The sequence below is a fragment of the Varanus komodoensis genome, unplaced genomic scaffold (assembly GCF_004798865.1).
Source record: "Varanus komodoensis strain SLA01 unplaced genomic scaffold, ASM479886v1 scaffold6_4, whole genome shotgun sequence".
NCBI classification, from domain to species: Eukaryota; Metazoa; Chordata; class Lepidosauria; order Squamata; family Varanidae; genus Varanus; species Varanus komodoensis.
The window spans coordinates 958,431-1,102,609 of NW_025336347.1; the positions used below are offsets into that span (position 1 = coordinate 958,431).

At 43.0% G+C, this 144,179-nt stretch overlaps 1 protein-coding gene across 1 annotated transcript; it reads right to left on the bottom strand.

Moving 5' to 3' along the window:
* Positions 1-20,220: 20,220 nt before the first annotated feature.
* On the bottom strand, positions 20,221-80,399 carry LMCD1 (LIM and cysteine rich domains 1). The gene is made up of 6 exons (XM_044451798.1): positions 80,190-80,399; positions 50,521-50,609; positions 42,312-42,567; positions 32,023-32,358; positions 27,241-27,456; positions 20,221-25,590 (listed from the first exon to the last, which is right to left on the bottom strand). The coding sequence occupies exons 1-6, from the start codon at positions 80,214-80,216 to the stop codon at positions 25,432-25,434; spliced, it is 1,083 nt and encodes a 360-aa protein (XP_044307733.1). The 5' UTR covers positions 80,217-80,399; the 3' UTR covers positions 20,221-25,431.
* Between the last annotated feature and the right edge of the window lie 63,780 nt (positions 80,400-144,179).

Here is a 144,179-nt window from a genome sequence, read left to right on the forward strand (position 1 = left end):
ACGGAAGTTTTGAGGAGGAAATCTCTAGCATGGAGCAGCAGATTGAGAGTATCAAAAGTCTGTTCCTATACAAGCCAGAGTGTAGAATGAGTTGAGGAGACACCTTCTACTTTCAACCTTAGGCCAGGTCTGAAATGTGTCACAAGATCTGGCAACCATTTTCATCCAATGCGGCCATTTAAGTTTTGGTGTGGACCACACACCAACTGTATTTGTGTAAGAGAGCTGTTCTTGTTCCAAATTATAAACATGGTGGCTTCCTAGAAGCAAAGCAATAATACAACCTCCCCAGAACACATAACATTTCCAACATACGTATATACAAACCTACACAACCCAGAGGCTGTTAGACTTCTGGGCAAAGCCAGAGTCTATTCTCTCTTGCATTTCCAGGGAAACTGGGACTTGGAGTGGAGTGTTTTTGTTGGAAGGGAGGAAACAAGCTCCTTCTCTAGGGATGGAGGTGGCCAAGGCTGCTCTCCTTTTGCTAGGAACTACTTCCTCAAAGCAGAAAGTTCAGTTTCCCATTGGTGGTCATGGGTCCCCAATGTTGCACTAAACCATGCCAGGACACCCCCTTTTTCTAACCCTAACCCTACCCTGGTGCACACCCCTAACCCTAATATAGGGGTATATTTCCATGGATAATAATGCAATTTTGAAAAAGCCTTCTCTGATTACTTTTTCTGTGCATCTCATCATGTCTGCCCATTCTGAACACATTCCAAGCATCCAAACCATGCCAGGACACCTCCTTTTTCTAACCCTAACCCTACCCTGGTGCACACCCATAACCCTAATATAGGGGTATAGTTCCATGGATAATAATGCGATTTTGAAAAAGCCTTCTCTGATTACTTTTTCTGTGCATCTCATCATGTCTGCCCATTCTAAACACATTCCAACCATCCAAACCATGCCAGGACACCCCCTTTTTCTAACCCTAACCCTACCCTGGTGCACACCCCTAACCCTAATATAGGGGTATATTTCCATGGATAATAATGCAATTTTGAAAAAGCCTTCTCTGATTACTTTTTCTGCGCATCTCATCATGTCTGCCCATTCTGAACACATTCCAAGCATCCAAACCGTGCCAGGACACCCCCTTTTTCTAACCCTAACCCTACCCTGGTGCACACCCATAACCCTAAAATAGGGGTATAGTTCCAGGAATAATAATGTGATTTTGAAAAAGTCTTCACTTAGCAGCTTTCTCTGCGCAGCTCATCATGTCTGCCCATTCTAAACACATTCCAAACATCCAAACCATGCCAGGACACCTCCTTGTTCTAACCCTAACCCTACCCTGGTGCACACCCCTAACCCTAATATAGGGGTATATTTCCAGGAATAATAATGTGATTTTGAAAAAGTCTTCACTTAGCAGCTTTTTCTGCTTAGCAGCTTTTTAGATGTAGTATCATGATACTCCCAGCATTGCCCACACAGTTCTTTGGAAAAAAAATGGTGCCAGGTTCATCTTCCTGCTCTTGAACCTGTCACTGATCAGATATTCAGTGGGAAGAAAGCAAAATCAAAGCAAAGGGGAGGCAAAGGGGTAGAAAGCAGAAAAAAGTGAGGCTGTGAGTGGAGATAAACAGCAAGATGAAGAGATCAAGGCTAGCAGCTGGGAAGGGAGACAAAGGTGGTGGCGAGGGACTGAGGAAGGAGAGAAATAATTAGTAAAGAGGCTAGAGGAAAGAGAGTGAGGCTACAGGCTGGGAGTGGAAAGAGTGAGAGAACAAAAGGGAAAGGTTGTATGGTTGCAAGAAAACAGGGCAGGTTGCTGCTTCTTTCCGGCCTCCGACATCATAAGATCTACACTTTGAGTTGCGCATGAGCAGCTGAGTGTGACTGATGCCCCCATGACTCCCTTCTGAGGCCCGCAGAGGTGAGGAAGGCAGCTACAGAGACAAGGCTTTTTCCACTGTGGTTCCTGGCTTGGAAATTCCCTTCCCATTTGGCTGAACTCCTAATTGCTTTTGCTGTTGTGCTGGAATGATGCGTCTGTCTCTCCCCTGTGTGTGCAGGGCTGAGGCTGGTGTGGGGATCCTCCTTTGTGCACAAGAAGATGCATCTCATGACGGGCTGAGACATTCCCAAAGAATCCACTTTTCTGTTGGCTTGAAGGAGAGGATAGTTTCTTCTGCACAGTCACAAAAACCACCCCAAGGTCTTTAAAGTAAGACAGAGTTGGCAGGGTCCATCTAAGAACAACAAGGGGGGAAAGGCAGCCTCCTCCTCCTCTCCTCTCCTCTCCAAAAAGAATACTGGGAGATTAAAGGAAGTACATCAGTTACATTCTGGACATTTGCAGATATCAGCCCTTCCAAAACCAAATATAATCCTGCTAGATCCGCGCGGATGCGCACGCCCGCCCTGCAGGACGAGTTACGTGTGAACAAAGCCCTGGCAGCGATGAGGAAGAAGCAGAGGGAAAGAATGGAAGGGAGGAGTGCCTGGCGCTACTCCCAGCCCCGCTTTCTGCTCAGAGGCTTCCCCTGCCACTGCGACTTCCCTCCTCTGGGACTTAGGAAGCTGACCAACATGTGCCTTGTGGTGGGGGGCGGGGGGGGGGGAGAAGAAGGAAAGATGGGGAAAATTCAGTGGAAATGGCAAGGCTTCCAAGGCTCTTCCTTGTAAAGCCTCAATGGAAACAGAGGCACTTTACCAGCTGGGCTTCCCTTCTATACGAAAAGAGCTGTTTTATCAAAGGAAATACAAATTGCACGTGTTTTATCCTGTCTAAGATTTGCTGTATGATTCTACACATGAGAAGGGACTGGACTTCCAATATTAATAGTATATTGCTTGATATGGGATGACCACCAAGCACATGCAGACTTATAGAAGTGTTTATTACAATAATAATAATAACAACTATTCATTACATTTATATACTGCCTGTAGCCAAAGTTGTCTAGGAGTTTTGCAACATTAAGATTTCAGCCAGGCCCAACCCTGCTTAGCTTCCAAAATGAGGCAGGATCAATCTATATGGAAGCTGCATTTTGAGAAAACAAATTCTTTATCAAGAGGATTTCCTCCCATGCATTTTGGGAGACTTCTTGCTGGCAGTCTTGTGTTGCAGCTCAACTTGATCATCCTAACTGTTGGGTTTATATTCTTGGCTTGCTTCCCTCTATTTGGCCTGTTAGAGTAAAAATGGACGTCTGGGCTACATATGTTTTCTCAACTTATGTTTAACATATGGGTGAGGATGGGTCTACTCTTCACACAAGGAGAGAAGACCAAAATATGCCTCCCCCACTGTGCTTTACCTCATGCCTTGCTAGTTTTAAGCAATTTACAACCCCACCTGCTTGGACCAAACTTTGCTATCAAAATATTAGCCTTACTCCTGTGCTTGGCTCAGGCAGATTTCTTAGCACTAGAAACTAACTTACATTTGCAAAGTACATTTTATATGTTTTCTGTAGCAGTTATGAAATGAATTATGCTTTAGTTGAATGCCTTTGCTTCATTACTTTTGTTTTTAATACCAGCCTTTTTAGTTTCTCAGTAAAGATGGCATATTCTTTGGCATATAGGAAGTTTGTATTCTTTTCTCGCTGTAAAGAGACACAATAACAGGGAGATGATGTTTTTTACGGTGCCCTGCTATTACAAAGGGAAGCTTTGCCCTTATTGGCACAATTTCAAGTTTTAACAGGCTGCCTCAGTATTGTTCTGATAATAATTCACTTCAGCTTGCATTAGAAGGAGTTCCAAATGCTGGCAATGTGCCACAGCCCTCTGCAGGAGTCCAAGTAGAATACTTTGACTGAGAAGAGGAAGATCAGAGAGAGGCAGAAAGGGGCACTATTTGGGTGTCAGATCCAGGGCAGAGTAGCACAAAAATGACTGCCTGATACGGTGGTGATCATTATTAATCACTTAAAGAATGTCTAAAGTTTATGCGACCCCCTTTTTGGAGAGTTAGTCTGTCTGCAGGATTGCAGCCTCATAGACACAACATGCAAAGGCAGTTCAGACAAAACCCGTTTGTGTATTCAGTGCGCAACTGGAGGGCTTACTGGGGCTGCACGACTGAGCCCTGCTATATCTGGAACCACACGCACTTGGCCTGATGAACAGCAGCCGGATGCTCGTGACTAAGAGCGCTCTGCACCTTCCTGTGGTTTGCACTGAGAGCTTGCGTTCAAGGAGGATGCTCAGGGCAGCCGTGTCTCCTCTCCAGTGCAGGAGCTCTCTGTACATCCACAACCAGCTGCATGCTTTCCCAGGAATGTCTACCTGAGCTGAGCAACTGCACACAGTTCACATGATGGGGCCCTCAGACCCCTGCACACTGAATCTGAACACATGAGGGGTTTCTCCGAACCTACACGGAAAAAGGAGGGAAGAAGAAAGCAAACCCCGTCCGTCCATCTGCTGCCAAGTACTCAGCCTTAACCAATTGTAGAATCATGCAATGATAGAATAGTAGAGTTGGAAGGGACAATGAAGGCCATTGAGTCTAACTCTCAAGTGCTAGAACAGGACTGGAGTGAAATGGGTCCTCTTAATCCTGACCCACACACAGAAAGAGAAAAGGCCACTATTCCAGAGGCTCTAATTTTGTCAAGCTCTGCTTTCTTTACAGCCTCTACCATACCCTGGCCAAGCCTCTGCTAGTCTCCTCGACATTATCTCTGGGAACCTGCCTTTCTTTCTCCATGTCACTTGCTTTAGTTGTTCGTTGTGTTCAGCCACTATAGCAGCAATGCTGTGGTTGGGTTAGCGTAACTTATGTCCCATTCATTTCAATATGTGTCCTTCAAGTATGACTGATATTGCATACGACCCCTAATTTTGCAGTTTTGCTTTTGTAGTTTTCACAGAACACTTTTTAGTTTTCTGATATGTAAAACTTTCTTTAATGCAGAAGGGAGTCCCTGGCATAATGGATTTCTCATTTCCCCAGCAGACATCCTCAAATCTGCTTAAGAGAACTGTGGAATACTGTACAGATTTAGTATGTATGATGCAGGCTGCCTGGAAGAAGAGTAGATAGAAAAGTCCTGCTGTGTTAGTGGAAATCCTGCTAAGAATTGGATCCAACCCATCTAATTTTTGCAATGGTCAGTCTTACTTAGTTGTGCTGCTAGATTTTTGGAGTCACATTTAAATGTCCTAGAGGGCTATCATAGTAAAAACAAAGCCCAGTATGCAAGAAATAAAGATGGCATCTGATACCTCTCCCACTAAAACCATAAATCAGGACTGCCATACACACTTACCTGGGAAAGCAACTGTAAGCAAACTAAACGCCAATTTGGACTGGCAAATATATCCAATGTAGCTCCAGATAGTGAGATGTAAGCAGTTGTGCCTTGGAATGGCCCCAGAACGCTCACATGGAACAGCTATTTACTTTGATGCCCTTGTGATATTCTCTGGACTGCCCGTATTAAATGCCAGACCAATATTTTAGAAAGCAACTTTGTAATGTTAATCATAGTATTCTATCCCTCCATCTCTGTGATGGCAGGAATAGCTTGCATGCTACACATGTGCCAATGTTCTCTAACTCATGATTGTATTTCTTCAGGTTTCTTCACAGTAAGTATCAGATTGTTTGGATGTGCTCCATTTTGAACGGCTGGGACCAACCACATCTCTGATGAAAACAAGAATCCACTTCTCAATTTCTATTAAATTCAGAGCCACACAGTAATGCTATCCAGATGCTTTGGGGGAAGCAAGCACACCAGGTCATTTAATGTTCTCCACCCAGTACTTGAATGAATTAAAGAAAATATCCCAATGGGAGTGAGCAAAAGTTAACGTAATACCTCTTGCTGTGCCTTGAAGGCTGAGTGTCACTTTAAGAGGTGGAGGGTCAAAAGTGCTTTATGATAATATGGGGTGCACACTAATCCAATCATGTGGGACCAATGCAAAGTAATTGGGTTAATTCCTGTAGATTATTAATTGCCTGCCTGTACACACAATCGGCACCTGTTAGACAGGGCTGTGGACTTCTTCATCAAGCTTTTATAGTCATGATTTATGAGAAGAAGATAAAACTATGGCTCTTTCGCTCGGTTCTTGGAGTGCTTCTGCAGATGATTTCGGGAAGCCTTACAAGACTTCTAGAGGGAAGGTCAGTGTTCTTCCGGGGTGATTGCAAAATGGGAAGTGAAGCGGCAGCTCCCTGATGCAAAGGCTATGCTGGGATTCCAGTGGGTGCTCCGAAACCTTGCATAGACACAACACAATGTGGACAAGGATACGGGAGACCATGGGGCCAAGTTCTTGGTTACTTTTCTGAATTCTCCTTCCTATCACAGCTGGAGAAGCAACCCTTGTCTTCTAGGGATGAGCATATGCTGAAGACCCTGCTGAGGACCACGGCTTGGGCATCAGGATGGTAACCAGGCGCAAAAAGGGCCTTGAGGGGTTGTGTAGGACAGGGATTTCCAGCAGGGGTGGGATGCGATGCTTGCCACAAGCCTTAAGGAATAGCAGCCCTGTCCTCTTTCTATATGGCCACCCTGGCACCAGAGCCCGTGTCAACGTGCAGATAGGCCACCACTGCTGCCTGGGGCTGGGAGAGGAGGAAAGGAGCAGGCAGAGCCCTTCTTGAGTGACTGGCAAGTCACATGCGCAGAGCCCAGGCCCTTTCTTGGCGGCACGGCAGGCTGGAGCTTCCCCCGGAAATGCCTCAACCACAGGAGCCAGCTTGAAGGCATCCGGCGTGAAAGAGGCATGCAGCCACCTGGCGAGAGAGACACTGCCCCTTCCTGGGCTGCTTCCCTCCCCCAGGTACTGGCAGTAGGATGGGCGCGTGTCCTATCTTACAGAAGGAAATCCTCTCTTTGAAGGGCTCTCCTGCCCTATTCCAGTTAAAGAGCTGTGAGAACTGTTGTCCATCCGCAATGATTTCTTAATAATTGCCCAAATGCTGCAGAAGGTGAGAAATCCTTCTAAACTCGGTGCTACTGGCCCTGTTTCAAGTAGCATCCACACGATCTGCCTAATCATTTTGGGAAAAGTCCTGAACATTACCTGTTATTACTTAGCTGCCATATCAACATCATTGCTTTGTCTAATGCATCTTTCAAATACACAGTGCAAGATATTTTTCTGGGTATCCACTGGATTTAGCTGAAACACCGAAGGGCTAAGTTAGATGGGATAAAAGGCCAACCTTAGGGTTAGATTTGGGTTTTTGGAGTAGATCTTCCCAATTTTCATCAGGACACCAACATCTAGGAATGGGAGCTTTAACCCTTTCAGTTACCATCACGATGAAAATTGCACTATCCATGTGTTAGCCCTGGGACCCACTTAGTGCCAGTGAAAACTACTTTTCTAAGCTGAATAACAGCATGGGATCCAGTGTGCTTGTAATCCAGTGCCGTGCTTTCTAATGATGTGTTTATTTTACCTTCATATCTTGTTTGGCCCAAAGATGTGAAAGAAATCTGAACAAGTCCAGAAAGGACTTTTCTAAACTTGATTATGGTTGTGCCAAACAAGCAGCCCCTCCTCCAAGTTTTCTTACACTCAAAAAACAAAGAAAGAAAAACTCTACCACATGTAACGTATTACACAGAAAAAGGAAAGCATGCAACATTTATTTACATTTTCAGATTTAGGTAGACATAGTTGGGCATTCAAGGAAACCGAGTGATTTCTAAACAAAGTTGATGACATTGTTTCCTTGCCATCTTTTTTAAAAATGCAAACCCCCAACATTTTATTTATAAATGCCTCGCCTTGGAAAGAAAATGGCTTCAAGGATTAGCCATGTATTTTGAGGAGTAGTTGTGGGTTTTGCTCATCAGCAAAGAATGAGAGGGAAACCAGATGACACATCTACTTTTTCCTTCTGTTTTACTAGCAATCAAGGCTGTAATCTGAATTGGTACAGCTGGATACAAGGAGGGTTCCCTCCATGGCAATGATCCCGAAGATCCCTGCCCCCGAAGCTGCTATTTTCCCTGGGATGGAGATGCCGATTGGCACCAGTAGGAGCTTCCAGAAGGAACTGTTTGTTGGGATCAGGACTCTTGCGGTTCCAAGAGAGAGGAAATGCTTCTCCCGAGAGAACACAAGAGGATGCTAATATGCATAAAGTGTGCCCTGGCTGCTGTATATGAAGAGGAAAAGCTTGCACTCATGTGTCCCAGCCTCTGGTTGACCCCTATTTTGCTGGGTTTTGAAGTCATTAAAGCACACAGACACACATGCACATACCTGGATACATTACATAAAATTTCAAGAATGATCGAGTTTGGCCCTCAGAAGGCATTTCTAAGAAGAATATGAGAACCTGTGAGGCTCACAGCTCACCTATGCATGGTGTGCGGTCCTGGTGTGACATCTTGGAAACCAAATTAAGGAATTGAATTCCCCCCCACCTGCCCCTATCCAGGTATTTCTTCATCTTACAGGTTTTTCCCATCATGCTTGTAAGTCCCAGAGCTTAGCTGATGATGGATGGCCTACGCCTACTCCTGTTCTGCGTTCTGCTAGATGGATGTTTTGGCTGCCTTGCAGGAGTGCTTTGCGGAGGATGGAGGGAAGGACTCTGCAGGGGACACAGCATGTTGCAGCCTCTTCTCCCGCCCACTCCCAGAATGCCACTGGCCTCCTCCATCTGAGGTCGAGTTCCTCGCTTCAGAGAGGCAGCCAGTGTGGTTCCTTCATGCTGACTGTGAGAAGGGGGAGTCTAAGAATTGCCATCGAAGAAACACTGACACGAAGGCCCAGTTCTGTGTTACTTATTACATGCTCATCCCATCTGTTTCTCACTGTGGGCTTCACAAGGAGGTTGCATGTGATTTCCCCACCAGGTTCAGACTTCACTGTGATGGTGGCCCCAGGTGCCTTTTGACCAGGTCCTGGGAGAAGATTCAGTTTACAGTAGTAACTCAGCATTCGGAGAGGTCCGGGCACCTTTAGAATGGGAAACCCTGCAGAAAATCTGGGAAGTCAGCCAATGGTTGTTGGTGGCGCTGGGGGGCTGTCCTATGGGAAACCCCAGGGAGATGTCATGAATGCCAGATCTGACCCCACACTAATTGCTCTCAAGCCAGCTGGAGCCCTTAGTTTTGAAATATGAAGCAGAAATCTTTATCTCCAAGGGTCATGGAAGCTTGGAAGGGGCCCTTTATGGCATGTAATCCTATTGGCTGCCTAATGTAGAGATCCGGAGTGTTCCTCTGGCTGTGTCTTGCTGCTTTTCCTTTTTATTGAAAGTTTGGATTCTGCCTCCAGGACAGCAAAATGAATCTGATGTTCCCTCCAAACCAAACCTGATACTAGCAGTAGGTCAGAGCAAAGAATGAGGCCAAGCAAGGAAGCATGCCGTAGTACCCTGGCTACCCGGCTCAGTGTGGATAGGCAGGCAGCGTCCACGAGATGACTACTCAGAAGTAAATCTGAGCTGTTCAGCAGGGCTTGCAGCAGCATAAGGGAACCTGGGAGCCAGGCGCTAAGGGCCGCTTCCCTTGTGCAGCCCGAGACTTTAAGTGTACAGTCCTGTGCATGCGGATTGACAAATTCTGAGTCTGGATGACCTTTTGCTGTGTCGGATTGTGTCCTCAGTGGTGGGAGGAGGCAGACGAGCTTTTCTACATAAGACTGTTCATTGCCTTCTCTGCCTTTGCTTTCATTACAGAACTGAAACAGGAAACCACGCAGATTTTTTTAGGCCTGCTTTGAACCACTTAAGCTCTAGGTGGTGCTGAGTTACAGTGAAATAAGACAAATACACAACAGGACAGTTTCCTTTCATTTTTAGAAATAATACTTCATTTCTCCACTCTTCTACCCAGCAAAACAAAACAGAAACAAACTAAATAGGAAAATTATCCTAAAGAGCGGAAGTGAAAATGGCAGGTTGCGAAGTCATCAAGAATCTGCAAATAAGCTTGTGTAATGATGGGTGCACACCAGGTGGCTTAGGTAGAAAAGATTGTGGGTGACAAGGCAGAACTTAGAAAGAGAGGTCCTTCATAAAGTCAGAAAAATACATAATGCTAAGAACAATTTACAACTGCAGTGACCAAGGAAATGTTCCATGCTTTAAAAAGTTGGATTGTCTTGGTAAGTGAAACATGGAGCAATCTCTTGGAAAGTCCATAAAGGGTTCAATCTAGGATCTGACTGCTCCAAGAGCAAATTACTTAAAAAAACCAAAAGGGACTCATAAAAAGCCACTCTGCCTATTTTTTGTCCCATCCTGCCTTACTCTGTTCAGCAAGGTCTCCCGGATTCTGCCACATTTTTAGCTGCTATGGGAAGGAGCGGGGAGGGAAATTCATGTCTACTAGTTCAGTTCATCCCATTTAAATCTGGATCTAATTTTAGGATTATTATTGGATGATGATCTTCTCTAACCTCCCCAACCCCATAAAATGGGAATGAATGAGGCATGGTGATTAGAATATATGCTTTATCTGGAAGCAGCTGTAGGCTGTAAGATTAAGGAACCCTGTTGGCATATGTTAACATTGCTCCTTAGAAAAGGGTTTGGAAATGGAACAAATTACTTCCATTGAAGTAAATGAATGTGCTTTCATGCTTTAGTGACCACAGACATTGAAATGACAATGTAGGTTACCAAGTGACCTACTAAATGGTTCTGTGGGGTTAAGAATGCTGGTAACCATTACTTCCTTCATACAATAGCCTTACTTGGGCTTTTCTGATGTGTACAGAGGAAACAGGTGAGAATGGGATAAGCTCAGCCCCTTCTCTCACATTCCCATTGCCCTCCATTTGAGGAAGGCAGCTTTTGGAAGAGGAGCATTTCCCATATCCATGGAGGCTCTGCACCCAATGCAGAATGCTGAACTTTGAATACAGGAGACATCTCTCTTCAGAGACCAACGTGATGGAAACCCATGAAGCGGCCGTGGGACTGGGTTGCTGGCACCCACACATAAGGAACGCCTGAATAGGGCTCAGATTAAATGTGGACCCAATGCAATGAAACTCTTTCCCTTTAAGTCCTATTGATTTTGTGAGAGAACTCAGCACATACTAAGCTTTTCTACCAACACCAACGAGGTCTTACACTGGTTAACTTTAACTGGCTTGTGATTTAAGCTTAGAATCCAGAACAAGTTCATGAGTCAGACTGTCAACAAATTAGGATGTATGTGGACAGAGTTTACGGTACAGCCAGTTTTCAGTGATATTTTAGCCTCCTCTTAATCAACTGGCAGACATAGGTATTTAATACCATGGGATGGGTGGGGGAAGAAAATGTTTAACCTTTGTGTATTTGCTTGATATGCAGCCACTTTCAAAGCCAAAGCTGCTGCTGATCAGGATGGGAAATCGGTCTGAAATCGATGCCCTTCTTCCAAAGCTGTCTTACCTCAACAGAGAGCACATGCCATCATGCCAAAGTTTCCAGGTTCAGATTCATGACATTTGCATTTAAACTCTGCGGACCCAGACTAGGTGACCCAGATTTGGTGCATGATCATCTGCCACATAGTCATTGACCTCAGACTTGTTCATGCAGCTGGAAGGCTCAATCCAGATTTGGATGATGGTACATTGAATGAGGTTACTCCATACTCTCCTCAGTTTCTTCCCATGCAAAATTGTTGACTCCCTCTGAAAAGTGTTTATTTGATTGATTGATTGATTGATTGATTTATATCCTGCCTTTTTCCTACAAAGGGCTCAAGGCAGCTTACATCTCCTCCTCCATCTTATCCCCACAACAACAACCCTGTGAGGTAGGTTGGGCTGAGAGTCTGTGACTGGCCCAAAGTCACCCAGTTGGCTCCATGGCTAAGCGGGGACTATAACCCAGATCGTCTGAGTCCCAGTCCCATGCTCTTAACCACTACACCACACTGGCTCTCACAAGCAAACCCAGACAATCATGCTGCAAGCTAGTAAGTGCTGTTTTGGACTTCAGTTCCCATCTGCACAAGCCAGTGTGGTCCATCCCGGGATCTGGTAATCCAAAGCATTTGGAAGATGCTGGGGAGGGGGAAAGTTTGTCTTAGAGGATAGTGGCCAAGATGGAGAAAGAATCTAGCTTGTTATAAGGTCACTTCCTCTGTTCTGTTCTTGAAGCATTTGCTAGAGAACAATGGTGAATGCTTTAATTTTTCTGGCTGGATGCATGAGGACCACCAAGGCTCCTTGCCAGAAAAGGCTCTTGCCACCATGCCCTGGTTAAAGGAAGCAGAAGTGGTGTGAAGAGTGGTTGGATGTTCACCAAGGGCCCGTATCTCATCGGGGACGGTCCTCCGGAGGTGCTGCTCCATGGCTGTTTGTTCAGGAGATGCCACTATCTTATTTGCTCTCTGGTGCTCTGCCTCTCAAGCAAGTAGCAACAGTGAGAAAGAGGCCAAGGAACAATAACAACCGATAGCATAATGGTGAGAAGGTAATAGACATTGATGGGGCCCTTCAGGGGATCGTGTCCAAGGGCCCTCCAAAACCTTGACAGCCCTGATGGAAGAATGCAAGTGGTCTGGGACTTTAGCTGTGCTACCAAAGCTAAATAAAACAGTGGGGGATATGCCTAGAACTTGGTGGCATGTATATCGGGAAGTTCTCCTGCATTTAATGGTTGTTACTCAAGAGTAAGTGCAGATAACATTGCAGCCTTAAAGACTTGCCACTGATGAACTAAATGGAAAACATATTTTCCCTCCCAAGTTAAGACTTCCATGTTCTAATTTTTTTTTTCCCTTGGAATCCATTTTAGAGATGTGGTTTTAAGTTAAAGGATATGGAAAAAAGAGCCGTGGAAAAATCTCACTTGATAGAATGGTGCTGCCTTAAAGGAGCAACTCATACAGCAGACCTATGAAAGGAAGTGGACAAAAATGCTAAATTAAAAGGCTGGCAAACAATTCCATTCCAATCAATGAGTTGTATTGTCTGACTTGAAGCAGAGCAGAGAAAGTTATACTCTGAAATTTAATGTGAATTTTTCCAACAGTACAATGCTTTGCAAGTATTCATTGTTGCAAAATAAACTTTTAAAAAAGACTTATGGAGAATACTTTGAAATTTCTGTAAACCATCTACTCTTAACGCTTTAGTTCACTAATCAGCATTATACTGAATTAACATAAAACTGCTTTTCTGACTTTCAGCAAACTATGTTGCCATTGCTCACTGATAAACAGGTTTAGTATACTTTAAAAACCTTCTGGAAATAATTTGCTTGAACTCAAAGAATCAAACAGTTGACATACTTGTATATTGGCAAATCTTAACATAATATCCCCTTCTACACAAAGTATACAGTACATCTAATAGAAGCTCGTAAGCACAGGAACTTGTCTCCAGAGGTGTGTATTGGATCTGTGTCATGATGTCAGGAATGACCATCAGTTTTATATCTCTACTCAGTGCTATGTGATATCATATCAAGGAAAAATATATAGCATAATTGTGATGGTGGACATACAGATTTGCCTTATTAAGAGAGCATTCAATTATACGTGGACATGAAGCCATGTGGGCATAGAGATTCTTCAGATGGCACTTTTGAGTGATGTGTTAATACCACTGATTGAGTGGAACTGCCATGCTTTTGATGAAACCACTGATCCATCTAGCGCAATGCTACAGGTGCTTTCATTTTAAGCCCTGCCTCAGTTACAGAATTTGACAGGTAGTCCAAAAGTCACCTTCAGCTTTTCACTCTCCATTTTTATTCCTCCTGTTTATCATTTTCCTTATTTTTCTTCTTTTGTTAAAGAGGGGGAAAAAAGCATGGGAGAGCTTCACAAAATGTGTGGATTGGTTATATTAGAAGCCCTCCATCTATAAAAACCTGAACTCTGCAGGAGAATTCTAGATGATCTCAAGAAGAGAATAGTCTTACTCTGCTTCTTGAAACTCTAACCAGTCATGTTAAGGAAGAGGATTCCATACCTTATGCAAAGAAAGCATCCACTAAGGGCGTCAATTATGTTCTGTGCATATGGAAGGGCTATTCTGCATGTGCAACAGATTCATCCACAGCACAGAAGTGGCTGGAATACGGCAGTTTCCTCTCTCCATCTGATGCAGCTATTACACCATGATGGACCCACTAAACTTTAGAGGAATCCTCTAAGGTGCCACTGCTCATATGGTTGGGCTTCATCTATAACTATTTATGCTCATTATATGGATTAATTTATAATTTGGAAAGCTTTTTAGAAAGCTTTCTTTAAGTGGCTTACAGAGCCAAATAGGGCCATAATTATAACATTTGAAAACAAAAAACAAAAACAAACAAAACCAAAGCTTGATTCTAAAGTTTCAGTGGAGTCTTATCTGCTGCTTTCCTTGAAACTGGTAGACTTCTTCTGGCAAATGTGTTTGCAGCTGCTCGTTTTTGGAAGCCTCTGTGGGAGACTTTTGTTTGAAGTAAGGATGGATGAGAAATTGGTTTGAATTTCAGTGCAAATTTACCACATTCACTTCATGAATCTAAATACGAATTAGAGCACAGTTTGCTGTCAAGAGTCAAATATTTCCAAACTTTGAAATGCAATTTGCAAAAACTCCCAAAAACCCGTGCACAGAATATATATACATTTTTAGAAGCGAATAAATCCACAAAATAAAACCACAATGAAAAATTACAATTAAAATTACCATTCATTCATTTATTATTTGCTTTCTAGCCTGCCCCATTAGCCACCTGCTCCCTGGGAGGGTTACAAACAATAAAAGCATATAAAAACAATATAAAACCTTAAAAACACTTAATCAGGTAACAATAAAAATAGAAACACAGCCTACCACATCTTAACAAAACCAATAATTACATAAAAGGCATACTAGATTAAAATGCACACCATTAAAAACAGATTAGCAATTAAAATCTGACAAAATAAAATGGTCTTTGCCTGGCACTGAAAAGAATATGAAGAAGGCACCAAGTGAATCTCTCTAGGGAGCTCATTCCAAAGTCAGGGCGCCCCTCCTGGAAAGGTCCTTCTTGTTGCGACCCTCTCTATTTCCTGAGGATAGTCCCTCAGAAGGGCCTCGGATGCTCATCTGAGGGGCTGGGTAGGTTCATATGGGAAGAGGTTCTCTTTTAGATATGCTGGCCCCATGCCTTTTAGGGCTTTAAACGCTAATGTTAATACCTTAAATTGGTCCCAGACCTCAACTGCTAACCAGTAAAGCTGATAGAGGACCAGCTTTATATGGTTTATCTACCAGTGCTCATCAGTAGCCTAGCTGCCCCATTCTGGGCTTAATGAAGTTTTGGGACCATCTTCAAGGGAAGCTGCACGTAAAGCACATTGCAATAATCCAGGTGAGAGGTTACCAGTTCATGGAAAACTGTTGCTAGATCCTGCCTGTCTAGATATGGCTGCAGCTGAAATATCAGCCTTAGCTGATAAAAAGCATTCCTGACCACAAATTCTCTCTGGAATTCCAGTGCTAATTCAGGGTCCAGGAGCACTCCAAGCTGCAACCCATATCCTTTAGGGGAAGTGTGACCCTGTCCAGGACAGGCAAGATGTCACCCATCTGAAGAGACAATTCCCCCACCAACAGCAGCTCCATCTAATCTGGACTAAGTTTCAGTCTATTAGCTCATAACCAACACATTATTGATGCCAGACACTGATTCAGAACTTCCATTACCACACATGTGTGAGATGAAAAAGAAAAGTTGAGTTGAGTGCCATCAGCATACTGATGACATCTCAGCCCACACCTTCTGGTGATCTCTTCCAATGGTTTAATGTAGATGGTAAAGAACACTGGGGATAAGAGAGAGCCCTTGGAACTCCATGGCATAAATGCCACAGTGCAGAGCAATAATATCCCAGCACCACCTTCTGGACACAGTCAGCCAAGTAGGAGCAGAGCCTCTACAAAGTGGTACCTCCTACTCCCAACTCGACTAACCTGTCTAGAAGAATACTATGGTTGATGGCATCAAAATCTTCTGAGAGGTCCAGGAGAACCAACAAACAATGCATAAATTTGAAAAAGTGTGTCCTCAGACTCATCAATTGTGCAAGAAATACCTATATAGTCTGATGTGAATCAAAATAGGGGGAACTGGGATGGAATGAATTTTGCATTGGGAAAATTAACAAAATGAGCTTGACAAATTTGCCCATCTGAACATGGAAGTCTTGTAAGATGTTCTCAGCCTTTCTGTGGCTTTTGCCGTGTTGCAGGTCTGCAGTGGTGACATAAACAACCAGCCCATCTGGCTGGACATTATGCCACTGAGCATCAGTGTCAAGTCACAGAAGATGTTTGCATCCAAGGAAGACTTTTCCTGGGCAGATGATTGTAAGTGGCTCTTGATCCTCAGAATAGTTGCTCTAGATCTAGATCAGAATAGTTGCTCTAGATTATGTTTCCATTGGGCCCTTTGTAGAGTAACATGCCCTTGTTTAGCGTATCATTTTCTTAAATTAATCAGAAGCCACGCTTTCCTAATGTACCTCCTTTTTTGTTCACTTTTCTAGCACTTTTGTTTTACATTCAAAACACAGTTAATTACAATGTCAAGCTCTGTCTCTCTGATATTTTCAGACAAGTAAACTTCACAGAAGATTCCCTTTGATTGAGAGCTTATGAAGTACCCTTTAAATACTGGGACTCCAAGATAGGTGGCTGAACACAGCTCGGTACAATAAATCATTCTTTGTAAAACCCATCATGTGCAAAACCTCAAGCTGTTCTGTTGCTTAATAAAATTGCTCTCTCTCTCCCTCTCTCTCTCTCTCTCTCTTTTCTGGGTTTTCTCTTAATACTACGTTGTTTTCCCACATTTTAATTACCCACAGCAAAACCCAAACCAGTCTTTTCTAAATCAGTCAATTCTTCTCACCGAGCCATGAATCTGTCTCACACAGCACCAGGGGAGGATGGGGGGAAAAAGTCTGGTTATAATTCCAGTCTGCAGTGGCCAATGTGAAACAGATGAGGGTATTACATTTCTCTCTTTTGATTAATTGAGCTGTGCCAGTCAGTTTAGGTTTTTTTGCTTGCTTTGCCAAAACACAATTTGCCCTGGAGGCTACCATACTATCGAACAAATCTGTTGTAGGATCAGAATGTTTATTTAGTGATGTCCTTTGACAGTGTGTAAAACTGAGCTTAATGTTTCAAAGACCACAATCAAAATTCAAATAAAACAGCTAAAGTGTACAATAGTGGTCTGCTTTGAACTGGAGTGAATTAAAATGGAGGCATAAGGCATGACCAAGAATTTAAGCACTGGCAAATCTCTGAAGGCCCTCTACACAAAAGTGTGGATGCTCGCTCAAGTTGAGAGCAGATGCTTAGGAACCTTGTGGTCTGTGGGACCATGCAAGGGAGAGCACTTTTCTGTAGGAGATATTCGTTGTGCACTTGTTGGGCCCCACTCAGGGTTGTTTAGGGTTCTTTGGATGAAGCCATGACCGTCCAGTTTCTTCTCTGCTTTAAACCACATCTTGGTGATTTTTTAGAGCAGGGAAAATGAGTATGCTTTGCATAAGTAAAATAAAGTGTTTTCCACTCATATAATTGTGCTATTCCACAAAACCACAGAGCCAGCTGAAGGTTATGGAGCAGAAAGGAAGGAAAGGACATGTTCTTCCTGTAGATTTCAATCCTGGGATGAAACAGAAAGTGGAGTCATTGAATTAAGAGCCTCATGTAGAAAAGCTCCTAGAGAAAGACAGAAACGCAGCTCCCTAGAACCGCTTTCTTTCCACTGGGATGAGCTTTCTTTGATAAATGATGTGGATTGCTTCCACTGATGTCCTTCTGCCAGTCAAATGGACATTGCTAGAAGACGGAGGTTCCCTCTCTCCCCACCTCCCTGACCCACAAATCTGCTCCCTAGAGAATATTTACAAAGCACATGGGGGGCTGCAGGAAGGCATGCAGAAGAGGAATGTCTGTTGTGTAAGTGGAAGCCACTTCATCTAGGGCAAGCTCACAGGGCTAACGATGGCTGCCTGTCAGGATGGTGGTGGGCAGCTTCTGGTATTGGAAGCCGGATGCTTCGGTGTACCAGCTGCTGCAAAACAGGACTGGGAGGACAAGAGTGTTGTTGCATTCCTGTCCTTCTTGCAGCTTTCCTGCAGACATCTGGTTGGCCACAGGGGGCGCATCATGCTGGACTGGGTGGGCCTTGGTCTGACTGGGCACGGCTGTTTTTGTGACTGCTTTCTTTTTCCCAGTAAAGTGCTTTTTGCAAAGAAATGGTCTGTTGCCCAAGATGTGTGAAGGGAGGAAAACTGTGCTCATGACACTCTGCATCCTGGAATTTGGGTGTCTGTGATCAGGTAGATGAGAAAAGCTGTGGATCCTTGGGCCTTTCATACATCATCTCATGGTCTTCAAGGGCAACCTGAAATCAGCCTGTGGATTCCACCATCTGCAGTGGGGCCATCACGGAAAGCCATCCCCTGCCCGCATGATCAGAGATCCTCTGTAAGCACAGCATAGAGGCAACTCTCTCACACTTCCTGCTCCATGGGAGGTTTCCATAGAAGTCAATGGAATCCTCACACTGGGATGACTGAGAACACCAAATTACGGTTGCCACTGTACAGCTGCGCTCATCCTACCGAGCTAAGTGATTGGCAGTTGTCACAGATTTCAGATTTCTCTGAATTACAAACTGAATTGATTTTCCAGCATCTTTGGTGAAGAAAAACAGAGTAATTTCACATCTGAAGGGGAAAACAGGTTTGGCAGACTGAAGCCACCACTGAATTTCCATTTGGTTGCAGTGTATACTTGCCTTTTCATATGATGTCTGTTGAACAGAAATTGTTCTGCCGGGCTCCTGAGACACAGGCGGCTTTGTAGCAATATTTCTGTTTTAAGGAGAGCTTTATTCAGTAAGAAGAAACTGAGGGCAGCACTGTTCCTATTTCGGTGCATGCGCTCTCTCTCTCTCTCTCTCTCTCTCTCTCTCTCTCTCTCTCACACACACACACACACACACACACACACGTACGTTTATTATATTTGTATATCACTTTTTTCTTTCCAAGGAACTCAGGGCCACTTACATTATTCTCCTTCTCCTCTAAATCTTATCCTCACAACAGCAACCCTGTGAATCCTTCTGTTTGGTTGTGGCACTCCCTAGTTGATGTTACCATTGATGATGATGATGTTACATTTAAATCCTTCCTTTCTTCCTCTTGCAGGGAACCCAAGGCAGCTTACAAGGTTTTCTCCTCTCTAATTATCCTCACAGCAAGAACTCTGTGAGATAGGTTAGGCCGAAAGTCTGTGACTGGCCCAAAGGGACCAGTGAGATCCAGTGCTGAGCGGAGACTAGAACCAGATCATCTGAGTCCCATACTCTTCACCAGCACACCACGTCTGCTCTCAAAGGCTTCTTTATTATAGCTCCTAGCGTTTATTTATTATTAAGGGAGTTCTCCTCCCTTATTGGAGTGGCCAATAAAATGAAGCTAATCCAGAACCACATTGGTGTAACGAGTGGTGATCTGGTCTAAAACAGGGTTTTGCTGAGAACTGAGTGGTGTCTTCTGTAGATGAGGTCACACAAAAGTCCTCCCTCGGACTTGAGCAGAGCATTTCCTCTCATCCCTTTGCTCCATGTTATCTCACTTTCACAGGAATGCACTCAGCCACCGATTGCTCTGCTGAGGTCACTGTCCAAACAGTAAGCCAAAGGCCAGTAAGCCAAGCTGTTGGTGGTTCCACCTCTCAGATTCAGCAGACAAAAAAAAAAAAAAAAAAGGGTGCCCCCCCACATAATGAAGAAATGCCGTTAGGAACTGCTCTGTATAGCATGCCTATATGGTACGGGGATCTCAAATATTGCTGTATAAGAGCATTCATTTATCTTAGGAAAGGGCAACTTGTGGCTCTCCAGAGGTTTGGCCACAGGCCAAAACCTCTGGTTGCCCACCTGATATGTAGCTTGTCATCTCCCTTAGCTTATGGGCTTCAGTCTTGCATACATAATGCAATACAACCAAGGAATGTATCTGTATACAGTATCTTTGTGCAAAATGGTAGTAAATATTAAGCATCCTTTATAACTAAGTGTCCACTGAATATACAAAATGAATAATAATTTTAAAAGCTTCAATTCCATGCAGACCAAATTTATTAGATTACCATCTCATTACAAATAAGACACCAGGTGTAATATCAATGGGGAACTATAAAGGACGGACTCTATCCACTTTCCTTTGGAGTCTGGCCTTTCTCTCTACCAGATCCTTTTCGGCACAAATGTCCAAATATTTGTAACACAGATGGACATGTTTTCAAAAAGCTTTTATTTTTTAACATTTATTGAAGATTTAAGCATTTACAAACATTTCAGTGTTTTCTCAAGTTAACTTTAAGGGGGTGTTAGATATTTTAAGCTTACAGATCTTAAGCAACATCTATTGATTTTCAATACCATCCGCTAGCTGAAGCCAATATCAGTATATTATTCTATCTTTCACACACACAGTATCTTGAGGTGATTGGCACAATTGCCCAGTTCCAGCCCCCTGCAGTCCCCATCAGAGGGCAGAGGAGTGGCTTGCAAAACCTGGCAGGAGCTGGTTGAATTGGAGCCCCTCAAAATGATTGTTAAAATTCCGTGGGCAATATTTCCCAAAGCACCACAGTGTCCAGCGAATCAGAACTTAGTGACTTCCACTTGCCAGAGATGTGCAAGAGGTTTCCTCTCCCAGCCCTCTGGTGACCTTGCCTGTTTGCAAGCTCAGACTTAGATCCAGCTTAGTTTAAGAGGGATTTCCCTTGCTGTTCTCTGTCTTCTCTCCTGCTTTCCCTGTGCTGCTTCTGCTGTAGGGGGAGCCCCTGCAACCCCCCTTAAAAAATAAGGGATGCACTGGGAGGGAAGTCTTTAGCCAGCAGTTTCCATTCTGCAGGCAGATAGACCAAATTGGTTTCAAGCCAGTATATCCTATGCTGCTCACACGTCAGCAGTTTAAATCCCCAGACTTCACATTTTGCATTAGAGATTGCACCAGTGGTATGATCCACCCTGAGCCACTTACAGGGATGTATGGCCTGTCTTAGATGAGATTCCTAACAGGTGACCAAAAGCTGACACAATGCTTAAGGCTGCAATCTGCAATCTCTTCTTACGCAGTAAAAAAATTAGCACAGAGTCTTCTATGTGGACTGCCTGGCACGCATACGCCGGGCTGGGAATGCTGGCGGGGCTGGGAGTGCTTGGCTGCCCTCATCCAGCCTCGGGGGCCTGAGTTGCTTTTGATCTGGGAAGAACCATAGCTGGACAAAGGCAGCGAAGAAGCAGGAGTTCCAATGCCAGTCAACAGCTGCCTGGAGAGGGAGGGGCTCCACAGAGTTCATGTTGCTCCCTGTCCAGAAAGAGATGCATCATGACTGCATTTCTAATTTGTGGTAGAATAAATGCACACTCCTCAAAATATGGACAGTTACAAAGTTTATCTCCCCAAATTTACTGCCAAGAATGCTTAACTTGTTTCAAAATTGATTGCAGCTCTCACATGTCACTGACATGCAGAAGCTATTAGGAAGAATCCATAGAATGGTTAACACCTCGATAAAATAAAATTAAACTCACACACTTAATTGTGCACTCCCTAGCAATCCGATTGACATCCAGATTGGGAAAATATACCCTGAAGAGTTTACAAAATGCTGCAAACATGGGAGGGTTAGTGCCCCGTGCTGTTTCCCTGTCCCAGTGTTGTTCAGTTCCACTCACATCAGGCCCAGTCAACATGGCTAATGGACAGGCATGATGGAAGCTGAAGTGCAGCAGCATCTGGGAGCATCATCACTCCCCTACCTTTATCCTGAAATAGCTAAAATTGGCTCTTGCAGAGTTATTGAAGACATAAATGAGAATAAGGAAACCATGAGGGGGACAGTTTACTGGTCAATGACCATTATTGATGTTCCTCTACAAGGAAATTCCCAAAGATATCTGAGCAAACACATCCCAGATAGCATCAGACACACCTGGACAGTGAAGGGAGGAACTGCATATTCTTCAAAGTACAGAATCGAGTGCAGAGGTAGGCAACCTTTGGGACACATCCGGCAATTTAAGAACGTGCCTTGCTCTATCACACAATGGCTGCCAAGGGAGGCATGGCAAAGGCAACTAACTTGCCCCAAAGATGGAGCACAAGGCAGAGGTGGGGCTGAGTGTTCTTCATGCTCCTGTGCTGACTTCCAAGGGTGGCACGGACACAAATGAAACACCAGTGTTACCTTGACATGATTTTAAGCCTTCAATGAGGGAGAAAGTCTCATTGAACCTGCAGAGATATTTCCAAGTTACCAGGTATAAAATCCAGCAACCTGAATTAAAATGAATTTTGTATTAAACTTCAAGGGCGCATCCTAAGGATAATATAGCGAACACTTAATAAGAAAAGGTAAATTTGATGGGCAGTGGAGGAGGCTCTGCTTCAAATTTTTATTTGCAAGTAAGCATCTTTGAGTTCAAACTGGCCTTACACCAAGTAAAAGGTTCTGCCTTTATTCTGCTGCTATGCAGGTGATTCAAAAGAGGTGTGCTTTTGCTGCTCTGCTGCCATTTATACTGAATGTAGGAGAACAGGTGCAGCTGCTGGTCTATTTTTCCTGGGCCTGGTCATGCCTCATTTGCTGTACTGCCATTACACTTGCTGTGGATGCCTGCAACGCAAACAAGGTGGGCAGACATGTTTCAGTCTACACATAGGCTTACCTGCCTTCCCCAGTGCTGGCTACGGCCAATTTGCCCTTATGTTTATATCTATTTTCAGAGCAAACTGCAGAGCAGCTGAGCTCCATGTAAGTCAAGACAGTGTGGCAGAATTTTGAACACTTCCTTTACTTCATTCAGACAGAACCATCCAGAAATACCATCTCCTACCGTCAGCCTTAAGTGGGACAGCAAAGATTTTGACTGCCTGCTTGTTCTGCAAAACATGTAGATTGGATCCAAGTTACCACTCTGAAAAATTCAAAATTCTACCCCCACAATACTTGGTTGGAGAAGAGTTTACAGGTTTATAGAGATGCCAATATCAGAACTATTTGGGTATATTTTAGTAACTGATTCTTAACATTTCAAAGATATCAAAGTGCTGTATTGATTTCACAATAATTATCTTTATATCATGAAGGGACTTTATTATACAAGAACATTTTATACAAAGTTTAACAGTGACCATCTGCTAAGAAGTGCTACTTATGTGCCAATTTCTTTTAAAATTACAGTTTTGTTATAATCTGCCATTGACAAGCTATACATTTTTGTTCTAGTCCTTTAACACCTATTTAAAAATAGGTCCAGTGAGCAAATGAAATGAAACAAAATATATTCTTAATCAAATGTGGGCTTCAGCCTCATGGCAGAATCCGCCAAGAAATTTGCACATGCAAATAAATATAATTGCAACGAACATAGCCTGATTACATTCACAGGTACACATTTCAATGGGCTTTGCACATACATTCCTGTTATATTAACTCTCATTCTTAGTACTTCATGCTAGGAAAGGTCTAAGAGAATCAGATTTTTTCCCTGTTCCCTATGAGATGCTCTTACTGCACAAACAGATTTCAGACTTTACTTTCCATACTGAGACTCACTGCATACACGCCAAAGGTCCATCAAACTCCTGTACATGAGAACATATCCCTATTCAAATAGGAGGTGGTTCTTCTGCACCTGCAAAACTTTTAAGTTACTGGAGATTCTTGTGTTACTCAATTGCATACATGGAGCTCCTATGTAACACAAGTTTCCATAATGGTTCTAGGGCAGTCACAGAATCATTACACCTGAAAATAAAATGCATGTGTCTAATAAGTGTTATATCTAAAATCAGAGGGACTCAGATTTTCCAGTTGTCCAACTCAAGTAATTTCTGTTCCTACTGAATCATCAAAAATGTCTGTAATGCAACTGGTCATTGTTACTTGATGACCAAACCAAATGATGTTTAGAGGACTAATAACAAAATGTTTATCTGTTAACTTATTAGGACTTAAACATTACAAATGGGCTTACTTTGTGTAAATTGAAAAAACACCTACATAAGCAATGCAACCCTTGCTCTCCAAGGGTTCAGCAAAAAAGAAGAGGGAGCAGTTAGACTTCAAATGTTCCAAAGCATAACAACTAAGACCTTCCTGTTGTGTCAGGGCAACATCTAGGAGGAAGTTAACCTCGTTCATTACTATATGCTATCTTCAAAGCCCTTACAGTTCAGGCTGACAAAAACCCCATTACAAATAACAGGCAAAATAAGAACTCTCCATATCTCTACTGGAATCCATTAAGATGAGAATAGAAAAATAATGGAGTAGACCAGGAGCAGGTAACCCACTGCCTGATATTGGATTGCAACTTCTGTCATACTGGCCATACCACATCGGGCTGGTGAGGTTCAGTCCAGCATCGGGAGGGCCACGGCTTACCCACTATGGAACTAGGCGAGATACTGACTCCTGTTGCGCCCACATGAACTGGTCTCACTGCCACCACTGCATGTGGGTCAAGAGGCAGGTGTTCCTGCTGGCACGATGTTCCAGCAAGGTGCTCCTGCTGATTTGGCACGATTTCTCTCAGGGAAAAAAACTAAGTGGCGCTTCAACAGGATCAGGACACTGGTGTGCACCGAACCTCTATCTATTACTCACTCCATGGTAGCTGCTTACAAGAGGCACTCCCCATGGATCACTTTTACATTTATGATAGAGGAACATTACAACCTATTGAAGGCTGGGAATTGTTTATCCATTACAAGAAAGTCTATTGAACACGTTCTGCTTTAATATAGCTAGATATTTTTTTAATGCCAGTTGGAATATTTATTTATTTATTTCAATTCTCCTGAACAAGTCTTTCTGTTTAGAGTGTCATTTGGTAGGGGCCTAAATGTATCCAAACTATAATCATGTTTTAATAGACATCTTATGTTAAATACATTACATCTGAGAAGTTGGCCATTACACTAAACAATGGGGAGGGAGAATCCTCTTGTCAATGCTTACATATGCTTTCCCACCTGTATTGCTCCTTTAAAGCTAGAAATGTGGCTGATGTTAGCATGGGATGGTTCAATTGACAAATGCAGCACTTTTATAACAAGAAAAGTAGCAAAAGCTAACAGCAAAATGAGGAACTTTCATGTTTCTAGATCAGTTGATTTTGCAACATGCTGCCAATGAATAACTGAAGATGTATCCTGGTTTCCAGTATATTTAGTTACATTTAATGTCTCCCTAAAAGAACTAGAACATTCCATTCTCTACATTTCATCCCAGAGTGTTTCTTACCATGTTAGCATTTCCAATCTCATTTCCTATAATTACTGGGCTGTGAATAGCCATGGTTGTCTGAATCCAGTATGAAGTGACTTCTTTGCTTACCTCCCACCCCACCCCACCCCACCCCGTCTTTTCCACTGATTCAAATCTGGGTTGAGTCAGTAAACAGGAACGCCGGGGATTGAAACATGCTGTTTAAGGATGCTTGTTTTTACTGCAGGTTGTACACAGCAGGCGGGCTGCATCCAGAACGAAGGGTTTGCCAGTCAGCAAGGTCTCGCACTCCAGGCAGGTGAAGTGTTGTTTGTGCCAGGTGAGGCCTTCAGCTTGCTGGTAGTCCGCAGAAAATATTATCTGCAGAAATAAACAGCCCCATTTATCATGTCATACTCTTCCTAGAGCTAGCCAAAGCCTATAACGGCTTCATTATGAAAGGCACACACCGTAATTGACAAGCCAAACCACATATCAGAAACAGAGTAATGAAGACATCTATTTAGCATCTCATGGCAAGGGTCTTCCTTAGTGAGTGTGTAAACAAATACTTGGGGAAGGTTTGGGCTTGGTTCATGCAAAGTTGCAAAAACAGTTTATGTTTAGATTCAGGTTTTACAGAAATTGCATTTGATACAAAATGCTACAACATGACAATGGTTGTGTGTACAAGTATTTACATATAGTTCAAATTCCCTGTCCTCTGTGGGGTTCTCTAGACATATATGCAGCTTCAGCAAGCTTTTGTCCTGAGTAGTTTGGGTCCCATGAAAGTCCCTCGTATCAGCCTGTCTCTGATCTCTCTCGCTCTGTTCTACTGAGTTTGCCCCACTCCTCATATTCACATGATGCTTCCCTGCAAATGAACACTCTGGCCTCATCTACTGGACAGAGAACCAAAGGCCAAGAACATCATGGTGGAGGGGAGCCCGGCCTAGCCACACACATCAGCCAGACAGAGCAGCTGCGGGGGGCTCACTGCACCCCTCCCTGCCTGAAGGGAAACGGAGCTGGGACGGCAGGTTCTGGTCTCATGCACTGGCCGGCCAGAGAGGGCTGCCCCGTCCCGTATCCCAAGAAGAGCATCAAGGCTAGTGGGAGACCACCCTGCCACTGCTCATTCTCCTTTTGCTGCAGTAAGAGCGAGTGGCTGGTAGCACGTAACAGACCTTGAGCTGAAACACGCGGGGTATTTTCTAAATCTTGTGGTATTGAAATGTAGAATCTGTTCCAGCATCCCCCTTATTATTATTTTCATTTCTATACCTCTCTGTATCCAAAGCTGGCAGCTTACAACAAGGTATAAAACAATAAAAAGCAATACAAGTAAGATAAAACAGCACTCTAAAGAGTTAAAATTAATTTTAAATAGCTTTAAAATATAATTAAAAAATTAAAAACCCAGCAAGCAGAATTACCAGGATAATTCTCTCAGGGCTCTGCATGACCGAGGGGATTTTTAAAGGCCTCTGCATAGAGGGCTGTCTTGACCTGGCACCGAAAAGATGGGAAATTGGGTCCCAGGTGGGCCAAGGCAGAGAGCTGGGGGGACCACAGAAAAGCCCCTCCTCCTGGTTCCCATCCTCTAAGCCGCTCCGGGGGCTGGCACTCAGAGGAAGGCCCCAGAGACTGAGCATAGAGTCCCATGGGGAGATTTAGACAAGGGGAAAAAGGGGCGGCTCAGCTGACAGAATGCACCTTTTGCCCTAATTCTGGGGAATATGCAGTAAAACAAAAACAGAAGTAGAATCTTGATATGAGAGTTGATGGTGGTAAAATCCCAGGGAAAAATCCCAGACCAAATGGTTATTCCTTGGTGCCACCCCCTACAAGAACACACAGCACATCTGAAACTGCATTCTAACACAGTCACACACAGACAGTGCTGAGGAGCCAGGAGAAAGCCAAGGGTTTTGGACAGGGGCCTGCTTCTCCTTGCAGCTTTGTCATTCCTACGGCCTGAGCCAAGCCCCACTCACAAGGAGGCCCCCATTTCCTCGGCGCTCCTACCTCGTCACAGGCCGCACAGCGTGGCCTGATGCTCTCACAGTAATGGCGTCCGCAGCAGAGGGCCCCATTCTTCCAGAAGTAGATCAGATCAACGAGTGGTTCAGAGCACTTGGAGCACACAAAGCATGCAGGATGCCACTGGTGGTCATAGCCGGCTCGGTCTGCGTACACCACGGGGCACTCCGCGGGGAGCGCGAGCTTGCAGAGGTCACAGAACTAGAGGAGTCCACAAGGAAGGCACTGTTAGGCACCACTTAGCTCAGCTCATAGTCAAGCATGACCAACATTTACTCAAAGTCTAATGTTAGACCAGCTTGTAGGCTCTAATATGCTGGATCCTCCAAATGGAAGTATGTAAAACAGCCTTCCAGTGTATACATGTACTTTGGACTTGGCTTAATGTGTAAATCGGCACCACAGCAGAGAGACACATGCCTCTTCTGCTAGCTGCTGGGAAGATTCCTATGAGAATCAGAGACTACTGTGATCTGCGGTTAACAGCAAAGCAGATACCACAGCTAGATTTCCAAAAGCCTTCAAGGCAGTGTGCAGGACAAAAACAATTATTCTTTCTTGTGTTTAGAGGCCAAGCTCAAGAATATGTTTGAACCAGAACATATTTAAACATTTATATCTTCTGCTCTCATTAATGAATCACAGAAATGCATTTCTGCAAAGCATGAACACAGTTCAGAAATAAGGTTTTACGAATATAAGTACTAGCTGCAAATTACGGCCAGCTTGTGAACAGCACTGGGGTCTGAACAAACAAACAGTAAGTCAGAAGCAGCCATAAGAATAAAATGGATTCCAGCAGAAATAATTAATCTTGCAAACAAATTAAAACTCCTTGGTTGTGCCTCTCCAAAGATGGCAGAAGTGTTTTAAGTTCTTTCTAGAATGCCCCTTGGCCTCTTTACATCTCCCTAAATACAGATATCCAAGAAGGCCTCTGCACAGCTGGTAAGAAGGACATATTTCTTCCAACTAGAAGAGGAATGTTTGTTTTAATCTACCCATACCCACATACACCAGAGGATGTAAGCAGGTATGCACTATACTAGGTACAGGTATGGCAAAAATGGATTAAAAATCCATTCTAATTTTAGGAGGATGTGCCATCCCATAAACTGGTTAAAAATAGGTAAGTGAATTAAAAAGAATTGACAGAATTAAAAAAATACTAATAACATTATTGGAATTTCTGTCCTGCACCCTAACGAATGCTTTCAAACTATTTACATAATTCAGAAGGAAATTAAGTTCTATGCATTTCCTGTTCATTTCAACGCTTGTGTCACTTTGTACCCTCTTCTATGACACTGACAGTTTGAGCAGAAAGACCCATAAAAATATCAGGTTGTGTACAAATTTATATTATATAGTTATAGATGCTAATAAGAGTAATTGACTGCTTGTTTCATTCATCCAGTCCAAATACAAAAATTTTGAAGAGCTTTTCAGTAAGATGCCCAGATGTTTAATTTCTTACTTGAACTATTTTTTGTGGAACAGTTACCAAAAATGGGAAACTGGATTCCTAAAGAGACATACAGGGGCACAGACATTAAGAATACAATATCTTAATTGTGAATACAAAAAGAAGTTGTATTCTTCAAGATAAAACTAACATAGACAAATGAAGGCGTCCATTGTCCCAACTGGAGGGAAAGGCACTGCATTGTGGAAATGTATTTTTAGCATGCAGTTTAATGCATGCCAATAAAGCCGTCCTTAGATAATATTTATAAGAAATGTTTTCATTGCACAGAAAATGAAAATAAGTAGATTCCCCAAGGACATCCCTCCTTTGTGCAGGCATACACAAACTACCCTTTCCCTGTGAAACTAGACTCGGACAACAGTAGAACGTTTTTGCAGAATACTTTTGTTTAAACTCCAAAGTCATGATTTTTCTAAGAGAATTTAAGGTATGACTCAGAAAGACATGGTTACTATATGAATTTTCTTCAGCAAAGCTTTAGACTAGCCTTTTTATTTAAACTATTTTACTATTCTGGTTGGGAAATTTTAACACACCATAGCTCTTCTAAAGACAGAGAAATGTTTGTAATTGACAGTTAAAAATATAGAATATATAAAAATATTAACTTACAATGTGTTCAAAATTCAAGCCTCTACTTTGATTTCAAATTTAAATATTCAGAACAAGATTCCTTGCTTGGTGTGTTTGACTAAATAGCTTTCCTCTAATAGCAAGCATACTTATAGCAAATGTAGCCATTCAGCAATACTAGTTCACCTTTATCTCAGACTGTCATAAAACTGTATTGTATTGAACAGCAGCTCCAAAATGTTATCCAGGGAGATTTAGGGTGCCACCTGATATACCCTTCCCTGGCAGCAAGTCCCAAAAAGGCTTTCTTTCGAGTAACCGTGCGTAAGACTGCCATTTTAGTCAGTTCTTCCCCAGTCCAAATGGTTTCAAGACTTGGCACAGGCATCAGCATTCTCTTTGTTATGCTTTGAAAACTGAAGTGCTTGTGGTTGAACAAGTGTTGGTATTTAGGGTTAGTTAGTATTTATAGGTCTGCCGTTGGCGGAAAGAAATACATTGGAACAGAAATTAATTCTGATTAGCTGCTTCACGCTGGATGGAAAGCCAGTAGGTTTTTATGGCTTTGCCTCCTTTTTGTGAAACTAATTTTCCTTTAAACAGAGCCAAGTTAAAATAGGCAGAGCAGAAGTTAATTCTCAGCTAGCACACAGAAAGCTCCCAGTTCAAAATAAAACTGCATTAAAATAACATTGATTCCATGTATGCAGTTTAGTGCCCTCTGTCTTAATCAGATAGCTCAATCAACAAAGAACTGGATGCATAGTATGAATTATTTAGAATACTAGGCTGAGCATAAAAGCCATCCTAAATATATTATTCACAAATGTAAAACTCTAGCCAGGCATGTTGCCTTTTATATCCAGGAAGCTCACAAGGATGGAGAAGTGTATCAAGGTCCACACTTTTGTGAGTGCAACCAACTTCAAGATACTACCAGTCAAAAAGCACTGTGCAGTAATAATTTTTTGGTGGTAGCATCACATTGTCCTCACCCCAAGAAGGGTAAGAACACAGACGGCTGTGGCAAATTGAAGACTATGTCCAGACCACTGTAAAATCTGGCATTTGAGGAAGAACTTTTGCAACATCACAGCCTTGTCTGGAGATACCTTTCTATTTAATGCCTTTATATTTGTATGATTTTGGTTGTGCTCACTAATATGAAAGAGCAGCTGTCCTCTGATTTTTGCTCATCCCATTCTTTCTAGCCCCTTACCCTGATGATGCGAACTGGAGCTCTCAGAATCCCACCTTCCCCATAATTTGGGGCACATTTGGTTATTTCTAAGAAAGGTACTACTGTCTGGAATTTGCTTCATGCACAGGAATGCCTGATTTAACCCTGTAGTGGCATCTCCCTATCACCCCAAGAAGTGAGAATTAGGAGGAATGAGCAATGGAAAAAGGGCTTTGAATGAGGAAAGCGACCCATGATATGAAAAGCGTAACAGTAGATTCATCACACATCTTTAAGGTGCCCTTTGTGAAACTACTATGAAAACAGTAACTGCAGTTGTAAAAAGTTCTCAGAAACCAGTGTAATTGGATGCTTCCTGCCAAGTTCATCACATATTCCAAAAAGTTAGAAAACGCAAGTGTAGTTTAAAACTAGATTTTTAAGAACCCCACAGGAATTCAGTTACACTTGGGGATAGTAATTTTCTTTGGTAATTGTCAATATTTATTATCCTGTGAGGTTTTACAAGGATATTATAAATGCACACTTGTGGAATTGCACCGAGGCTACTTCATTACAACAAACAAGCAAACCTCTAAACCGTTGTTATATTACTAGTCCACAAAAATGTAATGTTATTTTTCGGAAGGCAAAACCCTTCCATGGAATTTTACAGAGCAGCCTCTGAGTTTAGCTCTCTGCAACATTTGCACAAATGGAGCTTTTGTAATTATTTTTCAAAGAATTCAACTTTTCCATTTCTGCCCAAAGAAAAAATAAAGCTTTAAATCCTTCTGGAGAATAAACACCACAGATATGTATTTACTCAGAGGGATGAACTTGCAGTCAAAATAAACCTTCCATGCCAAGATAGTTTTCATAAATGCTTTGAGTGGAAGCCTTTGCCTTCAGTTACTAAGTTGCTTTTTGCCAAGAGGAGGAATTAAAATGATCTCTGCCCAGACTGAGCCACTGCTATATTCAGCAAACAATACAAAAAGTAGAAAAAGAGCAGGAATGTTCCCTCTCCTTTTATACCCTCTTCTCTCAACCACCTCTTACACTTCTTAGCTCCATAGACCCAGCTTTGGGAAAAGCTGCACCAGCAACTAATTTGAGCAGAGGGATACAGCTGTGATTTTGTGGTCAGTGAGATATCTGAAGCCCAAACTGTCCTCTCGACTACTGTGTTTTCAACAACGAGAGAGGATATTGTAAAGCTGAAAGAAGCTGGTCTTGGAGCTCATACCTTCTCGCGTCTTCCCCTCCACATTCATCTTATCTCAGTCTTTAACTTCTACTCATCCTTCTACTTCTCAACAAGTGCTCGTGTATCGCAGCAGCCATATTTAATGCAGTGACACCATGATGATCTTGTTAAAAATTTCCTTCTAAAAATCCAGGGGGATTTGGCCAAGGGATAATGCCTCAAAAAGAGCCAAAATCTGTACAATTGCTCATCTATGCAACTTCCCATCATGATGTGATGCACATTAAAGCTCCAGCAACACCACCAAGCACTTACCAATTCCAGCCCCTTTGACGCATCACCCAGAGTTCCATTGGTTGAAACAGCTTCCTTATTTTCAGGAGTGTTCTTATCAGGTTGCTTTCCTTCTTCCTTGGTGGCTCCTCCATGACCTGGCAGAGCAACTTCTCCAACGCCAAGAGCTTCATTTTTGTATTTCTTTACAAAGTCTTCCATCAACTTTATTTCATTCTCCAGAAGGCCCCGGCAGTGGGAGGGGTCCTGATCATAAATAGGAAGTTGTCTCATCAACCTCCTGCGACGATAATAAGCACCTTCTGTCCCAGCCACTGGCTGCATTTCCTTTGAAATCAGTTCCATGTACTGGGTAGCCTGATTTATGGAAAAGAAACAAGTCAACAAAAAGTCACGCACATGCAACACACTGATCCTTTTAAATGCTCATTTTACTTCAAGCGTGCATGCATCTCAGTGGCTCAGTTTAGTATTTTACTTGATCAACCCAACAGACTAGATGACTCAAGTTTTGGGGGTGCCATCCCCAGATTCCAACCCCAGGACATTACACTGACCAGCAATATGAACAGTGCCACCAGCTCTTCAGTGATGATGCATTCCAGAGATGGCCCTTCCTACTGGAGCTGTCCTCTGAGCTTCCCCTTGAGTTGGCACTCAGAAAAAGGGCCCTGGATTGTTGAGGGTAGTGTCCTGGTAGAGTGCAGTTGGTAGAAGGTCTCTGTTAAACCTTATAAGCCCTTATAGGTAGCATCTAACTCCTTGAACTTGGCTTGGAAGCCTATTGGAAGCCAATGCAAGAGGACCAGAACTGGTCCACTGATGTTTATGTTTCCACCTGAGCACAACCTGTATATCTTTATACAAACACAAGTGTCACAGAATGCCAAGAGATCTCTAGTGATTTCCTTCCAAACCTGGATAAACACGGGGAATTTTTCATCACTAAGCATGGTTGCACATAACAATATTTGTTTCCAGACTAAACAGAAATATGCAATAATAAACAAACAGAGTCTCTTTTCTACTTCTCATGATCTTGTGGCAAGATATCTTGCTCCCACCAGATAAAGAAGATGTAAACGCCCTACACTCTGCCTATTCCAATTTGGTTAACATTCAAGTCATGCAACTGAGTAAGAAAGTCCAAACATACATTAAGTACCACCAGAACCAACAGACTGAGCAACAACTTCAATCTCCCACACATTTTTGGCAACCCTTTTGTCTAGCAAATATTAAGTATGTGCCTGGATACACGCTTCCTATTTATGCAAGATTTAGAAGATTACATTCAAGGGGTTGCCAACATTCAGCTGGCTAAAGGCCACTGAAAAGCAAGCTTGCTATAGCAGAGAATCACCAGCTGCTGTGCCTTATGAAACCCCATGTAGTACATAAACAGCACTTGGGTGAGATGCTAATGGTTCTCATGTAATGCTCAAGAAGAAAGGGAAAGAAAAATTACTCAGGCTTGTATATGGTCTTTTTCATTCTATAGAGGCACTTAACCTAAAACTGCCAATATATAAACCAGTAAGTCCCGTACAGACTTTTATCTCTATTGCTCTGCTTAGAGCCAAATAGGAAGACTTATGTCAGGAGATGATTGCAAGTTGTATTTTATTACTCAAACATTACTCAATGATATTAGAGAGAAAAATCTGTACTTTTATTTGGATGCAGTTTCTCAAATCTTATAAGACATGCTTATTTATTGTATTTTTCTGTCACATTTCTAAGATCAACCGAGTTGGTTCGCAAGGGGTTCCAAACATAAAAACCACAGCCAAATAAAACACTGTGAACCATTAACAACACTAAGAGCAGACCCAGATGTAGAAAGAAAAGCTCAAAAGATGCATCAGCTGAATTGTGCCAAGTCTAACCCAAGGGCAGCACAGACTATAGGTGCATTCCAAAGCTATGAACCTGATCTCTCACGGAGTTGCATAACCCCATCCAAAGATGTCAACTGGCATTCAGTTTTCATTTGGCTTTTTTATTAGCAGTTGGTACTTACAAGCTGGCCTCATTCTAAAGTAGCATGTACATGTGGATGCTGTCAGCCCAGTTAAATTATATATGGAATAGAGATGAAGAGAGAGGGACCATTTCCGCATTGTAGCATGAGTTGTTCATAGATAGTCAGTTGGCTATTCTTTTTAAGAGACCTGCTTCCAGCTACATTAAAAGTGTTTTCACCATGGTCAGCAGTTACCTAATGAACACACACACACACACACACACACACACACACACTGTCATGTGTGTGGCAAGCATGCATGCACACACTTGCTTGCTTTAATATAAATGCCAGCCAGGGAAAATTAGCTGAATGAAATATGCTAAATTAAGCAGTTAGACCTTAAATAGAAGATCTGTTCACTGAGCTTTTAAACAAAATGCATGGTCCACTTGCACCAGCAAAATCAGTCACGGATCAATTCAACCTGAGGCCTCTTGATACAATTAGGTGCAGTGTCTATCCAATATAACTATTTAGTCATACAAAAAAAGAAGAGTGGCAGAATTCATTGAATAAAATTAGGCCAGTGCAAGTACAGGGCGTCTAGCAAGAATTTTTCAGCTCTACCTGGACGTGCTAAAGGCTGAAGCTGGAATTTTCCACATGCAAAGAATGTGCTTTACCACTGTGACAACCCTCTATAACTTCAAGACTGAAAACCACTGAGGTTAGACTTTGTTTTTCAACTGTGCTCTGGGAGCCCTAAAGGCACTCAGAAGGACATGACTTGTTCCTCAGATGAGTAATGGAGGACAAATCTCCTGGAAAGCCTATTTGTCCATCGCTAGTGATCCTTCCCTGCAAAGTGCCACTCCTGATGAAAGAACAATCACCCTATTTCATATTGACGGTTGGACTGGCATCTTGGGTTCTCCAAACTCTCAAACTAGCATGTGCTTTATGGGACTTGGACTCTTAGGCCTGCTGAAAGCACATTCAGCATGCAGAATTACTACCTGTGTTGAGTTTGGGAAGGGTATCTAATCTGCTTGATCTGTGTCATGCTGCCACTAGGTCAAATAAACCAATATTTATGCAGGATTACACACTGGATGTGTGCTTCCAAGCTGACTTTTGGTTAGACAGTTTTCTCTTCTGTATTACAATGATTACATCTTGGTTATCTTCAGTAAGTCATTTGGCTTGTTATCTGGCCATTTGTGTGATGCACAGAGACTATGAAGAACAGAAGCAAGTAGTCATTCACACCCCCCCCCCGCTCCTTCCCTCCCCACTTCATTGATGATCTGCTTGGGTTTGATGACTGCGCACAAGCTAATCAAAAGCCATTGTATCAGCATCTGCATCAACGCAAGTACTAAGTTGAGGCTGAGGCCAGAATTAGCCTTCTCAGGGAACTGAGGGAATAAGCAGAAGCCCACTAAGGATACATGTGCTGTAACGGTGGGAAAGGTTTCTGCCTAAATGCTCAGGTAGAGAAGTTTATCGACCAAGGCTCCACAAGGGGGAATGAACAGACAGCCACTTGAAGAACTATAGCTAGAAGTGAGCAACCTGTTTTCCCTCCGTTATTTTATGCACAGGTCTTCAGTTACTTCTAGAATACAAATAATTTCTATTGTAACATAGTCCTGTGTTGAAGGGAACATTTATTTAGAATATTTTTATTCCATCATATACACAGAAACAGAGCGAGTCAGAAGGGGTCTCTGGGCCATCTAGTCTGACCTCCGGCACCAGCCGGCTCCGCTCACGACATGCCCACCATGTGGACGTCCAGCCTATCCTTGAACACCTGCACCGATGGGGCCTCAACGACCTCCCGGGGAAGCCCATTCCACACCCTCGGGGTCCTGACTGTCGGGAAGTGCTTCCTGGCATCCAAATGGAACCTTGGCTCCCTGAGCTTTGCTCCATTGGAGCGCGTCCTGCCTTCCTCTGCAGGGGAGAACAGGTCTCTACCCATCTCCATGTGACATCCCCTCACATACCTGTATGTTACCAACAGATCCCCTCTGAGTCTCCTCTTCTCCAGGCTGAAGAGACCCAGTTCCCTCAGTCTCGCCTCATACCCCATCTACAAAGCAATTGTCTCAGGATGGCCTATAATACATTTATATTATATAACATACTTTTCTATTCTCATCTCTTCCACTTTTGACCAACAATATACAACAATTCCAAAGCCAATGTTTTCTCTATTTTAGGACTACTGACCTCCAAATCCTATACTGGCACACCGAGGTCCTAACATCGATGCTGAAGTTTTGTAGGATGTGCACTTGACTGAGTAACCACTTGTACTGGAAATGATGTTTGTGGTAGACTATCCCCAGATTATGAAAGGGCATACATATGCAAAATAATATGACCCTGTCAAAAAACCAGTTTGCTTTTAGCACTTGTTTTCTGTATCATTGCCGTGTGTCTGGATATTGAATTCACAGGTGAAATGCTGATTTTGTGCAGTATTTACCCTTGCTGTCCCCAGGTATGTTGGAAGGAGAGTGTTGAGAGTTGAGGATCAACACATTTTGTGTATACCAGGTTTGGAGTGGCTGATCTGGCATCTTCTTTTTCTTATAGTTCCATTCATACCTTTTGTCTCTACATCCTAATATTAGAAGCCCGTTGGTCCATTCAGAATGGGGTCATGGCACTGTAAAACTTATTTAGAACAATCTCTAGCCTTTTATCATTAAAACTGGATTTCTGACAAATTGACTTTAGCAGTATTTAATTCATCAGGTTATACTGTTATCTGTCCTTATAGTTCACTGTATCACCCACCATGCTACCTAGTTCTGGGTTTACAAACATTTCACTTATGTTCATGTTTGTGAAGGAATGGGAAGCACAACACTTCTAGCATTTGAAGCTTTGGACTAGAATAGCTAGAAATACCAACAAATTAGGCCATTTTTATCAGATGTAGTACATATATTATGAACATGGCTTAGTTAAATTCTTTACTTAAAGAATAAAGTCATGCAAACATAAACATATATTCTCTTCCCAAAGATATGAAAGATGATGGTTTTGAATTTAAAATCTGTCTCTGATTTGTTGAATAGTGAGCATTTTACTTCCAAATCCCTCTCTAGGCATGTGGAACACAGTTTTGAGACCTAGCTTAGAAATAATCATAATTCACTCACTTTGGAGATGAAAAAACTATTGTACTAAAAATACGTATGATAGTGTAGATATCACAGCACATAGCTAAATCTGTTCAAGTAGTTGAATTTTTTTCTCCTAAAAGGCCCTTTGTTGCTTAAATGTATTCCAGAGATCTTGATTGTATTCTCATGTGTTCTTATAACTGTGTTAGTGAAGTCCAAATACTGGGCATGGAAAGGAATGCTTGACCTGATTTTAGGGACGCATTAAACTCCAGTCCGATGGCACTGAAGATTGAAAAACAGACTAAGCCACTGCCTCAGTCACAAAGGATGCTTTATGCTCTGTTTTTCTTTCCCTAGCTGTGTCCCTAGCATGGGGTACTTGGCCAGAGCCTGCATTCTGCCTATGAAGGACACAACTTTGGATTTCATACATGAGCCAATGAGCCACAAATGCTGGGCATGGAAGGTTCCCTTGCCATGCACAAGGACTTGTTTGACTGACCAAATGAGCAAGTGCATTTAGGGTCAACAATTACTCCCTTAAATGAGATTTCTAGCATCAAACTCAAAATATTATGGGCTGTAAGATATAAAGACAAAAGGAGTGCACTGAGTACAGTCCAGATATAATTTGAAAGAAAGCATGTGAATTATGTGCGCTAGATATGTGTATAACTTTGAAGGGTACACAAGTTTTATCAAGGATAGGTCGTCCTTTCTGAAATAACCAGGTTATATATAGAAGATGCACTATAGCTGCCACTTATTAGGTCCCAAAAACTTTGTTGAATGCTTAACCAAAAGATGAACTGGGAAGCTCATTACTTCCATCCTACCTGACACCCCAGTGCAAGGGGGGAAGGGCTGTACCTGCTTGAAATGACTATGACTAAATGCCAAGCTCCCTAGTGTCCACCCGAAGCAGACCTAGAGAAGTATGCATGGAAGGAGAGGGGATGGAGCCATAGCTGAATGCCAGCAGAATGTTTTGGACCAGGCAGAATCAGGCGGCAACAGGAGCTGCAGTGAAGAAGAAATGGTTCACTGCCAATGTCATCGCATGGCTTTGCGAACTGACATATTCCAAACAGCCTGTATCACCTACTTTTTCTGATGGCACAAACAATTTCTTAATGAAATTGAGATCATTTCCTTACTTATTTGTATACTGCCCAATAGCTGCGGCTGTCTGGGCAGTTAAAAAAAGGAAGTGTAATAGCTGAATGACAGGAGTTTTATCAGTGAAAAGGGAGAATCAAAATAGCCATGCTGCCAAATAATCATTTTAGATATCTAAGCTACCAATATACCCTCTTTTGCAAATTTGCTGAAGAGAACTTTTTTCCTTGCTCCCTTCTCTCTAACAGAAAGGTGCATAGTTTACACAGAATGACTAAATGTGGGTTAAACTACCCACAGCTAGGTGGGCTTAGTGGTCTCAAACTCAGGCATTCCTCCTGCCCAGTCACCACCCCCACTTTGCATCAGCTGCCACGAACAACCCAGAACACCCTGTTCCTGGCTTTTTAATGCAGAGCTCTAACCCAGAGCTTATCACCATGTTTCCAGGTTGTTTATGTAATGCAGAAGTGGCAAACCTGAACAAGGTGGCACATCTACCTGCCCTGGTGCAACTCTACCCATTCAGGAGTCAAATCACTAATGAATTAGTCTCACACACGAAGCAGTTCATCAAGTGATCTTCTCTGGAGATACACACCAGGGTCTACCAGTTCATATTCCAATTTTTTGAAGGAACACAACAAATTTAATGTAAGAAATTCTGCTTATTAGCAGTCCAGTCCAACTGTGCTACAGTTCTTGTAGACTATGTGGACCTAAATGTGGATACCTACACATCAGAATACACTTAGATTCAAGCATTAACAACAATGAGAAGTCAAAACTGAAAGGTTTTACTTTGAGGTATACGGAACAATGATCTAGAACTTTTCACCTCAGAGATCAAGCCATTAATTGCCCTGTCCATGAATATATTTTTTCATGATATGCAGTATCAGCAAGCAGAGATCAATATTACAGCCAGGTAGGATATCTGTGATTAATTGTTTCAGATTCCTGGATCACCCACTCAATTACCCTATCTACCAAATAATTTTACATATTCCCGTGTCAGTCTAGGAGCACCGTATTTGCTTCAAAGAGTATTGGGACAATCCTAGAACAATCTGGCAATAAACCTCTGGATATATTTGGAATTAGACATGCTACAGTAGGTTGATGGGTGTTCCAAGAATCCCAATTAAATGTCTTTCAAGTGACAAACTTTTGCAAACGTGCAGGTTTCAGCTGAACTGTAACTTTAGAAGGTCATCCCAAGCAACTCTAGGATGGTACTTTCTTATATAAGCTTCCTCTTACTGACCTTTTCTGTTTCTGTCTTAGGCATCACCACTTGACATTAGCCAAGGAAAGACCAGAGCACTGACCCATCACTGGCACGTTGATTCTCTGAACTCAGGTTAGTTTATTTGGAAAGCATAGAGGGAAAGGAATCAGCAATTAGCAGAACATGATTTTTCCTTAAGCAACACAGACTTAGAGAAATCACTAGATCCATAGAAGATTCAGATATCTAATTCTAAATCTGTGATATCTATAGGTACATATCTCTGTTGCTTATAGAAAAATCCTGTCAACAATTAGAAGAGCAGTGTTAAATTCATGTGCAACTTCTTTCAATAGTTGAGCTTTCAGCTGGAGAAAAATGTTGCATTGATTAAAGCTAGAACAGTTTTTGTTATATGTAAAATCTAGATTTTCAAAGTAAACATGACAGGGGATTTAATAAACAGGCAGAACAATCCAGTGGGGAGGAAGACTCTTTAGTGGATGAATAGCATTCTTTTGGTTTTAATGTCTATTAGTTCCAATGGGAGGGAAAAATAGTATGTCAGTTCCAGGGTTCCAAATGTGCCTGCGGTCCAAGTCTTGCTCTGATCCCTCCTGATATCCATCATTCCAGAGCCTTCCCTTTCCTTTCACTTCCAGAGCAGCAACAGCAGAGCAACAACAGTGCCAGAGGGATATATCTGTGGACTTCCTTTTTTAGCCAAGACAAGGGGGATCCATTGTATTCTCCAGCTCATGGAACACCCTCAGCTTTCAGTCGGTTCTAAGGCACCAGATACTAATGACTAGCTTGCCAAATTCAAATATTTCACAGATGTACCCTATTTTCTAATAAAGCCAATATAGAACAGACACCTATTTTACTTTCAGATAGAAAAGCCCCATAGGTCTTTCCAAGCATCAGTAAGAACACAATTTTTATCCAAAACTCAGCTGTTTAGTTTCAAGAAGGGAAAGACCTCCAAATAGTAGAACAAGAAAATAATCATTCATCAGTTATAAAACACATGGAGTTTGAAACAGCAAATCTTTCAACATTGAACTCCAAACAGTTCACCAATGGGGATTATTGAGAGCGCTTCCTCAGCTCAAACATCAAGGAATGCACACCGTTCTCTGGAATTTTGTCAGAACTGACACTTTCACTAAAAATGTCCATTCACACATTATGTTCTAAAATCGTCAATGTAGCCAAATGCAAGGTGGCTTCCAGGCCTTGGCTTTCAGAGTCCATGTATCATCTAACTTCTCACAGAAGTGCTTCACACTATCCTTCCTACACGGGTTTAGGAAACACATGCATTATGGAGTCTGTTCATGCTCTTTGGGTGATTGTGGTCAGCAAAATCTCTGTATCTCTGGGCACTACATCTGAACTCTGGCCAGGGCGACTTATTTTATATTGTTATTTCTTGTATTTATTTTATATTGTTATTTCTTGTATTTTAACCTAATGTTGTGAGCCGCCCCGAGGCTTCGGCGAATGGGGCGGCATAGAAATGTTTTAATAAATAAATAAATAAATAAATAAAAACTCCTCTGCTCCAGTAGGTCTTGGTCATCAGTCAGGTTTAAATGAGAGCAAGTTGTTTGGGAAATACTACAAACCCATTGGAAGACAACATGAAGAGGCCTTATGGCTTTAGGTACCAAATTATAGTTTACCATTTGGGTACTATAACTAGGATGGGTAACAGAACAGTAGAGGGGGAAATGGAATACAAGCTTTGTCGTTGTCCATTTGCTGTCCTGCAGTTATATCCAGTTTGGACTACCAAAAGGCATTATTTGTGCTAGGCTCCCAACACTCATGCCAATGTATGTGGGTCTTTAGCCACTTTTGTTACTCAGTATAGAATGTTGTCAACTTAGTGGATTGACTTGCTTGGCCACTGCTATTTGCTGTGGGCACAATTGGCTTTGGCAGCAAAAGCCAAATACTGCCAATTCTAGAGTAATGTATTTTAGTCAAGAATATGGTCTTGTAATGTGGAAATAGCATCAGCTTCTAGCTCTCTGACCTTGTTCTTACAAGATGAGTAGATTTAGACTTCATTTGCTTCAACACAGAGATCATACCCAAAACCTATGGTGATTAAGTGCACAGACATATATTTGGAAAACAAACAACTCACAAGGTATTATCTCTTTCATGAACAAATTAGAAAAAGAGGTACAAATGCTCACAGGGAATAGGTAACTCTTTCAAATTGACCAACAATTTCTGTTGGCTATGGTTTTCCTTAGAAAATTATTTTTGTAGCAAATTTTATTTTATTTTTAGTAGTGGTGGGGACATTAGCTTTACATGCAATTCCTCTTTAGAAAAGACTGTATGATCTACACAAGCTTTTCCACAGAACACAGTTAAGTGTAGATATCCACCAACACTTTATATTATTGCTGGTATCAATAACATGGATGCCCATGTTCTAGGTATAAAATGTACTTCTTTAGAAAGGACATAACACATGGGGTGAAGCCTAGGCATATTTGTATCTTTCCCCAGTCAGCCCCAAATGTTAAGTGCTACTTTTGCTCCATCAGTACAAGTATTGGTACAACTATTTATGAGTGGAATGGAACTCTCTCCCAATTCTTCTAGTTAAGAACCTTGTAATATGCTCAGTAATGGCTGCTGATCACACAGGATATGAACCATAATTGGGTGTGTTATTCAAGAAATTAATGGCAACAGACAGACAGACAGATGGGAATGGCAGTTCTGTCTTGTGACATCTTGTTAGACCTAGGAGCTTTGGAATGCTTCAGCAACATGATGGTCAAGGAGGCTTTTGGCACATTTGCGGAAGTGATCTTACCAGTTTCTGAGTCAGTCCAGGTGGAGCCCATTCATATGTAATAGTGTTAAAAGTTGGATCTTTCCGTGTCACTATAGGATTAGTGATGATCATGCGGTTTCTTTTATAGATGCGTACTCCATCACTTCCTTTCACCCGGGCAGTTAAAGAAGAGTACTTGGAATTGGAGAGCAAGCGGCCAATTTTCCGATCGTCTTCTGCATCAGAGCTCAGGCAATGATCTTCCTGACTGCATTTGCATAACTTGCATATTTTCCTGTGGGAGACAAATGAAGTCATCCTTTCATACATGCTGGATCCCAATAGGTATGTGCTCTTTGGGAGGCTCAAGAGTGAACTTTAGAAAGCACACTGAAGGTTAAATATTGAAATGGGTTATGACATGGAACAAAAGACCTCCGATGGCAGAAACTTTATCCGGAGAAGAGAGGACTATAGGAATTTGCAATGGTGTGGAATATAACACTGTTAAAAAATGACAGTGTAGGGGCCCAGGAAGGGGTGGGGGACTGACAGGGCACAATGATCTAAGGTTCTGTGAACACCTTCCAAGTTCCTGTGAATGCAGCTACTCAGTTACATGAGCTTGTAAAGGGATGATTATTTGGAGTCTGTAGATTCCAACTCCACAGCACATCATCCCTAATACGAGACCTCCTAGCACCACCAGAGAAGTTACATCAGGTCCACCAGTGCTAGTGGATCCTGAGGATGCCCAGGTGGGGCACTGAGGACCATGCAACCCACCCCCTACAGAACCTGAGAAGGAGGCCGAGCATCTACCTGGCCATAAACACTGTGGTGCCAGAAAGCACACCTCTGTGGCCACCAAAATTGGGCTTCTCATGAATAGGCGTTCTACACAAGCCGGCAATGAACTTCAGCTGAACAATGAGTGGGGCTGTGGAAGCTCTAGCTATTTCAGCTCTCAGCTGGAACTTCAGAGCTGTTAGAAACAACCTTACCTCAGCTCCTAGCACTTGTGTTTCCTTGCTTTATGACTGAAACTTCATGCTATGGACTGCTGCTTGTGTCTGGCTTTGGATACATATTTTTATTTAACTGTTCTCCTGTGTTTTGACACTGGCTGAAATCAGATTCTGGAAATCACCTACCTGCCTGGTAAATAAGACCTTAGCTTATTTATTGACCTGTCTTTAGATTTGGTACTCAGTTGCCTCACTGCAGAGTATTATTCAGTCTTGGAAGGACAAATAGTATGAATGCAACACATATTCCAAACAAGATATTCAGTGCTAAAAAAAGAAAGATTATGCTATTGAATAAGAAGAACTACTGAAGCAAGTCTTTAGAAGTGCCCTTTCATAGCCATGTTAACTTTGCCGGACAGCAACAGGAAAGCAAACAGACTATATTTAAACAATTATTGTGCTAAACAGTTCCAAGTTTGATGGCAAATCAAAAGACCAGATTTTCTTAACCTGTGTCAAAATTATTATATCTGGGAGCCAGTGGCTCTTACCTGCAGAGAACGCTATTACAGCATAGAAACCCATAGGCGATATTGGGATGCTAGATTGTGAGTGGAGTATAATTACTTTGGCATCATTCCCTCTCTCCTCTGTTGCACAAATAAAGATCAATCATGTGGCTGTTTTGTCCAATTGGCTAATGCCACAGAAGAATGTTTGTTTTCAAGTGATCGTGCCAAAGTTCAATTCAGAAAGAGCGCTAGTATTACAGAGCAGGGCAAATGCCTTTCTCTTCAGGATTCCAGTCTCTTCCCCTTCCAAGGTACATCAAGTCAGTATGATTACATTTCATTTATGAAGTAAAAATAGCATGTAGAAGCTTCAGGAAAAAAAACATTGCAGGGAACCAAGAAACCATTTCAATGCCTGTCCACAAATTCCTTTCTACAGAAGCAATTCTTTGTCCTAAATAGGTTTGAAAAGCATAGAAAGGAGGTGTAAGAGAACTGGAGGCACAAGATGATTTAAACTATGCTGAAAGGATCGATGACTAGTAGTTGTCCGTGACAATATGGTGGCCACATGCTGGCTCCTGTGCTGGAGGCTGTCTATCCAGGGAGACCAGGTGTGTGGGAACAAGGGCGGCCTGCCGTCACACTCATGCCCTGCCTGTGAGGCAGCCGGCTGGCTGCTAGGCGAGCAGAATGGTGGCTGAGATGACCCTGGGCTTGGTCCAGCATGGTTCGCATGTCAGCTGTTGAACTGTAAAGGCTGCCAAATGCATCACCAAGGTCTCCGGAGGTTAAATTCATACTAAATGGAAACGAAGAGGCGCTCTCTCTGATGCACAGCCTTCTGGCTGTGTTAACGCACTATCTAAGACACAGTCTGCCAGTTCAAGTGCTGGAGAGGTTCTTTCTGAAGAACAAAATCATTCTGAAAACAAGTCAGTGCAGTAGCAGACTTAGGGGCGGGGGAGCAAGCCTTAATAGGATAACAGGGGTATGACTACAAGGGTACCCCCATCGTTTTCACACACAGCCGATGTAGCATTGAACCTCCTTTGTTGGGGTCTTTGAGTGACCACATATGAGTCACTGATGAAAGAAATCAGAAGGGGGCAGTGGTTTATATAACAGGTGAACACGCTAATTTATACGTCGTTGTTTAGTCGCAAAGCTGTGCCTGACCCATTACAACCACACGGACAACGTCCCTCCAGGCTCTCCTGTGCTCCACCATCCCTCGGAATCCACCCAATTTATAGGTATAGATACCAATTTACAAATTGCAATTTACATAGAAATCCAGTACATCTCACCATAGTGTGGAAAATGGCAATCAGTGAGTCCGCCTGATCAGCCCACTCTTCCAGCGCTAAGTGTCTACGGTCAACAATTCATATGGTTCTTTATCTTTAAACCCACCTTAGCCACCATGACAGTCCTTCAAATGAAAGACGATTCTCTGGCAGCTCTCTGAACAGAAGATACCTAAATAAGGACTTCATTAACACTTCAAGGAGAGAAGAAGTCCCATGTAATGGTCCAGTATATGCTTTGTGAATCTTTGTGCGCAAGCATTTAAAATCTTTAGATATACCATACTGAGATCTGGAGTGCCGTAGTGGTAAGAATGCTGGGCTAGGGCTCGGGAGATCTGGGTTCTAGTCCCCTCATGACCATAAGCTCTCTGTGGATCATTTTGGGCCAGTTGCAGACTCTCAGCCCAACCTACCCCATAATAACCAGGGTGGTTGTTATGAGGATAACATTAAATATAGCCTGATACCCCATAATGCCTCTCAGAGGGAGCATCTGACTACCCATGGCTCTAAAGAGAGCAGTAATTCATTCAGTTGCAAACATGCCGTGGATCCGGGTGATCTGAATGACCACCACCGGGTATGCTGTTTGCCTTGTTTTTTCCTCTGCAAGGGATTAGCACATGGGGTGGCTTTAAAGTCTAAGCAGTTCTGACTTTGATATGTTCTAGTCCAGGTTCCAACCTCGTTTGGAAACTGAACCTAGCTAGCTTACTCGTCCTCATGGATCACCCCTCCCCATCTCATATTTTATGGCTTTCCTGAGTTTTATTTATTATGTATTTTATAGCTGGCTTAGGTGATGTTTTTTCTGTTCTACATAAAACAAAATGAAATACAGTAGACTTCCAAGTGCTATCCCAGAAGTTTGGTCCTGAAAGCCTGCTTGTACATTAAGTGAAAGAACCCCGCAGTCTGAATTTTGATGACTTTCGCTCTGTCACGGGCACAAATGCAAACTGGATTAGGCAGTGACTATCCCCATACCAGGGAAAGCAGTTAGCTGCAGAACACCCTGCAAACCCAGCCATAGCACAGGTGAACTCTGGAAGTAGCTGGATTAAAATTAGCACCTAGAAAAATGCTCTCCAATTCCTAACTAAAGGCATAGAGAAAGTAATGGCTGTGGCAACAAAACTTGCTTTAGGGCAGGACAATTGTCACTCAGGGCCAACATGTCTTGTTTGCTTCCTAAATTTACCTTCTTGCAAAATTGATTGCCAGCCAGGGAATTATACCACTCCCAGCACTATTTTTTGCTGAAAATGACCCTGTATTGGGTAAGCCCACTGGTTCCTCTTGGCCAGTAGATTTGGAGGGGATGCATGGCTACCCATGGCCCCAAAGAAAGCAGAAATTCATTCACAGTTGCAAGCCCACCCTGGCAGCAGTTCTCACAGGCTTCAGGAAAATGTGTTCTTTGTTAGCCCACAGAGCCAATATCCTTTCAGCTAAGGATGCCAGGGCTGGCCCTGGGACCTTGTGAATCTGTTCTGCATTCAGCAATGGTCTCTCAGCTATGACTACCTCCAAGCAAAGCAGCTGGGAAGAAGAGACAGTTGTCCCAAACAGCAGCAAATTTACAAGATACTTGGGATGGGTTTGCAGAGCTTGGATCCAAGCAGTCTGTTTTATATTCCTTTCCTTTGCAGATCATAAGCCACAGAGTCTATTCATTCACATTTTATATATTGCAGTTCATTGCATTAACAGCAGGTAATGCCATCATGGTTATTAAAAAGCATTTCCTGGCTTTAGAGTAGCCATAATGTAGGTGAAGCCAAGCATGTGTTTTTATGTGCATAGGATGATGTATTGGCACCATTGCTTGTAGCAAATGGAATCAATATCCCAATTACTCTAATCCAGATAGTTCTTTTTAAAAGCTTTTCCGAAACCACATCTCGAAGTGGTACACATAGTAAAAACAATTTTAAGTGAAATGAAGCCCATCTTTTTTCAGTGATAGTATCACTTGTAGGTAATGTAGCTATTAGGGGCACTGGACTTTTTTTATAGTGTCTTGCTTGGTCACAGCCAAGTTTAGAGGAAGTTATAGCCAAAAAAGAAGAAGAAAGAAACCAAAAAACCCCCCAACCTCTCAGTAGATGAGAACAAGAAGAACCGTGGTTTACTCCTCATTAGCAGAGCACTGCACAAGTTCGAAATGGATGTTTCTGACATGTATCCTTTGTTGTCCCTGGCTTTTTTCTTCTGCCAGAATTAACCAGCCCATGCACAGAATAGCCCTGCAGAGCTATGAGTGCAGCGTGCAGAATCACAGAATGGGAAGGGCCTATAAGGCCATCAAGTCCAATCCCTGCGCAATGTGGGACTCCAAGTTAAAGCATCCCTGACACATGGCAGTCCAAATGCCCCTTGAATGCCCCCAGTGTGGGGGGACCCAGGACCTCTCACACACAGATCTTCACACAAAGGCATACATGAGGAGCAACTAGGGCTAGAATCCTGTTGCATGTATGGAATATGTTCCTCAGAGTAGTGAGAGAGTATTTATGATGCATGCCAATGATTAACTCATTCTCCAATATGTAGCCAAAACAGCACCATCCACTGACATAAGGGAGGGACTGGCAAGCCTGGAGAACTCTGACTTTGCAAACAACTCTAATGGGAAGACCCCCCCCCCCCCCCCCCCCCCCCCCCGGTCACTAGTCACAGAACTTTGAATGGGTGTAGTGGAAAGAAATGAAAAACCAGGGAAGGGGAATGGAATGAAATATCCTGGAAAATTACATAGTGCATTCCACTCCGAACTTGTGCAATTATTTAAATAAAGGCCCCCTCTCACTTTATTTCTACTTCCACCTTTATCTTAGTGAGGGCCAAGTTTAATTACAGGTTTATTTAAAGCATTTTAACCCCATTTCTTAAAGGCTTGAGGCTGTTTCCAATAAAAACAAACATACCACTTGGGTGAACACATCACCAGTAGTCCTGGGGTTTTTGAAAAACAGGCAGGTTTTGAATACCTAAAGCTGCAGGACCTTTTAGCTCTGGATCTCCTTGGGAGCATAACCCATAACCACAGTGAAATTCTAGCAAAGGCTCATCACAGAAGGAAACAATACTTATTCACACCTCCATTGCATGAACCCCCCCTCCCCCGGCAAGGTAATTCTCATTTTTGAAGGGCAAATCTTCAAGCAAACCTGGACTGTATCACTTGAAAGTGTGTGTTGGAATCTTCCTGTTATTTGGGCTCGTCACATAGTTGGCATAATGAAGTTTTATGCTGTACTTTATCTGTGGCTTGCTTTCATGAAACAAGGGCTGGTGTGCAAAGCTTCTTAGTGGAGCTTCAGCTGATCCTATGTGTCTTCGTATTACTGGCAGCTCTGTAGTGCAGAGTAGATCAACATCCACTCCTCAACTCCAGAAGAGGGTGTAATACTTCAAGAGCACACCTATTCCTGATGTTTGGGACAGGAGTTAGGAAATCCTTGAGAGCAACAGCAGGGGCAATCACTCTGATCTTTACCTGATTGATTAACTGGAATTGTGATTCTACCGTTCCTTTTAATTCAGGACCCAAGCATCTATCCCAACCACAAGCATTGACCAAGAATACAGGAAGCAGTAAGAGACTGAAGAGGGTGTGAGAGGCTGGCTTGGAATCTAGCAAGAACAACCTATAAACTAGCAAAATGCACAGGCAGAGAAAGGCGTCTTTAAGAAATTCCAGCTTTTAGAAATCCTTGCATTGCCAGCATGCAACAAAGATGTCATTCTTGTGGGAGAAACCTCATCTGTGTGCAAGATTAAATTGAGGCAGGAATGGTGCTACATTTTTATGTTCATCTTGGATCATTGGTCCAAAAATGTTTTCCCACTGAAATCAAAATAGAATGAATCCACTACATGCCTGAGTGTATATGAATGCTGGCTTGATAGAAATATCAAAAGATTGAAATAGTTCTATTTCAGTGGGTTACTCAAGTCCTTCCAAACTGTTCTCTTGGGAGCAGAGGCTTCAAGGAATGTGACATTTTTAAAGATGACATCACTACAGAAAAGACTGGTGTCCTTTGACTGGAATGTCTTAACTGCTACCCACCATCAGAAGGGCCAAAAAGCCAGAGATACACAATTACACTGGTTGACCTTTTGACAAAGAACAGTTTAACAATATAAAAGCAGAAAACGGAAGATTACCAGCTGAAATGCTAAATTCTGTACAACTGAAGAACTTACATTGACAACAAAGAAAAGAGATAATGCAATACCTTTAAGTAGCATAGTGATGTTCATATACAATCCAGCCAGCTGCCCAAAGGCCTACTAAGTTCATTTTCCCACAAGTGGCTAAATAAAAGGACTTTTCAGTGCAAATTTACAGCTTGAATGGGGCATCTCAGTCACTGTTACGTGACAGAATGCAAGGCTGGTACTTGGTTTATACAATATATAGGAGGATAGGGAGACCAACATTTTCTATGGGATGTACAGTGCCCACTGAAAGATGCTCACAGAAGCAGCTCTACCACATTATTTATTTTCAAATTTGCAGGCCTCTGAGCCGTGCAAGGGCTCTCTAAGCAGCTAACATTGAAAACAGGCCAATAGTAGAATTCTAAGTACAAAGGAAGGAGAGTGGCCTTAATTTATTTGACCTCAGCATAGTGGAAAGCACTCAGGATTGAGGGCTGGCTCTGTATGCAGGAATAATTGGTATGACCTGTTTTCAGTTTATAATTACCTTGATGTATTCATTATGGCAAAATGACTGTGTGGCCATGTCTAACGCAGCATGAACACATTCACGCTTAATTCAAGTCATCAGTTCAAAGTGCTACATTACTTATGGATTTACTGCCTGGTTGTACTTTCTCACGTCGTAACTCCATCAATATTTACAGTACTGTTTAAGAGTTATTGAGAAAATGCACACTGCACTTTGAGTGAGTCTGTATTTAAGCTGGATCAACTGTGCTAGGAGAAGTTATTGTCCCCAAGTCTTCCTTCCCATAGCAGTTTCCTAAAAATGTTACACAGTGAGTCAGGGGACACTGGTGCAGGGAGTGAATTGTGAGGCTCGGATCCTCAAAGATGAGGTGATGGAAATCTCTCAAAATGGCAGGGGAGACCTTCCACAGCTGGAGCCCTTCCTCCCCTAGAAGGCAGATCCTTGATTCAACTCGCTGACTACTTAGGAAAATACAATACAGTTGCGTTTACTAGTTGCAAGAGCACTAAGAAAGCACGGTTAGCCTCTTCACATCCAGCGACCTCCATGGTATGGTAGCATACCTGCAAAATGGACACTGCAAATCAGGAACAAGACCAGATCTACTGCTCTGAATGGAGTCAGACAGAGCTGTTTTTCCTGTGCCGCACAATGGACATTTGACCATACATAGTTGCGAGCCAGAAGATAAACTAAAAGGGAAATCAAGCAAAACCAGAAACCAAGTAGCAGTAAATGCATTACCTCCAAGAATGTGGGTCGAAGCCTGAGCACATGCCTTTGCATTTTAAACAAGGCACTCCTCTTCCTGAAGGTTGCTGACTGATGGATACCTGAAATCAGAGGAAATATTTTAAAGTTTTCTAGACTGCTCTTCATCATTAATTACAAGAAGGTATATAAATATAACTAAACAAGCAGCATTAAAAACATTAGAAAAGAACAGCATGGTATCAGTCAATCCCCATCTTCTAGATGTAACGGACCCATGAAGGACAAACATGCAGTACCCATTTTCCTCCATAACTCCTAACTGCGTACTTGAGGCTGCAGCAATAGTCAGACTAATCGTTGGTCGGGTTAAGCATTCATTCCCTGCAACCAACCAACTGCCAAAACGAATCCACAAGCAGGACGTGAGTGTCTCAGCACCCTCCAGCCCAAGTTCCCCAGCAAAGGTGTACATAGGCATACAGCATCTGACACTGGAGGTAGCACAGAGCACATCAGGCCTAATTAATTAATTAATTAATTAAAACATTTCTATGCCGCCCCATTCGCAGAAGCCTCGGGGCGGCTCACAACATAAAATTAAAATACAAGAAATAACAATATAAAATAAGTCGCCCTGGCCAGATAAAATAAGCAAATAATATTAACAATTAAAATGACACTTAAATAAAAAGGTCTTCGCCTGGCGCCGAAAAACAAATAACGATGGCGCCAGGCGGACCTCTCTGGGGAGCGCATTCCATACATGCACCTTCTTCTCTTGATAGCCTTCTCTTCCCTGAATGCATTCAGTCTCCCTTTATGTCCCTCAGATTGGCAGCCATGCCACTTCTTGAGGATGTGAGCAATTTTACCACATGAACAATTTTACCTCAGAAGTGTCAAGTGAACATGGCCATCACATATATTTAACATCAGTGTTATGGGCCAAGTTAGAGCAGGCCTCAAGTCACTTTGGCAAGTGCTAGTGGATGATACTCCAAGGAAGCAATGGTAGAACAGGAAGATGGTGCTGAGGGATTTTTGAAAGGAAAAAGAAGATATCTTTAGAGGATTTAAGACCCTCTTATTGTACATCATTCCTCAAAAATCTTGACTTCTTTACAACTACCATGTCTCATGCAGGGAACTTGAAGGCTTAATCTTTTGAAAGCTATATATCCATGATTCAAGCCAGTCATAAATATTTCTGCTCCAGGACTGATATAGCCAAGAGAGAAGTGCAGGGCTCCTATTCCAAAGATAAATTCTACTGAATGCTTGCTGAAGTGAGAAGTTTTCAGTTCTTCTGGGATGAAACTTTTGTTCTCTTATATGCTTTGTATTACCTGTATGACGATATTTGTTTATAAGTGGCCAAATCTCACTAGTTACATTGGCAGTGAGAATGGGCAAGATTTCAGCTTTGTCACACCTTTTTTGTTTTTAAATCAGAGCCTCTGAGATCCACCAAGATGCAGAAGAAATGCACTTATTTTTTAAGTGCAGGATGTGCCCTGAACACATTCTGAGCACAGCAGTTTGTTGTTCAGTGTAAGAACTGAATGGAGCTCATGAGCCTCTCAAAAAAGTCTGCTCCCCGAGCTTCCCTCATTTCAGCACCACAGTTTCTTTATTTTCCTGCCGCTTATTTCAATCACTGGAACCTGTTGCTGACCTGAATGATTTCTTTCTTTGCCACACATCTGTTGGTAGGTCTTGAACTACCTTCTGCCCAGCACCTGTTTACAGGTTACATATGGAAAGAGGGAAAAGATGGAGGCATTCCAATATGAGGTCCTACAGACCTCACCAAACTGGTTGTGCATAGCTGGAGGTATTAATATGAAATGCAGCAACTTAAATGATAAATGCCTTATCGGGTCCTTTCTGCTTGTGCTGAATGCCATCATGGTCAGGAGAAAATAGGTTCATTTCTTCTAAGTCATGTTTTGTTATCTGGAGACACCTTCACCGTATTTCAAGCTAAGGGATCTTACTCTGGTTAACTTGTGAAAAAGTGAATGCAGTCCTATTATTAAAAGCATCTTAATCTGTTTAAAGCATGAACAGAGATTTGAGGAACTTAAACCCTCAGTCATGTCCAGCTCTATTATCACATGTGAAGGTGTTCTCTTGATTGCAGGTCCACTAAATAAGCAGCAACTGGACTTCTATGCGAGCTTTGAGTTTGCATGAGCAAGGGTGGAAAGCATGGTGGGTGTTCGCAACAAGGCAAGAGCCAGAAGTTGGCATTGGCGGACAGCTTCCTCCTCCACCTTCTTGTTTTCATGGCTTGTTTACCTGACTTCTTCAGAATGGACAAAGTGAGACAACACCTTTCGCCTGCCTCGTGTTCTCCTTCTTGGCAGTTGTACAAATTTGATCCAGAAGGAGAAAGGAAGTAAATAGACAGCAGAGATGGAAGTCAGAAGGAGGTGGACCCATCAGGTGGAGACATTAGAGCATCTTGCCCAGGGGTCCACAAAGCTAAGGGTTCACATTGCATGTCAGCCCCAACATCTCAACGTGCTTGGCTCTGCAGATCTTCCTGAGCTGAACATGAAAGTTTGCAAGGGTGTTAAGGAACAATCAGCAGAAAATGAGTAAACAACTTCCCCATGGGCAGGAACTCTGGCAAGGCAGGTTTCCAACTGTGGGGAAGCTGCCAGGTTATGCTCAAACTTTCGTGCTAAACACACAAAGGTCTTTAAGAGTGTTTGCATACTCAGGGGGAATGAGAGAGAGACTTGTGTGTGCACCTTCATCTCCTTGTTAACTTTCTCATGCACAGGAGGAATGCCTGCGCTGGACATAGGATAGGAGTAGATCTACAGTGGCCCTTTCACACAGACATTTCTGGATCCACCAGAATAACTTTTAGTAAGCCACTGTGGGGCAGTGAAGTGCTGGACTGGCTCAGGAGATCTGCATTGTATTCCCCCTCACCCATGGAGCTCATGGGGTGGCTTTGAGCTATCCACTGACTCTCAGCCTTAACTCAACCTTACAGGGTTGTTGTGACGATACACTGAAGAAGTGGATCAGGTACTTTAACTTGGACTCTTTGGAGAAAATGTACTAAAGAATGCAAGAAAGCTATATAAAGTATATTGATAAAATTAGACAGGTCAGGTTAGAAGGCAATCTTACACATGTTTGGACAGAAACAAAAGGCTGCAACAGCCAGCATGCCTGGACGGGCGTCCTAGGAGCCGCAGGCTTTTCTTCTGCCTGAGCATGCGGCACATTGCACCTTTAACTAGGTGCTTCAAAGTGGAACAGCAGGTGAATAAATCATGTTTTTCAGACATGCTTAAGGATATTATATCCTGGTAAGCGGCAAGATAAGAACATGCTGTGCTAGTTCAGGGTATCTACTAATTTGTTTTGCTACAAGATAAACCAGGAAATATAACTGAGAAGCCAAGAGACTGTAGTCACTGCAGTAGAGTGGTGGCTTGATAGCCAAGCCGATTTATAGGTTTCCAGACTCCTGATACACTGTACAAAGACTCAGGAGTGTTATTTTGAGAATGTGGCCAGTCTCTACATCTTTGCCATTAAGCTTTGTGGATGGTTTCCATGGTAAATGGGAAACATGGCAAGAGAAAAAAATAATAAGATGTCCTAAGAGGAATGGAAAGCAGGGAATGGGCAGGAGAAGAGAGAAGTGTTGCAGCTTTATTTAATTCATTCATGAGAGAAGAGGTCAAAAGAATGGATCTATAAAAACATTTCAAGTTGCAATCAGTCTTTAAAAGGTGAAAAACACAGTGTGCTCTGAGTTTACTCGGGGCACAATTTCTGATAATTGTTCCTAACATGCAATAAATTCCTGCCTTTAATCTTCAGAAAATGTTCAAGTGTGACTGTGTATTCAAAGAAGGAAAAATATGTACTGGGGGTGCCAAAAGTGAAGCTGTCCTAAAAGGAAATATTTTAGAGAAACGGATACAAAGGAATGCTGTCTTTATAATCAGTCTTGTCACTGCCCACCCCCAAGGAATTCTCCCAGACTCCAAAATCCCAAAGACTGCATCTTCAGGCCTGGTAGCAAGTCTCCTTGTCAAGGTGCCAGTCCACACTTGAGATCGTGGCAGGCTTTTTCCAGGAAAATAGCAACACGCCCCTCCAGCATCTGTGCAGGTGTACGGGGGTGGGGGGTGAACTTGTATACTGCAGAGACTCCAGACAGGTGTAATGCATGGCTAATAATTCAGTCCTTATGAACTAATGGGGTTACCATTACGGAGCACCACTGGCCATCTCCCATATTAATTGCATGAACTAATAATCCTGAACAGGGCTCCAGATGACTCCCATCAGGCCACCCAGCGTTCCAGTTTGTGCTCTCATGCCACAGAAACATACTTGGTTTGCGAAGTCCGTCATTCTCACCTTCTCCCTCACAATGTTCTTAACACGTCGTGGAGAATAAATACAGCTCTGTGCTGCTGTAAACCAGCGAGTCTAAAAGGTGCAACGACACCATCACATTTGGGTCCGTGGCATCAATTCAATTTGCAGTTGAATTGCCCATTAACATAATTGGGCCTAGGACCATTTCAGTGCTTCCAGGCGTGATGCAGAAGATCTCTTCCTCACATTCTCATTATGCTTCAGCTGAATGTTGTGCTTTTGCCGCCAATGTACATGTGTGGGTGCATACACACACCTGTATGCCAGTGACACACTGACTATTAACCTAAGTAGAGCTGCTTTATGTTCTGCAATTCAGTATGCAGTGCATTGAGCATTTATGATTCTCTATGAAAATTACTTGCAAAGATCCGGTAGACCCTGAAAGACATTTACTCACTTTTCAGCTTCAATCTTACAGTTGCACATTTTTCAACCTGGGATTTTTTAAAAAGTGATTTTGCTCAACACTTTTTCTAACACAGCCATGTGCATAAAGTAGACATTCTTAGACTCAACTCCCAACTTTTGTGGCCATTAGCCTCAAATACAGGGGCTTCCTAGAGTTGATGGCTAAAATATTTGGCAATCTACCTTCTGCCTACTCCTGCTCTATACTGTGGATGGGGACTGTGGACCTCCCGGGATTGATGCCCTGCAACATCCATCATCCCTCACTATCTGCTATGCTGGCTAGGGCTGCTGGAGTTGTCCAACAACCTCTGGAGATCCATACATTGCCCCCATCCTCTACAGTCTAGATAAAGTAAGCCTGGAATCAGAAGAGAGGAGACAGGTCTCTTTTGAATCAAAGCTCTTGGCGATCCCCAATGCCATGTATCTTGAGACATCCAAAGCACTTTGTGTCTCACCACCTTGGGGCTGACAACAGACCAGGAAAAAAATAACCTGGTTTGCTCCAATACCTTAAATAGTAGCTTCATCCGCTGACACATCAGAGGAAGATGAAGATAAATATTATCTCCTTCTAATGTCTACATACCAAGCATAAGGCAGAGATGATAAGTTTTAAATGTTGGCAGCTACTACTAGCTCTAGAACATTAAAGAACATCCCATGCAAGAAATGATGCCTGCCAAAACTGACTCTGTACAGTAAGACTTCTCCTGTTTTATAAAGCCTTCACATCTAGAATATTTATCTCTTTAGGCTGTGTTCCAAAGATTCATAATTACTGCTGGCAAGCTTTGGGAAAAGGAGGGAGTAACTGGAAAGACAAATTAGACACAAGGAACCCACATTTCAAATGATAAATAAGAAAGAAACCTGAATTGTTATTGTGAGCTTCTCCCACTCCACCTATGTAAAAACTCTTGCTCGCAGGCTTTCTTGCCATACTAAAGGTAATTAAATATGAGGTGCTGTTTCATACACAAATTGAAAATGAAAGGTGCCTGTGGAAATTCTTAATCCTGCTAGATAAATTCAGATGTTTGGGTGACTGGGAAATAAGAGGAAGAAAAATAACCTCTGTTTATCAAGGCAAGAGATAGTATGTATATTAAAGGCCTTATTTTAGAAGTTCATATTTAACATGGTAATTTCTAACAACAGAGAAGTGATTGGATTCAGGAAAGACTAAGCCAAGACACTTTGCTTGTCAGCTGAGGCTGCAAACCTTTCTTCTGTCATCACTGCAGTCCGAACGTTGGACACAGATGGCAGCTGCATGGGCCGTAGCCCAAAGGTAGGGCACGTACTTTGCAGCGTCAGTCCCTGGGATAGAGAGTGGGCCAGTCTCTTCCAGCCTGTTATTCCAGAGTCATCGCTGGATTCTAAAAAGGGGAAAGGAGCAAGCGGGGACTGAAACCATCGAAGCTCCTTCAATAGTGCCTAATAAGGGTGAGAACCAGCCTGTTTTGGAAGGGAGGGGGCATGTATGATCAAGGACTGGGAGGAACTAGCTTCAGCATTTGCACTGTCCTGCTCTCCAGCGGCGAGAGACACCCTGATGGTGGAGCCAGAAGCCTTACTGAAAGGAAGGGACTGAGGGAAGTGTCCAGTTGGATTTGGCTCTTTATAAGCAGGGCCCCTCTTTTCAGCTTTGGCAGAAAGCTACTTGGAGCTCAAAGTGTCTACTTGTGGAGCCACAATAAAAGAACTGCTTTGCAAAGAGTTGTTTTTGAGTGTGGGAACCAGAGGGAAGGGTAGATGGTATATGCAGGTGCAGCTGGGAGAGGCTGACGTCTGGAACACCAGCCAGCTTATGCCAATCAGTGCAGACAACACTTGGCTAGATAGATGCAACTCAGTAGAAGCCAGCATTGTATGTTCTCATACACTTTGTTCCACTGTTGCTTCTTTTCAAATAGCCTTTATAGTCTTTGATATAAACAAACAAAGAGAAAGAACTTTCCAAAAACTCTGTATAACTTATGTACGATGTTACAGTGGAACAGACAGAACCAGATGGACGTACAATCTCTGACAAAGCCTTTCTCTCTCTCTAGCACAGCTGTCTTCTCCAAGGTGACAGTTAACTACAAAATAATTTGGAAGGTAGTAAGTCTGATCGTTGACCATGTTGTCAATTCATGTTTAGATTGAGCACAAGTCCTAAGAAATGGTTTAGGACTATAGACTCCATTCTCTAGTTGGCAAGACTGGCCATCTGTCAGGGATGCTGTAACCATGCCCTGCAGTTACAACCCTGAAGAGTCGTCATTATGTAGTGGGTTGGACTAAATGATCACTAAGGGCCTATTATTTTATTAGAGTCATTAATAATAATGACTATTATATTATGAAAGAAGCAATGCATAAGCAAGTGTAAAGTGTAAGTGGAGGGACAAGCGTTCTTGGCTAATACAAGGGGCTAGGATCCGAGCTAGCAAGAAAGGCTGTTTGGAGTTCTGGTTGCTAGCATGAAAACAACCCCTTGTTTGGCTGCTGTGAAAGAGGCAGGTGCCACATTGGGCATCATTAGGAAAGAACTGAAAACAAAGCTGCCATTATTGCAAAGTTGTTATATGGATCTAAGGCACACATCCCCCTTGGACTACTACATACAGTTCTGGTCACTAAAACAAACCAAGAATCTTTCCAAGCTGAAAAAGGTGCAAAAAATAAAAAAGGCAATTGAAATGGTCTAGGCACTACAGCAATTGCCCTCTTAAAAGGAAAAGTTACAAAGTTTGGGCTGTCTTGCTCAGAGGACAGGTGAATAAGTGAGGACATGCTAGAGCAGTGTTAGCGTGTACAAAATTGGGTATGCTGTGATGAAAGTGCATAGCAGGACATTTCTTTTCTCTCTCATAATGCTAAAGCTGATTTCAGCCATCCAGCTGTGCTGCTTGGGGTGGGCAGAGACTGAGAGACACCAGGGGACCTTCTAGCCTGGTCACTTCCTTCCCTCCCCAGGTTGTTTTTCCGACTTTGGAGCAGTAGCTGTGTCAATGCCCCCTGTGGAAGGGGCAGTGGCATGAGAGAGCCTTGACCTCGGAGCTCTGAGTTTCGGATCTCCAAATCCAAAGCATCCTGTGACCTGTCCGATGCTGTCCGGGTTGCTCTCCAATAATCGCTTAACCTCAAGCATCAGAGGCAGCGTGTTTCTCAGGACCAGTTGCTGGGGAAGATGGGTCAGAGGGTGCCACTGTGTCCATGGTCTGCCTGTGGGCTTCCCTTAGGCACCCAGCTGGTCCCTCTGGGATGCTGGACTGCATGAATTAGTCTAATCCAGCAGGGCTTTCAGGTGCGTGTTTGAATAGAAAGCACAGACTCCTACAGCACGTCCCAGCCTGGAATTTGCAAGAGCAGAGCAGAGCTGTCAGGGCAGGGCGTTTTCACTGGGACCCCCTACGTTGGAGGGGACTTGACGACGTGTAACAACAACAGACCGTCTTAATCGCTGGACATCTTTTCCTTTGCCCACGTAAAATGCTAGAGAGAAGGTGATTGAAGTCTCATTTGTCAAGGCAGCTTTAGAAGGGACATGACCAGGCTTAATAAGCCTTTTAGCAAAAGCATTCCTGGATATAAACATTTTGGGTTATGAAGCTGCGCTGTGGTGCAGCTGTTGTACTTCCAAACCTTTGTCCCGGGTTGCTAGCACAGCAAATCCAGAATTGGCAGGTACTTTCAGAAGTACTTGAACAATAGAGGTCTCTGAACAACAGAGATGGGGAGGGGGAGAGGAGCAAAGGCCCCTCAGAGAAACTTAGTCTGCCTTTATGGATAATCTGAATGAACCAAGCCATTTTTCCTATTAAGCAGTTGGCTAGAAGTAGCCTCGAGCCTTGTTACTAGTCATGTTCCTGTAGTATGCCTAAATTCAGCTGAGTAGGTAGTTGATAAATGGCTTGAAGTTTTTGCCAGGTACAATCACTAATCCTGCTGACTGCTAAGATCCCCAAGCACATTTTTCATGCAGCGGGTGGCTAGCAAGTCCTGCAGCTTGCATCGTAAGCCAAGCATTTATTCCTGTGCTTGCTGCAGATGGCTTGGCCCTCCTCAAACATCCTGCAAAGATGGCCTGAGTATAGAAGATCCTGGAATGGAATGGGTGCTCACACGGCCAGTTTTTGTTCTCCAGCCTTTGTACAAGGGACGTTTGGGGAACATGGTTTCTAAGTGAAGGATCTCTTTGCCATTATACCGTGATTGGTATTTCAAGCCCCACAGTGGCTACTTTTTAATTCCCAAATCCAGCAAAAAACATTTCATATATATTGGAAAAAGGTCCCTATCGGCTCCCCACCTTTAACACTTAGGCTATTGTGTCCACTGCAGCCCCTCTTATTTGCTTTAAAAAAAATCAAGGTTGTGTACAACTACTTAAAACAATGAAATCTTAGAAGGTCAAAAGTTGTAACACATGAAAGCATTAAACTAATAATTTAAAAGACTAAACTTAAAAGAATCACCTTCACAAACTTTCTTAGAAGCCAAGAGGGTGGACACATACTGCTCCCGAGAAATCACATTTCAGTTCAGAACGGCTCAGGAGAAAGGTCTTCAACACACATCCAACATATGGGCTATTGCAAGCAATTTTATTTATTATATTTATATGCCAATTTTGACCCTGCAAGGTACCCAAGGCAGTGTATATCTTCTCCATTTTATTGTCACAGCAACCCCATGAGGTAGGTTAGGTCGAGAGTTAGTAATCAGCCAAAGGTAGCCAGTGAGCTTCATGGCCAAGAGGGGACTAGAACCTCGGTCTCCCTAGTCCCAGTCCAACAATCGAACCTTTGCACCACATGGGCCACAATGGCAACACTGCCCCCAAGAGGGCCTCTCCTTCAGATCTCTTTCTTTCTCAAGATCCACAATAACCAATCAACCAAATGTCACCTGCTCCTGAAGACAACTTGCCTCTCTTCCTTTCATGTCTGAACCTCCACCCTCAACCCTAAATTTCTCCCCCTCCTATGATTACAAAAGACAGAGCCTCTCTAAGCTGCTTTTAGCATTTCAAGGGAAACGTTCACTGGAGCACATCTGCATTCAGTTCAGGTCCATGAATGTCATGCTTGCCTTAACACCCACCAAATTCCATTTTATTTTTGGCTGCCTGGTACTAGAATGCCTAGTACTTTCTGCACTTGGCTTCACCTGTTCCACTTCACACATAACCAACGTAAGGTCCCATCATGCTACTTCTTTCCTACAAAGGAGCAGGCTTGTGATTCTTCGATGAGACAACTTTATTTGTAAAGAGATCATTTTCCATGCTCCACAAACATCTCTTTCTGCACCTGGCTACACCTTTTTGTTAGGCAGCAAGTGTCACTAGTCTGAAACAGGTCCTTGTTAACAGCAACGGATACACAAGTCTTAAGGGGATACTGTGCTATTCCCACAGTGTAAATACTTTCCTGTTCAGAATATGGCTGAGTCTACACTTCAAACCCTTAAAATCTGACATTACAATCTGGGCACGCCTACGCGATTATCCTCCACCTATCATTTGAATCCTTTGAAAAGTCCTTTTACAGTATTAGAGAATTAACTCCAGTGCAAGTCACACAATTACATACTATTAGCCTTTTACAGTGCTTTAGATTTATGGCCATAATAGGCACTGCTAGTATTTCTAACTCTCTCTCTCTTTCTGGAAGCCATTTAACAGTGCTTATTTCTTCTGTTTCTAGAAAGTGGATGGGTCTCACCCCATGGTCTAAAACTCTCACCACATCTTAGGAATCCCATAAAGGCCAGAAATGTTTTGTCTGGCAATCATTAGTGCAGTTGGAGCTGAAGGTTGCTTGCATTGCTAGAGGCAGCTTATATGCAGGGAAGGGCGAGGCCCCTTCAGCTGCAGAGCATTTTAGGCAGTTTGTCCCTTGAGCAGAAGGGGCTTTCAGAAATCATATTCATTGTTGTGTATCGCTACTCATCCTTTACAGTTTACAAATCAAATGAATTTATTTTGGATTTTTTAAAAAAGTTTGAAGACTTGGTATCGTTACCAAAGAAACTCAGCAGAATGCTTCAGGTTGACATAGCATCTATTGTTTCAGATGTTATTTCCCTGTTTTTTCCTTTTATAGGTTCTTACTGTTTAACTGCCTGGCTACTGCATGGTATAAAGGTGGAATAAACAAATAAATCAGGAAGTTGAAAGCAAGGCTATGAACACAGATACTGAAGAAGCATGAAGGAAAGCAGAACTCTGACCATAACCCATGGCAGGTGGGTTCTCATGTCACATCAAACCATTCTGAGAATAAACCACCGTGTGGTTGTTTGTTGAACAACTTCCAGTATTCTTAAAAGACAAGTATGGTTGCTATGGCTGCTTGTTCTCTTTTTCTCTCAGCTTTCTGCTTTCTCCTGCATGTATTCCAGGTTTCTTTTCGGCAGAACACATTTCCCCAGTCTTTGCATCAGCTCCATTTCAGCAACTGATCAACAGGGGTTACTCCCTTGCCACCTGCATCAGCTTGCCAAATCAAATTCATATTATGAACCCTTATGAATGCAGTGATGTGCTCACCAGCTATTCCCCCCACCATTTGGAGACTGTGCTGTTGTGCACATCCACATCTCTGATACCTAGAAAAATGTCCTATATTCCCCTTCCCCACTGCTGCCTAGCAAAACCTTTCTTAAAAATCCATTTTGCGTTAAAGCAAGCACTTCCACTCCCAAATACACACTGGCAAAGCACTTTGTCCCCAGCCTCTCCCCCACTCCCTGCCTGGCACTTCCTTCCGTTGCTATCACATCCTGACATGGGCCTCCAGAGCAGTTTGCAACGTCAGATGCCACGGCGAGGCAGTAACATGGAGGGGGAAATTGGGGGAAAGTAGAGGCAGCTGTGGGTCGAGACCCGAGGATGAGGGAGAATGGTGGCAGCATCTAACTTTTTGTGGTAACTCACAATAAAATCACCCTGCTGTGACTGAACAACAGAATACATTCCCATGGCTAGGAACAGCCCTGAAACAGGCCATGGGGTTCCAGGGTGGCTTGTTCATGAAAAAAGAAAGGGCCCTGCTTGAGTGTGCATAGCACTACAACCCACCAGGGCTGATCAGCCATAGTGGGTCATTATGGCATGCAAACAACGTTATGGTCTCCGACGCTGTTGAGACAGTCTCATTCATACATCCAAGGCATGCACAATCCCCACTTTTCCCAACAGGGTTGGCATGCGTGCACCATGGAGAAATATTTTGGTACTTGAGCGAGCACATGTCTGCTACCCTCACTGTCTGGAAAGAACAGTCCACCATCATGGTGAACAGATGCTGCCAGAGGGAAGGCTGTTCCGCTTCTACATAGGCAAGCTTTGGACTAGTGGATTAAGAACAGAGTTCCCCCATGCTGGTGCCCACTAGATGTTTTGGTCTGTGGAAATTGAAGGCCAAAACATTTGCTGGGCAATAGTTTGGGGAAGGCTGCTATAGAGAAGGAGGGAGAACAGATCAGCTCCACCATTGCTTAGTAGACAGCTACCTACATGGGAGTATATTCCTTTCTCCCGCTGTGGAGCTCAAGGTGGCTATATGGGGTTCCCAGGTTGTCTCCCCTCAAAACTCAACCCAGCTCCCGATCTGCTTAGCTTCCACATGGTGGGTGCCTTATGTGCCTTCAGACCATACTCTGGGCCATTTACATACAACAGCAAGGATGTAGGATCTCTTTCCATCACTTGCAGTTCACCAAATTTTATTAAATTTAATAGCACCACATTCTGCTCAAAGTAATACTGGAGGTTAATCAAATACAAATTAAATAAGAATGATGGATGGATAGAATCACAGCAGATAAAAACCTACCTTAGTAGTTGGACAGGAGATTCTCTTGGTTGCCAACCTGGAAAACCATGCCTAATCCAACTGTTCACTGTATGTCTGGGGCAAAATAAGTAGGCCATTGGGTGCATTGTGGCAACCATCAAACCTGGCATCAGGATCCTTTACCATTCAGTTCTGATGCTGGTCAGTATGTGAACAAAGTAGGACTTGCAGGCAGCCGAAATAAGAATTACTTACTATATAATTACTGTGGGACACAGATGATAAACCAGCTTTGCTTTCTGGACAGAGCTTGACACTGTGGGCTAGGGTTCTGACAACTTGGGAGGTGAGAAGGATGCTTGGGGAGAGAAAGCGTCTTTCTGCTGATAGCTAGCAAGTGTTTATACAGAAGTGTATACAAAGAAGCATCCTGATTGTAAAAGCCATATTAGATTGCCAAATCCAATCGTTTGTTTCCTCCAAACAGCTTCACTAAGGATACTTAAGTGGATCAGTTGCATTCATAAAAGCTGTGATGAGCTGGCAGGATTAGGAGACTTGCCAGACAAAATCTATTGTGCAAAAAAGAGAAAAGTGTGGCAAGACTGGCCCTTAATCTAATGCAAGTCAGGACATTCCTGCAATGCCGATGTCTGATGTCTTCTACTAGCAACAGAGAACCTTGTCTACAGTTTTTATCCTTGCCTGAACTTCTCTGTGTATTAATGAATGCACAAAGTATGGCAAAACAGTCTGGATAAAATAACTAAGAACTGGTTCAACATTTCATCCACTACTCAGAAAAAAAAACCAAACCCAAAGCAAATATTTGAATAGTTTCAACATATAATAATCTTATTCACTCCTGCAGACTGTAGGGATATTGCAAGAATAATTGCAAATGCTGCCAAAAATGGTGGGATGATGGAATATTAGAAGTATCCCGCTTTCCAATTAACAGCAGCAACAAAGCCCACTGTGTGATACTTGTAAACAAAACACAGAACTCTACTTCTAAAATTTCCAAGTAAAGACATACACATGTGGATGGTAGTGAAATGGAGAAGATTGGATGTGGCATTGCTGTAGGCTAAGAACTGTCCTTAGAGAAACTCTGAAGATGGTGTAGAAAGAGCAAAAAATGTTCAGGCTATTCATATACGAACAGGCCCTTGCCTGAAGGAATTTCCAGTTTAATACTCTCAATATATGACACTTTTCTCTTTCCAAACTCCAGTGGTTGTGCAAAGAACTAGTTGATCTGATAGGGCTTTGGGACCCTCACCATGCAGAGTGAATTGGTGCTCTTTTCAATTTTCCTATGAACTTGCTCGGCTCGTGATATTTAACCTGATATTTACTCAGAAGTAGACTTGCAATTACCAAATTCCCTTGTGAAAAGACATAATTTACCCAGCAGAATTACTTTCATATGTCTGATATGCCAAGATCAGTCTTTCACTGTGGTAATGCTAGCCACTTTCAGAGGATTGCTGTACAACCTCTGGCTCAAGGGAGATCAAATTTAAGGGATTGGTTTTGCAAGAAACTCTATAATAGTCATTTTGTAACTTGCCAAGTATTCATACAAAGGAAAACGTTTTCTCCTCTGGAACATATGAAAGAATATTTTGCATTCTTATATAATACATTGTAAAGAATGACTTGAAAATTGAGCTGATACATTAGTAAAAGAGACTGACTTCTCTCTTTTTAGTTCTAAGGCATTAATCATAGAGCAAAACAGTTTTCTCTTTTTTTGGATTTCTCTTATTCAACCATTAATTATTAAAATGTATTTATATTTTGTTGAATATTTTATACTGCGTATTTAAATAATATGTAATATAAGTATAATGTGTCTTATATATAAATTAATAGAGCAATCAAAATATATGCAACTTAAAAGAGCCACAGATGTAGACCTTAGCATTATAAATAATTTGAACAATAATATGTTAATATTACACATTTCCAAAGTTACAGTTAATGTGATGGAGATGAAATTCTCGGAAAATATTTGGTCAATTCTCACTAAATATTAGTTTTTCACCATCATTTTACTTCTAACTTTTTGAAGCATTCAGAATTTGGCAATATATAGCAGCTGACATGTAGTAGCAATGAAATGTTTTGGAAAAAATGTTTTATGCTATGCTTATTTTGCATTGACTGAATTTAACAGATCCAAAGCAGGTAAGATTTTAGTGGCTATAAAGAAATGCCAAATGCATAAAACTGTTTTGAAATGTTTACTTTGTGGGTCTCCCAGAAGCGGCTGTGTAACAGGACAGACCCGAGTAATTTTTTTGTTACTGACAAAGGAAATAGTAGTTGCTTGGAGATTTTCGGAGGTGGGAGACAGTTATAGGTTTGAATATGCTTGGATCAGTAACATTAGCCAGTCTGCTAGTACAGAGGGGGTAAAAGTCTGCTGGTTGGTGTGTGGTGTTATGGACCAACTAGGATGAAGCTCAGGCAAAAGTGAATAGTTAAGGCTTGAAGATCAGGATTAAGAAGCAAGAGGTGTGTTGTGCCAGGAGGTTTCTTCCTTCTTTCTTTCCTGAAGGAGATTACTTCAGTATCCCGTAAAAGCAAGGACAGATTGTCCAAAGCATAGCAGGAGGACCTCTGCGAGTCAGAGAGAGACTATACTAGGAATCACGGATTTTCAAAAGGCAGTTCTGTCTGTGTTTTGTGGATTATTACGGTAGGTGCTCTTTTGCTCTGTTGTCGTTTCATTGACAGAAGCAGAGTTTTTGTAGAAAAGTTTTGTAGGATTTTGCTAATTCACATGTGCACAAATTTGCCAATCTGCATTAATTTTTGTGTAGTAGTTAACGTGAATTTGATCAAATCTCCTGAAAATTGGAGAAAAAATGGAAACATTGACACATCTTCCCACACTTTAGTCAACAGGGAAAATATGTGTTCTTGGTTGGCATTTTTCTTCTTTGTATACTTGTTTAACTAAATTTGCATTCAATTTACAGAGAGTAAACAAAGAAAAAAGAAAACCAATCTGCAAGTCTTCCAGAATCTGCATGATTTGAGAAAAATCTAATTCAGTGCAAAAATCTATGGACAGGGTTCACAGAAAGACGAAGAAGAGTCCACAACTTCCCTAGGTAATTGGTTCTGTTGCTGAGAGTGGATTTCTCCAACATTTCTTGACTGTACAGAAGAACCGGGCCTTATCTGTGGATGTATCTGACAAGGGTGCACATTTAGAGAAACTTAACCTGAGATAAAAAAAGGAAAGATCCAATCAGGGTGCCTGTAAGCTCCAACCCTAGAGTATTATGGGCATTCTATACAAGACAGGAGACGATTTTCACCTTCCTGTTCCTCCTACTCTGTAAACAACTGATTTTGGCTGTCTCATTGTGGATGCAGAAGGAAGGCAGCTGGGAGCTGTTAGGATACCCCATAGCCTAGCAGACCCAGTCCCTTACCCTCTCTGCCTCCCAGGCACTCCCTTACCTTTTCAAGGTGACACTTACAACCTTGGAGAAATAACTGGCACAGTACTTCCATGCCAGCTTCAAGGGGCATCTGGAAATTAAAAAAGTATCAACCTCTAGTCAATTTCTAAGGATCAAAGGATGACTCTGTCTGAAGCTTAGCAGGGACAGTCTCCATAGAGTCTTTAAGAATTGTTAGTAAGCAATCGTTTGAGAAGTCCAGCATAAGTTTCTACCTCTCCATAAGTGTAAAATATCCCTTTAATACATTTACTTATTCATCTTGTCTCTGCTCTCTAATGTCATGCCCAAGCCTTCATGCCATCTACTAAAGGTTGGGGTTTATAGATATTCTAAGAGTATTGGTAGTAGTTAAGGATCAACCTGTAAGATTCTTAATTTATAGTGCCAATAGAGCTCCTTAGGCTCTGAAATACAAGCATTTGAAGGAAATAAGATGCTCCAGAGGTGAGATTTCTTCATCACTCAGAGGCAGTTTCCCCATAGGTGGTAGCAATGCTGGGGAGAGGAAATCAGAGACCAATTACATGCCCAAACTCTGTAAAAATAAGTTTTAGGCATTAAAATCCAAGTTTTTGATATTGAAAGTGGAACAGATTTTGAAATTACAAACTGGTTTGGGTTGCTGAAAACAGGTCAATGCAAAATTCATCCTGGCCAAAATAGACATAATGCCACACATGGACACACTCTGCCTAAAGAAGGACACTGCAGCCTTTAAAGGTATTGCGACCTAGGAGGACAAGGCAGTCCATTCCCATGGATTTTAAGAGAAGGACTAAAAATTCAGATGTTCCAAGTGTGCAATTTATTGTGAATTACAGCATGCTATGGACAGGGTTCTTGGAAATGGAGTGAAAAGTGCTGCATTGGTTTCTTATGAGTTCTCAAATCAAACCCAATTAAGTTTTATACATTTCTGTGAAAATGCAAAAACTAAGTATAATATATATATTTTCAGGATGTGTTCCAAAAATATAAAATAAACTCTAACAGATCCATATGCTTTCTTGAATAGAGTAGTATACTTCTTTTAATGAAGTACATTGTACATCAGATCTGCAATCAATACCAGGAGTTCATTGCCACATGTAGTTCATATAAATCCAGGCTCAATTTCTTGATTACCAGGAAAAACAGTTTGTTGCTCTTTTATTATTATGCCCCAGCAAACCCCAGGACAGCACTATTCAAACACTGGGAAGATAACATTTTTGATCACGGGTTTAAGCACAGATCTTCCTGGCATGGTCCAATGCAATAGAAAAGAATTGGGAGCAGTTGATTTCACAACTGTTCTAGAAGGGAAATCAAGTTTGCCATAGAAACACTTTATTTTTGCCACTTACACACACGGACACCAATATCTAAGGAAACTAATCCAAGTGGGTAGCTGCCAAATTTCAGCCTCCCTCCAATGTGACAAAGATATAACAGAGCAAGAGACTCTGCAAATACCATGCCCTTCCAAGTGCAAATACTTGGCAGGATTCCTCTCCCCAGCAACAATGTGTGAATTCATGATAAGGAAAAAGGGAGAGAGGACAAGCTTTTAAAAATAGAGCTGAAGGTTTTCCATAAACTGAATTCAAAAGTGGTGTCTTAAAAATTGGGCCTGGACCTAAAAAGGAAAACAAGGTAGTAACTTGGGTTAGGTGAGGATTTGCGTGCAGCAAGAATCCAAACATATTCCTAATATGCTCTAAGCATGCTCCAGTACAGCCACGCACTTCTTCCAGTCTTCCTTCTTGGAAGACAATGAAGGAACTTAGCAGGTACACTGGTGCACTCCAGTGACCCTCGTTCAAAATGGCCAGTGTCTCTCAGCTCAACCTACGTAACTGCATTATTGCTGTGAAAGTAACAAGGGGAAAATCAGATGTAGGCTATTCTTAGATACCTTTTTAAATACATGCTGAGATCCATATATATGCAGAGGCCTCTATATATGTAACGTGCTCAGTTTCTTGCTCCACAGAGGATTCATAGAAGATTTGGGGCAAACAATGGCCTGTTTTCCAAGTATATGCACATTCTCAGCATCTCCGATACCCATTTCACACGTCAGTGTGATTTGAATGGGTAAGAAGAAACTATGGATTTCTCTAGATGTTTTTCGGCAGTTACTGATTCTTCGCATGTTCAAGAGCAGAAACAGCTTGAGGTGACCTCAAAATAAGGTGAGGATTGAACAGATGGCCACAGGATTATATCTACTTGTGCTCATTTAAAGAGCAAACACCAGACAGTGCAGAAGCGGGATTCCAACTGCTGATGGGGCTTTCTGGCAATTTTTCCTATGCAAATTAAGCTAATTTAAGCTGTTTACACAGGGTAATTTGCATCAGAAAATTTTGGATGCCCTAGACAATTATCTAATTTACCACATTTAGTTTTGTGTTTAGTTAAGCCAAGGAAAGTACCCCATCTTAATTTCTTTTTATCTTGATATACCACAAGGATTTAACCTGAAAGATCTGAGGGAAAAATTAAATCACACTTAGTGTGATTCAAAAGACATATGAACTAGATTTGTTTTGCTGTTGGAATAGTTGTAACAATTTAAAGACAGCAGCATGTGCTTCACTTAATCGAGCTTCAGCTAGTGGGCGGTATTGAAAAGATGGCACTAATAAAAATAATTAAGAAAAAAACAAAGGTACTGGAAACTTGAGAATTCTTTCAGCAGCCCAAAAAATTATGCATGTTATGGCGACATCCACCCTTTATTCAGCAGAGCTCAGCTTGCTGGGGCTGTGGTGTGAGGCACCTTTGACTTCACGGTTAGACATGAGAACAGTTCCATTTGTGTTTCTGCCGGAGTGGTATTCAGCCTGCTCCCAATGCGACTGCAGTCCCAGGAGGAGCCAAGCCACGGCTTCGGGGCGCTCATAGACCATCTGTGATACCCGAGAGCCAAGGGCTTCACAGGGCATGCTTCAGCAGCATGGAGAGACCTGGTTGCCCTTTGTTGATACACCAGCCAACTATGGCCGTCCATGTACTGGTGGTCACCTCTTCCTAGAGTACTGCAGTGTTTTACAAGTGGGGCTACCTCCTGAGGCAGTGCAAAAACTTCAGTGACCACAGAATGGAACAGTGCGGCTGGTGACTGGGACTGGTCACTTCGGACCTATTGCACCAATTGCACTGCTTGCCAGCCATTTTCCAGGACTGATCTGAAGTGTGAGTACTGTTGTTTAATACCCTAAAATGTTTAAGGGCCAGTCCCTCTGAAGGAATGCTTTCTCACATACATTCTCTTCAGTTACTAAGATATTCCTCATTATATACATTTAGGTGCTCGGTTAAGACCTCTCTCTTCTGGCAAGCATTTAATTTTCAATTTGCTGTTAATATTATCAGTTTTACTGTTGGTTCTTTAAGTTACTGAAAACAGTAGAATATCAATATCGTCATTCACTAGGTAATTCTTTGGCTTGTTTATCTTTTGATATTCAGACTTTCACTATTACTTTGGACTCTGCTGGTTGTAAACTACTCTAAGATTATGTACCAATAGGTGAGCTTTTAAATGAAATATTTGCACAATTTCACACGGAAACATACATATACATATATTCTCCCAAATACTGGCTAGGGATAACCATCAGATAGAACCTGTCAAAGCTGCCCAATATGATGGGAATTCTATGGGAATTCCCCCAATTTGCTGTCCCTAACATATCCCCCATTCTTCTCAGTCATGATCACTGGAAAGAACAAGTGTTGGAGTCAAATGCATCTAGCTAGCTAACAATCAGGCATCGTGTTGGGGAAAGCTGGGGGTTAGAACCTCATGGTATAAAAGTCTAATTTGCGATGGAGTCGTATAACGTGCACAAGCACTCAGTCAAGAGTTATTTGCAGTGCTACTGACTGGGCTGTCTTTAATGCGCATAAAGCACAGCTCTCGCTCTGCTGGTGCATCTTCATCTAGCTCCATTTGAAGACATGACTGCCTGCAACTTTACAGCATTCATACTCAGTGGGTGAGGGAGTTTATGCTCTCACAAAACTGCTGATGTTTCGGTTACATTAGCACTTTTTTAGGAATCATAAATATTCCATACTACATGAATGCAGATTCTGGCTTTTAATTAGCTGTCATTAAATCCAATTTAGTTAGCATAAACTAATATTTTATGGAGTAAGAGCTTAAGGCCAAGTTGAACAGAGATGAAATAAAAGGTGCAGCTGGTATGCATCCCTGCATCAGCAAGAGGGATTTGATGCTATAAAGATGTGCTAGATAGCACATAGGTCATTGCTTCCCTGATGTGGGACGCCAGCACATGAACAAGCTGAATTAACAAGGCTGCACCTGCTTGGCTTTCTTATAGCCTGTCAAAACATTGTTGAAAAGATATCGATGGGATGACAGAGGCAGGGATAAGGACTAGCTGACTGAGAATGTTCACAATATAGCAGCCACAGGAACCCTGGGGGAAAGTGACCATGCGATACTTGGATTCTCAATTATAAAGGAGACAATGGTTAACTTGCAGCCTGGACTTCAAGAAAGCCAACTTTGATGATCTCAGAACATGATATGCGAGGTGCCATGGCAACTCACTCTTAAGGGAAAAGGAGTCCATGAGGGGTGGGAAATCTCAAAGAAGATTCTTCTCCAAGCACAACTACAAACAATTCCAACAAGAAAAAAGTGTAGAAGACAACAGAGGAAGCCCACGTGGCTCCACAAAAAGTTAAGTGATGACCTGAAATAAAACAGAATATGTACAGGAAGGGGAAGCAGGGTCAGGCCACAAAGGAAGAATATAAACAAATAGCAAGGATTTGCAGGTTATTGTCATGAAGTCTAAAGCAGAAAGTGAACTGAGATAGCAAGGAATGCTAAGAACAACAAGAAAGCCTTCTTCAGATGCACCGAATACAAAAGACAAGAGAAAGAGAAGGGTGTCTAGCTACTTAAAGTGGATGGCAGAGTGATAACAGATGACAAAGAAAAGACAGAGGCACTCAATTCCTACATTACCTCAGTTGTCTCCTGACACATGAAAATCTACAACCAGAAGGAAGTACAAGCTGAAAGTGAGAGACAGCAGTCCAAGATTGACAGACAAGTGATCAAGGAATACCTAGATGGAATAAACATGTTCAAATCTCCAGGGTCTGATAAACTCTATCCCAAAGTCATAAAAGAGCTAGCAGAGGAATTATCAGAACTACTGGCTATTATCTTCAATCAATCTTGGAAAACAGGAGAAGTGCCAGACGACTGGAGAAAGGCTTACTCCAGGGAGTTGTCCCCATCTTCCAAAAAGGGAAAAAGAGATGAACTAAGGAACTACAGACCAATTAGTCTGATGTCAATCCCTGGAAAAATTACTGAGCCAATTATTAAAAAAAATCAAAGAAAATACAGTGATTAATAAAAGGCAAGATGGATTTATCAAAAATAAATCTGTCAGTCTAATTTAATCTCATATTTTGACTGGATAACCTCCCAAATGGACAGAGGGAATACTGTGGACATTATCTACCTTGACTTTAGCAAAGCTTTCAACATAGTCCCCCAACCCATGCTGATATGCAAATTAGCAAAAAATAGACTAGATGAAAAAACTATTAGGTGGATCCTAAAAAACTATTAGGTGCAAAATCAGACACAAAGAGTGCTCATCAGTGACACCTTCTCAAACTGGAGGGAGGCAACTAGTGGGGTGTCACTGGTTCAGACTGGGCCCAGTGCTCTTCAACATCTTTATTAATGATTTGGATGAGGAGGTACAATGAAAGATAATCAGATTTGCAGATAATACAAAACTGGGTGGAATAGCAAACACCCTAGAAGACTGAATGAAAATAAACTTGAACTTAGGGCTGAAAGCAACAGCATGAGATTCAGAAGGGACAAATGTCAGGTCCTCCACCTAGGCAAAAGAAATGAAATGCATTGATACAAGATGGAGAATACCTGGCTCAAGAGAACTGAAAAAGAAAAATGACCTTATTGTGGACAGCAGGCTAAATATGAGCCAACAATGCAATGGCGCTGCAAAAAGGGCAAATGCTATTTTGGGTTGCATTAACCGAAGTATTACTTCCAAATCACAAGTAGTAGTAGTTCTCCTATACTCCTCACTAGTCAGACCCCATCTGGAATACTGTGTCCAGTTCTGGGCACCAAGATTTAAGAAAGATGCATAAAAATTAGAAAGGGTCCACAGGAGGGCAACAAAAATGATCTAGGGACTGGAAACACTGCCCTATGAGGAGAGACTGAGAGAAATGGGCATATTCAGCCTTAAGAGAATAGAAGACTGACAGGGGATGTGATATCACTTTTGAAGTACCTCAAAGGCTGTCACAAAGAGGAGAGTCAAGATCTCTTCTTGCTGAGACCAGAGTGTGGGCCACAGAATAAGTTATGACACAGCTTAAGTTGTGACAATCCAGATTCAGGCTAGAGATCAGGAAAAGCTTCCTCATTGTCAAAGAAATATGACAGCGGAGCCAGTTGCTTGCGAGTGGTCATGGGCTCTCCCACACTAGAGACATTCAAGGTGAGACTTGACAGTCACCTTAGAATGGTGTAAATAGGTGACCTGCAATGGCAGGGGGTTGGACCCGATGGCCTTCTTGGCCCCTTCCAACTCTGCTAGTCTATTATTCTAAGTACTAGGATTAGGGTAGAAGCTTTGGGGAGGGAGGATCAGCCTCCAGCACAACATCTGAAGAGCAATGCCAACAAAAGTGGACTTGGGAAAGCTCATGAGATGAAATATCCGTCCCATCCTTCCTGGCCCAAGCAAGCCTTCAGAATGCCCGACTAGCATTGCTCCCAGTCCAACCAAGGAAGAACACCACAGCAAGAGTATTCCCCACCTTGTAGCAATGCTTTTGGTTTCTTTTTCTTAGGTGTCCCTGTACATCAGCTGGAGGAAGAAGCTGCAGGAAGCTTTTGTTGTTCTCCTTCCCTGCCTGAAAAACTGCTGTAAGATCTCTGAAACAAAGAACCATTAACACAGTTCCCCTTCCTCTCCCCCATCCTTTTCCCTCTTGCATTGTGTCTTTTAGACATCTACCCTAGAACAGGGCCTGTAGGATAGACTTTTTGGCCTGGAGATTTTTTTGGCTGAAGACTAACTGCAGTAAAAATACCGTAAGTACATAAAAATGAACCCAAATAGCAATCTTCTGCCTTTAGATAGCCAGGTAGAATCTTAACAAGGGAAGTTTTCTTCATTACTGCTCCTCCAAGTAGAAATTACTCACATCTAACCACAGAAGGGACTGGCGCAGTACGTTCCATCCTGAGCATCTCTCCTCTTCCAAATAATGCTAATTCACCAGGATAGCTTGGGCTGCAGCTTTCTTTTTGGCATTCTAAGGAGCTAATATTTAACAGAGGTTCCATAATCAGCCAACCCTCATGGAGAAATGTATTCCAGCTACAGCACATTTCATGCATACTCTCCATACATGCTCACCGATGGCAAGAGGCTATAGCTATGGACTACTTCCACAGCCCATCTTCTCAGAAGCTGGAATAACTTATTCCAGGTTATTAGTTTCAAGTTCTGGGGATGTTACGGAGTTGTCTTGCATACATCCTGATAATGTTTGAAGGGATCTGTAATTGCATGGTGGGCAAGGGCATGAAAGAGGCCATTTGCTTGTTTCTAGAGGAAAATAGCACACCTTCCTAGCCATATGCACAAATCAAGGTGACAGAAAACTGCACACCACTTTTCTAATGGAACAACTAAAGAGCAGAGTTGTTAGAAGTCAGTGCATGAGGCTGTTTCTCACAAGCAGTCGAACACATGTACGGAAAGCATGTCCATGTGCACGAACAGCCCTAGGAAAGAGCAGCTTTGCAAGGAAGCAACACTGAGCTGTGGAACAGAAGAGAAGAGAGTATGAAGGTTTCACCAATATGTATTGGAAATCCACAGGGGAAGAATTGCCTTGGAGGAGCAATCAAGAGAGGGGGTTATGCCCCAAGGGCTCTCTTCTGCCCTTTTGCCACTCAAAATTACCTGTCCAAAGGGCTTTTTCTCCAAGGAAATAGCATACTGGCCTTGGGTAGAAACCTATGCAAGTATCACAATTCGATGCAGTGTCATTGTGCAGCTGAGAATGGCAAGCAGTCAGTCATACACCTCCCTAGCCCTTGCATGAGTTCATGGTGGGTGTTGAAGGAGATACCTAACAACCCACAATGACCTAAAACATGAAAGGCCATTTCTAGCCATAGCTATAGGGGCCAGAATCAGGCCTAGGGGGATTGGAAGCTAGATCCAAGTGCTTCAGTATGTTTGGTTATGATTCTACTTCTGTCCTGGAACGTTACTGTTCAAATGCGCTGGCCAACAACAACAGAGAAAAGCTCAGAGACAGCCGTATTTATGTTTAGTCTTCTCCCAACCCATACGCAACACTTTCAAAAGGGGCATAACACAAGATTTCCTTTCTATATCCCATAAGAGTGATGAAGGCCTCGATTGGAGAGGTTACCAATTCATCTCCTGTTCGTGCATTTGTTTTTATAGCAGAAGGCATCCTTCATATATCAGAAAGAATAAAGAGAGCAGTTGGATGTACATCGTGGTTGGGGAGAGAAACACACAGCTAGATTATTAAACACGTCTTTCTCACCTCACCTGGAACACTTTTGGGACAAGCACCTTGATTGGTTAAGAGCTTCCTTGGTGCAACAGGAATTCATTTTTCCTCTAAACATCCAGAAAACCTTCTTGGAATTTGGCCACACTACTCAAAATGCACCGGACCAGCCAGTTGTGAAGGTGCTAATGGGCTACCTCCACTATTTTTGTGGTGCTTTTGCTATTCTAAAGCCTCTTCTAGAGGAGACAGTAAAATATCCTGTGATCATCTCTTTGGACCAGCATCTTCACTTTAAACTAGGGACAGAAGAGCCAAGAATTAGCAAATAGTTTTCTTGAAAAGGTAGTTAGAGTGAAAAATGTGGGCTGCTTCCACTGAAATTACTTCCTGTTGAGATTTGTTGCCATAAATGCTAGCCAGGAGATAGAAGTGGCAACCAGAAGTCAAGTGGCATTTCTCATAAGTGGGGTGTGAGGGTAGGGAGGGGCAGGCCTTGGGACCTTTATTTACTTACCTGTCACACAGAGCAGAGCTCTTGAAGTATTGTCTCATCGTTGTGCATGAGGCACAAATTCATATTTTACATTTACTGCTAGACCCTGTGGCAAACTCATTTTGCAGCATTTAACTATGCCCTTCATCACAGTCTAACTCTGAATAGCAGTAGATCCATACTGTTTAGTTCAAAGAAGTGCAACGGTTGGATCTCCTAAATTTCAGTTTTGAAAATAATACTAGGGGGATTTTAAAAACAGTTGGCTTTTTCTGAAAAAAGTTGTTTGAATTAAGTGGGAATGCATTCTTTGTTCTCGGGTTACATCTCTGTATTAGTGCTTAAAAGTTTCTAATAAAGCTCAGAGATTGAAGCCTTCTAATCTTAGTTGATTTGATGCAAGGATCTTCATTTCACATTTAATGTAAGTCCTTCCAGCTTGGAAACATCTGCCTTACCCACTGCTTCTCTTTTATTCATAATATGCTGTCTAACAATAATTAAGACTAGCAGTGAGCGAACAATTGACTTTTCAGAACTCTACAACAAGCTTTAATAGATTCCAGACTCCACAGTCACAGACTTGTTCAAACTGGCTGTGTAACATTACCAAGAGCACTCCAGACTGACAGTCGTTTGCCCCATGCCCAGAAAATAAAAAAGAAAAGCAACCTCTTCCCCAATCCAAGAAATTAAGCTGTCATCTACAGCAATGATGCTTGGCCTAGGCATGTGTTTGGCATCACAGTGCTATTGAGAGCAGGGAAAAACACTTCAGTTGATCCAAAGTTTTCATTTTTGTTCGGCTGAAATGTGGTTTAGCATTTGGGTTCTTGTCAGTCAGAGCTATACTTGGTTGTAATTCAGGTGACTGACAACTTGGAATGCTAGATGGCAGTGAAGGCCATCTCTTATTCAGATGAGCTCCTTCGGAAGGAAAATGCAGATTTCAAGGACTAAGGAAGCCAATACACAGGGGCTCTAGGCCCTGCCCAGCTGTCTTGATCCTCTGTAAACTTGGATTCTACTAGGCATCTCCTTCAGTCCCACTGAGAAAAGGCCAGCAGATGAAACAAGGGGAAGTCTATGATAAAATGGTAGAGTTGGAAGGGGTCCGCAAGGCAATTAGGTTCAATGTCCTGTTCAATAGCAACCCTTCTATCACACTCAACAATTCTCACAAAGGAGAGTCACAGCCTCAATACAGTGTCACCCTGATTTTACTCTCGGTAGGAGGACTTTCACAGTATCTTTCTCTTTTATGTTCTTGGAAAAAGAGCTCAGACGAAATCCAGGATTATATATAGTGCCTAATAGCCACTTCTTCACCCTACACACAGATTACAGAGGTAGAGAACATTATATTTCACCCTGGTTTCACCCTCCTCCAACATTTGCAAACATGGCTGTGTACAAGGCTATTTGCTTCCCTCCCCTGGATTCAGATTTTCAGTCTCAAGAGGGTCATGTGCAAAGTATTCCTGCAAGAGCAACTCAGGAATGGTGAGGAAGTCACTAGGTCGAATCTTTAACTATTGCTCCAACAGCTTCTCACGGTGCTTATTGACAGCAAGTCCAAGGCATGCATAGTCCAGTCCTTTCGTGATTTTCCTTCCAAACAAACTACATTAAACTTTTTTTAATGTAGCTTGGTGATGGGGTTCTCCAAATTCTAAACAAACCATGACTTGCTATACACAAACCACTGGACTGTTGTCATATGTTCCAATCCAGGTTTCTATTTTGGGGATGGCAGAAGCTCACAAGTCAAGGTCAGGAGGTATAGTAGCGAACATTCTTCCCCATAGCTCCCTTAGTGCATTTAACACATCATGGGTTTTGGATACTCTTTTTGGATCTTGTCCCCAATTTGCTAGCAGCTAAACAGTGTGGGGAAACACCAGGTTTTGGCGACTGAAGACCAGCCATTAGAAGGCTTGACCTATGGATGTTATAATGGATGCTGTGTTCTGTAGCTTCTATCATACAGATAAACCTGAAAGCAGTGTAGTGCTTCTCAGTTTCATTTGTCTAAATACATCACTAAATCTACCAAGGATGCCATTCCCACACTCTTATTACTTATGCAGTGAACTATCAAACTTCTAGTAATGTGTAACTGTTGTATTCCAGAAGTGCGAGATGCAAATATGAAGATTAAGTCATGTTAAGTTCTTGGTAAGAGAAACTACATTAATATGGTCACCAGCATTAGAAGAGCTGAAATAGAAGACAGGAGACAAAGATGTCTGTTTCTGACATATATATGCCACTCCAGTAACAGTGCAGTATAGTTGACATAAGCAACTTTCCTTACATCAACTGCACTCATGAAGATATAGAACAACATTATAGAGAAGTACCCATGATGTTCTGCTGGCATGGGAAATACTCACATAAGTTAACCTAGTCCTTGTGCTATGACATGATCAAACCATCATGGAATGGAGTCCTACCACACTATTCCTGGAGTGCAAGAACAGTTTCTAAAGCTACGCTGATGAGAAGATCTCAGTCCTGTATGATCCTGTTTCTGAAATACTTCAGCAATGAACAGAGGTAAAGATACAAGTATGAAGATATTTGATACTAACCTAATTTAAGTGATAAATAAAACCTTTGGAACAGCAAAGAATTCAACTCTGGAATTTACCAATGGAAAAAGCCAGTGAATATAGTTTGCATAGATAGAATCAAAGAAACAGGAGCCAGCAGAATGCAATCTCAGAAAGAGAGTCTGAAAGACAGCCTTCATCAACTTGGTGCTCTCCAGAAGGGTTGGAAGCAACTCCCATAATTTCCAGGCGGCACAGAGAAGGCTAAGATGAAAACGTGATCAGCCATGGCAAAAGTGGCGAGATGAACCTGTTTGATGGGACACGGTGGGTATCACTGGTGATTTTACTAGATGTGCTGGATAGAGAAGAAAGACGAAGGGACAAAAATCACAGTTGAAGACTTCGTATTCAAGAAAGTTGAAAGCAAAGTTAAAGAGGAATAATTAATGATACAAAATCCAGATGGGTGAAGAAACCGTCTCGGAAGAGCTCCATTGTTTTGAATATACACAATATCGGTCTAGTGCTAGATTTGGAGGCCCAGGGTGTCCATGCAATGCTCATGCCGACTGTGGAATGCATTTTGCAACATGAGCCTGTTGAGGCCGACTGGTACAGCATTGACATTAGAATTCCCCACTACTCATTTATGGGCCTGACTATCTTCATGCTCCTCATTCCATTATGCTGTAAACCAGGTTATTTTAAACCTGTGCAAATAGCACTCCCATTACTTTATTTTCGCACTATCCAACTGTTTAGGATGTCTTCCATTCTATTTGGATAAATGAGGTTGCACACCTATTATGTTACGCTGGAGACATAGTATATTACAGAGTCATCACCATCTCTTTGGAAACTGAGAGTGTCCAATGCCACACTGATGACATTGAATTGTCCCCCTTCTAAAGATCAAAGCAAGCTTTACCTTCCCACTTACCACATGGCTTTTGAAATATGTTGAGTTGGCCCTACTAAGAGGAATAGAAAAAACTGGGAAATCTATATTGCTATAATTAAGAATATAGACTGTGTTTCTCTAAAAGTCTTTCAATTATACTAGGCCAGGAAAATGAAATGTTGCAGAATCCCCAACCTTTTCCTATGGATTTCTTTGTAGACCAATAAAAAGATGTTACAATACATTGGAAAGAAGACCACACAATCTGAGTAGAATTAGTACCCTTAGAACTTAAATGCTATGCTTTCTTGACCTGAGAGTAAGTTCCAATTAACAGAGCAGTAAGGTTTGGGCACTTATTCAGTTTTCAGCTGTATGATTTAATGGCGTCACTGAACTGAATTGCAGGAAATTATTGAATTCCACCCATGGACTGCATTTGTGTCATATTCTTAAATTAAGCTGCATAACAAGAACTACACAAGCACTAGCCATGAATGCATAGCCACTTTTCCACATGCTTTATGAAGGAAAGTGATCCACAATTCAAGTATCCACTGCAATTTAAAATAATCTCATTGTTTGGTATGAACTGTAACATTGATAATCTCTCTCTCTCTCTCTCTCTCTCTCTCTCTCTCTCTCTCTCTCTCACACACACACACACACACACACACACACAGAAATGACAATCGGAGCACCTTGACGAGCAAAACGCGTATTATATTACGCTATAAACCTTCACAGACTACAGCCCACTTCGTCAAATGTATGAAACGGCATCCTGTAATGTACAGGTATGTATACAGATGGTTGTGCGTACGTGTGTTGTAAGCAGCTCAAAGATCACTGAAATGCAGAAAGTTCAGTGACAATTCAGAAGAAATTGAAAAGCATTCGGTTAAATGTCGGACTTCAGCTTTATGTGCTGTGATCACCTGAAGCAGAGAAGCTGAAACTACTTCGAATCTTCCCGAATAATGCTTTAAAAAAAGGAAGGAGAGCTAGGTGGGATTCGTGTGGGAGCTTACTCACCTTCTGAATTCCTGAACTCAGATCCATCCCTCAGCTTGCCTTTCTCGCCCCTCTTTTGCTATCTCAATCTGCCTGCAAGAAGCAAAGGCGTCTCGTTGCGGCCAGTAGCTCCGGCAGCGGTCCCAGCGTCTAGGTCCCTTATCCCAAGCGCCACTTCCAAAGTCCAGAGCGCTCGCCCGCAACTCGCCCGACCGACGTCCCTTTAATTGGAGCCCACAGTTCCCTCTCAAACACTGCCAGCCAATCAGAGGAAGGGTTCAAACTTTTCCAGCCAATCCGACGGGAGGCTCAGCCACAGGTTCTCAGGCTCGCTTCGACGCCCCGGAGAAGAACGGGGCTGCTCGCCGGGGGGGGGGGGGGGGGGGGGGGGGGGGGGGGGGGGGGTGGAGACGGCGCCGCGCCACGTTCCAGCTGTGGAGGGCGGGGCGCACATCTGTTCTCGCGCAGGGAGCGGAATGCCTGCTCTGAGTCACACGTCGCCTTCTTTCCCTTTTAAAGGATGGCCGGGAAACACGGCGCTCAGGCAGCGGGTTCATTCACGTAAAGAGGAAGTGAGTGTGTCGCGGGGTGTGGGACGAAAGAAAGAGGGGGGGTAAACCCGGAGATATTATTAGCCCGTTCACTCTAAAAATAAGGTCTGAGCTCAGCCGCGCTCCATCGACCCTCTTCTTCCTTATCTCGACTGTACTGAGGGAGTCATTACATTAAGCAAATATTTTATTTGAGCCAAATATTTTAAGCCATGGTAACGTGAATAATAATAAAAAACACAATAACAATCTAGAAGTGGGAATATAAGCCTGGCTGAAGGGTTGTTTGAGTTAGAAGTTATCGATGTTTTGGGGAAATCATTAAAATACTTGGCAAAAAACAAAACAAAACAAAAACCCAAAGAAAAGCACTGAAAGGGTAGCTCTGTTTAGTCTGTTGCAGCAAAAACGGCAGAGGTCTTACAGCACCTGAAAGACTGGAGGTGCAATTTGTGCATGTGAAGACAGAAAAAGGCCTGCAACAAAAAGGCTGAAAAAACTTGGATAAACATACATAAGACTGCATCCTAAGGGATATTATGGGTCAACTTTAGTGGATTTTACCTGCTGCAAGGTGAGAGTTTTATTGCTGCACGGGAAAGCAGAATCTAGGAAATGTGGTTTCCTGCTACTTCTTTCATTTCCGGAAGATATATATTGGAAGAAAAGATAAGGGAGATGCACAAATTGGTAAAACTAGAAGCCCTTGCTCTGAAAGCATTTTATTCAGTGTTATTTTCATTTGGCAAATACGGACACACAAAAAACCTGTGAGTGGGTTGAAAAGACCTTACCATGGGAATGATGCAATTCTTCAGTTATATATTTATGAATCTGGCAAAGTAGCCCCTGGTGCATTTTTACATTACATCTGTCAGTCTATAAAGTAGCAAAAGTCTTGACTGTTTTGACAAGGTGGAGGCGTTGTTTGGATGAATGTTTCTTTTGCCACAGTTGAGCTTTTCCTTCCATATACAGACCCTTGGCTTCATATTTAGTAACTAAGTGCAAATGCAAACTTGCCCTGCTATTTGTGGACAACTGACCAGTGTACAATGGTAGACATAGGTCAAGAAAATAAACAAGCATGAAGATCCATAGAACTCCTTTAAGCTTCATTTTGCTGATGCAGACTTCTTGCTGCATGCTTCTGCATCACAGCCCATTGCCACTGTGTGGCACTTCCTGTCACCGCCACCTCAGAGAACACCAGTGCGAGTTAAGGGCTGCAGAGTTCTTGTGCATTCTGCATGAGCTCATGCAAAACCCCCACTGCCGCCTCTTGTGTGGCTCTCTGCAAACCCAGTGCAGCAGCGGCAAAAGACAAAGCAGGTGCATATGGCAAGCGAAAAGAGGGTGCATGGCTTTTCCAGCGAGCCTGCTAGCTTTGCATTCCCTGTTGGGAATCCCGTGATGGGAGAGAGAGCTCCAGGGCAAACGCTGGAGGGGTGCAAGCAGGACATTTTGGGGGTGGCGGGGGAACAGTGCAGTTTGTACTCCTGCACCCACCGTATGAAGCAGGCATCTCTCCCCGCTTTGTGTGAGGGCTGGCCCTGTGCTAATGCACCAATGGGATTATCATCACTTCTTGGTCTTTCAGAAACAGTTCCCTGTATCACCTGGTTTTCTTGAAGGAAATGAGAACCCATTCACCTGGTTTTCTATAACGGGGGAGCTATTTTCAGTAACACCTTTCAACAAGACAAGTCCAACTGGATCTCATATCACTTTATTTCTCACTTTCTGCAACAGCCTTGAACCCAGAAACACACACACAAAGCAATGAGAAAGGGGGAAAATTAGTCCAAACAAGACTCTATTCTGAAGTTAAAACATAATTCCAAAGGGGGGACATATCCTGATATTGAATTTATTTCCTTATCTCTACCCTGCATACAAATAGTGCTTCTGTGAAAAGGCTCTAAATCAAATTTTTCACTTCCTCTTAATATGCTGTTGTGTATTACTCTAATTTATTTCATGTATTGTGGGTAAAAAAGCATGTTGTGGCCCTGATTTCTTTATTCAAAAATTTAAAGAGATGTAGTCTCTTAAAAGGTGCAGTTTTATTCCTGAGGCTGTAATCTTAAGCATATCAGCTAAGTCTGCAATCCTAAATATACTTTCAACAAAGTAGCTTACATAGTTATAAATACTGAGGCACATACTCTGAAGTAAGCATGTACAGTAAACACAACCAATACATGCCACTTTTTCATTAATTTATGCTCCAATAAAAATACCTTGTGCCTTTCCAGTGCTGAGTATCTTCTTTACATCAAGTGATAACAAATATCAAAGAAATCCAGTTCCATTTCAGGTTGTAACAACCTAAATATGGAAAAGTCAAAAAGGGCATATACTGTGTGGCATTGTATATGCTTGTGCTATGCAGCACACTAAAATCACCGGGTAAAGAATCAGGCTGCAATTCTATACCAACTTACCTAGAAGGAAGCAAATTAAAACAAAGGGACTTGCATTTGAGTAGGCATATATTGGATCGTGTTGCCAGGAACTGCTTGTCAGAATGCATTCCTCAAATAGGGGAGTGGTGCTGTTCAGATCTGCTGGGAATGCTGCAGAGATCAGAAGCGAAGTTTGAGAAATGGTTCCATTTAACATTATCTGGGTTTAGCTGTCCCAGTTTATAGCCTAGCCCAGATTTATTAAGGTCAGATCACTTGGTCCTGTATTTAAAAGAATGAGCTTTGCTTCTTTAAGACAGTATGAGCAGCTGCTAGGAAACACTAAGTACAGTGGTACCTCGGATCACAAACTTAATCCCTTCCAGGACTCTGGTCGTGGCCCAAATTGGTCATGAGCCAAGTCAAATTTCCTCATAAGGTTCAGTGTAAATAAGGTTAATCCGTTCTGTCACTATTTTTTTTAATCACAAAAATTTGAAGCAAAGTGACAAAGAACAAAGATCGCGGGCATCTTCCCCCCCCCCCCCCAGCATGACCGCGATCGCACCCGTGTTCCCTGCATGAGCAAGACTGCGATCGCGATCATGGCTGTGCTTGTGCAGGGAAGGCGGGCATGATTAAGATTGTCACCCAATGCGGAGTTCACAACCTGAGGCAATTTTTTTCTGAAATTTCTGTTTGCGACCCAATTTGGTCGTGAACTGAGGTGTTCGTGAGCTGAGGTACCACTGTATTAATTCCTCATAACAGTGTAGTCCTATAGATCACTTCCTCACTCAGCAAGTCCCACTCAGGTGAGTGAGGCTTCCTTCCAGGTAAATGTATACAGGATAACTGTATATAGGAATGCTATTTGGAGCCTTTAATAAGTCCTAAATGGATAAAGAGGTCACTTGTTTTTCCATTTACCTTTTTATGTTTGCCAAACTGGAAACAACTTTGAAGCACACCCTTTGACTGCTATGTTGATGGGACAAAAGGCACTCAAAATGTATGTAGAATTGCTAATCCCCAAGAAGAACTGGAAGTGCAACAAGGGGAGTGCAAAATTAATTATTTTATAAAGTTATATCCCAGCCTTCAGTGTAAACGATCTCTAGGATGCTTTACAAGCAAGTAATTGCACCTATTAACAGCCACAAACAAAACCATTAAAACCACTTACAGCCATCAAATGCTACAAAATCACAGCATTAAGGCAATTGATCCAGCACTGAATGAACTGGAAAATAAAAAGTTTTCCTTATGAGGTGGTGGGGAGGAAAAGAGGCAGGATATGGTCATCCTAGTGAGCCTTACTTGGGAAGGTGCTTCAGAGGCCCATTTCTCTAATTGCCTCTTTCTGGTCTTATTCAAAACATTGTAAAGCCTTTGAACTTTAAATCTCTTTGCAGAAGGGACCAAGATATTAAAAGGCACATTAATCTCCATATGTACTATAGTAAGATGGTCAGTGAAGACCCTTCTTGACACCTGGGTGAGGGAGATGGATACTAGAGAGGGGGGTATCTTGATGATCACATCCCTTGTCATGGAACATTCTTCCTAAGCAGGTGTGCCTATCTTATTTCTGTTTCAGCATTGGGCAAGGACATTTCTATCTTCTCCTGTCCTCTAGAAACAATTTTAATCTTGTTTTATGCTGCTTTTATGATGTTTTTTCAGCTTGTATAGTGTATTTACATTTTAATTGTTTTACTCTTTTTGTAAAGTGCCTGGGAATGTAATAAAGTAGTCAAATAAATAAGCAAATAAATCTCTCAGTCTAATCCAAGCCTGGTTTCTGGCTCCAAATGCCTGTAAGGTATGTGATATATGGAGAACCAGTTGTGCAGTTTGTAAATTAAACGGCACATGAGGTCTGATGGTGGGAAAAGAAGCACCATCTTTTCATGTGCCATGAGTCACTCACATTGAGAAGCAATGGCAGCTTGAAAGGACTAGGCTGTGATGTGAGCAACGTGGTCTTCGACGTCCATCCATATATGGGAATTTGTTGATGCACTGGGTGGAGCTTTAAATGTTGGAGGTTAACTAGATGGTATACACAGAATTGTTCCCTTCTTAGAAGCAGGGCATACATTTCTAGCTTACATACTACCACACCTGAAGCAATACCTCCGTGGCACCTATTTGTAAATACATCTGTTGCATTCACAGGTTCATTTGTGTTCATAGCTATCCCTAACAAAAATGTAGCAGCTCTTTGAATAAATGCTGAGTAAAGGATCATTACAAATGTCTTCTATGATGACTTTCCAGGTAGTGCCTACCTGCAGCTGCTTTGTGTTCATCAGAAGTAAACATTTTAGACTATACAAAATGGTTTTGGAGCAGCCTCATACAGGTAGCCAGCTGAACTGAAAGAATTCAAGCTGTTAGGATATTTCTAAACTTTCCCTGCTCCCATTATCTGTTTGGTAAGAAAATAGTGTCATTTACTGAGGATAAGTTATCAGTATCTTTAGTTCAGTTCAAAATCCCCATTAAAGCTAGATACTCCGAAAATGGAAATAAAACTTAGGAAATGAGAACGAATGGTTAGACATGACTGAAGACCAGAGTTATACTTGGACGTACCCCCTGAACAGCAAATATGCTTAGCAATGAAGGATTTTCGGTTAAAACCAGGGTAAACATAGTAATCTGAAAGACATTGCCACAGAAGATGCAGAGATGCCTTGGCTGTGTGGTGGCAGGGCAGGATTCCAAAACATTTTTTTCTGACTAATGCATCTTTGTAATGCCTGTGTTCATGCTAGGCAGATTCCAAATCATTTTCTGGCTAAATGCAGATAAATCCCTGTAGCAGTCATACTTTGGGAATTTATGTGACAGGCTAGTGAGGAGAAGAAGCGTCTTAATTATGGGAAAGTGCGCAGCAGGGAGATCACCTACTTCCTGTGCATTTCCCAAGTCTGTTCTTTCCTGAAGGATATTCATGGATCGGTGGACTTCTACATGAGCCTCTTATGACAAAAGGGGAAAAAAGGACGTATCTTGGTAAATCAGCAGTAAAAGCAGTGACGTCTTAACTAAACAGAATTCCTTTCTTATTCTGACAAGATGCTTACGAAGGAGAAGGGAAGAGAAGCATAGACTATGAGTCTTCTTTGCATCCTCTTCCTTTAGCCATCTATTGTAAACTATAAAAGACATTTTAGGTTGCCTATTCTTGGTCCAGGGGCTACTCCTCACAAATTCTGGGCTCATGGGAAAGGGCAAAGCAGCAATGTGCTTGCTGACCTCACCCTGTTAGGGGTCCTCGTGAAATCTCTCTCTCCTATACATTTGCAGCCCATTCACTTTATTTTGTCTGATGCCTATCATCTGTTTGCATGTCACGTTTCAGTTTTTCTGTTTCTTTTGCTTTAAATCTGATACTGCATCTTAATATTTTGCTGGGTTTAATTTAAAAAAAAATTATACTGCAATTTTGGTGGGCATGTCATGAGTGGAGCCGGCTGGAGCCAGGGGTCAGACTAGATGGCCCAGGAAGCCCCTTCCGACTCGCTCTGTTTCTATGTTTTAACTCTTAAACATTTGCATTAAACGCTGATTTGATCATGTTGCATTTTATGGTTTAATTGTTGGGAGCTATCTAGAAAGTGTTAGCTATTGGGCACTATAGAAATGTAAAACATATACATTTTTTTTCAGAGCAGCTGAGAAATACACAAAATCAATCAATGATTTTTTGTCACGTGGAATATTGGTTAGAGGATTAGGCCAGGATCAGAAACACCTGGGTTAAAATCCCCACTCAGCCATGTGGTCTTATCACTGGATGGTTTCAAATGACATGTTGTCCACCATTGTTGTTATCGTAGCTGGATTGTCCTAGAAGAACAAGGTCCAGTTCTCCCTGTTTTCCATGCAAGCCACCCTGTTCTGCTAATGGGCTGCCCTGGGGAGTCTGTTGTATCACCCAAACAAGGACAACGCAACCCACCAGGGGCATTTACCAGACAGCTGCTTGGCAAGAGAGGCAAGGACATTCTGGACCTCTCACTGAGCAGTTGGAATTTCTCCCCACGCCCCATGAAAGGTGAGGTGGACATGGAGAGCAAAGGCCTAAGGGAAGTTGGGAAGGGCCTTGCCTTTCATGGGCAAGAGCTTTTTCTTCAGGTGTTCTTTCTCTTTGTTTGGGAACACTCTTTTGCCCTGTGTCCTGATGCTGTGGGGGCTTGGGAGAAGGCAAAACTGTGCCCCACTCCCCTTTTTAAAGAAAATGGAGCTGAAGTGAAACCCAAAGGAAAGCCAGAGCAAGAGCAGCTGCCAGGAGGAGGAGACGTGTGCCAGCACATGGTTTCCCCTGGGATATCACCTGGAGGAACAAGTGGAAGGAGAGAGCAAAGTTCCTACAGTGAGTCTCTCACCATGGATTCTTTGCAAAAACAAACAAGCCAACCTCAGGCAGCACAAGGTCAATGTATGTCTGTGAGAAGTCTTGTGAAAACAGAACGGGGCTGGGTAGGAGACCTATGTAGGTCATGCTGAAAAATGATAGATTACTTTTTTGAAAATAATGATATTAATGTAGGATATGAGCCATGATCGCACTGGAAACGATTCGTGTGTGTCTTCTCCATGCTGAAAAGTTGGGTTCCAGACACTGGATTGTGCTTATATTTGACATTCTAAAAGCAGTGAGATTTAGGAAAGCAACACTGCTGAAAGAAGTATCAAACTGAGCTTATACGTTGCTACTTAGATGGGCAACTTTGGCGTTTTGTTGTAAAGTGTTTTTATTTCTGGTAATTCCATGGTGTAGGGAAAGGAAACCCATCTTTAAATCATTTTGCATGCATATGATTTTTATATTGTGTATTGTATTTTTAAGATTTTAATCCTCTGTGGTCGCTTTGGCTATTGGGCAGTATAAATATGTAATAAATAATACAGAATGGAGTATTTTGTTATTCTGCCCCTCATCTATCCTTTTAATAAGAGGAATTAAAATACCAAGAAGCATTAATAATGGTCAATATTCTTTGCAGATAATCTAATCCTGTGTGCTCTAAAATAAATGAAAATGAACTTGAGCAATGGCTGGAGGAATACTATGAAAAAAATCTCCACAACACAATTAAATCTCCAGACATCAGCTCTAGCCATATTGATTGCCAATAAAGCAAAGAAAGACTTCATGTGCCAATTTTAGCTGTGATTATTTGTTCATAATTATATTCTTTGGTAGAAAAGTAATATTGCTATAGCTGCCGGTCTGGGAGCTATTTTGTGGCAATACGTATCTTTAATCACACAGGCAGTGGTTGCTCAAGAAGAATAATTAACCAGGTCTCACTGAATACAGTCTTTGTAGCAAAGTCTGGAACTGTCATAGAGTTTTCGTAATGATTAGCAAATAAGCACATACGTTTTAACTTGAAGTGGAAAGATAGTTCCATTTATCTGTAAGTGTCAATAATACACTGCTACACACTGCTAGTTGTTGTTCCCAGTCCTAGCAGCTTCCATGCAGACTGGGTGACTGCTGTTTCCCAATCCTGGTTTAACCCTAAGGTATTACTTTCACCACTTTCTTGCTTGTGCAATTGCTGTGTTACATATAGAATACTGTGTGTATGCACATTTGCACGCACAGTCATGATGTTTTATGCTAATGCACTGGACTGGCTTTCTATCATTTGAAATGATAAGAGCTTGAGAAAAGCCATGCTGGATCAGACCAAAGATCCACACATGGTGGCAAACCAGCTGCCCACAGGATCACTCAAGCAGGATGGGACAAGACCTCCACCTGCCCAAGCTTCTCAGCAACTGGTGTATGCAGGCAGGTGTGCCACCTCTGGCAAGGAAGGTAGCACAGGGCCAGCAAGGCTAGTAGCCACTGATAGCCTCCTCCCTCATGAGTCAGTCCAATCCCCCTTTAAAGCCAGTCAGATCAGGCCAACCAACCAGAGGAGTGACAGAGAGATGAGAGGCTTTGGGCCCACCTCCAAAAGGGCTCTTCCAGAGGGACAGGGCCCGGGGATACTCAAAATGAGGGTGCTTGGAAGTAGTTGCTAGATTGGGTTCAATGAACTGCTCTGTTTGTGCTCAGAGACTCATTCTTTGTTGGATGAGCTTAGTGGAAGTGCACTGGAGAAGAAACAGCTTTTGGCTCCTTTATGGATCACTGCCTTATCGCGGTGAAGGGGCTTGCGTAGCTCAATGAAGCTATGAGCTGTGCCGTGCAGGGTCACCCAAGACGGACAGGTCATAGCAGAGAGCTCTGACAAAACGTGATCCACCGGAGAAGGAAATGGCCACCCACTCCAGTATCTTTGCCATGAAAACCCCATGGGCAGTACCAAAAGGCAAAAAGATATGATGCCAGAAGATGAGCCCCTCAGGTCGGAAGGTGTCCAATATGCTACTGGGGAAGAGCAGAGGGCTACTACTAGTAGCGCCAGAAAGAATGAAGCGATTGGGTCAAAGCCGAAAGGACACTCAGTTGCCGTTGTATCTGGTGGTGAAAGGAAAGTCCGATGCTGCAAAGATCTATACTCCATAGGAACCTGGAATGTAAGACCCATGAATCAAGGCAAGCTGGATGTGGTCAAACAAGAGATGACAAGACTGAGCATCGACATCTTGGGAACCAGTGAACTAAAATGGACAGGAATGGGTGAATTTAATTCAGATGACCATCAGGTATTCTGCTGCGGGCGAGAATCCCTAAGAAGAAATGGAGTAGCCTTCATAGTCAATAAAGAGTAGGAAAAGCAGTACTGGGATACAATCTTCAAAATGACAGAATGATCTCAGTTCGAATCCAAGGAAAACCATTCAACATCACAATAGTCCAAGTCTATGCCCCAACCACTGGTGCTGAAGAGGCTGAAGTTGACTGGTTCTATGAAGGCCTACAACACCTTCTAGAATTAACTGCAAAAAATGATGTCCTTATCATCATGGGGGATTGGAATGCTAAAGTAGGAAGCCAAAAGATATCAGGAATAACAGCAAGTTTGGCCTTGGAGTACAAAATGAAGCAGGACACAGGCTGGTAGAATTTTGTCAAGAAAATACGATGGTCATAGCAAACACTCTTTTCCAACAAACCAAGAGACGACTATACACATGAACATCACCAGACGGTCAACACAGGAATCAGATTGACTATGTGCTCTGCAGCGAAAGATGGAGAAGCTCTATACAGTCAGTAAAAACTAGACCAGGAGCTGACTGTGGCTCAGATCATTTATTTATTTAAAACATTTCTATGCTGCCCCCATCGCAACAAAGCCTCGGGGCGGCTCACAAAGAATACATAAAACATACAATAATAATAATAACAATTAAAAGAAGAAAAAAAAGCTTCTTGTTGCAAAATTTAGGCTTAAATTGAAGAAAGTAGGGAAAAGCACTAGGCCACTCAGGTATGACCTAAATCATATCCCTGATGAATATACAGTAGAGGTGACAAATAGATTTAAGGAATTAGATCTGATAGACAGAGTGCCTGAAGAACTATGGACGGAGGTTTGCAACATTGTACAAGAGGCAGCAACTAAAACCATCCCAAAGAAAAAGAAATGCAAGAAAGCAAAATGGCTGTCTGAGGAAGCTTTACAAATAGCTGAGGAAAGAAGGGAAGCGACAGGCAAGGGAGAAAGAGAAAGATACAAACAATTGAATGCAGAATTCCAGAGAATAGCTAGAAGAGATAAGAATACCTTCTTAAATGAACAGTGCAAAGAAACAGAAGAAAACAATAGAATAGGGAGGACCAGGGATCTCTTCAAGAAAATTGGAGATATGAAGGGAACATTTCATGCAAAGGTGGGCATGATAAAGGACCAAAATGGCAGGGACCTAACAGAGGCAGAAGAGATTAAGGTGGCAAGAGTGCACAGAAGAACTATACAAGAAAGAGCTTAACATCCCTGATAACCACGATGGGGTGGTCACTGACCTCGAGCCAGACATCCTGGAATGTGAAGTCAAGTGGGCCTTAGGAAGTCTGAGCAACAACAAAGCTAGTGGAGGTGACAGTATTCCAGCTGAGCTATTCAAAATCCTAAAAGACTATGCAGTAAAAGGGCTACACTCAATATGCCAGCAAATTTGGAAAACTCAAGAGTGGCCACAGGATTGGAAATGGTCAGTTTACATTCTGATCCCAAAGAAGGGCAATGCCAAAGAATATTCAAACTACCGCACTATTGCACTCATTTCACATTCTAGCAAAGCTATGCTCAAAATCCTACAAGCTAGGCTCCAGCAGTATGTGGACCGAGAACTACCAGAAGTACAGGCAGGTTTTCGAAGAGGGAGAGGAACTAGAGATCAAATTGCCAACATCCACTGGATCATGGAGAAAGCTAGGGAGTTCCAGAAAAACATCTACTTCTGTTTCATTGACTATGCTAAAGCCTTTGATTGTGTGGATCAGAACAAATTGTGGCAAGTTCTTAAAGAGATGGGAGTACCAGACCATCTTATTTGTCTCTTGAGAAACCTATATGTGGGTCAAGAAGCAACAGTGAGAACTGGACACAGAACCACTGATTGGTTCAAAATTGAGAAAGTAGTTCGGCAAGGCTATATACTGTCACCCTGTCTATTTAACTTATATGCAGAGCACATCATGAGAAAGGCGGAGCTAGATGAATCACCAGTTGGAATTAGTTTTCTTAATGTTGAGTTTCAAGCCAACTTTTGCACTGTCCTCCTTCACCCGCATCAAGAGGCTCTTTAGTTCCTCTTCACTTTCTGCCATGAGAGTGGTATCATCTGCATATCTGAGGTTGTTCATATTTCTTCCAGCAATCTTAAGATCATGGCATCCGGTCCACTCACTTCCTGGCAAATAGATGGGGAAGAAATGGAAGTAGTGACAGATTTTATTTTCCTGGGCTCCAAGTTCACCGCAGACGGGGACTGCAGCCAAGAAATTAAAAGACGCTTGCTCCTGGCGAGGAAAGCTATGGCAAATCTAGACAGCATACTGAAAAGCAGAGACATCACCCTGCCAACAAAAGTGCGTATAGTCAAGGCTATGGTTTTCCCAGTTGCAATGCATGGCTGTGAAAGCTGGACCATAAGGAAGGCTGAGCGCAAAAGGACTGAGACCTTTGAATTGTGGTGCTGGAGGAGACTCCTGTGAGTCCCTTGGACCGCAAGGCGATCAAACCGGTCAGTCCTAGAGGAGATCAACCCTGACTGCTCTTTAGAAGGCCAGATACTGAAGATGAAACTCAAATACTTTGGCCACCTAATGAGAAGGAAGGACTCCCTGGAGAAGAACCTAATGCTTGGAACAATAGATGGCAAAAGAAGGGGACAGCAGAGGATGAGGTGGCTAGATGGAGTCACTGAGGCAGTTGGTGTGAGCTTAAGTGGACTCCGGAGATGGTGGAGGACAGGAAGGCCTGGAGGAGTGTTGTCCAAGGGGTCGCGATGGGTCGGACATGACTTCGCGACTAACAACAACAACAATGATAATGGCAGCTAGGGTAGTGATAGTTAAATATTGGAAACAGAATTGGGTTTTGCAAAGGCTTGAATGGTATAATGAAATATGGAATATGGTAATTTCCATATGGTAAATATGGAATATAGTGGGCATGTTGTGAGTGGAACAGGCTGGAGCCGGGGGTCAGACTAGATGGCCCGGGAGACCCCTTCTGACTTGCTCTGTTTCTATGTTTCTATGTAATTAATAATAAACTGATGACATAAATAAAAATTAAAAAAGGGTTAATGAAAGCAAATGAATATAATGGAAGATTTTGTAAAAGCAGTACTGATAAAAGGCAAAGGCTGTAAACCCATTCAAGATTATATGAATTTCTGGAAGGGATATGGGTATAATTGAAGAATATCATATATGTGTACGATGGTAGTGTTGGTCTCCGGGGTGGTGGGTGCACTCCTTCATTTATTGTGTTCTTGTGTTATACTATTATTGTTGTAATTGTATTTATGTTTTTTTTCTGTCAAAAAATAAAAAAAGGGGGGGGGAGCTTTTGCCAAAGAATGGTCTGTTGGTTTGGAAGTGCAAAGGGGGAAACAGGGCTCGCAAGAGCCAACAATCCACTGGCTGAACATGTTTTTCAAATAAGCGGAATGGATTTTGCCAGAAGCAGACTCTGCCCTGGGACAAATGCAGGGCTTGCTTGCAATTGCCCCATCACTCATCCCTCTCTGTGTGCCACTGGGGTCCCTTTGGGCCTGTGGGGCCTTGTCCTTCTGCTGCACAGTCTACTCGCTCAGCATCCCAGTCTCAGAGATCGGGCCAAGAGTTCAGTAGCCATCCATCCGTTTCTGTCTGAGGACCACCAGCAAAGATACATTTTCAGTCAGCAGGCATAGGATTTACTTAAGGGAAGGCAGAGCTACTTTTCCCTTTGAACCAGGCATATTACTCCACCACTCACATCTTTTCCAAAGCAAACCAGAGTGACTCAACCTCCTCTCCCACAAAAAGGCTCCTTTCGAAGGCCTCAGAATGCTGACATTTGACAAGCAAACAAGTCAGAACTCATAAGTAGACCCAGGCTCTGCTCTGCAGCCAGCCACCAGCTTCAGGAATCCTGCATATAAATGAAGTGATTCAAACTGTTTTGCAAGGAGCTGTTCTCTGCCTCACCCAGCAAATTACCTGTGTTCACTCTTTCTGCCTCAGCAGCTTTTCCTCCCAGTGATAAAGCTGTTGCTCTTGGTATTATAAGGTTCCAACCATTCCCTTTTAAAAACTTCATCATACCGCCTCAATTATTCACATGGCCCAGTTTATTGTTAGCTGACAGTAGGTATTCTTTTTTAAAATTAACGATGTATTGCTTAAGTGCCACTACTTAAATGGCCATTTGCTCCAGCAATAAATATTAATCAACTTCTATGAAAAGGAAAGTGCCAGTGTTGGGAATATAAGCAAATTCTATGTCACCTACAGCTCCCTGCTCCTCAGAAAGGCAAGAACAAATGGTGTTTACATGCTGTGGTATTTCAGAAGACAAATACTCTAGGGTCTCAGTAAATCTTTCTCGGTTAAGTGCTTGCTTGTAAGATCAAGAAAACAATTACAGATTTTGAAGAGAGTAGCTTCATCCTTGGAGTTTGCTGTCGGTTAACAAAATGATCTTGGTTAAGATGAAAACATGTTTGCTTCAAAAAGACAAGTATTAGCTATGATACTCTGTAGTTAACGTGTAAGGCCAGATAAGATCATAAATGTATATATTTTGCCAGTATAAAAGAAAAAGTATGAGAGAACGGGAGAGAGACTGAAACTAATTCAGCTTCAAAGGACATTGAATTATAAGTGCAGTTTCTAGGTGCTAAATCTAAGCCACAATTAAAATCACAAATTGCAAGCAAAACAATGTTTATAATAGGAGAATTGACAGGGCTGATCAATGGAGAAGGACAGCACTGCAATCATGTTTAAATTGATTCATGCTTTCATACCGTTAATTACAGTGATCAGCTCAGAATTGTACAACTATATTAACTAGCAGAGGTTTGGAGCATGTGGAATGGGTGAGCTCTATAGTTACAGAATGTAGGAGGCTATTAAACCTGCCCTTGGTTAGATGCTCGAGTGGCACAAAATGCCCTTCATCAGTTAAAGATGGAATACCAGCTATGGACATTTTGGACAGAAATAGCCTGGCTAGAGCTGTCCATGTCCTGGTAGATTAGACCAATGCAAAGTGTTATACTAGGTGTGTGATACCTCAGACCCCTGGATCAAATCTGGCCTTCCTTGGATCTAAATCCACCCTCTGGGAATTTGGGTATTTTGACCACATTTCCTTGGCCCCGCACTCTTTTGCCCTGCCCAACACTTGTTGGATGCTGTCTCTAGCTTCTAAAGCCAGGCTAGAAAGCTGTAATCCCAATCACCTACCTTTATTATATTTAAGTTGCAGACAAACAAGTGTTAGGCTACAGTGGACACAAAAGTTCCATGCGAGACCACCTAAGCTCTGTTACTGTCCTAGCAACTTGATACAAACCTGACTCTGTTCACTACAACCCTCCTGGTTCAAACCAGGTTGGTTACTGGGCCCTTCCCTCAAGCCATTTTTTCATGGGAGACTCCCCTGGCTGCCAGTCTCTTAGGCGTCTTTGTGCTTCCCTTCCCATCGGCTGCTTGACCCTTGCATTTCTGATTCTTCTTCATCAGCACTCTGTGTACGTGGGGCTTCTGTGGAGCCCTGCTTGGCTTCCACCTGAGAAGTCTGACTGCAGCTGGGCACCTCTCTTCTTTCATGGCTATTCTATCCTATCTCTGACTTCTGTACCCTTCTGGCTTCTCATCTGACCCAGAATCCGCCTCCATATCATCTTCAGCTCTCAGCAGAGGTGCAGGAGCCAGTTCCTACACCAGTGAAGTGTGGCCCCAAGAATTTCTGTGAAATTGAATCCAGCCCTGGGGATGAATGAGATTCTGCACTCTTGTGCTGCACGATACCAAGGTCTGCCTTGGAAGTTTGTGCTAGAAAAGGGATGACATTGTAATGAAGAAAATATGCAGTGGTTGTGATGAATGGGTTAAGTCCTAGAGTAAATCACTCTGATGTGAACATTTCTAGTACAGTGATCCATTGGATATTTTGCCTTTGTAGCCTATTTTTGCCTATTGCCACCCAGGCAAAACACCCCTAAAAGTGAATCCTGTATTCATTGGTGTGACTTGGGCATCCATATTTCAGAACAGAGGAGGAAACAAATTAGCTCATACTTCTTGCTCAGACAACGCATACTTCCATTGCCTTGAACCTTGTCACTAGAAATAAGATCTTTCTTATTTCATCTAATGCTGCCTTGGTTTGTTAATAAGTTAATCCTAAGTGTGTCGTATTTTATCCTGTGCCAAGGTTTTCTCCCCCAGATGTCTGCTTTAACAATCCCCACAGAAACTGCCCAGTGAAATCTGAGCTCCGATGTGATCGGTGACAAGACTTCGTGGGGCCCTGTATTTCACCTTCTGGATTTATCTCTGCTCATGTGTTTAGCTTAATGTAGAACTTGTTCATTACTTTATTGTTACTCATTGAAACACTCACACAGCAGCCCATTAACCTCACAGAGGCTCCTGACTGTCTGCTAATTTGATTTAGGATACCATAACTTCTTAGTCCTGTCACCTTAAAATATATCTTCTCTTAATTCAGTGCTCGGAGAGTTACTCAGTCTGCAATAGCAGCAGGATGGAGGGGTTATTACAGTGCCGCCTCCTGAGAGAAATCCCTGCCCAAGAGACACTGGAAATCATGATTTTCTTGTTAGCCTAAAGGTTGTGTGTGTTTAAACATGGGGATTAGCCTCAAGGACTGGCTAAGCAAATGGTAGAGGTACCAGGCAGAAGGCCACAAATATAACAGTCTCAGGCACATTCTTGGGACAAGCAAGTCCCTTGGATAAAGATGCAATTAGACTGTGTCTTGCCTCCAGACAGAAGTTGCACATGAATTCTGTGAAGCTGATTAACAGCAGAGAAACAGTTTTACTAGACCAGAGTGATAGTCAATCTTTCTCATTATTGCTTCTGCAAACAGCAGCTTGTCCCAGGCACTGCCATGAGCTTCCCTGATTTCCTAAGGGTGCTTCTGGAAGTGACACTGAGGGACAGAGCACATGTCATCAGATGCGATGACAACATCAGCAGAAGTGCCTGCCTGGCCTATACAACCATTCCTGGTAAGCTGGATTTGGGTGGTCTGCTGTCTATCCAGCTTGGCGAGGAAATGGGGTATCCCCCAAACAAGTCAGTTTCCATGTGCTTGGGAGTGGAGATGGAGTCATATCCAGGTATGCGAAAGTTGTTGGTGTATAAACTAAACTGAACTGATTTGAGATGAAAATAACCAAATAGTCCAAGAATACCTTTGCTCAGATACCTCTGAACTTCTAGAAATGTTGAGCTAATTAGTTGTGGGTGAGAAGGGAAAAAACGGTATATCCCAAGGTGATATGGTTCAAAAATGTAGCAACATTTCAGGAACGTGGTTGTGGATTTTTTCCAGTCAGCGGGCGCAGCAAGAGGGGCACTGATAGGATGCCATTCCAGAAGAGGCTGGTAGTCGCAGCAGGTACGCTCTGCGGGCGGAAGGGCCCGATTTTACTCCGTGGCAACTCCAAGCGGAGCTGAAAGGAGTCCTGCCTGAACACGTGCAAAGCTGCTCCCTGTCCTCCTTGACAGCCACCTGCTGGATGGATCAGGGCTCTGCTTCCAGAATATTCACTCATTAAATGAGCTCCACATGTAACCTAAATTAGTAAAGAAACGGTAAGACAGTTTTGGGAGCCACTAGAAGTTCCCAAGTCCCTCGCTCTGCTCCTCTCTGTAACTGTTCTGTATTGTTGCATTTTCAAGGGGTAAATGTAACGAGAGCTCACGCAGAGTACAAGCATTCTGCTGCCCCAGTGCCTGAAGGGTAGTGCAGTCGAGTTGCAGGCAAAAGGGGAAGAGGCAGGGGTTGCTAAGCATGTGGGGACTGGGGCTGACCTCCCAAATTCTTACGACATCACTGTCACAGCTAACAAACAATCTGTGGTGGGATGTGTGTAGGGGTCAGAGAGTTGTAACCCCGCACCCATGTTCCCATCTGCATGTGCAGTGGCTTAGCAGGTATACAGTACACCCCCATTTTTGAAGGCACCCCCCCGACACAGTGACTTATTTTATTTAATTTATTTATGTATAACATTTTTATGCCGCACCCATCGCAGAAAGCCTCGGAGCAGCTTACAAGGCAGATTTAAGTTGGCTTTGTTTGTTCCTCCCTGGAGGCCTGCCAAAGAGTGCAAAGTGTGCTAAAAAGAGCTGAAGTTTTCCCCCTATATCGCACCCCTCCTGGCCCCCTCATCCCAAAAAGAAGAGTTTAAGCCTTGCCTTCTCCCTCTCTCAACACCCTCCTCCCAATCCTGCCTCAGCCCCTGTCCCCTTGAAGTATCCTGCTTACATGGTAAGTCCTGTAGACGGTCGTAAAAATGAAAAAAAACCTCATCGAGTCACTTGCTTCGGTGCTCCCAAATCAAGTCCGAGTCAAGTTGCTGACACCACTTGAGTTGGACATGGGGGCGAGTTGCCCGACTCGAGTCCCCACACTGCTGAAAGGATGAAATATATGAAGCACTGCAGGGATGAATCAGGTGGGCTAGAAAGGAAAGTTCCTGGCTGCCTTTTTGGGGCTCTGTTAATGGGCACTCCTTGTTGAAGGTCTCCAGCTGCATAAAACTGTTTCCTTGAGATGTGTGTGAGGGGTGCATACCCTCATCTTGATTTGTTCCATGTGGAATTTCATCTTCCCTTGGAGTGCTGGCTCAGGGGACGGGGCTGGAATAAGAGTAGTTCTAGTACCACGCCTGGCACACTGGTCCCACCCCAAGCCTGATTTCAGAACCACAGAGACCAGTCCTGCAGCCAGAGTGCTTGCCTATTGGAGGGCTTTATAGCCTGACCAGGACGGTTCTTCACTTCCTCATCTTGTGTTTTGACAGAGCAGTGCACAGTTGATAGCTTCTTCTAGGTGCTGATGGTTTGGGGAGTGTGGAACTGGTAGTCAGTGGTGCTCACGGTGCCTCTGCTGACTAGAGACTAAAGTCCGGTCCTTGGAGTCAGAGGGCCATGGTGTCTCTTGTGGATGAGAGTGTGGGATGCGAGCTGGGATACAGGGCAAAGGACTCCACTTGTGATGGTCTAGGAACTTGTTCTGACTCCTATTCAGAGTTAACATTAGAAATCTCAGTCTTAGAGGGCTCTTGAGACAAGAAGCTGATGACCATGTTGATTTTCAGCACCTCATTGGCAGCTTCTATGCAATTTAGGGATAGCTGTGATGGTGTGAAGAGTCACAAAGTCACAGTGGAAGTCCAGTTGCAAGTAGTTCCACATGATTCCTACATGTCCAGAGTTGCTCCAGGGAAGCTGTTTTTTCTGTTCTTTCGGGAACTGTAATGTGCATTGAGGCCTTAATAGAGATATTCAAAATCCCCATCAAATCAAGGTAAATGCCAAAGAAAAGCCATGCTGCTGATCACCGTGACTTCAACTGAGCTCAGCAAGGTTTAAGCAGCCTCCATTCAGGATTGCCGCCGATATTTGCAGTTGCTGTTTTATGAGTAGACAACTGTTTGAGTGAAACAGAAACATACTGTGTATGTACAGTTAGAGCTGCCTAGGGATTGAAGTCTGCAGTTTTATGGGCCCATTTCCTTCAAGCAGTCAATAAAACTAGCAATTCCTACTGAAACTTCCTCTTCATTACTTACAGAGACATGATATACATTTTTAGACCCTGCTGCCAATTAATGTTGATGCTGCTGCTGTTGTTTTGAAATGAAGACACCACATTTTACCAGAAATTGCTTGATAAGTTTTCTATTAAATTTAAGACCCGAGGTTCTGACCTCAAGACCTGTTTTCCCTCACTTCTTTGGCAGGTTTCTGCACTCCCTCTCTGCCAATCCCTCACTTCCTGCACCAAGGGATAAAAGGCACACTGGGCAAACCATCTTTATTTGAGTGGAAGCTGTGTGGGTGGAAGGTGTATCCATGATTTCATTCCTTCAGATAAATGCAGGGCTTGGTGTTACTTTTATATTCAGTGATGTTACTTCCTAGGACAATATCATGTAAATGGCAAACAATTTTCTGGATTAAAGTTGCCAGTTTACCATAAAAAGCACCTGACCTTGCTATGCTTATTCTGATCATTATTGATACTACTATTTATTGCTGTTCTGCATTTATTATTATTATATTTCCCAAGAAACCAGAGATTAAATTTGGAACCTTTTCATGCAAAGTCTGTTCTCTACCACTGAGCATTGGTTCCTCTTTCAAGCTAGACTCTGCCATTCCTCCTTACAAAAACCTACTCGGTTTGGTGCCTCAGAACTACCAATATGTGCTCCTGGAAGCATTCTTTGTTCTGCTGCTTAACCCACCCTGCTTAGCCTTTTAAATTACAAGGAGTTTGCTTATTATATTAATATCCTGCCTTTTTTTCTTTCAAGGGATTCAAGGCAGATTATATATTTCCCCTCCTTTCAGTTTTATCCTCACAACAACACCCCTGTAAGGTAGGTTGGGCTGCGATGGGGCCAAGGGGCTGTGACTACCCTAATGCCACCCAATGAGATCCATGACTAAGTGGGGAGTCAAACCCAGATTGCCTGAGTCCCAGTCCTGCTCTCTGAACCACTAAGCACACTGTCAGCTCTCCAAAATAAAACCGACTTAGTTGTTCACTGTTCAAGTTAATGGCTGTGGTGCTTGTGTCTAAAAAGGGATAAAGTCAAGACTACTAATCCAGTTCTTTCTCTCATGGCTTTAATCTAAACCCAAGAGCCCCAAAGCCACTTTTTCTTCAGATGCTCCATGGAACATCCTGTACCAGTTGAATGGCTTTCTGTGTGTCTGCATGACTGTAAAATACAGTCATCAGAATGATCTATTAAGATGCAGCCATCTTATTATGTACTACATTGTATATGTTTTGAAATTAATCATATGGTATAAGCCTACATTAGACTGGTTCCCTGTTGGAAAGTATCTATTTTAAAAATGTAAAGTTTAGAAATATACTGGTTTAAAATATACCAATTCTCTAATGTGTACACTGGTTAAGCTGTCGTATTAAGGCTAGAATGTGCTCACCCACTAATTCATAGTGAACTTTTGTAGTCTTGCTAAAAAACACCAACATTTTTATTTTATTTTATTTTATTTATACATTTTTACGCCGCCCCATTTGCCGAAGCCTCGGGGCGGCTTACAACATTAAGTTAAAAAATATACAAACATTAAATTATAACATTAAATTAAAATGTTTGTAAAATACAAACATTAAGTTAAAATGTAAAAAATAACAATATAAAATATAAAATAAGTCACCCTGGCCAGATAAAATCCAATAATATTAACAATTAAAACGCTGCTTAAATAAAAAGGTCTTCGCCTGGCGCCGAAAAACAAATAACGACGGCTCCAGGCGGACATCTCTGAGGAGTGCATTCCATAACTTAGGCGCCACCGCAGAGAAAGCCCTCCTCCGAGTACTCCTAATATCCTTCACGGAGGGTTCCCAGAGAAGGGCCTCTCCCACAGATCTCAAGGGGCGGGCGGGTGTATATGGATGTAAGCGCTCCTTCAGGTAATCAGGACCCAAGCCATTTAGGGCTTTATAGGTCATCACCAAAACCTTGAATTGGGCCTGGACTTCAATGGGAAGCCAGTGAAGCTGACGGAGAACTGGAGTCATGTGAACATAACACCCAGTCCCCGTCAGCAGCCTGGCAGCTCTATTTTGCACCAATTGAAGTATCCGGACCGTCTTCAAGGGTAGCCCCACGTAGAGCACGTTACAGAAGTCAAGGTGGGAAGTCACCAGCACGTGTGTCACTGTCGCCAGGCAGTCGTACTCCATGCAGGGGCATAGCTGATGGATCAGCCGAAGCTGAAGGAAAGTGCTCCTCGCCACTGCTGTCACCTGAGCTTCCAATGAAAGCTCCGGGTCGAGGAGCACTCCCAGGCTGCGGACCTTGTCCCTAAGAGGGAGTGCAACCCCATTCAGGACTGGGTTCAATTCACCCTCTCCGAAGCCCGATCCGCCAACCAACAGGACCTCCGTCTTGCCTACAGGACCATCAGCGTACTGATGATTCCGCAGCCCACACCTCCTGATGACCTCTCCCAGCGGTTTCATGTAGATGTTGAACAGCAAAGGGGACAAAATGGACCCCTGCGGTACTCCATGGCATAGCTGCCATGGTGCAGAGCCATAGTCCCCCAGCACCACCTTCTGGAACCGGCCATTGAGATAGGAGCGGAACCACTGCAAAGCAGTGCCTCTGACCCCCAATCCCGCAAGCCTATCCAGAAGGATACCATGGTCGATGGTATCGAAAGCCGCTGAGAGGTCCAGGAGAACCAACAGGGACGCAGTCCCCCTGTCCTTCTCCCTGCACAGGTCATCGTACAGGGCGACCAAGGCAGATTCAGTACCGTACCCAGGTCTGAAGCCGGACTGAAATGGGTCCAGATAATCAGTTTCATCCAAGAGTGCTTGGAGTTGTCCCGCCACCACCCGCTCTAACACCTTGCCCAGAAACGGGATGTTGGCCACTGGTCTATAGTTAGTGGCCATCTCTGGATCCAGTGACGCCTTCTTCAGGACCGGTCGGACTACCGCCTCCTTTAAAGGGGCAGGACCCGATCCTCCCTCAGAGAAGCGTTAACCACTTCCAAGATCCAGATCCCAATCCCGTGCTTGGAATTATTTATTAACCAAGACGGGCAAGTGTCCAATAGGCAAGTGGTGGGACGTACTCGTCCAAGCACCTTGTCCACATCATCGGGCTGCAGTAACTGAAATTCATCCATTAATTCTGGACCAGACGGCAGCATTGGTGTCTCCCCAAAAACCTCTGAATCACTAGTGGTGTCCAGCTCGTGACGAATCTGAGCGATTTTCTCCCTGAAATGTCTGGCAAAGTCGTCACAGCGGGCCTTTGAGCGTGGAACCAGGTCTTCCTTAGGACCTGGACGAACCAGGCCTTGCACCACTCGAAAAAGCTCCACCGGACGGCATTGTGAGGAGGCAATGGAAGCGGAAAAAAACCTCTTTTTTGCCGCCCTCACCGCCACAGCATAGGCCTGATAGTGTGTTCATAGGGCTCTCAAGTGTGTTCAGTCAGATTCATCCCGTGATCTCCTCCACCTACGCTCTAGCCGTCTCCCAACCTGCTTCATCGCCCTCAGTTCAGGAGTATACCAAGGGGAAGAACGGGCTCTGCCTGGTGGGAGAGGACGCTTAGGAGTGATCGTGTCCACAGCCCTGGTCATCTCCCCGTTCCACAGTTCGACCAGAGCCTCGACAGGAGCACCCGTCTTGTCAGCCAGAAACTCCCCCAGGGCCTTCAGGAATCCTTCCGGATCCATCCGGCTCTGGGGGCGGACCCACACAAACATGTGTGGCTATGTGTAACAGTGGGATCCTGTGCACATTTATTCCCAAGAAAGTGTAGGACTTACGCTAATGTAGGCAAGTACAAGGAAAGGACACGAATTTGGCTGGTGGGGGCTGCCAGGATGAATGGTGAAGATGGAGTGGGAAACAGAGAAATTGTTCTGCCCACATAGCTACTGATTTTACTGGAAAGTCCAGACAAAAATCCAAGTTTCTTGGAAACAATGCAGCATCACTTGCCATGTCCTGTGAACCCAGCCTTGCTGTCTATTAGAAGCTGTCACTGCTGAAAAGCTTTCTGTCAGAGGGGACCTGAAAACTCAGCTTCTGCTGTGCATTTCTGCCATTTCATGATGAACATGCAAGCATGTGGAATTCACCAAGATGGAGGTTGGCATCCCAAGTGTTGCAAGACTTAAACATTCTTCTTGCTAGCATCCTGATGTGTCCATATGCCTGTTTCCCCACAACAGTTCTGCATGGTGAATATTTCTTTCAAGGGCATCCATACATGATGGTGTTTGTCACCACAGGAAAAAAATCTCACCAAAACTAAAGTGTTCCTGGCTGCAGTAGATCAAAGCCTTTCATTTGGGGAGAGAATCTGCATGCTCCTCCTTCATTAATGAATATTGCTAATTTATGTGGTGAAATAAACTCTTGAGTACCTCATAGCTGTAAAGTTTAGTTTATACAGGGAGATGGTTAAACCCAAATTGATTCCTTCAGCTGCCAGAAGGAACAAATAAAAGATACTCAATGTTGCTTAACAAAGCCTGTAACATAAATATGCCTGAGAGAAACTATCAAAATTATTAATGGTGTTTTTCTAACCCATGTAATGAGGAGATATTCTCTTCAAACAACATCAGTTTCCCTCAGTGTATGCGTTTTTAAAAATGGTCTTTTCCCTCCTTTAGGTGATTTAATTGAGCTTGTTATAAATAGCATATCAGTAAACAAGACCTTTTGGGCCTGTGAATCATGCCAAAAATATTTGTGAACCCTCCATGATTTCTCTGCTGGTGAAGACTGTGCTCATTAGTCCAGTCCAGATGCATTCAGTGATCCAGTGAGAGTCTAATCCCACCAGCCAATAAATCATTGGCATAGTAACGTTCTTGTTTGCTGACAGCCAGTGCAACAAGAACGAAACAGCAGCCCAGTGGACTGTGGAAAGCACGTCTCTGTTTAGAGCTGGGATGGTTCCGGTGCTTTAATCAAATGAGACTCTTGCAAGGAGGTAAAAAAGGAACACAAGTTACAATTATTAGCTTTTGGGGATGGGCAATTTGTGCTTTAATTACTATACAGATTTCAAAGGACAAGGTGATCCCAACAGCCTTCCTCCTTGACCCATTTGACTTTTTGCATGCATGGATTTGGTTCGACCTGGAAACAAAGAAGAGAGAGGTTTGTCCTTCATTTCCCAGTTGGTGCAGAATGGCTGTTTGGGCTGCCCCCAGCATTTCTCCATGGGACTGCTTCGGTGGACAAACCTTAGTCTTCTGCGTTATAGCAATGTTACCCATTTAGCACCTGATTTGGGAAGGGAAGAATTCTAAATAGCATGCAATTTGAGATCATTTCAGAAAAAAATCCAACCTATGTGTGGATTTACTAGCCATCTCAAACATTTCCTTTTGTGGAAAAGCTGTTGATGAACTTCAGGGCGAGATATGATATAACTGGTCATGAGATGACGGGAAATGGAAAATGTCTTTGAAACAATGTCATGAAATGGCAAAAGTGGTCAGAATTCCCTCTCCTCTCCAATGAACACTCGTTGGAATACCAACTGAACTTTGTTTTCTCATCTCTAGTCTAAGTCAATTTGACTTAGTCCTTTCAAATTATCAATTTAGAATCCTTGTTTCAGAGTCTCCTTGCTAATCCTTGTCTCAGATTAGCAGCCTAAGACAGGAATGCAAAACCTCAGGCCCAAGAACCACTAATTACCCGCATGTGGTTACTCTCAGACCTGCTGGGGTTTCCTGGATGGCCAAATTCCTTTCCCTTGTCTCTTCCCTCACCCCCTTACTTTTGTTCCTCCACCATTCTAAAAGTCTGAAAAAATCCTGAAGCTCAGTTACCAGCAGTAAGAGTTTTAAGCTTTAATATTTGGTTTACATTGTCCATTTGCTTTTGGCCCAGTTGGATTGCAGTTAACAAGAGCTTTTCTGGGATTGCATACAGCCCAGAGTCTGAAAAAGGTTCAACTCCTCCGGCCTATTTTGCAGGTAGGTTTCAGCACCATGGATAGATGCTTTAACATTCAGACTGAAGCCCAGAATGGTTCTATCACCTTGCTGTCACCAGCCTCCACTGGCTATTTCTTCCCCTCCCTACCTTTGGGGGACAGCTTGGGTAACAATGGCTAACCAAAATGGTTTGACTTTGCAGTAGGGAGAGAGAGGGGATGCATTCCTTTTTCAGTGTCCCTTGGGATGCTGCTGGAGGAACAAGGGGAAAAGGAAGGAATGAAACACCCATGAAGAGCCTGATCATCTGCTAAGGTCACTGTGGGTGCTTCTGAAACAACCAACACATTGGGAAGATGTGCTGTGATGTGCGAATTCTCCCACTGGCAAGATAGAGCTTCCAGCTGGCAGTCAAATTTAGTAATTTTGTCCATACTCCTAATCTCAAACAGCAAGAGAGTTTTCAAAGACCCAGCTGTGAGATGAAAAGTCACTCCATGCTCATAGTTGGGTTTCTGTGCTTGGATTGTCCTCCTTCTTCACTTTGTGCTTGGATTCTGTGCTTGGATTGTCCTCCTGCTGTGGAAGGAACCATTTCATCTGACATTGCAAGAGAGGCCTCAGAGAAGGGGTTTGGTGGGAATTCTGGAGGATTGGAGTAAGGGGGTGGGGAAGATAGGGACTGGTTGTGTCTTAGCCTCCTTCCTTTTTTCTCCAAATTGCTTCAGCCAGAAAGCAGTCATCTAAATGAATCTCAGAGTGGAAAGAGTGTGGAGGTAACCTTCATCTCTGTGTGCCTCCTCCCCTGGAAAGGATACCAGCAAACCTGTGAGTTTGGAGAATTATTGGCCTCCTATTGGATGACACTCAATTGGATGCCGCTTCTGAATTTGACCAACTGCTACTTGAAGAGATGTAGCACATCTAAGCCTTCTTTTAAGCATGAGTTTTGGCAGATTCCAATAGTTATCCTTTTTTGGGGAGAGGTCATTATAAAGACAAATGTTGTATTGAACACTTACTATTTACTGATGCACTTGCCCTTTCAAATTATCTACCTGCTTCCTGTATGTTAGCGCAAGGTTGCAAATGGATTCTTCATGCCCATCTGACACCTAAGAAGCTGATAATACAACACTGGAAGGATTAATGTTCACCTTCTGTAATATATTTCCTTTCAACACTTTCAACACTTGATGCTTATTTGGGTTTGTGGTCCACCTTTGTTGGAGCTTATGCATAGTTCTTAGAAATCTGTCTCTCTGCATATATAGGCAAAACATCAAAATTGATATATTTAAACTTATGTAGCCACATTTCTTTATTTTTTTCCTTTTGCCAAAATTTGTAACAATTTATAATAAAAATAAGTAGAGAAAGAGAGAGAGAAGTTGTGGTTGCCAGTTTACTGCTTGGCAGATATTGTCTTAACCTCCCTGATGAGAGTGTTTTAACAGTTCAACACAAGGTCAAAGTGACTGAAAATTCCAGCAGGTGCAGGCATTTGGCACCAACACATCTCTGGCTTGTGGCCACCGATGAGTGAATGAATTCATATAATCATATTGCAAGCGGTAACTGGCTGCAATGTATATGTAACCTCTTGGTAAGTCAGACATTTCTTTCATCTGTCCAAGCAGGGAGATTTCCCCCCTACAGAACTGGATTCCCAGGAAGCAACGGAGTAGGAGTAGTAAGATTCTCTTTCTCTCTTGGTGGGCAACAATAGTGATCACAGTTTAACGGAATGTTTGGATGCACACTCTGTCTCATGGTAAATCACCATTTGTATTCACCTTTCATTAAGTGAATTTGAAGCAGTTAGCAACAGTTTGATATTACTTAAATAGTAATATATTAAATATTAAAATTTGAGCAGAGGAGCTGAGGGCCTTGCATTTTCCTTAGAACCACTACTTTAAGAGCGTAACTACTCCTCTTCCAGATCACCTAGCCTAGTGGTCTTTTTCTAACAGTGCTGGACTGATGATCCTGGTTGCTCAAAGGCATGATGACCTTCCCGGCTTCTATAGATGAGCAAAAATTCATTCCATTCACATGTTGATGTGAACTTAACAAATCTGCATTCCCAAGATCAATGAGTAAACCAGAACCTAGTTGTCCGTAGGAATTCACACTTTTCTGTATTGTGTGATTCAGTTCTTTAGACCAGAAACACTTGTATAGTTTACCATTAGTAAGTATGTACATTAGTGAAAGAAATAAACAAATGCATACAATTGCTCTTAGAAATACAATTATCTATACTAACTTAAAAATTAACACTGATGTACAAAGGAGACAGAATGAACTAAAGGCTGTAAAAATGTGGAACACAAAATGACAGAGTCACAGTGTGTAAATATTATGGCAAATAAGGCTACAAATTTGCCTAATCTCTTTCAAAAATGTTGTAAGCTGCTCTGAGAAAGTACACTAGTCAGTGGCATATCAATGCCCTAAATAAAAAAATACAGTTAAATAATCTTTTGTCCATTACTGATTTTAGGGCAAGTAATTTCATAAACAAATTATATATTATGTGAAGATGGACTTCCCTTGGTCAGTCCAGACCTTACTTCAAACCATTTTCATTGGATGAACCAAGTTCTAGTATCACAACAGGGAACGAGCAATGTCCTTCCCTCTGTACTATTCAGTTTATACATCACTATTGCATTTCACCATCTCTACCACTTCGTTATTGTTTTCTAAGCTAAACAGGTCTGAATGCTGCAATCATTCTTTTCAGACAGATGCACCAGAACCTTTATAATTCCAGTTCCAAATGCTTCTTTGGCGCTCTCTGGAGTTCTGCAATTGGAGTTGGAGCAATAAGAATTATAAACACTCTGATGATTTTTCAGTGCACCTACATTCAGGCTACAGTCCTGCACACATTTCTTTGGGAGTAAGTCCCAGTGGATTCAGGAAGATTTTCATTTGAATAAGCAGTCCGCTCTACTAGGTATTTAAAAGTCCTTTGATATTTGGGACCACATAAATAGAAATATAGATAACATAAGGTGTATACAAAGATTATTTGTGCCCAGTTTAGAGCTCTTCTGAACTGAGACCTAAATCTCCTAAAGCTACATTTATTTCATCCATTGCTGGGGTTATTAGTAAGAAATATTAATTGCCACAAAGACATGCATAGTTTTCAGAGGCTACTAGTTTGCATTTAAATAGTATAATTTGCCTTCAAAGGGATGGGTCACCTTTGATATTATTATCAGCATTGTTGGGTTTGATGTGAAAAATCTTTTTGACTACACTGCCTTTGATTTTTATCTCTCTGTACCTCACATGTCCTGGAACACCAGGGACATTTAAATGATCCATGACCCATCAGATTGCAGCCCTGAACTTTGATGTTAGTCTAATGAATTCAACTGCAGGCCTTTGTTCTGACCTTTTGTGCTCAGTACTATGCATCCTTACATCTTTCTATCTGCTGGAATCTCGAGATGCACACCAGCAGGTGCATCTTTTGCTTTATGGCAGGGCAAGACTTGGAATCTGGGGGAAAATTCTGTCTGTGCTTCATGTGGTACCGCATCAGGACCTATGTATCAGCAAGCTTCAATAGCCAGGATATGTGTGATTCACTGGTCCATCATAAATAACACAGAGCATGGTCAAGCTTGAATTCCAAGTTGCAAAGTCCCTTCCCCTCATCTTTTTGGTCAATGCTTACCAGAGTGGGAGAAGAACTATGAACTTGGCTGAACACTGCCCATTGCATGGAACAAGGGGAAGGAAGCACTGGGCCTTGAGTGTGTTGCCGTGAGAACATGGAGATTTGGCCCTCTGTTGCTACACTGTGCTTGGAAAGAGGTCGCTGCATTCCCTAGGCAACTGGACAATCCTAGGCCTCTTCTGGCCTGAGGAGTGCTTCCCAGATGCCTAGGCAAAGTACTCATGTGATCCCTTCCCTATTCAGCAGGGCCTGAAGCAGTGAGAGACAACTAGATCATCATGGCTGATCATAGCCACAGAAGAAATGGGAAAGGGAACTTGGGAGTGTGGGGAGGTTGTATTTCCTCAAATTTTGCACCAAATTTTGCAGTAGTGGTTTCTGCTCTCCACTAAGCAGAGGAGATGCTAATGAAAGTACGTTCTGGGCATTATCTGTCCTAGCCATCATGTTCCACCCCACTAATTGTTTTGCCAGTTTTGTTGCCACTGCTTCTGTTTTGGATTCAGAGAAACCTGTGGGTAAAGGTTAAAGTTTTTATTAGCAGATGATAGACAAGAAATTCTAAAGGAAGTTTTGGTACAGAGTACAGTCCTTCCATGTTTTCTGCTGTTGGAAATCCCTTAAAGAGGACAGAGGACAGAGAACAGACTCCTGGCTGATATACAGCACCTTCTACAGCTAGGACTGTACTGAGGTGCTGCTCAAGGTAAGATTCCCTAACCTTATAGAGGGCTTTTGGTGTTTATCATCCTCACATCGGATCACTAGATAATACCAACTAATGTAACTAATGGGGAAAGAATCTGAAAATAGAACTGAATAGGCAGCTTGAACCTCTCGAGCAGTTAGCCTCAGCCGGCCCATTCAGTTTCAGGCTGGCTGACGTCCTGCCCAGAGCCACCTGGTTCCGTGGCTGTATCTAGTCCAAACTCATCCAAACAAGAAGTAACAAGTATCTAGGCAACGGAATACTGAGCAACCTCATGTCTCAGCTGACATTTAGGTTACACTCAAGACTATCCAAAACCAAACATAATTAATCAGCTTCTCAAAGCAGACTGTAAACCTTGTAGACACCTGGCAATGGGAAAAAGCAATAGACAGAAAACTCAAAGGTGAAAAAATGAGGAACGAGAATGGCTGCACAGAGGAGAGCAAAGGTGAGAATGGCCATGCACCACTGCCTCCTTGGGATCACAAAGGCCTTCTGACCTTTTCCAAGATCCCCATCGACCCTCCTTTTGCTTCTGGCCTTCTAGTGTGCTGCGATGCTGCATATTTTTCCGGAATTAGGAAATGTGGGTCCTGATGTGGGCTTCACTGATACTGCCCTCTCTTTACCATGCAACCCTGGGCATGCATAGCTTGCAACAGGAAGAAAGCCAGTTTCCTGCAGGCATCCTGGGGAAATGATCCCCAGCGACACTGAAGGCTGTGCCAGCCTGTGCGCTCTCAGTACATGGAGCGGAAGGCCTCCCCCCGTGGCAAGAAATGAGCGTTGCCCAGGGGCACTCGGGTCACGCAGCCACTGGTCCCATGTGGCCAAACCTGCCAGCGAGCGGGAAGCAGCAGCAGGAGAACAGAAGGCGAAAGCCAAAGTCAGGCAGTTGTACTGCAGCCAGCGCAGAGCAGCAGCAAATTACAATCTGTTTTCAGAGTAGCTGATTGTTTCCTGTACTCTCTTGCTGAGGAGAAGGCGGGAAGTGAGACAGAGGGGAAGAGAGCGAGCAGCAGCAGTGCGTTCCTTTCAAAAACAGACTGCACAAGAAGGATTCAGGAGCCTGTCCAGACACGTGCTACAATCCAGCGCCTCCTTTTCAGTGTGTGGTGGAGGTTATAGGTGTCCATTTGGGAGGAAGCAAGTTGCATTGTGGTTTCTGTTCATTTTAAAAAAAGTATTCACTATTTCTGCTCATCCAGCCAGCGAGTGGGTGTATATTCTAACGATGGCATTATAATGTGGCTGGGTATGGAATTGTAATGGAGATGCATGCATTTAAACTGGCTAAATTAAATGGACTAGCTTGGAGAAAAAGGACAGCTTCTGTGGGGAAAAATACACTAGGGTTGGGCTTGACTTTGTTGTGCCATCTATCATGATGCTGTCGGGCTTGTTTACAAAGAATTTTGTTGGTGGCTTTGTGTGTGTGTGTGTACAGGAATGATCCACCCCTTTCTAACGGTAACAGAGTCTTGAATTATCTTTCAAACATTTTAGGATGGAAAAAAGATTTAATACAAGTAGTAATTCTGGAATTATAAAGACCATTTTTAGTATAATACTAGGTTATAATATATGAATGTCACATGTCAAGCTAACATGTCCAGTCATCTGTGCTAAGCTGGAAAGGCACGGGTCTGCGTCAGATGGGTGACCACATGAAACTGCTGCTCTTGGGACAGAATCTGGTCAGTCGTCTGAGTGGGATGGTGAAAACTGGCAGCCTGCACTAGTGAGCAGTTGGACCTGATGGCCTGCTTGGCCCTTCCAACTCCACTGTTCTATGATTCTGTGAGGTACAGCCGCCTTCCAGCTCTGCTTCTCCCTTCTCTCCACAGCAGCCATCAGTTTGATCAAGACACAGACACTACACTTTGAATTCCTATGATGAGTAGGAAGGCTATTGAGAAGTGGATGAATTTGATGGATGAATTGATGGATGAGTTTCAGTTATTGTGGCCTGATGATGTGGACGAGGTGCTTGGACAAGTATGTTCCACCACCTGCTTATTGGACCCTTGCCCATCTTGGCTACTCAAGACAGCCAAGGACGGGATTGGGACCTGGATCCTGGAGGTTGTCAATGCCTCTCTAAGGGATGGCCGGGTGCCTGCCCCTTTAAAGGAGGAGGTAGTCTGGCCTGTCCTAAAGAAGGCTTCCCTGAATCCAGAGATTGCCACCAATTATAGACCGGTGGCCAACATCCCGTTTCTGGGCAGGGTGTTAGAGCAGGTGATGGCGGGACAAATCCAAGCACTCTTGGAGGAACTGATTATCTGGACCCATTTCAGTCCGGCTTCAGACCTGGGTATGGTACTGAATCTGCCTTGTTCACCCTGTACAATGACCTGTGCAGGGAGAGAGACAGGGGAAGTGCATCCCTGTTGGTTCTCCTGGACCTCTCAGCGGCTTTCGATACCATCGACCATGGTATCCTTCTGGATAGGATAGCGGGATTGGGGGTCGGAGGCACTGCTTTGCAGTGGTTCCGCTCCTATCTCAATGGGCGATTCCAGAAGGCGGTGCTGGGGGACTATGGCTCTGTGCCATGGCAGCTATCCATTCTCTACCAATCCAGGTGAGGCAGTGGCTGTACTGAAGCGGTGCCTGGCCGAGGTAATAGGCTGGATGAGGGCCAATAGACTGAAGCTCAATCCAGACAAGACAGAGGTCCTGTTGGTAGGTGGATCGGGCTTTGGGATGGGGGGCTTTGACCTTGTCCTGAATGGGGTTGTACTCCCTCTTAAGCACAGGGTCTGCAGCTTGGGAGTGCTCCTTGACCCAGAGCTATTGTTGGAAGCTCAAGTGACAGCTGTGGCAAGGAGCGCTTTCCTTCAGCTTCAGCTGATCCATCAGCTGCGTCCCTACCTGGAGAATGACTGCCTGGCTACAGTGACACATGCATTGGTCACTTCCTGATTAGATTTCTGTAACACGCTTTACGTGGGGCTGCCCTTGAAGACGGTCCGGATACTTCCGTTGGTGCAAAATAGAACTGCCAGGCTGCTGATGGGGACTGGGCATTGTTCTCATATAACTCCAGTCCTCCGTCAGCTCCACTGGCTCCCCATTGAAGTCCGTGCCCAATTCAAGGTGCTGGTTATCACCTACAAAGCCCTGAATGGCTTAGGCCCTGGTTACCTAAAGGAGCGCCTGCGTCCATATATGCCCTCCCGCCCCCTGAGATCGGCGGCAGAGGCCCTTCTCTGTGAACCCTCCGTGAAGGATATTAGGAGGGTGAGTACCCGGAGGAGGGCTTTCTCTGCGGTGGCGCCCAACCTATGGAATGCGCTCCCCAGAGAGGTCCGCCTGGCGCCGTCGTTATTTGTTTTTCAGCGCCAGGCCAAGACCTTTTTATTTAAATGCTTTTTTAACTGTTAATGGTTTACTTGTTGATTTTAAATTGACCAGGCTGTTTCCACTATTTTATTTTATGTATTTTATTTATTTGATGAATTTTTTTGCATTTTATATGGGATTTTAATGATTGTAAGCCACCCCGAGGCTCATGCGATGGGGCGGCATATAAGTTGTCTAAAAAAAAAAAAGTGTGAAGTGGGTGTGTATCCGTCCTGGAAGGACCCAATGTTCAGGAGCACAATTCATTCTTTGCATGTATCGCTTGCCAGGTTCAGCTTGGCATCTTGGGACTTATTTTGGATTGATGATCATGTGCACAATGGGCCAATACTGGGTACATTACTTTAAGTAAAGAGATTAGGAAATCCAAAAGCTCATCAACAGGAACCGTCCAATCCTATGAATGCATTTCTCATATCTTTTCCTCACTTTGTTTCTGATCCCTAGAGTTTATCAATTTATACAGAGACCATATATTATTTTGGTTTCAGGGCAGTAAGCTGGATCTTATTTTATAGGTTTCAAACTATGGGAATAAATCAGTCCTATGGAATAATGAACCGTACCCAAAAGGCACAGCCCTCGGTGTATCAAAATATTTATGCAATGTGTTATTAAGTGCCAGTCTTCTTTTCTCTGCTTGCCTCAGTCTGATTAAAACTGCCAATAATTAAATTGTCAGTACTTTACAAATAGTACCAATTATATTTCCTTTTCATTTTGCTACTTCTGTTAACCCCCCCACCCCCAATTATTAATGATATCCCAAATGTTCCATTTGTAAATGCAGTAAAGAATATCTTTACAACTGAGGTCATTCCAATCTGTCAGATTTCATTAATTTTAATTAAATGTGCATGGCTGGCAGGCCACGGTATTCCGAGTTTGGGGAATTCGTGTTGTGGCTGGAGATGCTACAGCAGAATAATGAAGTTGCTGGAATGCAGAGATGGTACAGGATGGCTCTCCTGGGAGACAATCCTGGTCAAGTAGTGAGTGTGTCCATTAGTGATCCACCTCCTCTATAATTACACTAGGCATTAATTCTCAAGGAAATAATGGAAAGCTCCAGTTTCTTTGCTACACCAAAATTATACAGAGAACCTCAGACTTCCTCTATGTGAATCCAATACCTTATTTCCAGGCACTTGAAGAGAGAATAAGCAGCTTAGATCCAATTTACTGATCACAGAAAGGACAACTAGGAGACCCTGAACAGCAAATGAAGTCACCTTGACTGAACAACAACCTGTAGGTTATTTGAGCCTTGTTTCTCCATCCAGCATGACATGAGAAGCCACACAGACAGAGGGAGGGAATTACACAAATTGGGCTCCACATGAGCCATGACTTGCTTAATCCACAGTGATCATGTCAACCAAGCCACTGATTTAGGCCAAGGAATCAATGGTGCCATCTAGAGATGGGAGAATCATTGAGATTCTCCAAGCTCCACTTCCAGGATCAGTTATTGTTGCTCTCATTTTCATCTGCAACCTATCTTTCTTTTCATTCTTCCAGGAAAAGTGTAGATTTCCATGAATATTTTTCAAAACTGTACACTTTCACCACTTACTTTTGTTAACTGCCCAAAGAGCCTTTGGCTACTGGGCAGTATAAAAACGAACAAATAAACAAAACACAGGAAGAGTTATTTTTTTAAACAAATGTGCATTTAAAACTGCATATTTAAAGGACATAAACAACCATGCATTTTTCAAAGGTGAGAGCACATTCAGGAATGTGAGAATATTTCAAGGCAAATGGATTGATGTTCAGGGTTATGGACAAGATAAGTTCTGATGATCTGCAGACCTAAACAGCACTTGCATACATCCCTAGCATCACTGAGGAAGCAGGACAGACTCAGCAGAATGGTCAGGAAGCTCTCTGAACACAGCAAAGCTGTCTTGCCTCATTCCAAGGTAAGTGAAGCGATGCATATTGCCATACTGAGAGCCATCCTCTTCCTGTAAGACATTCAGAGCCTAAAATTACCTAACTGCATCGTTGTATAGCTAGAACTGCTTTTATGCTTTTAGGAAGTTTTCCCTTAACCTGAAGCCAACTCCCTGCACTTTTATGAGCATCTTAATGGATGTGTCTTTTGAATCTTTGGTAGCAATGCACAGCATCTTGGCAGATGACTAGCAGTAACCGGTAAGTACATTTGCTTTCATATTAGTCACCCACATAATGGCAAAGTGCAGTTTTCCTCCAGTGTAGAATTGTCACAGTCAATATTTCAAATGTTGTGGTGAATTCTCTGCGGCTATTAAATTCTGGCTGGATATGGATAAGCAGGAGAAAAAGGTACAGAAGTGGTGGTAAAATGGATTGTGCTAACTAAACTGGGTGACACTCTTTTTGAATGGTGCCTACTTAAAAAAATACTGCTCCCTTTCATGTAGAGTACTAGAGCATCTGGGGAAAAGAGTCTAACCCTGCTTGCTCCCTCCAGTGCTTAAATATTTGTCCCTCATGTGCTATGAATTTCCAGACTGCAGGAATTCTGCCTTTCCTGCACAATCATAACCCCATTCTGCTCCCTATGAAGGTTTATAGAAAGATTACAGCGCAAAAGCTGGATTCAGTTTGAACATCTATCTACAAAATGTTTGTGAAAGCCTTCACTGTGGTATGAATACAAGCATCAAATACCTTCTGGGGGTGGGGGAGTTGAGGGCCTGTGGACAACATAGCGATTGCAGAGTAATCTGGCACTCTTGCTTCATCCTGGGAGCCCTTGCATGCTCTATCATTGCACAGATCTCTATACAAGACAGGGCAGGCTTAACTGATTTCTGCCTGTTTCTATCACCTAATGTTAAAGGCCTCTTCTCCAAATTGTTTTTTATTTAATGGGTCATATCCAGATTTAAGCTGGTTCCATTCTACTGGCAAAAGTCCACTTCTCTCCCCCATGACAGCCCCTCCAGCTCCCAGAAAATGCGATGCAGAGTGCAGTGAGGGTTGTTGCTCTGTGCCAATAAGTCATCTCCAATTGACAACCACCTTATGAATGAAAGCCCTCCAAAAATGTCCTATTCTAAATTCAAGGCAGTGGCTTTCTTGATGGAGTTAATCCATCTTTTATTTGGTCTTCTGTGTCTTCTTCTGCCTTCCTCTTTTCCTAGCATGAAAACTGCGCTAAAGGGCCTTGCATGAGCAGAACTGCTCTTGCAGAGGGCAGATCCAGAATTTCAGATGTGGTTGCCACAGGGGACCTGGGCGTTCAAGCAACTGGAAGGGCAGACATGCCGTGATTGTATGGCCTGGAGGCACATAGGCATCCACCATGCTGAAGCTAAGCAGGTCTAGGGCTGGGCTGAGGTTGGAGGGGAGACCACCTGGGAGCTGCATGGAGTCACCTGGAGTTCCACTATGGCAGAAAAGTGAACTATATATTAAGTAAATAAATAGTTCAGAGAACAATATTATTGCTGTGAATAAGTCTGGATTGAAGATTAAAAACCCAGCAATTTCTGAGCTTGCCAACATTCTTTGGACTGCAGTGACAAGCCTCCCATTTCTCTATTTCATTTTTTATACTGCCCAATAGCCAAAGACTTTCTGGGTGGTTAACAAAAGTTAAAAGTTGAAAGCATAATATTTTCTTTTTTATTTTTAGGGAGCCTTGTTAGAATGAAAAACTGCACATTTGAAATAGGAAAAATATGCATTTCTGTGTATAGTTTTTTTTAAAGGGTGTCCTTTTCCTCCTTTGACAAAATTGTGAAAAGGAATATTTCCCAAAAATATGCATTTTTGAAACACAATCACAGTTTCGGTTAGTTTGCAAACATTTCTCAAGAAAACACTACTGCTCTTGCTTTCCAAAAATGTCTCATCGTAACTGAAGAACTGTCTGAACAAATGGATTCTCTGATATTGACCAGAAGAAACACAATCAGAATTGTTCAGTCACTCACTCTCAAACAGGGGTCAACACAAGCTATACCAGGTTACCAACAGCAGTATCTCTGGAGGCTTCCTCTTAACTCAAGTATCATCTTGCTTGGATCTTGACCTCAGTGATCGTTTGTGAGAATACTCTTGAAGAAGGCAAAAGCTATATCCAATCCTTCTCCTACTGAATGCAGTGCACCAAGAAAAAAAAGATATCCATCCTAAGAAAATCAACATTTCTCTAGAACAAAGCAAACCATTTCCCACCATATTGAGTAGACAGGGACACAATCATGCAATAGGCAAAGGAACAGAAGCTTCCAGATTGAGACAGAGCCCATACAAAGACATCACTGCTTTTGCCTAGTATTCTGCCAACATCTTTTCTGCTGTAATAACACAGGCAGGCCAAGACATACGACGCCTCGTACAGCTAACCAGGATTTTCTTTGTGGGGGAAGGGAGGCAAATGGAGAAAAAGCTGTGGTTGTCATGCCGGATTCTCAAAGGAGGTGAATGCCATGGTATTTTGGAGCAGCAGGGGAGTTCAAGTGAATACAAGGAGTCTGATTCATTAGAAAGTCGGCTTGCCAGGCAGTGCTGTTGAGTGCAGCTGAAAGTTTTTGTTGTCTGCTTCTCTGAAAAGTGACCTTTGGGACCCATAAAATCCTGCTGACATTGCAGACTCGGTTTAGCAATGCCATAGATATGCACACAGTGATAGGAGAATACAGAGAAACAACCACCAAACCCTTCCTAGCAATAGTGCACTGTCCCATGTGTGCGACCTGTTGCAGAAAAGTTTAATCCATCAACAGGCTCAGGAAGATAAAAGACCAGCAAAGTACAACTGCAGTGTGGAAATATTGCAAACTTGCCGTGGTTTAGAGGCAGATTACTTGAGCGCAAGTACAGATTTTGAGCTAGGAAGAGAAGAACTGCTTTGCTATATCAGACAGGTCCAGCATTTTGTCTCCAAAAGTGGTCTACTCAGAAAGCTCTGGAAAACTCAGCATTGCTTGTTTGTTTCATTCATATCCCACCCCCATGACCTTCCACCATTCAACTCTGTCCTCACAACAACCTGTGAGCTAGGTTAGATTAAGAGGTGGCAACAGGCCCAGTCACTCAATGGCTTCATGTTTTCAAATACACGTTTCTGAGTCATAGTCCAGCACCCTAACCTCTTAGCCATACTGGTGCTTGTGGAAGGATGATCATTACCATAGCCATGATATTCCCTGGTCAATATTCCCTGCGGTTCATTCTCACTACCTGGTAAGAGGAGGTGCACTGTCTTTGAACATCACTGAATAGACTATGATTAAAATAGCCCTAGGGGAAAAGTGCTTAGCTTAAAAGGTGGACCGTGGGCACCACTGTGCAGTAAGCCAGAAGCCATGGACAAGACAATGGGCAGCAGGAGAAGAACAAGTCAGGATCATGAACCAGAACCAGAGAAACCAGGAGTCAGGTCTGAGGATAAGCCAGAGAACAAGAGTGAAGAGCAGCCTAGGACATAAAACACACACAGATATCCCCTCTCCATGATTCTCCAGTAAGGCTTAGCTGAAACTCTTTATATTCCTTCGTGGCCCAAATGGAGCCCATGGCCAGCTGCCGTGTGTGGAATCGGCAGGCTGCTGCCTTTAATCCAGTGCCTTGCCACACGCACACCGATTCCGGCAGCTCCTAATCAGGACTATACTCTGAGTCTTACTACAGCAAAGAATGAAGACTAGGAATCGATCTGTAACCTCACACATGTATCCCAATGTTTCATATTATATCATTTAAGAATGTTTGTGTTACGTAAAGACTAGCTCCTTCTACATTTGGTGTAACCAGCATTAGCAATATCCAAATGGCATCAGAGTCAAAAGCTGCCCTGTCAAGTCAGTGGAGATGGAAAAGCCCATTGATAATCATCTCTGCAGCTGAATCAAAAGGGCAACAACACACCTTTCTTTGGGCTGGAGATTGTTCTTACATTGCCTTAACAATGTATTGAGATAGATAATAATTGGAAGCAAGAAATTCTGTCCTCTGGAATCTGCTGCCTCAAATGTTGCTTGCAAATCTGCCTATTTCATCCAGAACTAAAATATACAGTGAGAGCAAAAGCCTTCTAGAGTGGTGCTTCTGAGCCCCAGTGTCTCTACAGGTACATCTCTTGGTGCATAGCTGACTTAAGGTGCTGCCTGTTTTTGGTTGTTTCTGAGTTCTTTTTTTTAAATAAAAACAACTTTTTAACCTGTGTGTGTGTGTGTGTGTGTGTGTGTGGGGTGGGGTGGGGTGGGGGTGGATCTGGCATTTTGCAAAGTGAGATGCTTCCCATTATCTTTGTTTGGCTTCAAAAGAGCGATTTTGCATTTTCAAGTCAGGACCCATCTATTTCTTGGAATCAAACTTCTGGGCTTGTGCTGTTACTGTTAGTCACAGCAGCTGGCCTTCTGAGAAATGAGTGCTTTGTGATGAGAATTGTTCACTGTGTCAGCCATTTCATGAACGGACAAACTACTCCTCCCTCATTTCCTCAAACTTCCTAATGTGCTCACCAACCTAAATTGTTTGCAGGCCCCTTCCCTGGAGGCTTGACATGAAACATACACTGCATGTCTCATGTCACTTTCTGATAAGACCAGCCCTAGATGTACCTGAGAAAAATCCTGTGGAAAATCTGAATAACCTCAAAGCCAGTGAGGATTCATCCCACATCTGGAGTATGACAGTGATAGCCGCTCAGGTCAACTCTCCTTTAAAAAATTCTGACATGATATTGCTTATTAATAAATGCTTGTGCTAGTCTGGTTCCTGCTTCCATCCTCTGGATTACAGAGGACCTAATTTCCTGCAGTTCCACAAGCTGGGAAGTACCTTAGGAAAACCCGACGGACATTATTTTTTTTAGGTAGTAGCAGCTGGAGTTCCAGAACTTTGTAGGAAGCAGAAAAATCTCCCCAACATTCAATTTTCTTTACCTTTGTCCACATTTCCAGAATTCCTTCACCCCCTTTCCTGTTCATTAGCAGATTTCAGTCCTGCTGTATGTTCCAACGCAAGGTTCATATCATTAAGTTCAGCTTGAATTCTGTAGTGCTTCAAATTGCAAGCAAGGAGTCTCTTTCCTCTGTGCCTTCCTGCAGTCTTGTCTGCCACTGCAGTCTGGTAATATGCCCTTTTTAATTAAAGTCCTTTATAATATCCCATGCTTCCCCAGGGTGACTCCATGCAGGAGGCTCCAGGTATTTTCATATTTTCAGACATTTTATAGATAGAGAGATGAGGCTAAGAAGCTTGCCTAAGGCCAGGGCTGAGTGTCAGGGTTTCCTTCTGTCATCCTGTGAACTGAGTTACAGTTATTTGGAATTAATTCTTCACTTAAAAAAATCCACTGCATTGCTGCACTTTTCTTCCATGAAATATACACACCTGATGTATGGAAACCAGAGCATTCTATGTAGGTGGCTGCATTATAGCCTTTCTTCCCTCCCTCCCTCCCTCCCTGCTTGCCCACCTGCCTGCCTGCCTGCCTTCCTTCCTTCCTTCCTTCCTTCCTTCCTTCCTTCCTTCCTTCCTTCCTTCCTTCCTTCCTTCCTTCCATTACTATAGTGATATAGTCATTAAAATGTGGACAGACAAATGCAAGGGAAACTTGCTTTCAAATCTTCATTTACCTATGAATTTTCTGGGGCAACATATATCAGTCACCTTATTTTCCCTCAGCCTAACCTTCCTCACAAGGTTGTTGTGAGGATAAAATGGGAGATAAGGCAGAGACATCACCCTGCCAACAAAAGTGCGTATAGTCAAGGCTATGGTATTCCCACTTGCAATGTATGGCTGTGAAAGTTGGAGCATAAGGAAGGCTGAGCGCCAAAGAATTGAGGCCTTTGAATTGTGGTGCTGGAGGAGACTCCTGCGAGTCCCTTGGACCGCAAGGCAATCAAACAGGTCAGTCCTAGAGGAGATCAACGCTGACTGCTCTTTAGAAGGCCAGATCCTGAAGATGAAACTCAAATACTTTGGCCACCTAATGAGAAGGAAGGACTCCCTGGAGAAGAGCCTAATGCTGGGAACAATAGATGGCAAAAGAGGAAGGGGACGGCAGAGAATGAGGTGGCTGGATGGAGTCACTGAAGCAGTTGGTGTGAGCTTGGGTGGACTCTGGGGGCTGGTGGAGGACAGGAAGGCCTGAAGGAATGTTGTCCATGGGGTCACAATGGGTCAGACACAACTTCGTAACTAGCAACAACAACAACAACAACAAGGAAGTTAAGGTAGCAAATTGAACTGTATAATAGTAAATATTTAGAATGTTTCTATCTTGCCTTTCAGTCATAATTTGTAAGATGGATTTCAACATCCCTAAAATAATCAAATATAAAACTGAACAATCCACATTAAAATATAACCAAGTGACATAAAGATTAAAACAGCAGCAATTTCAGTTTAATCTATTAAAAAGTTGCAGACTACAAGCTGGCAGGATAGGTCTCAAACAAGTGGATCTGTGGCTGCTATCACAGTGAAAGTTGCTCATGGGTAGCCATCCATATCACCTCCCAAGGTGTGGTACCCAGAGCTGGATCCTTGACAAAGATTTTAACTATCAGGCTGAAGTGCAAGGATGAGGCCCCCCAGATTCCTGGGCTCAAATTAGATATGGGGATTTCTAGGTCCCAAACAAACAATAACAAACTAATTGCTGGTGAAGCTCTTGAAGTAAGGAGAAGGCAGTGCTTCTTCCTCTTCAAGCTGAACTTCTGCACCATGTTTACAGGCTGTTCCATGTGCAGCGCATCCCATAACCTAACCTGGATGTTACCCAGTTAGAAACAGCTGTAGCTGGATCACGCTTTACCACCAGGCAGGGTGAAAGTGCCTGCCAGAGGGAGCAGATCCTGGGTTGCCATTAGAAAGCAGCAAACTCTCAGTTTCGCCATTGCTGTTAGTTTTAGCAGCTGGCAGGAGGAAAGGGTTACATTTGGATTTTCTGCCCCAAGCATCATTTCTTGGATTGCTCACTACTCTCCTGGATTATGAAAACCATATATCTCAGTACCTGAGCTGCACGCCTCCTTGCAACATAATCCTTTCTTTGACTCATCTTTATTTCTGCTGTATTTTATTTTGATATTCATGGCATGCGGCCCAGTATAAGGCAGAGGTCTGCTGAAGCAGTGAATTAAGTTATTATTGACAGGTTTTCACAAGGGCTCATTTTCATCTCTATGGTGCCCCGAATCTCTCACACAGAGGCAAAACAGTTGACGGTGCACTCTCTGGCGTCAGATTCCTTGCCAGCAACGCAGCGGTGAAGTGGCTTGTATCTGGCCTTGGAATGGAAAGACCTGGTGTAAATCCTCAGGCAAGTTCCCATGAAATTCACTGGGTAACCTTGCACCCAGCACTTTTTTCACCAACCTCACAGGGTTTCTTGTGAGGATAAATTCTGTCTCTCTCTCCCTCCCTCCCTCTCCCTCTCCCTCATTCATTGGAGGAACAGTGGAGTTTATAAATTTAAACTATTTTGATTCCTCTTCAAAGTGGTTTATGAGATAGCATTATAAAACAACCAAATATACAATCTGACTCATTAAAACCACGCAGTAAAACATGTAACGCAGTAACGTTAAAATGGGGCAAAATGAAAGTGGCCTCCCGTTTGTTTCAACGCAGAATGAAACATTCAGGCCTTTAAAGGCTGTTTAAAAAAACGAAATCAGAGTGAGTGTGACAGAAGCACACCAGACGCACATCAAGTGGCAGGACACACCACACAAATAGGGCCAGCACAGGAAAACGGCCTATTTCGTGTGTGTCCCTGCTACCACGGCCTAATGCACATTACTAATGGTGGGCATGTGAGCAGGCTCTTGATGGCTGATCGACGCCTGGGCAGGCACACCCAGGTGCGGTGCATTCTTTACGGAGCTGCTCTGAAGTTGGGAAAGAGGGAATGCCAAAAAATAGAAGAAGCGACAGAGAGAACAGAATAGCCATTGAAAGTGTGAAAACAATGTCCTGCTTGTTCAGGCACACCAAGCAATTGTTTATTGGATGCATTACAGGTGTAAAGAGCAAATGCACGTTAGAAAAATGCTAAATCAGCTGATACTCTGGCAAAATCTTTTGCAGAATCTGCAAAAAGGCATTTGCAAATCTGACAGGAACAAAGATGCCAAGCCCAGGTGAAATCTTAAACTAAGCAATGCTGTGAGTGGCAGAATGGAGCCAGGTCTCTAACAAGAAGGTAAGTGTCACTCCATCCCACCTCTAAGCCCTCCCTGGAGAGTAATTAACCTATTCTACTTTCTGCAATCAAGATGATTGCATTGACATGGGGAGCATCATGATAAGTGCTTTCTGCCCAGCTGGTACATATGTCAGATTGCAACTGGCATTTTAACTAGGTTGTACAACAAAAGGCATCTCTTCTAAGTTTGCCTGTCCTCCCTTTCAGGTTTCCCATAATGCAGCCACCTTGTGGGCAAGCTTCGTCAGTGGTCAGCGTCGGCTAAGCATCCTACATTGAAGGCTGGTTGCCATGATTGGTTTGCTTCTGGAGGCAGCTTCGCCCCTCAGTACAGCCCCACGAGCAGCAACACTGGAAGCCAATTCAAGGGTTCCCAGTAGGATGAAGGGATCCAAAAGGTGTCACTGAGATTTTCTCAGAACGGATATTCCACAGCAGTTTGAGGTCTAGTTTGTTTGCCCAAGGAAGGACGTGACATTTTTGTCTGCTACTGTAATGCTTGTCAGTGTGGTCTGAGTGGCCCCGAGGCTTCGGCGAATGGGGCGAAATAAACATGTTTTAATAAATAAATAAAATAAAAAATAAATAAAAACATCATGTCAGACAGGAGACAGGGGGAGTGTGGGACGAGTCAAGCAATTCATGAATTGGGAGCAAAGACGCTGTAGCATGGTCTGGAGAACAACAAGACAACACAATACAATACAACAGAAGTGAAATCTGTATGCTGGATATTCGTGCCAGCTGGTCTGAAACATTCTTAGCAACTGATTATTCAATCAAAAATCCAATGTGATTTCATAAATATGATGTATTTTCTGAAGCTACTACTAGTTGAAATCTTTGTCATGTTTGATCATAATATCTCAACAGTAATTCACTTTGGAGAGGAAGGATGCTGCCCTATGCAGAAGACAGAATTCAGTGGGATTTGCATGTGTGCAGGCAAAATGCTCCCAACATTCCTCTTTCTGATGTCTTGCTTTCAGCACAAAGGAATGCATGCACCTTACCTAAGGGGCTGTATGTGCCACCTCACGAGCTGGGCATGCCATTCATTTGGAAACACCTTAACAGGATCCCCCTGCATTCCTGCAAATGGAAGAAGACCCTGCAACTGATCAAAGCACAGAAGACTAAGAAGACTGTACAACCTTCTCCCAGTCATAGCATCCCAGATGGTAGGAAATTGCTCAGAAGGCAAACACACCTGTGACCAGCTCAACTGATGGGTGTTTATTCTTGTGTGGGGATCCGATGTCTTGTTCTTCTGTGTTTGAATCAACTTGCAATGTCTTTTCACTGATTTTCTACTGATTAGGGAGATCCTGAGGAGCTTTTTCAGATAAACTGGGGTACCTTAATGTTGTTCCATTGTCTCTTTGACCCACACACTTCCAATTATGGTTGAGACTTCAAACAGTCTTACGGCATTCTAAAACATCAAATTTGGGGGCATAAGATGTTTTACCGGAGACCATCATCCACACTGTTATACTCCTGAGCACTCTGTATGGGTGTGGAAGCTGGACAGTGAGGCAAGCTGACAGGAAGAAAATTGATGCATTTGAAACATGGTGCTGGAGGAGAGCTTTGTGAATACCCTGGACTGACAGGAAGATGAACAAGTGGGTCATAGATCAAATCAAGCCAGAACTTTCCCTAGAAGCAAAATTGACAAAGCTGAGGCTGTCATACTTTGGATGTATCACGAGAAAGCAAGACTCCCTGGAGAAGACAATCATGCGAGGAAAAGTGGAAGGTGGAAGGAGAAAAGAAAGGCCAACTGTGAGATGAATTGATTCCATCAAGAAAGCTACAGCCTTGACTTTAGAACGGCTAAGCAGGGCTGTCATGGACTGGACATTTTGGAGGGCTTGGGTTGCCATAAATTGGAGACGGCTTGACAGCACATAAGAACAACAACAGAACCTGAGCAACCCACTCCAGTATTTTGTAGCTCATTGACACTATTTATGTGTTTATATAGTTAAATATTTTAAATACCCTTCATCTAGGGTTAGGTTGGTAAAAGATACAAGGAATGTGGCTACAAAGGCAAGGGGCTTTTCAGCGGTGGCCCCCCCATCTATGAGGTGTGCCTGGTGCTGAGTGTATATGCTTTTTGGCATCAGGCCAACCCCTTTTTATTTTCCCTGCATTTTAATTGTTAACTAGGAAAAGCTACAGTAGAAGGTTTATATTGTATTTTACATTGGATCACCTGGGATCGATTGCTGTTCTATTAAGTCAATTTTTGTTTTTGCTTGCTTGATTTTTTTGGTCTTGCTCTTTTCTGTTGTACACCATTCTGAGAGTCTAATCAACACTATATTATAAACAAACAAACAAACAAACTGCAATTATAAAATCAAATGCAAAATGCAGTTTAACAATAACAGGACAACAATGACTGTAATAAAGGCAGGAGAACTTCCATCAACCAACTCAAGATAAACTAGCTCAAAATGCCTGGTCAAACAGAGAGGCTCTTTGGTGCTGGGGCATCGAAAAGGACATGCTGTGTTCTTTCACCATTGGGGTGCCACAACAGAGAAGACTCTGCCCCTGACACGTATTGCACCAGATACCTTACATAACAGTGCCTATCCTGTTCATTTTATAACTGAAGCAGGCTGATTCAGGTACTGTCAAACATTTGCGACTTCAGCCAGTTAAGGCTATAAAGTTAGGTGAATGGCAGACAGTTTTCTTTTAGAAACAGAGTAATATGATTCCACCAGGCTATTGCAGTTCTGGCCATTGCATTCTGCACTAGCTGAGCCTTCTGAGAGGTCTTTAAGGAGACCTCCAGATTCAGTGCCTTGCAGCATTCTGCTTGTGAGGTTGCCAAACTATCTCTGTCCAGGCACTCCGTCTTAGCTGGTGCACCAGCCAAAGCTGAAAAAAGGCCAGTGAGGTTATCAGAGCATCAAGTGACAGACCCGGATTAAAGAGAAGCCCTGAGCTGTAAAGCAGCTGCTTTTCTGCAGGGAGTACAACCCCTTCTAAAACTGGTTGGGCAGCCAAATCTCCATGGCGAGAACAATGTACCCACAGGGCCTTTATTCCACCCCAGTTCATTGACCCTCATCTTGCTGAATTCAGAGACCGGCTCAGTCCTTGCACAGCTTCAGCTGACATGGAGAAAGAGAGGGGAATGTCAGCAGTATACTCGCTCCGAGTCTCTGCAAAGACCTCATGCAGTGGGCAACTGCAGGACATCCTGGGGCCATGTTTGCTCCTGGGATCCCCTCTCACCACAAGTCACACTAGGTAATAAAACGTAGTAATTAAGTTGCCTCTTTGCTGCTCAAATGCTGTTGCAAACCACCCTGTAATGCTCAGTAGTATGGACAGGGTTGCACTTCACTTGTTTGCAAGCTGTGTCGGCATCTTTTAACGCTCCACGGCTGCTGCAAGTCACCATTCCGTTTTGGTGTGGGCATGGTGGAAGGAGGAGGAGTGGGGTGGCAAGGGCCAGAGCAGAAGATGGCAGGGACCTTTGGTGTGTTTCCCACAGTGAAGATGGGCTGGGGGATCATGCAGGCCCTTGCCAGACCCCACAGCACATGTGCTACTCTCAAAAAGCCAGCTTGCAGACAACAAACAAGCCATTGTACCATACTTCCTAAGCAGAAAGGTGGTCCAGTCAGGTCCCACCACTGATGGGACCAAACCTGCCAAGAGGTCAAGGAGAAGCAACAGATTCATCCGTGCGCAGACTCTGTTTTGACAGAGGCCACCTGTCAGGTTGACCAAGACTGCTACAGTCCCAAAACCAGCCTGGAAGATGGGTTGGAATGGCTCTATTTAGGTAACATGTCTTCAGTTTGTGGTGGTCAGAAATAGCTTCAGTTATTCAACTTTATGTTTCTGCTGGAAAAAAGGAAGTTGCAGACACTGACATGGGAACTTTCAAAGTAGCCCCTCTTTCCTGTTATTCTGGAGTGAAGTAACCTAGACTGACAAACTCAGTGACAGGAGAAACACGAAAGGACAAGCTGTCAGCTGGGAAATGTTAAAGGAACTCTCTGTCACAGCCACTAAGCATCTAAAAATGTTAAGTGCTCTTTCTGTTTACTGAGGAACATCTGTTATCTGCTTACCTGGTTATCTGGTTTTTATCATTCATAAAAACAGAGAGTATCAAAGAGAAGACAATGTAAACAAGGGACAACAAGGGTCTAACAGGGACGTGGGTACTGTATATAGATACAGTAGTGAGCTATAAGAATGGGCCCAGCTTATGTAAGGATAGTCAACAAATGAAATCCCATGGTTTACAAAAGGTAAAGCTAGTCGGCATTGCAAAGCAGGGAGCTTGGGGCTTAAGGCTCACAGGACTTAACACCATGTCCTCCCTAGGAGCAGAGAGCAAATGAAATCTCGTCATCAGAAGGTAGATAATCCATATGGACTGGATGGAGAATAGGACATGCTAACATGACTGAGGGGTTGTGGAAAATGGGTCACAGGCCACTTAAATCCAACTACTTCTCTCTTTTTTTAGAACAGCTGTCTCCTAGCCAGGGCTGTCCAGATGGGTTGGACTGCAAGTCCCATCATTCACAAGCAGCATGGCCACTGGCATTCAGAATTAGGCTGGAACCAGTATGTTCCACCATGGTGTTCTGAAACAGGTGAAGAGACTGCCTTAAACCAAACGAGTAGAGAACAAAAACATCCTGATTATCTAATTGAGCATTTCTAGGACTATTTAAAGAACTGTACCTGTTTTTATTGTAAGATTGTCCTGAGACAGTTATAGTCGGATGGTATACAAAAATCTTAAATAGTTTTTCTAAATGGGGTATTTATTGTGTGCTTATGATTCCCCACTAGTTTCTGGATACTTTATGTTTCCCTGAAATATTTCAGGGCCTCTTCTGTTCTTTGCAACCATTTCTGCAGCTTTTTTCAGATTGAGGAAAATCTGGTGTTCTTTGTGAATGGTGGCATGAAATCCTCCTGTAGTTCCATAATTCTACTACATTACAGCCCCACCTAGTGGTTGTTTGAAGGACCCTAAAGCAGAGCAAGAAAAATTCTGGGAAAAAACTTGTGCAGAGGATTATGAAAAGAATTCAGAGGCAGACACCTCACTAAAGTGGAAGGTTAAAAGCTTTATCTAGAAAAATCCTTAGAGTATTGTAGTGGATTCCATATGACCTGCCCTAATTCTAGAAAAGAGCCTTCCCTTCAGAAGTTTAAGACTATACCCCCAGACATTCCTGACAATTTAAATGTGTTGGTTGGGGCTGATGGAAATTGAAATCCAAGCCATCTGGAGACCACAAGGTGAGGAAAAGCTACAATTGTTTTAGTAGTATCTGCAAATGTGTTGGGCCATTCTGTTTTTCTCCCCCAGAGTTGAAGTAGTCTAATATGCATTTTTACCTGTGTGTTGTGAAGCTGGATTTCCACTTACTAATTTCAAACAGCAGACAGTCTCCTTGCAAGATAGCTCTTTGTTTCCATTCTACAGCTAACAAACTATAGCCGAGTCTCTGTGCAGCAGCAGAGTGATTAGCTGAATCCAAACTAGAAACTACTTCTGAAAACCCTCCTTCTCAGTAACTCTGGACTCCACCCAGGGGGTGGGCCCCTCTGGAAAAGGGTTTGCTTGCTAGACCTATGCAGGCCCTCCAACTGGGTAGCCCCCCCCCCCCCCCCCCACCGGATCAGGCATTAAGAGCCCTTTGATTCCTCTTGTCCCTCATCGCCTCTCTTCATTTCCAAAAACTGCCTGCTCCCATGGTCTGCTTGAGCACCTGGAGATGGTGGCCTTGTGATAACCTTACCCTCTCCTCCCATCTCAATTCCAGTGCTTCCCATTTCCCAGCCACCATGGTCTTCATCAAAAGAGTTGGTGCAACCTGGCTCCAAGAATAACTGCCTCTTCCACTCTTCGCAACTGTCACAGGCGCTTACTGGATATCATCTGTGAGGTGGGTGTGAAGCAACACCACTCTCCCTTTGATTCCATTTTCAGATTTCAAAAAACCACCTTTTCTTAGTTTCTTTTCAACTCATCTGTGGGTTGAAGGTGGGTGGAATTCTATGAAGAAATACTTGGTGGGGCAGATCTTTAAGCTGCTTTCCAGAATGGCATGGTCCCAGTCCAAATGAGAGCTCCATCAGGATTGCCATTCAGAACATTTATTTTGGCCCCGGTGGACATGTCCTGTGGCAGGAGCAAAAGAAAGGTAAGCATTCATTTGGTGGGACCATGCCATTCTCTTCCCTTGATGGCTCTTCTCCTTCAAAACCTTTGCCTCTGATGATCAAAACAGGCATTATTTTAAATCTGTATCTAAGACTAGGAGACTCCTGTGAGTCCCTTGGACCACAAGGCGATCAAACCGGTCAGTCCTAGAGGAGATCAACTCTGACTGCTCTTTAGGAGGCCAGTTACTGAAGATGAAACTCAAATGCTTTGGCCACCTAATGAGAAGGAAGGACGCCCTGGAGAAGAGCCTCATGCTGAGAACAATAGATGGCAAAAGAAGAAGGGGACAGCAGAGGATGAGGTGGCTGGATGGAGTCACTGAGGCAGTTGGTGTGAGCTTGGGTGGACTCCGGGGATGGTGGAGGAGAGGAGGGCCTGGGGTCGCGATGGGTCGGACACGACTTCGTGACTAACAACAACAACATCTAAGACTATGAGAATATGTCTTTTAAAACTCTGGAGTAGGTGCATGTCTACAAATTTTCGACCTTACAAGCACCCCCGACTTTCATGAATCAAGATCAGGGCCAAGCACCACTAGAAAAAAAATGGTGGGGGAGAGATATAAAATTCAGGCTCAGCTTTGAAGGGATGTGTGTTTTGTCCCAAAGTAGCTATTATGCAACATCATTATGTAACAGTAGGAAACAGAGGATGCTTGAATGTGCTTGTTTTCCACATCTCTCTTTATTCCTTAGACCTGTTAAATTCTGTTCCTTCTTAGATTGTGGGTCACTGTGATAAAGCATATGCTGTTTGGGATGCTTTGAGAGAAAGGCAGCATGTCAATGCAGTCCCTATTTTTGCAGTTGAGCTCTATGTCTGATCTTCAATTGATCTTACTCCCAAGTAAGCATGCCTAGAAATCAAGGTTTTAAAAAAATCTAAGTCCATGCCAAGTTCAGAGATTTCAAGAGGGTTCAGAGGCCATACTATGTTTGGCAGCTGGATCACCCTAAAGAAATGTTTCCGCAGGCCTAAAATACTGTAAATTTGAGAGGATGCTGAGATTGGAACAGTTATTTCAGAGATGTCTGAAACACAAACATTAAAGAAATGTTTTATATCTGCAAAAGCATGAGACTGTAACCCGTACCAACCCATTTTAGGCTTCTTAGTAGTCCCAGTCTTGCCTTTGCAAAGTAATTATGATAATTGCTTGCTTCTTTGTATACATTTCTTTTTATTGTTTCCTTGGTAATGATTATTTACTTGCTTTGGATGTAGTTCCTCAAGTCATGAACAAAATCAGCTAATTAAGCACATAGGAAACAAAGGCAAACAAGTTGAGTCCCAGTTTCCTTGCATAGTTGAAAACGTACAGCATCAATGTTAATGTAACACAGTGTTAGATAACAGCAAGAAAAGCTTTTCTGTGTGGGTCTGTTTCCTATGAAACTGACAATTTGCCTGATTTGATCTAATAAACAAAACAAAACCAGGACATGACAGAGGCGGGTGTGATCATTTAGGCAACCACAATATGGTGGGGCTGAGGCCGTAACATGGTGGAATTGAGGGCCTTAAGATTGTGTATGCCATACTGGGATTCTTGGTAGCCACATTTCCTCAGACTTGCTTGAGCCGCAATCTAATTCTGTACTGAATAAAAACCCAGCCGGTGTCTGGTCCAGGACCAAGCTCTGCTGATGCTCATGGAAGCTCTGCCACCAATTTCTGTCTGGAGCAGGAATGCAGCTTAAGAAGCTGTTGAAAGTGGAAGCTAGCTTACAGGTAACCCCGTTAATGTTCAAGACCTTCTTTTTATCTCAGAGAATAGTTTTCTGCTGAGTCTCGGGCACATGTCTCACTTGCTTCTTTCGTTGTACTTCACTGATTCCTCTTGGCACTTTGTGCTGCGCTATTTGCATTTCATATTTTTCTCACTGCTGCTGCTCTCAGATGTTGGCTGTACTTTCTGTGGGGTTCCCAGGCAGTAAGCCATACATGTTCTCAGGGACCGTGGTTCTTTTTCCCTCTGAGCACCCTTAACTCTTCACACCCTTACCCATCTGGAACCATCCTGTGGCCTTAAAAATATATATATTTAAAAACTCTCCACAAGGTGGCACTCTGGTAATAGCTTTACTTCAAATAAAATTCTTAAAATACCAGCTAAGTGGCTACAGATGTGTAAAGGCCAAACATAAGCCATCCTGATGGTTACAAAACTGGCTTGCAGGGGAGGGAAGGATTTTGATTTTTACTGGGGTCCTGCTCACATACATAGCATTTCCAGTTAGGATACTTGTCCAATACAGCTGCCTAGAAGGACTGTTGCCCTAAATAGACTTCATTTTGCTCCATCTTTCTGCTGAAAGGATCACCCATGGCAGACATCTGGGTAGCATTGCCTTCATTCAATGTATAGCCATATCTCATTTCTGTGGGGCAACGTATTTGCTGTGTAGTCCCTGATCAGCCAGGATCCCTCGATGAGGGAGAAAGATGCTCTAATCAAGGCTGCTGGGGCAGGAAGCATGGCCCGCAGCCACCGCGGATGGCGTGTGGTCCTGCCTGCATGGAAATGGCACCGAAGAAAGACCACCAGTAATAGGGCAATTCATACCCCCCTCCCTCAATCGAGATGTACATTCCTAGTGCTGGGGGATTTCTCAGAAAATACTCCACAGCCATCCTGGGTGCATGATTTTCATTCTAAATATTAATAAATAATAGTCCTTTCACGCAGCTCTAGTTTAGTGCACGATTACATAGCGAAATTCAATAAAGCTGAACCTTGCCATATATTTTCTTACTTATCTTAACAAGAGGAAATAAAGTCCTCCTTCAAAAGCATGTGATTGTAGGGATGGCCACCAAAGGGGGTGGTTTAAATGGGGACTGGGCCAACCCCTGGGCGAGAAGGCTATCAGTGGCTCCTGTTTTGGTGGCTCTGGGCTGCCTTTAATATGAGAGGCAGCCTGTGCACCAAGTTCTGGACAGCAGAGGTGGGAGGGGCTGTTCCTCTCAGGTCCTGCCTGTGGGCTTCTCAGGGGGCACCGGGTTGGCCATTGCGTGAAGCTAAGCCTGGACAGGATGGATGCTGGGCCTGACCCAGCAGGGCTGTTCCTGTGGTCTTAGTGTGGAGCCCGTCTGGGCGACCTGCAGCCCACCTCCCATGCAGGCCGGGGGGGGGGGGGTTGCTTGAGCTGCCACTGCTGTACTTCCCCCTAGCAGTGGGCTCTGTGGAATACGATGGTGTTGGGAAGGGCAGCAGGCAGGGCGGGCTCTCCCAGGCACTGCCCTTCCTATTGCAATTGCACCATTGAAAAAGGGAATGCAGAATCACCTTCAGGAAAATGCAGTGCTTTCCCTGCCCAGCACTGATCGAGCATGTGAGGGAAATGCAGGGTGTAATCTCATGAAGCTGGGAGGGGACATGTAAACCCATGAGGGGAGGAGAAAGAGAGTTTCTGCCTTATTCATTCCTTCTGCACATCTTTCTGTGTGACCCTCACTCCATTCTCCACCCTGGTGTTGAGCATTGCAGCGGATTCAGTGCTGAACTGAAATGCTGCTAGCCCTTTCACCACCGCTCCAGTTCCCCGAGTAAGGTAGTTGTGCTCCATTCATTGGGATGTTGGGGATTTGGGAAACATTTTTTAATGTGCCATACAGTGGTGGCACTTAACTGATGGACGTGCCTGTGTTCTCTCTCTCTCTCTCTTTCTCTCTCTCTCTCTCTCTCTCTCTGCCATTTTTACTCCATTCCATGATTGCGGACTCTCAATTTTCTTGGGCTTTCTGTAAGTTCCTGTCCCAGACAACTTCCAGTGTTGTTTCCTGCTGAGTGCCTGAAGGTGAGCAAGGCACGACTCTTTTGTTTTGTTGTCATTAAAAGTCTTTCCAACAATAACAACAAGGACTCACTCAGGTTTGTCAAATGCCTTCTGTTGGCGTTTCACAGATTGTCAAACACTGTCATTTTGCAGATTGCCATTTCTCAGATGTTGTGGATTGCTTCCCCCTTGTCTTTTAATTGGCAGAATCATTTTATTTATTTTTTTGGGAGGGGGTTGGATTTTCTACAATTGCATTCCACTTTGCAAAGGCATACTTTCAAATGTAACCGTTTGCATCAATCCTTCCCAAACGTTTAAATATGATCTGTAATCCCATGACATCTGCACAAATTACTAAAAATCAGTCTAATGAGGAATATACCAGTTGGATGTAGAAATCCAGACTCATTTGTCCATTTCTAATTTCGCCAATATACCTATCTCTCTGCAGTTGAGAGTGGGTTAAGTGGTTATAATTGCAGAAACTGGCATTCCTAATCTTCACACATTGGAGGACTCATCAAAATAGTGGATGATGAAATGCCAACACTCCTCACCCCCCGGCATTTGATCCATAGAATGCATTTTTCTAGAGTGCATGTTTGCAGCTATCACAGGGAGTGGGGACCAGGGGAAGATGTCTGAATTTTGAAATCTGCTTTGCTTTTTTAGTACAACTTCTAAGTCCATCATCTGGAGTCATGTGCAACATAGTGATACAGGGTGGATATATACCAGTAGAGTAAAATAATGATGCTGCCTCTGAGCATAAGGCACTGATAAAGCATTTGGTTTCACTATTGCAACTGAATTCAGTCTTTGCACACAAAAGATTACTTTTGTCCCCCAACCCAGTTAAGTGCGCGCTCTCTCTCTCACTCACACACACACACAGAATTTCTTAATTTTCACATTCAGTTTAGAGTGGGGGGTCAATGGAAGCTTTTTTCATTGCCTGCTGTTCTTAAACAACTGGGAGCCAGGAACACTCCCAGATTTACTGCAAATCAGAGGAGATCCAGTCATAGATCTTCCTCCCCCAGTTTATTTAGTCTGGGCTCAAGGACACTCTGCAGAGATGTCATGTAATCAACCTATGGGTGTCAGGGGTTTTTAGGGGAGACCCAGTCTCATGATTAAAAGCTGAACCAAACCATACCCAAAAATCTGCACAACACTCACTAGTAAAAGTGTGCAAAGGGAAGTATATCTGTGATATATGAATGTCTTGTGCTTAATTCCTTAGGAATTTGCTTGGAAACCCAACTGCCAGACAAAACCTGAAGACCAGATAGCAGAATTCTCCCACTTGGCATCTTGAGAGTGCGTAGATGGAAAACTTCACACCAGATTAATGCCATTTAGATGGAACTGTTTTGACTGCTGGAAGCAAATAGTCAAAACCAAGCTGAGATCCGATAATCTGATGTCTTGTTTAGCTGACACACAAACGCGCTCTTTCCCATCCCAGCCTTCCCAGCTCTTTTCCCGCTTTCATCCTTGTCTATTTTGACATTATCTGCTCAATCGTCATTGCAAATTTTCTATAATTCTGTAAAGGTCAATGACTGTAACAGAGACGTAGCCCTCTTTTTCTTCCTTAGTGGGTTTGTACCACACGATGGATCTGCTTTGCAAAATAGTACGTATTTGTTCTAATTTTGAGTTATAACCCATTTGGGATAAGCTGTGAGTTGAAGCTACTGACCTCAAATTCCTATGTACATCCCAGTTTTAGAAAATCAGTTTTATGCTAATAGTTACTCGACAGTGAGGTGTCTGTACTTCCTCCATGTTCAAAAGAGATCTAATGTTGCTATGCTTGTGCAGATGAATTCTGGTGCAAATTAAAACCCTGCTATCTTATGTGCAATGGCAGGCAGTAAGAAAAACGGTCTTTTTTCTTTGTCAAACTTCTTTTCTGAAGATGGAATCCCTGCAGAGCTGTAGTGATGCAGTGCATCCGGCCACTTCCTTTCTACTTTATGGTTTTGCCCATTATTCTATTAATATTGTTATTGTTGTTATTATTGGCTTCAGTTTGATAAAGGTGGGGAACATTTTGTTCCTGACTAGTGGCCTACATCTGGCTGGGCTGGGCACAGATAGAGGGAAGCCAATCAAAACACAAAGTGCACACCAGGAAGTGTGGGAAATGGAAATGAAAAGCTTGGGCTGCTAACCTAGGTGTGGAGGCTCAAAGACTGGCAGAATACATGCAAGGAAGAGTCTCCCATTCTGTGCATCCCCCCAGCATTTCTCTCCCTCATTCTCTTTTTCACATGGCAAAACAAACCAACCAACGCAGAACCGAAATGAAAAACAAAAAAGAGGGGAGATATTGTGGTGGGCGGGGGGGGGGGGGCTGACCTGCAGAAAATGGAGACTAACTAGGCAACCAGGCAGCAGCTTTGGTATTTTGGCACTGGATCCGTGAGTCAATTCTTCACCTACAGGCATCTTGTTCTCCTGGATGAGTGTCTGGCACTAAATCAGATGGTGCCCTGAAAGAGAGCTTGTCTTTGTAAACCAATTTCCCTTCATCACCACATGATGCTCAGGGCTTATTTCAGTGCATTTTGTTTAACAGCAGTTAAGTAGTTTCTATAGAGTGGAGTCAGGCTCTTTGCAAAGCAACTTGCATCCCTAGAATCAGAGGTATAGGCTCTTTCTTTTATGTAACATGGTTGATCGATCCCAGAGAAAGACCATCCTGATTATCTTTTGGAAGAGTCATTTGGTTGCGTCCTGCTGAGTCACTCTGGCTGCCTGTCAGGAGAGACCATTAGACAAGGATCAAATGACCAGAGCTGAGATGTGAGGAATGACTTTCGAACTTCTTCCTGAGTTTCATATATTATGGGAGTTCGTTGGTCTGCCGGACAAACCTGCCCTGCCTGTGACCAAAATATCAAAAACGCCAACATGTATCTTAAAGTCTTACCCACTGGTAGCTAAGCCTTGGGAGCAGCATTTCACTTTTTGTAATGAGGACATGCCCCTCCAAATAAAGCTGGGAATCCATTAAATGGTGGGAAATCACAGGAGGGGTGCTACGGCCAGAAAGATGTCTGGGGAACTCCAGAGGGCCAGGCCGAAACCTCAGGTACTCTGGACTGAACCTCCCTGATCTACATATCAAGCTGGGGGCATGGTCCAGGATGAGACATCAATAAATAAGTGTATTGCCCAGTGTGGAGATGTCATATCTGCAAAACATCTCTTGATGGCGCCATCTCAGAAGTTCACAGATACATTGGTCTGCAGCTGAAGCCATCACTGCTGACACCAGTAGGACAATTGTATCGTTACTTCATGTAGGAAGAAGGGAAAGCAGTTACACAGATCAATAGGAATGTATTCTACATGTTACTCAGAGAAAGAGGTGGATCCATGCAAGATGGAGCAACTCTGCTACACTGAGGGCAGCACCAGAGATATGTAACCGTGTCTGTTGTCTGCGATGCTCAGGATACTGCTACTCAGCACAACAACATCAGCAATGCCACCTATTTGTCTGCAACTGCCAGCTTGGAATTTGCTCACCCCGTCATAATTTGCTCTCCTGTCAGGCTGATTATAATAATGTCAGATGAGTAATGATGACCAGATCATGAACTTTTCCTCCTATATTCATTATTATTCTTTCTGCCCATGCTGTAGAATCTTTTTATGATGATCTCCCCCCACCCCCTACACAAAGTTTCCAGCTCTAGAAAGCTAGTTTGCTGTTCTGTTCACTGTTATTCCTGTATGAAACCCACCCAGAGAGCCTATGGCTAACTGGACAGCATGTAAATCAAATAAATCAGACAAATAAATACGTCTGACTCCTGGAATTACCTATTCCATTGTATAAAGTACCTGTATCTCTTCCTCCGTCCTTTGTGATCCATCACAAAATACATCCATCAAGATGCTCTACATATTTGAAATGAGGAAAATAAAGGTCCAGTTCATTGTATTTAAGGAGGCCTGTTTGATGCATATATTACTAGTTTTCATTAAAAATGATGTGGATATAAAAAGAACCTGGCTGGATTTGACAAAAACTCTGTCCTGTTCAGTGTCCTGCTGCCCATAGTGGTCAGCCGGATATCTCCAGGATACTCAGAAGCAGGGTTTGAAGGCACTACTTTTCCCTTCATAATGGCTTGCTTATAGAATTGATATTCAGTGGTATACTGCTTCTGAATATGGAGGTTCCTTATGGCCCGAGTGACTAATAGACACTGACTCTCTGCCTTGAGTTCCAGGATTCGGAGAAGGCACAAAAGAACTAGTCTCTGATAGGCATTGATGACCTTGCCAGTTTTTGTTTCTCTCAATCTCCATTGTTTACCAATTGCAAGTTTTATTTTGTTTTTACTTTGCCTTAAAATTTGTAGAATCATAGAAGAGTAGAGTTGGAAGGGGCCAATAGGGCCATCGGGTCCAGTCCCTTACTCAGTGCAGGACTCCAGATTAAAGCTTTTTCCTCCTCATTTCTCTTAATACATGCAAATTTCTTTTCACTTTTGCCTAATACACACATTTTTGCAAGCAGTCTCCGTAACACAGTGCCTTTGGAGTACAGTTTTCACAAATGGTACACTTTCCCCTAATGTACAGAATTCTGCATGCATTTTTGATCAGAGAATTCCTTCACAAAAGTGTGAATACAAACAGAATTTAGCATATTGGTCTGGAAGGTTGAAATCAGGTATGTTTGCATTAAAATGAAAAATCAACAATTTTCTCCCCCATCTCCGCACTCTATCTACTACTTCCAGACTCTGCATTTTTTGTTTAAACCCATGTCATGCTTTAATCGTATCTTTCTAAACTAAAAAGATTTGAATAGTTTTATTTTAGGAAAAAAAAGACATTTAAATGGGGGCATGATAGAGGTTTACAAAGGGGAACTTTCTTCATCTGCCAGCAGTTTCGATCTTTGCTACTTTCTGTGGTAGCCATTTTTCAGTGGCCTTCTCTTCCTCACATGCAGTGATAATTCTGTGAGGTCTTAGTCTATGCCCAGTAGGCCAAGGTTTGCCTTCTGTCCACCCAAGTCTTATCCTTTGCCTCACTCCGCTCAGCAGGGTCTCCTGAACCTCTCTGTAGCGTTGTCAAGGGATTGGAAGGGGATGTCCTGGAAAAGGCATTTCCATCAGCATAGTCGATCCTGCTTCAGCTTGGATCCAGTCCCCTGGGGAAGTGGAATAGTTTACGTGCGCTATCCATTGACTCACCCCCTGACACAAGTGCTCACGCAGGCAGTCTGCTCATGTGGGTCCTGAAATGAGAACTCTTATGGAAGTAGCCCCTGGAACTCCCCACAGTACCAGCAGGCCCTGCTCACGGTCACGGAAGAGAATGCTCACAAGCTGCTTATGCAAGTCAGCACTCACAGAGATGGCGTCCTTTGCCGGGGTTAACTTCTTGGTAGAGTCGTGAACCAGCTCTAGCTATCAACCCAGTGATCAAAAGAAGTTTTGACTTAAAAAAAAATGGGCCTTCTCAATTGAAATAGTAAGAATTTGCAAGGGGCAGGCACTAAAGTGAACATGACAAATGTGGCTTTTAGACAGGACGCTTCCTGCATTTCTTGCCTGAAATGTTAGAGGCCATTGGGGAATTCTGTGACAGCAAATGCCACTTTAGTTGGTTTGCCTGTGCTAGCAACATGGTTAAGATAACTCAGAATCCATCTTCCCCGTGCCCTTTTACATAGCTTAGATTGTGGCTCTCCAAAGTCCATTAATTCAATACAGCTTTTTATAGTCTCTCTCCTGTCAATGGTGAAGTTCACCTTTTCCTCAGGCAATTCTCCGCATTGTGACAAAGGCAGAATAAAGCGGAACATGTAACCACTTCTGATGTGCTAGTGGAAGACAACAGAAAAGTCTTGGGAATCTACAAGAGCCTGTAAACAGCAGGACCCATCAGGAAGGCTAGTAATCACTAGATTTCTGCTACCTAAATTCCTCCTTTTCTCTTGGAAGTCTTAAACCAGATGCATGGAAAGAATCGGACTATCTTCCAAACAGACTTAAAAGGGGAAAGGTGTGAAGACTTGAGCTCTGTCATCCTACTGGTGTTTACCTGGAAGTAAGTCATACTACTTGCAAAGGGGCTTCTTTCATGTAAGTGTGCACAGACTTGAAGCCAGGACAGGACAGATGAACTGAACAACACCTCCATGTTTAGAGAGAGTAGTCTTTTCCTACATCAGCTTGTCTGAACCCCTTTTTTTAAGCCATCTCCACTGGGGACCATTGCCATCTTACGCAGCATTGCATTCCATGACTTCACTATGTGCCATAGGAAGACCCATTTCCCTTTGTCAGTCCTGAATCTTTCACCATTCAGCTTTATTAGATGACCTTGAGGTCTAATGTTATGAGACAGGAAGAAAAAACCAATCACCAGCCACCTGCTCTGCACCATGCATAATTTTCTAAGACTCAGTCATGTTCTTCCTATCCCTGCCACACAGTTATTAATTTTTTTCTGAACTTTTTTTCTAAACTAAAGATCCCCTAATGTTTCAGGTTAGGATCTAATTTCCAAGAAGGGCAATGGAAATGCAGGCCAGGCATATTCATACAGTGTTACCACCCTGAGCTGACCCCTGGATATTTTGGACCTTGGGTAGGAGACTGAGAGACCTGCATCAAGTGGTCCCATTTTCTTATTTTACTTTCCACCACTGCCATGAACTCCTCCCACCAGAAGATAAGATTCTGTCCTGACATTTCTCATTTCCCATGCAATCACAGTGACATTCAGAATTTTACATTTTCCTGTGGGAAGTGTAGAAAAAGGAACAGAATGCAACTCTCTTCTGCCTCTACCAGGATGCCTTTCTCCTTTACTCTCTATCTTTGTTTGCTATGCTCTCTGAAAGTGCCTGCATTCACCCGCACAACAGCCAATACAACAGCTTGTTGTATTGTCAGAACCCAGTAGGATGGATTGCTAACCATGAACAAGCCACTCTGACTGGGTTCAGACAACCCAGCTTATAAGCCAGCATTGCTTGTGGATCTCAGCCAGTGCCCAGTTAGGACAGTTACTACTGTCGGTATGCAACTCATGTTTCAGTGGCTTGGTTTGCACATGGCCTTAAGTCTTGGTGTATTGAAATCTGCCTTGTCGTTATGTCTGAATCTATCCCAGCAAACACATGATTTGTTAACCTCTAAATAAAAACTGGTTTGTTGCTGGCTTACCAAGTCTGACTTGTTGAAGCCATGGCTGGTTGTGGTGTTTGAAACCAGAACCATGGCTTATTCCTGGCTTATTGTATCACTGTCTGCCCTGAAACAGAGCTACATAGCAAAAGCAGCTTGAAAAGAGAAGCACTCCCAAGGGTGGAAAAAAGAGAAAGAAACCAGAAACAGTGAATGTAAGACATAGCTCATTTGCCTTGTCTGCAAGCCGATTCGTGGCTGAAGTAACTAATCACAGTTAATATAAACTGGCCTATTGTTATGTGTGAATGTGGTATTATAGCTAACTCAGCATGATTTTGTTGATAAGATTAAATTATCTGCTAGTGAAAGCTTTGCCCCCTAGAATTGGTGTGTGCGCACACACTGAAGTATGTGAATATGGGAGCGATTGCAACAAGAATTGTTACAATATTTAAATATCCATGTAGGAAAGATTACTTGATGAGGAGCCATATCTACATTTGACAAGCTGTGAATGGATTCTTGACAATGTTGCTGCAGGTGGGAGAGACAAAGTATTCAACACATATGAAGCCACAAACCAGTCATGACACAAAGCTGTTGTTTTCCCAGGGAATCTGTCATCTCAGGGATGATAATAGCGCTTTCAAGTTCAAGGGAACACTACAGAGAGAGAGTTGCACTCAAGGATATTTCTGCACTTGCTGCTGGCACGGGCTTTACTTCATGTTTATACTGGAAACATCAAGGGGATGGACTGCTGTGACTGTTTGAGAGTTAGCTTTATTGGACATGCGTGCCAAGATCCAAAGAAGTGATCAGGGAGAAGCGTGGTGTAGGCCAAGCTGTATTTAAGGATTTACAGCATGCCCAGTGCAGAACAGACAAGGTGCACTCCTGCTTTGCTCCCGCATAGGCCTATCATTTGGGGGCTGGGATCCTGCGCTTCAATCTGGGAAGGAGATAGGACAGGAAAAACCAGATGTCCAGGGGTCTTAATTTTTCTTTATTTGCACAAAAAGGGTTGGATCTAGGATCTTCCATCCTCAGAGGGAAACTTCTGCTCGTGGAAGGTTCAGGTGTCTGATTTTGTCTTTTCTCTATCTCATTGATCAAGCTCTCTTCTGTAGAGCATTTTAAGAGCTGGAGGGGCATCCATGCAAAGGAGGGGCACTGAGGCTTGTTCCACCATCACAATTGATCTAGCTCAAATCTGGAATCAACCCACTTTATTTTATTCCACTTACGGTGCATAACAAAATATGGCTGCTGAATATGCTGGGGTGGTTCACTTGAAATGGACCTGGAAAGATGAAATGCTCATTTCATGTTTTGAGTATGATTTCTGTTTGTATCATCCTTACCTGTACTCAGGTGCCTCTGTTACCCCCTCTCCAGGTGTGCGTGAGTGTGAGTAGACAGCAAGGAGAAGGGAGCAGCTCTCACACTTGCTTCATGGCTCTGAAGGAGCAGGTCCCTTCATGAGTGTTCCCTGGAATTTTTTCCATGCAGAGACGAGCAGCAAACCTTGAAGCTTGACAGCCTGGCTGCCCATCCTTCTCCAGTTAGTCACCCGCCTTCATTGTAATGACTAAACTGAGAAGATTAAATAGTAAGCTGAGGAGAGTCAATTTGTATTTAAATATGGGCTATCCCAACAGACAACAATTGGGAATCAATTTTCCATCCATATTGAGAAGAGCTGGGAATCCAGTAAAGGAGAGACAGTGTCAGTGGAAATGGCATTGTTCCAGGTTCATGGAAATGTTTTTTTGTGCAAGGTGCCAGTAACATGGTCACCAAACCCTTATTTCACTTTTAGTAAATGTTGCACTTGATTTAGGAGCCACCCTGCTGTTCCTAGGACTGTGCAGTTTTCCCAGTGCTTGAAAAGCATCTTCCCTGGTACATTCTAGTAGTATGTATGCCAGAGTGAATTCCTAGAGCTACACAGGACAATATTTTTCTGAGTTCAGGTGACATGGTTGGGAGAAGCCATGGTGCTGAGTAATTTAAATCCCATGGATCTACTGTCAGTAGGACTAACATTGGATACAACCCATGGTATCTCTGTGCCCTACTGCATCAGGAGATTTCAAGGTGAGCAAGTGTTGCCCAGGCTTATAAGGTGCCAACTCTTCTAGCAGCCATCCGGAAGCTCTTTGTTTGGAACTTTCTTACTGGGTTTGATCCACTGCATCCAGGAACTCTCTAGAGCCAGTGGAAACTGGTGCTACCTCTTATAGCTCCCTCCCAAATTTGGCTGAGTCCTGTGACCTTCAGTTACCTCCAATGAAACCACCCATTCCACCTGCATTTCTCATCTCCATCCTGGCACTGAAGTGTAGCATCCTCCAGGGAGCTGTTCTGTTTTGAGCCTTTGCTCACTCAGGACTTCACTGTGTTGGGGAAATCTGAACTGTGAGCACACCGCAAGATTTCACATGTACATTTCAAAGATACACAGCTATATTTTGCTAGAAAACCTTTTCTCCCTGAGGTGCTGTCTGCCTGCCTGTCAGATATTTGCAGCTGGGCAAGCAACAACTTTGTGTTGGTTTGTGCAGCAAGGAAAAGGCAGGAAAGATTTTTCATCTAGTCTGAACAAAAGCAACTCACTACACCAAGGCGAATGTTAACATTTAAATTTGGACCCAGAAAGGAGAAGGCATTTTTGTTTTGTCACCTGGATAGGTTGTTCATTGCCCTTGTATCCAGAAGCCAAGTGCTTATTCAGGAAACCAAATATCAGGTGAGAAATAATCTTCCACAACTGATTTGAAATTCCGGAGATGAATCTCAGTCCTGACGGTACCTCTGGCACTTAAATTAAAAACAGTCCCATGAATGAAAGAAATAAGGATGGGGATGTGACAATTCAAATCCCTGATCAGCTACACATTTACAACATTATGGCTTTATAATCAAGTGCCCAGGTTCACAATCTGCAAATTGGACAAAAGATCCCTGCACAGTAAACAAGCCTTTAAAGCATTCCATGGATTTCTAAACTTTTTGGGGGTCAGGGAGCATGTTTGGAATGTTGAGATTCCAAAACAGATGCCATGGAAGACATTCCTGAAGTGGTCACAAAACACCCATTTCCCAGAAGGCAATCTGGAAAGACTAAAAGAAAAGAGATTTTCTCAAGAACCCAAGTGCAAGGCAGAAATTGGACTGGAGCTCCCAAACACAAAAAGCACCTTTTGGCACTCAAAAGTGGCACCGGGGGATGGCACTTTACTTTGCAGTGTGCCAGCCTCCCAGTTAAAAATGGATTTAATAATATTTTTTTAAAGCCAGGGACATGGAACCGGGTAGGCAGCAAGAGAGCAATGATGGAGGGGTTGGCCAGAACACACTCTTTGGAAAACTTAGCCTAACTCTAGTACTCTGGATTCACAGATCATTGATTGCAATGATTACAGCGGGCCATTCATGTCATCATTTGGCTATCATGATGAATGCTTTAGATGTATTTAATATTGCCAGTTTACGGAATGCAAAAGGAACATGGTCCCAGCTGGGGCCACAAATCAATATGGAATTTATAGGTAATAAACCTGCTATGTTTTATCCAGGTTCGTAACTCTTCTCCCTAATAACAGAGTGATTTTCAACCCAAGACCGTTTTTATATGATATTGAACTATGGATGGATGAATCCATCAGTGTTTGTTTCTCTTCATTTTTTCTATCTTAAGTTGGGTCTATCTTGTTTCCATATCAGTTTACAAAAAGGTCAGC

Bases quoted from the DNA above. Each gene is read 5' to 3' on its own strand.
- LMCD1 (XM_044451798.1), bottom strand. From the start codon at position 80,216: ATGGATCTGAGTTCAGGAATTCAGAAG. The intron at 50,610-80,189 runs GTGAGTAAGCTC...CTCTGATTTCAG, and splicing joins TGAGTTCAGGAATTCAGAAG to GTATCCATCAGTCAGCAACC. The intron at 27,457-32,022 runs GTAAGTGCTTGG...GGACTCCTCTAG, and splicing joins CGTCAAAGGGGCTGGAATTG to TTCTGTGACCTCTGCAAGCT.